This window comes from Amblyomma maculatum, chromosome 5 (genome assembly GCF_055883805.1).
Source record: "Amblyomma maculatum isolate TAMU_Amacu chromosome 5, ASM5588380v1, whole genome shotgun sequence".
NCBI lineage: Eukaryota > Metazoa > Arthropoda > Arachnida > Ixodida > Ixodidae > Amblyomma > Amblyomma maculatum.
In genome coordinates this window covers 107560103-107701875 of record NC_139348.1, presented here as the reverse complement: position 1 = coordinate 107701875, position 141773 = coordinate 107560103, and the positions used below count along the sequence as shown (strand labels likewise).

The window sequence follows — 141773 nt, the reverse complement described above, 5'->3', positions numbered from 1 at the left end:
ACTCGCCTCAACCGAGATGCCACGGCGACCCGGTTCGTCAGCCTCCTGTTGTGTAATAGAGGGTGGAAGGGCGGGGGGGGGGATGAGTTTTTCATGGTATGTTCACAGACTCACGCGTCTCTGCCCTGGCTAGGCGGTACCTGCCCAGCACTATTCTACTACTTGGAAAATAAGCCCACCCCACTAAGGCGAACTAATTTCAGCATAGCTTCTTTGTATTTCCCTCTTGTCGAGCGCAATTCACCTGGAGGCCGCAAGAGGGGTGCGCTACTGCAGAACAGTTCATTCATGCGTTTGTGCACACGACGGAGTGCAAACTCTCTTTGGGTGCCACATGACCGGTGCACAGACGCCGTTTTTGGAATACTTCAGCTTAATAACTCTAACCAACCTTTCCTGCAGCGCTGTCGCAAATAAACATTCTTTGCAAGCGGTACACAAAAGTAATCTCGCTTGGAGGCATCACCTTTATATTTCAAATACTATAGGTAGTGACTAATGATACCACGCATCTAATTCGCCTATGTTAGAGGGATGACGAGCAAGACCTCCTCAAGCTGTCTTCGTGGCAATCAGCTTTGCGCAGAGGCAGTGTCGCATCCCATGAAGTCTCGACTGAGGAGCGACTATTGCTAGTTGAAAACTTATACCAATACCCGCCTGGACGACGTGAAATGCCGTCGGCTGAGGCAATTTTTGGTTGGCCCTACGGTGGCGTCGTGACCCAATACAAAGAAAGACGAAAAATTACTGCTTCTTCTGCCTCAACAGTTGTGATGTTTGTGGTCACGTCGAAGTGGTCGCCGGCGATTCTGCGGCCTTGTCATCTTCGTGAGTAGCCGCATAATCATGGCGTTATATAAGCAGAGGCGGGCAGCCTTCACCAATTGGACATCCAACAGTCGACCGTCGGCTATCCGGTTTGTCGCCCGACGCGCCCCTCGGACGTAGACGGACCATCCGATGCTGCCGATACTGGACCGCAGAACATGCACAGTTCTTCCGGCGGACGATCGAGCACCAATATAATGTTAACTCTCGCCCCTTTCATAGCAGCATGCATACCTACCCGATCCACGTTGTTTATGCAAGCATCTGTTTATAAAGCAGTGGCCGGCCACTGCTTGTATTAAAAATAACCGGCCGCAGTTGAAATGGACAGATTTATTTAACGAGATGTACGTAAAAAGGTGTGGCGTGCGTGTCCGACATGCTGGCTTATTGTGCTTCCCCCTCCAAGTCGATGACCTTTCGTCGCCACCCGGAAGCAATGCTGCAAAGAGCCGGACGACGCCACGCCAATACCCCACTGCTTAGTTCTGAGAATTTAGACAACGCGAGCGGCCAAGATCGGAAGTTCCGAAGAAACGTCTCGTTTCCCAGGATCACCGACGACGTGTAGGTGCCAAAAGGCACAATCGAAGACGGGCCAACAGCAAAGTTGGGAAAGGCGGGTCGGTTGTACGCTATTGGGCAAGTGACCTTAAGGCTGGAGCTCCCGACGTGAATGACAGGTCTGACCTAATGGTCCAGCTGGGCGAGGACGTTGGCGGTGAAGGGATTGACCGCAGTATCGCACAGCATCGGACGTCTGAAGAAAAACTGTGGAGCATAAGACAGAGTCGGGCTGGCTGAACGAGAAAGTTCAAGTCCCGAATTAGCGGAAGGATGGCGAAGTAGCTCTTTCGAGCCGTTTAGGGCGTTTTTCCGACCACCGACGGCACCCTGCCTGCTGCGAGATAGGAGCCTTGGACATGCTTCGGGCTTATTTCGCTTCCATGATGAAGACGACGTCGCCCCTCCGGCCTACAGCCTCCCCGACTCCTAGGACCTGAGACATCTGCGCCCTGGATCACAAGACGGCGCCGACACTGCCAGAATGATGAGGGAACCGTCTACCTCCTCTAGGCAGCCACCTTTGAAAAATAAATGCTTTTAATTTAACGGCCTTTCGTGGATGTTGACTTCTTCCTCACTTCAGCACTAACCAGGTTTCGGCAACCTAATCGGTTGACAATTATGACGGCACTCAAGGACGCGTTGACTGAAAAACAAATAAAACGCAAGAAAGAAAATATAATGACAATGAAGTAAAAGTAAAAATAAAGATTAAAAATGAAAGAAAAGTAATAAAAGACAAAGAAAAAATAGTTTCGGCCACCTGGCGACTTTAACATGCACTTACATCGCACAACACTCGGACGTTTTTACCATTTCACCTCCACCGAAACGCAGCCGCCGCGGCCGAATACTCCGTTTCAGTAGCCGAGGAGGGGGAGGAGGAAAAAACCCATGTTTTTTTTTTTTGAAGAATTCGAAGCACGCAGGCATCCTGGGTCTCCGCACGACCCCACTCGCGATCTAAACGTTCATGTCATGTTGATCGATGACGTATGCGGCCCGGCTGACGACGATCTTCTGCCTGGCCGGGTTTGCCAACGTTACTAGAACAAGTTTAAAAACTCCGGAGCGCCGCGCTACCTTGCGTCAACGTTACTCATGGCCTCCGAGATCACCCCCGCGCTCTACTTCTAGTAACTTCCTTGCTCGGCGAGTGGCGCTACAGTTGAACCGGGCTTCACCGCGCCGGCGCGTTTGCCGGTCGCTGCAGGCGTTTCCGCGGCACGCGCACGAGTTTAATTCAGTATTCCTATTTCATTGATTTTTTTATAGTTCGCTGAGTTAACAGATTCCATTCATGTGGGCGGCCTAGTGCGCAAAGTTGCCACTGCACCTAATAACGGTGGCGGGAAGGATAGGAAACGAACCACGTTATTATCTCTGCCTACGAGCTATTTTGAAAGCATGCGGGTGTCCGTTTGTAAGAGGAGTCCTTTTCGTGCTTGAAGGTCCCTCCTTCTCCATGTTACTATGCATATTCGGTCAATGGACGACTAAATCGCGCTGAAGAACCCTTTCCTCGCGGACCGGGCCCGTTCCTTTCCGAAAATTCTGAAAAAAGGCAGTGCGCGGTGTGAAGAAGTTGAAGAGAAAAAACAAGACGTACACAGCGCTCGTCCATATTTGACCACGCTTCCATCCCTCTGCAATATTCCGTGCTTTTTGTTTACAGCGCAATGCAACGTCAACTTGCCTGGCAGCATGTGTAGTGCAATTAGTGTAGTGAAAATTATTGCAGGGCAATCGTATACTCGCTACAAGTTGTCCGAACATATATATATGACGATGTTGTAGAATAGTTCGCATTTAACTAATTACGACAATCAATAGAGAGGTGCAATTATATTCCTCATAAACTATCCAATGACATAGGATTTCATGCTAGCATGAATTGAAATTTTTAATCGCGGATAACTAATCAATGACAAGTAAATAAGTCCTGCAGTTAGTCTAGCGCAAGTATACTTTACATAAGCAATCGAACAATATGACTAATGACTAAGCGTAATGTATAATCACAATAAAAAATAAATATAATAAACTTAGAACACAATCAACGAAAAATATAATCACAATAATACTAATTAACAGGTTACAACTAGGAACTATACAATTATTCCCGCGCAATCATATCGGCATAAGCTCTACATAGCCACTGCGGAAAAAAGTGTGTACACATATTCCGTACAAGGCGGGTAAGAAACAAGTAATGCTAATGAAAGTAATAAAATTTCCCATTGACGATATGCATGCACGCTCATTTTATTTCACATTACTTAACCAATAACTGGAAATAGTTCCTATTGATTCTGCCAAATTGCACGACCGGCAGTTTTTCGTGCCGCTATTTTCATACTTCACTATTGTAATTGCCAAGTGTCGCGGGGAAAACGCGGTTGAATTGTAAAGCCTGGTGTAGAATCTTTTGAACATATAAACAATTAGTCTGAACTAAAATGTGCAGAAACATCCAGTTGCTCCAAAGCAGGCCTTTTGGCGATTGATTGTTACCACAAATCGCGCGAAATTTACCAGAAAAGTATCGCCTTCCCGGTTGGCGAAAATAAGCCAAACCACGGCGGCCATCTTGGTATTAGTTCAAATTCTGCCACCAGGCTACGCCACTGATTCACGACTGAGCACGGCCGGTCTCGAGGGAGAGCGCGTTTCTCTCTTCTCTTACGGCCTCTCCAATGGGGTCTGTTTCCACCGCCCGCCGCGCCTCGGTGGGGTCGCCACCGCCCCACTGCTGCTCCTCCGCTACAGCCGTTGATGCGCAAGGGGAACGCGCGCTCGCTCTTCGCTCCGCCCGCATCGGTTTCAACCGGCAGGTCCTGATATTTCACCCCTTATGGCTTATAGGAAGAAGCCGTAATCAGCGTCTGATTTATAGTGTATGAGCAATAAAATAGTCAATAATGCGCGCGCGCGTCTTCGTCAGTGCTGTCGCGCACGGTCGAATAAAGTTTCGGGTGCACTTACATCAACACTTTTTGCCCCTAAATTTTTCACAAAACTATATGTAACATTTTATGCAGTGTGCCTTTGAAAGCTGTAAGCAGGTATAACGCGACCTGACGCTAGTGCATGGCAAACTGTTCGGTGGATATTCCAAGTATTCTGTCAAGCGCTGCCATTTTCGTTTAGAGCAAAAGAGGCACTGACTAAAATTCATAGCACGTCTCAGATTCAGAGTAAGGAACAAAAATTTACGCATACAGTTAAAATTTCAGTTGTCTAGTGAAGTGGGCTGTTTTAGCTTCGTTTAAACAAATCAGTAGGTTGAAAGACAGCTGATGTATACGTATAGTCTCGCGACTGACGCACACGTAGACAGTCGTAGTCAGTTTAATACCAGTGATAAAAAAAAAACATTTAATCAAGGAAATGGGCATAAACAGATATGCATAATTGAAAAGAGTAGGTTGAAAGACAGCAGATGTATACCTAGTCTCGCGACTGACGCACACGTAGACAGTTGTAGTAAGTTTATTACCAGTGTTAAAAAAAAAACATTTAATCAAGGAAATTGGCATAAACAGATATGCATAATTAAAAAGAGCAGCAAGCAATAAAAAAAATGTCCTTCAAAGTAAACACATTGCACTCATTTATCAAAACGGTACATGCGGCTAGAAAATTAGTCTCAAAATCTTTCTGGACGGTTTGTGCACATAAGGAGCTGGCCTTTCGTTCCTGTCTGTCACCTTCTTAGCATAATTAACAAGAAGGAGTCTGAGAAATTTCTCACATATTAAAGAAGCGGACCTTGGCTATTTTCAATGCCTTCCGGGCTACTCAGCAAAGGTGAGTTCTCAAGTGCTGGCTGGATTAAGATTTGAAGGACTTCAAGGACATTTGTGTGTGGTAGGTGCACGACAGCTTTTTCAAAAAAAGACACAACCTTGTCCAATAGAGCTACAAACTCTGGTTTTGGATAATGCAGTCCGCTAGAATCTTGTCCTCGCAGAATAGTGTACATGGGGCTGCTCCTTTCGCTGGTTTCAAGAATAGCACAAACGTCACACCCGAAGTCACTGATTAACTTCACAATGTATCCAGTGACGTAAGCTAAACCAGAATACGTGACAGTGGGTAATGGGATGACAGGAGATACCATCACTTCTTTCAGTTCCTCGGTTACTGACTGCGGCAGAGCTAAAATGATTTCGTCAGTGTCGACACTAAGTGCCTAGGCGCGCAATACAGTGCGACATACAACTCCTATAGTCACCTCTGAATAAATAGCACAGAGAAAAGCTTTTATATCCATTATTGAGGAGTGTCCCTTGAGTAACAGTGGCGAATGTGTAATAAGCAAAGCATTCTACCAAAATAATGGGGCAGCGATTGCTCTCTAAGGCAGGCATTACTGCACAGATAGTTACAAGGAACTATTAGTTCAAAAACATACTAGAAAAAGAAAGAAAATATTGCTAATTAGGGCTTGAAATAGATTTCCTGTTTTTTCATGAAATAATCATGATATCATGTAAACATTTCATTAAACCAACGTTTATTTGCAAAATTAAAATAATGTTTATAATATAACATAAAACGTTTGCTGGTTTATAAATGATAGCAAAATTGAAAACAAAACTTAAAAGCGTTTACTCTGACGTTATACTAATACTTTATGTCATGTAAGCATTGTGAAACTTACATTACATTTTTATAAAATTATTTTCATCTTCGGTGTTACCTCGATGGTTTCTCATCTAGCGCTGAAAGACGGTTTTGCCATTGTTGCTGTTATGTTTGCCTTGAAGAAGCTTCGATGTGATCACTGCTCATTCACTTTTTTTATTCATCTTCTTGTACAGGCTTGGGCAAAAATTCAGATTAAAATGAACAAAAGTAGATACCATGCCGCAATACATGTCATATGCTTGTCGAGCGTTTGCTGAGCGACAGTGTTTTTTAATATAAAGACTTCATTCGCGTGTGTAGCACGCTGACAGGATGCCGCTGCAGCATCTACCTTCTGTAATCTTTCATTTAGGGGCTGCACTCACCACGAAACCCGCGGGCGACAGCGCGAAACCAGGCAAAAGCCACCCGCCGCCACTGAAGCAGATGCGGAGCGAACAGTGAGCAGGTCGCGCCCCTTGCGGCGGCGGCGTGACTCAAGGAGAAAAGTTCCCATTGTTCATGCGGCGATTGAGAAGGCCGTAAGCACGGCCGCTCAATGGAGGCGCACTTGGGTGCGGCCCGTCGCGTCGCCCAGAAGAGCCGTATTGCGCCTAGTTCTCATCGCCACCGCTGCGGCGCCACCGCTCCGGGACCAGTCCGGGCGGAGAGCTGCGCGCAGCGGCCGTGGCTGTGCTTTCGTTTCGGCGTCCGCGTGGTCGGCGCTTGCTCAATTTAGGATTATGAGCGGCGTTTCACACATTATGTGATGCTATGTGCATGCTTGCTATTGATAAGGGGATAGCGGCAAGTCATCATCACTAGGCTTTTCCAAGCCATTCGTGGTCTTCCGTTTACAACGAGAACGAGGCAGTCGTGTGCTTCGCTGAGTGCGCACCCATTTAGTTGCGTTTCAACCACTGTAATAGCGTATTAGATATTGCAATCTTGAAATCGAGACATAGTTTGGGGCCATTTATTCAGCGTGCACTTTTCTGGAAACGTACAATTCAGGACGTAGCGTTCAACATTATTGTTCAGCCTGTTCCTCCGTTCTCACTGGAAATAATATTCAAGTGGGTACCACCACCCAAGCATACTAGCTAACACAAACTGTTGCAAAAGAAACAACACAAGAACGCCAGTTCCACGACACGCCCGCAGGCTCAGGGAATTTTTTTCTCGTTTGATTATGAAGCCGCGTGATGCACAGAAGACACGCAAGCTTGTTTTACAAGCGAAGAACTTTTCTCGAAAAAGGTTTATGTGCAAGCGTAATTTTTTCCACTGTCTGATGTTGCCTGTCCAGTTGGTCAGCAGTGGTCGCATTAGTTTGGTTAGGTCCTCAGTGTGACTGCGGTCTTCTCTCTCGCAAATCAACTCCGGAAATTGCACAAAGTAGGTAAGAAGGGATGAAACTAACCTGTTGCATAGCTTGCTGCTTCTTATGGCTTGCGGGCACTTCATCACCTTGCTAACAAAGGTGCATGGTGATTTTCAGATACCTTAGGCGTCCATCATCAAGAATTTTGATAAGTCCAGGGTTTTGCAGGAATCACAAAGCACAAAGTTAATAAATGGATGGGGACTAATAAAATAAAATATTTGACACTCTAAAGTAAGCACTAGAAGTTATTTAAACTTTGGTAATATATAAATAATGAAAACACGGGCAGGAGCTGAAAACAGATTAAATAAAATGTTTCATGAGATTCTGTAAAATATTCATACTTTCTCTTCAAATGGACGTGCAAGGTAACCAGCCAAGAATGCATTCGGTGCTAACTATATGTCAGCTGCTGGTTCACACCACACATGAATGAATCCAAGCTGACTCGAAAACTCTCTCGCACCAGACGTGATATGGCAGTTGGCAAGGTACGACTTTCATAATCACGAATGCCAAGTTTTATAGCTGCCTATTGTTGATAGGTGCATTTGCAGACCGATGCTTGCAAGATGCCAACCTGCACAAAGCATGGCAAATGTGTATAACATCAGTCGATATATTTTTTTTTCGCTAGTGGTACCTTCAGTATTTTCTCCGAGGTTAAAACTGCAGCCCTTGCGTCAACTTCGTCGTTCCCGCCTTTGAATTGCCTTAGGCTGCTAAAAAGCGATACTATAGACCCGCTTTTGGAGCCTGCTTTAGGGCGTATCGGAAGCTGAAAATAAACTAACTCTATGTTAGTTTATAGAGTTAGCTGAAAGTCCAACTCAAACCAAGAGAGTCGCTCGTCATCTGACAAATAGAGCGGCTCCTCTTGGTGTCTTCATTTCTTCACTTATGCGATGTTGGGCAAGGCATACCATTTTGATATCATCGTCATAAAAGTGATCGTGGCGCAGCTATCTTGAAACACACATGCTTCAGGATGACACGGGGGGTTGTCCAGGAGGGAATGAAGTGTAGCTATAACAAGTGGGGAAAATAAAGCTATTGACCTGCGCACTATAATTTTTTCAAGGTTGTTTGGCTCAACATGAGGCCGCGTGAGTAACTTAACTTGTAATGTGGGCAGTTCAGGAACACGGAGGGGACAGATGAAGGAAGCAGGATCTTCAGTTTCATGTTCTTCCTGTAATCGTCATCTGTGAAGTGCAGTGAGTATACCAGTGACTTGTCACTCGGCTCCCACCGGCTTCCTTTTCCGTTCTAGCCCTCCCGAGATATGTTTTTCAGCCATGCTGCTCGACGTTGTGAATCGCACGGGAACTCATGGTAGCCGATCTTTTCTTGCTTTCGTGGTGCACAGAAGCACACAGAAGTTGCCTGGCATGGTGCTGCACACGCTTAGGACGCTGTTGACACAGGAACTGATGACACGCATGCAGAACTATCAGAACCACGCGGTTATGCTGAGTAGTCAAAACGATAACACGCGCCAACCCAGCCAGCGCGCTCCTTCCGCGTCGTCTGCTCGTCCGTGCCGGCGGCGCCTTGTCCTGGAGTGGTGGCGCCCCCGCGGAGAATGACGGCGGAAACTGTAACTTCTCCCAATACGCGCTTCCCCAGCCATTGAGGCGCGACGCGACGGGCCGCACCAAGTGCGCCTCCATTGAGCGGCCGTGCCGTAAGAAAGAGCGCGCGCTCTCTCCCTCGAGACCAGCCGTGGACTGAGAAAGTCCCCACTGGCACGGCCGAGTGCGCTTCCATCGAGCGGCCGTGCCACTGGTCTTGCCCCCAGTGGTCCCGAGCGACCCAACCATGGCTTTCTAGAGAAGGTTTTTTTTTTGTTGTTGTTGTTGTTGGAGGGTGGGTTTTCAAAGCCCCATTCTTCTCCCCCGTCCTGCGCAGGAGGAAGCTTTCACTTGCTCCTAGCTCAACTACAGTAGGTAGCTTGACTGCGCAGTGCTAGATTGCCTTACCACCGCCGAACTCGAGCGACGCGCACCGCCGCAGTTCGATCCGGACATAGCCGAATGTGCGCAACATAAATGAAAAGGACGTCCATCGTCACCTTTTTTGTTGTTGTGATAGAGTGGAAGCTTGAGCGAGCTGGTGATACATCGTTGACATACTTTCAGGATAGCTCAAGTGAATACCAAAAAAGAAGGTAAAGTGCTTTATTGTGAAAAATATTTCTGTGACTCGTACTCACAAGATGTTTGCACCACTGCGAAAGGCAGGAGCGCCCTGACCCATTCAAATGCCCACTGTAATAGGCAATAGTGCTCCGATGGGCCCCTATCCCCTCGATTTGGCAGGGCGGCAGTGGGAGCACAATTGCCTATATTATAGTAGGCTTGGTCAATGGGGACCCGACCTTTCGGAGTACTGCAAACATTTTGTGAGGACAAGTATACATCTCTGAAGGTTTCGTAATGAACTTTGGCTGAAATCGACACCTGTATTGCGTCTTTCCTTTCATACCCAGCTTTTGCGCTGTTATCTCTCTTCAAGATACAGCAATTCTAGTAGGAATCGCAACATTCTTGGGAGATCTCTGGCGCAGAACTCCTTGTATCAAACGTTATTACATATATATATATATAATCCAATTGTAATAAATTAACTCCGTTTCAATGAACAGCCATCATTGTGTTTTCTTTTTAGCCCGGGCTTTTTCAACTGGCCGCCCTATTCGATCAAGGATGTGTTAGAAACCCACGAAACAACTCGTTCTTTGCACATGGAGGCGTACCCACTCAAAATAGAAACAAACAAACAAAAGAAAAAGCTCCCCAAGTGAAGCGATGGCGGGATGAAAAGGTTCCTACAGCAAAGCCAAAGTAAAATCTGGAAGACCACAAAGGCCCGACCACATGGCAGTGTTTCTTCAGCGCCGCGTCAGCTCCTCGTCTATGAGCGTCGTGAGCGGAAACGGTGACCAAACACATGACGGGGTATGAGCTGGCCTCTGCAGGCCAAGGCATGGGAGAATCCTGGAAGTTCAAACAATTGTCCCCCATCCATAGCTAAAATCGTTCTATTCAGGGACCCCTGGAACTTACTGGGGAGGATCGGGGGAGGCTAGGGAAACAAAGGCGCAGGAATGCGCGTGGACAAGAGAGGAGCTCTTGCTTGCGCGAAAACGAGTTTCGCCTATGTTGTCTCGTTGTCTCCTCTTTCCCCTGATCCTTTCACAAATATTGCGCTCCGCCATGCTCCCATCTAATAGTAGTGTGAGCTCCTCTTAGGGCAGGTGTGGTAACTCTAAAACGCACGAGCTATTTCTTTTGTAAGTTTGTTATTGCGCTTCCGGGATGTGAGCACGAGGAAGAGCATTTGCGCATTTCTGAAACAAGTGGAAAGCTATCCCAATGCTACTTGACGTAGAGCCAAGGCCTGGATCCCCATGAAGCTATTATAGGTCTAGCTAGCAAACGGAAAGCTGCAGACTGCTGAACACCCACAAAATAGTGCAACCTTCAATGTACTGCCTCAAATATCGCTAAATGGATGACAATGAATAATGATTACCGAACTTCGCCTGGTAGGTACAGGTTACCATACAGGAGCAGCAGCATCGGAATATATTTAGCAGACAATAACATGATCTCATCGCCAGAAGCCGACAGTGACAAAATGCAGTTTCAGAAGTTAGTACACAATTACTGCACAAAGAGTGTTTTGGTTAGCCAAGGAATTTGAATGGCAGTCACGACGTCGATTTTGACCTGTGACAAAAAAAAAAAAGAAAAAAAGTCAAAGGCATAACCCTGGCAGGGGACATCTGTTAGCTGACATGGCCGAGAACTGATTCTTCGATATATCAAAACATTGTGAGGAGGCTCAGTGCACACTTTCGAAGAAGCCATAACTGTTCAAACATAAGACATTGTCAAACATACGGCAAAATAGCAAAAATCTAACGTTCGCTACAGACAACGTTCAAACGCAATCTAACGTTCGGAAATGGACAATTTGGAGTCACATTCGGTAACTACAACCGGTGAAAGAGTCGCATACCGTAGCAATCTAACTGCAGGGCCTGATCTAACTACAAGGCCTGAAACGCACCGCACAATGTCAAGAACCAAAGCAAAAGTTTCGTTTTTCGTCCTGAGAATTTTCGTTTATTAGCTTTAGATCGAGCGATTTTGCCTTTGAAATAAAAAAAAAACGCTCCTTACGGCTTTTATGCAACTGCAAATTATGTTCGTTTGGGCTACAGTTCGCGCACGCACGCACGCACGCACGCACGCACGCACGCACGCACGCACACACACACACACACACACACACACACACACACGCACGCACGCACGCACGCACACACACACACACACACACACACACACACACACACACACACACACACACACACACACACACACACACACACACACACACACACACACACACACACACACACACACCTCACATAGTCAGCAACATACCTCAATAAATTTTCAGGGTTTTGTGCTAACTGGCAAAACTCGCGAGTAAAAGCTACTAAATGATGGTCACACAGCGGAAATCAAAATTGAGCGAACGTGTTCTGTGGGTTTCTTTTCGGGACAGAGCTGAGCTCTATAAAAAAAAAAAGAAAAAAGGGCTCTGCACCTAAGTATTGGAAGGAAAGCGAAGGTTACTGGCCTCGGTCCCTGTCTATAGTGGAGATTGGGCTACCTCAGTCATCATGGTGTACATCTCTTCTCTTCGTCTTTGTCCTTTTTTGACCGGTTCTCCTCATTCAACTCCACCGCCACCCCACCCCACCCCTACTCCGAACAATACATCCCATGGCAATGTGGCAAAGGCGTCTCCCTTCGCCTCTGCAGCTGAAGGTAGGTACCTTCAGCTGTAGAGGCACGAAAACCTGCTAGCCAGTATTTCGAGTGCACACAGGCACGTGAGACATCTGCGCACCCTCCTTGGCACATCTTCGCACTGTATGTTATTCTGGGACAAAATGAATATGGAAGGAAGAGTTCGCTGCACGTGCTTTTCCGCGAAACGACGTCTCTTGCTTCGTTGACGCCATGAAGGGCTGCAAAATAATTGCGTGCAGTGCTAGCATCTCCTAGGCCCTTGGAAAGGCACGCATTATATTGTCCCCACCTCTTCTACACTCTCACCAGATGTTTGTAGCACTGCGAAATACACGGGAACTCTAGCCGATTCAGGCTATAACAGGTAAATGTGCTTCTTGCTCATGCACACTATAATTGATAATTGCGCTTCTACTGTGCACGATCTGTAGTATGCATGATCCTGACTGGACCAAGTCCCACTGTTGCAAAACGGCTTCTGAGAAGTATAGCGTAAAAACAGGACCAGGCAAAGGGGGGGGGGGGGGGGAGCTGTCAATTGTGTCCGCAGATTACTCACTACTTACGCGTGTTTGGACAGGCTAGGCGAGACCAGCCCTGCACTCAACTACTGCTTGAAATGCAAGGGAGCCTTCCGACAAGTTCCGTCAATCGTACTTTGCCTGGCGGCCGCATGAGGGGTGCGCTAATAAAATAAGTGAATTGCAAAACAATATACACCGGAATGGGTTGTCACATACGCCCTGTATTTATCTGTAAGAGGATGTTTCTTCCCCTTGCGCCAACTGTTACGGCTGTTTGCCAACATGCCTTGCTTTCTGCTGCGGGTGCTTTTAGCCACTGCCGGAGTCACCGTTATGTACGGCGCTAGGTTTTGATAAATGAGGTGCATCGAAAACGGTGCAAATATCATGCACTATTTTGGACGATGCGGGATAGCGTCGCAAACCCTCCTCCCTCTACTTAGGTTCTTCGTCACTGCCCTGCTGATGCGAAGCTGTCTTTCTGTAAACGTAGCTATGATAAGTTGGAGGGTTTACTACCCACAATGTGATTCCAAAAACAGCCCCATTTTCAAATACTCATGCTACACTGCTCTATGTTGCTGCACAGAGATCGCCTGTGATTTTGGTACCTGTGGTTTACTTACCACTCTGGAAAGCTGTAGGCTCTTCACATAAATTTGACCCAATGGATGCTGGTATTGTTTTAGTATTCTCGCAAATAAAAATGTACAGCCATGCTCTTATTTAAGCATTGTTTTCTTCCTGTGTTATGAATGCATAATTCGGGGTTCGATCGTGCTTCGTATTCACTGCAAGTGAGACTTTGCTCGTGACGTGAAATTTGCCATATTTAGCGGCAAACGTTTTTTTCTTTTTAACCTCTGGCAACGTTTGCTGTCAAAACCAAACCACATTGCACGTAAACTGGGTAGTCATTTATTGTAAGATCTCGTGAATTTATGAAAATTACCAGCACCGGTGTCTTGCAGAGTTGCTGCCCATTTTATGATGGTCACCTGCATGGAACACAATACTACAACAAAAATTGGAAGCCTACGGTTTCAGAGGGAAAATTTGTGATCTAATTAGTTATTTTTCAGGACGGAAACAATATGTTGTCGTAAACAATTTAACCTCACTACAGCAAAGCATTAATCTAGGTGTGCCGCAGGCTTCCGTGCTTGGGCCGCTATTCTTTTCCCTGTATATTAATGACCTTCCATCAACGTTGAAATATTCAAAAACTGTAATATATGCCGATGACACCGCATTACTTTTTACAGGTGAAAATTTAGAGGTATTTAAATGCATCATTAATGAAGAGCTTAATCGAGTTTCACAGTGGTTTAAAAGTAATTGGCTAACGCTTAATACTGAGAAAATAAAGTACACCGTATTTCACTCGCGCAGAAAGAACTACGAATACATATCTCTAACTATTGACAACACGAATCTGCTGAGGATACCCCAATACAAGTATCTTGGTGTCCTGTTCGCTTCTGATATGCACTGGAAAGAACAAATTAATAACATTTGCTCCAAATTAGCTTATGGTTGTCATGTTTTACTAAGGGCCAGGGTCTGCTTTGGTTTTCCAATTTACGCATCCTGCATTTCGCCTTTGTGCACAGTCAGTTGTCCTATTGTCTGGAAACATGGGGTGGTACATATAAAACATACCTAGATCCTGTTTCTCGCCTTCAAAAACGAGCTATTCGCATGATAACTTATTCAAATAGTGCATGCCTCAGTAGGCCACTTTTTCAGCAGCTTCGCATCTTACCGCTATAAATGATATATAAACTGAATATAGCTGAAATAGTAAACACTGTAATAAAATCTAACAACCCCTTGCCCCTTAGTTTATTTAGATTACCAATGAAACAAACAAGAGCTCCAACTAACAACCTATTTAATTTACCGCCTTGTTATAATATGCACGGCCGGAGACACCTGGAATATAGTGGAGCCCATGTGTGGAATGAAGTCCCAAATGAAGTTAAGAAAAAAAAAAAAAACCTTTCGGCATCTTTAAAACACTAATTTTCACGGCACTGTCGGAATGAATAGATTGTGTGTGTTAATTTTGAAGTTTTTCTGTACAGGTTCTGCAGTAACATTGTACTTGTTTTTCATTTGCACCAATTACTAGCAGTAAAGACTATGGGTCCAACCAACCAACTGTTCATGTACTGATTTTAGCACAAATAAAGAAAATAAAGGCGAAAATAAAAGTAAATGCAGATGACGCATGAGAGAGTTTTGCATTATAAAATGATGAAACATTTGCATGCAAAAATACAGTTATCTTGTTAGTACTGCCCAATCATTCACATTGCGTTCTGTTGGGTAAGTGTTATGACAACATAGAAACTGAATTAAACATGTAAGCTTCCTTGCCATCATGCTGAAATGTGTGATGGCAGTAACGTAGTTCAGTTCAGTCGTTCAGTCGTGTCCGACTCTTCGTGACCCTATGAACCATATCACGTCACGCTTTCCGGTCTCTCACTATCTTCCTAACATCACATAACTTCATCTGCAGCGCCTCGAGGATGCCATCTTACCATCGCGTTCGCTGCCTACCCCTTCTCCGGTGACCCTCAACCTTTCCCAACATCAAATCTTTCTCCAGCGACTCCTCTCTTCTCATCAGATGACCAAAGTAGCTGAGCTTTAACTTTAGAATTTGACCCTCCAATGAGCAGTCAGGGTTTATGGTCGACAATATCGACTGATTTGATCTTCTGGCCGTCCAATGAACTCTCAAGAGTCTCCGCCAACACCACAATCCAAACGCGTCAATTCTTCGCCGGTCAGGCTTTTTCACAGTCCAACTCTCGCATCCATACATCACAACTGGAAAGACCATAGCACGAGTTATACGGATCTTGGTTGGCAGTGTAATATCTCTGCTCTTTACTAGGCGGTCAAGGCTAGCCATGGCTCTTTCCCAAAAGCAGGCGTCTCCTAATTTCATGGCTGCAGTCTCCTTCTTGGGTATTCTTGGAGCCCAAAAAGAGAAAATTTGTCACAGCTTCCACTTCTTGTCCCTTGATGCTCCAGGACTTGATAGGGCAAGACGTCATGATCTTTGTCTTTTTAATGTTCAGTTTAAGCCCAAACTTCTCGCTCTCTTCTTGTACGGGCCTCAGAAGTAACGTAACATGTGCGCAAAATGCAACTCAAGATCCATCTGTACACTTTGTCACATCTACCATATTGTAATACTAATGTCGTAGATCAGTAGTGTGTGATGCCACATTATAAGCAAGCAAAGGATGCCAAGATGCAAAAAAAAAAAACAACAACAACCTGTAAATAGTGTTATTTCAGCATTTCCAAGGCGGATGCAACATACTGGCTACAACCAAGGATAATGTTCACAGTGAATGGTGGTGCACAAAAATAAGGGTAGAAAACAAAAATAGGCAGTAAAATAAAGGCCTCATGTCCAACTGCCAAATGCTGAAGTTTTGCTCTCTAGTCCCTCTAGAAGTGGGGCTTCTTTGATATTTTATAAATTGTATTTCATCACTAATTCTTTTTACACATGACATATTGTATATGCACAGGCAGTAAAATTATTCGTGCAATTTATTCTTGCAGCAAATAGGAGAATAAATTTACTTGACATGGATACGGAACAGGAGTATATGCATTGATTAGCGCATCTCTCTTGCCACATGTTATGCAGTGCATGTGAAAAGTTCTTTTTCAACACCAGAAACGATGTTCCTGAGAAAATTATATTTCGTATAAAGCACCGGCCTCCAAGCAAGAAACAATCGAAAATCAGCACCATTGGCGCGTACTAAGTGCATGAACAAACAAAAAGAAATGAAACAAGCTTAGCAAAAATATGAGCTGCAGCTCTTCGCCGGTATTAGTGGCATGTGCAGCAGCAGTGGTTCTCAGTACGATTGTACGATTTTTCATCATGTTTTGCCCCTCCCTCATGATAATCTACACATTACAAAGCTGTCAAGTGCCGCTTGTGCTGAAGGTGTCTATCGCCCATGACGCAAACTGCCGCTGCAGCGTACCCCGAGCGTATACCATATGCAGCTGCAGTGGTGAGGGGGTTTGCAATTCTCTTATTATAAAGCAGGACTCAGGAGAAATACAACACGCAAAATATTTGCTAAACACAGAAGTAGCCGGCGATTTTATCGCCCTAGATTATTGCAGTACATGCAGTCACTGTACTGTTGTTTCGATATACCTACAGTTGCTAACCTACTTCAGAGCGGAGAAAAAAAAATAACCATAAGACACGTGGGATCCAACCCGCCAAATGCGCATGCTCATGTCGACAGTTATCAAATACGCGAAATATCCCCTCGATTGCCTTCCGTGCTAAAGCTGTTGATTTATTTCTAAGCACAAGCCCCTCAACTCTCCAATTCAAGTCCCCAGCTACGGAACAAATATTTATATGCACCAAATGTCCGTTCTTGCATCGCGAAATGTTCACAATGCCGTGACACTCGTAATCTTTCAGACTCATGCGTGACAAAACCGCACTCGATAACCCGCACGAGATAGGTCACGCGAGCGACATAGGAGCAGTTTCTCTTCATTTATTACACATACGAAAAATAAAATTTCGGTCCACATGGCTTACCTGTGTTTGGCGTTGACTTCATTCACGTTCGCACGAAGTTTTATCCTCGCCGACGATTCCTACACGAAATTTCTTACACGAAAAAAATGGCAATATAAAATGATGAAAAACGGCGCTGCACACGAAAAACTCGTTCCTACAACAGTATGCGCCGATTCGTAAACAAGAAGTTCTTCTGAACAAAAAAACTTAAAGAGCACAGCAGAATCTGCATTGGAGTACTAATGCAAAAGCACGGATGCTGCTGTTGGTTGCTTCTAGTTGCTCCCAGTTGCCTAATTCACTTGCTTTTTACTCATTTTAGTGTTTGGTACTTTCAAATGCCTTTTTCGGCTCTGCTTCCGGTTGCGTGACGTCACATCCTCTACGTCACATAAGTCAATTGTTTATTCATTTCAGTCTTTGGTACTTTCAAATTGCGCGCTAATCCCTTCCTATGCCCTTTTTCGGCTCTACTTACGGTTGCGTGACGTCACCCTAATTGACTGCCTAAATAACTACTTTAGTCTTTGATACTTTGAAATTGCGCGCCAATCCCTTTCTAGACCCTCTTTTGACTCGACTTCAGGTCGCGTGACGTCACATCCTTGACGTCACCTTAATTGACTGATTTAGTTAACTATTTTAGTATTTGACACATTCAAATGTGGCGCCAAGCCATTGGCTAATGAGACCGTTTTTGCCTTTACTGTTTAGTTTTTTTTTGCCTCTATATACCTAATTAACCTATTGGCCTAATTATTTTTTCGCACATATTACGTCACCCTCTATCGATTGACACCACTCATTAACATCTACGACTTCTCAATTACTCACAACTTCTGCGGACACGATTTCGCGTGTTTGCCTCTAATTAATTACTAGTTTCCTTATTGGCCTAATTATTATTTCCGACACAACGTTACGTCACCCTCTATCGATTGACACCACTTCTCAGTTACTCAAAACTGCTACAGACAACTTTTACAGTTCTTGCCTGTAATTAATTACCTAATTATCCTTTTGGCCTAATTATATTTTCGGCAGCAACATTACGTCAGCCTCTATCGATTGATACCACTCATTAACTCAATTACTCGCAACTGATGTTGTTCCTAGGCGGACTCTGAATGTGCGATTTGTCAGGAAGTCGCTCAAGCAGTTCAGCATCCGCGCTGACAACAGCGGTGAGCCGCCCAAAAGAACGACCGAAAGGATGGAGTCGATCGTCCGTGCCGAACGCAGAAATGACGCACACGTTTTAGTAAACAACAATATTCATTGGGGTACACCCGTAAATCTTTCTTGGATGGATGGATAGATGGAGGACGAGAGTGGTGCTGTCAAAATGTTTGACAGCGCCATTCCCGTCAACAGGCTGAACTCCATTGTTAAAGGGCCACTGTCCAGGGAAGGGCCTTTTAAGCAAAGGAGCCCAGTGTTTCGACCTGGTATACATAGATAGTCTGTGCTACAGTGACAGGCGCGCCGCAAAGCAACGAAGATACAAATCAAAGCTCTCTCATGCTCTCCTTCGGGAAGTCAGCTTCCCCGTTTCCTGCGCTGGCCCGTCGAGCCACAGTTATGACGTACTTCCCGAGAACGACGTCCATTGGTCCGTCTCGATGACCTACGGGAGAGGGATGGGTGTCTACCACTCGCTGCGTGCTTTTCCCTCGCCACGGGCAGACTGAATCCAACGGTGCGCGCTCCCTCGACCGTTGTTTTTTTTCTTTTTTTTTTGTTTCGCGCTCGCGGAGTGCCACGCCCCACCTCCCGCCAAACGCGGAGGAGAAATGGGAATTTGTCTTGCGGATGCTAGACGACCTCGGGCAGGAGAGTGAAAAGCCTTTGCGAGGGAACGGAAGGAGAGAAGCATGACAGAATCGGGCGATTGGGGTGGCTGTAACTGCGTTATTAGTTACTCTTCAAAAACATTTTGCGGCCTTGCGTTCTAGGGGCGAAGTCTCACAGTCACCGGGGAAGAAAATATTTTCGACCGGAGGGTGGACAGTGGGCATGTCATAACGCCCGCGAGATTCAAACATAAAAACCCTGCGGACCAATAAAAGAGCGATTATTGAGTTAATACGCACCGTTTCTCGTTCGTACCTTGACATTACTGATAGTATTAAGACAAGTGATTTCAGTTTTTGAGAAAGCAGCCTGAAATATAGCAGTGGTCTTTCGTGTTAGGTGTATTTTGCTGAGATTCAGGTACACAACAAACGGTCCAACTGAATTGCGCCGTATTATTGTTCTGTTTGTTATAGTGAAATTTCGACATTGTTAGGGCCAAAATCATTTCCTAAATAGTTCGTGTGCATAAATTGTTGACTATACGGCGTTTCCCTGCTTCAAGACGTCAGTCAAAAGAAAGCACTGTTTCTAGGCTCCGACCAAGTTTGAACATTGAAAAGTACAAAAACGCGGTGTAGCACAGTAAAACTTTCAATATTTAACAAAATGGTTACAATCTACAAGCTAGCTAAATTTGTTTCAGTTCTGTGAATTTTATTACCAGCTATTAACGCGCCATTTTGCCATTTTCGCACTTATCGGCACCAGTTCTAATTAAATACTCATTTCAACTGAAACAAATAGTTGTCAGGGCCAAGATTGATGCTTCGACTAAACGCTGTAGAAGTGGTTTTCTTTTAGAAGCAGTAGTTTTTGTAAAAACCTGGGCAAAAGCAAGCAAGTCGAACAAAAAATATCGTTTTAGCTCTTCATTATTTTGCTCACTGCCGTTACAAAAACGTGAATAGTGTTTATCAACGCATATCCACAGAAAGAAGATAAAATTGTCTTTACAGTCAACTAAACATCATTCTTCTAGCTTAAGCGTAACAGCCACGGCGCTCGCACAAACATACTGAAAAACCGCTGCTGACCGCCGCTAGCGTGGACCGGTGCACAAACGCCGTTTGGGTAATAGTTCGGCTTAATAACTAAAACTAACCTCGCCTGCTGCGCTGCCGCAAATAAACATTCTTTGCAAGCGGTACGCAAAAGTCGTCTCGCTTGAAGGCATCATCTCTATTGTTCAAATAATATGAGTTGCGACTACTGATACAACCAATGTGATTCGCCTGTGTCAGAGGGATGCAGAGCAGGACCTCCTTAAACTGTCTGCTTGAGAATTAGCTTTGCGCAGAGGCAGTGTCGCATCCCATGAAGTCTCGACTGAGGAGCGACTATTGCTAGTTGAAAACTTATACCAATACCCCGTCTGGACGACGTGAAATACCGTCGGCCAAGGCAATTTTTGATTGGCCCTACGGGGGCCTCGTAACCCAATATAAAGAAAGACGCACGATTACTGCCTGTTATATAATCGAGTCTATGTATTGCAATGGGTGGTACCGGTCTTGAACTATGTCTAGCGGATCAGCACACCACGAGCTGCCAACAAGGTAGTTCCAAGTTTTTCTGGTTACGTCGAAGCGGTCGCCTGCGATTGTGTGGCCTCATCTTCGTGAGTAGCCGCATACTCATGACGTTATTGGCAAAGGCGAGCAGCTCGTTCTGGGCCATTTGACATCCGGCGGTCGAACATCGGCCATCCACTTTTTCTCCCGAAGTCGCCCCTTGGATGTCGACGGACCATCCGATACAGGCCTGCGGAACATGCACAGTTCTTCCGGCGGACGTCTGAGCAAGGACGTAACGGTTAATTCTCGCACATTTCACAGTAGCATGCATACCTATAGCCGATCCATGTGGTTTTTACAAGCATCTGCTTACAAAGCAGTGGCAGGTCACTGTTTCTATTAAAAGAAACAACCCGTAAGTGAAATTAAAGATTTATTTCGCGAGAGGAACGTGTTTCATCCGATGTGTTGTTGCGGTTCTGAGCGATCGTTCCGGCAATTGCCTCACCCACGACATCGCAGCCCTTTGAGTCGGAGACTTGACTCTTCACTGCGGCTAGAAACAAATCGAAAAGAGCACACATAATATTTATTTTGTTGCGCAAAACAACACTTGCACAGCCAATCACAAGACAGAATCATGGAATAAAATGAATGTTAATGTCTACAAAGGCAACAATTGCAGTACAGCTGGATGCAGTGTGAAAGCATGCGATTTTAACCAGAGATCTGTACTGAACGTTGCAACGCTAAACGCAATCCGTAGAATGTTTCTATATGGGTTAAACCAATCGCTTATTCGTGATGACATTTGGCACACAGGTAGCATACAACTGTCTATCGTTTTTAATATCAGTTTTGATGATTTTCTGGTTCTACCAGGATTCGAATTCCGTGCCGTCCGCAGTATCGGCGGACGGCGGCCCAGATAACGAGGCTCTATGAGTCACCGATGATGCTGATGGGTGGCCGGCAAGGCCCGAAGACGCTCAGACTGACCCGGAGTTTCAAACGGGCTGTGGCGGCCGTGTTTTGGTGGAGGCAAAACGGAGAGGCCTCCATGTGTTGTGCGATGTCCCCGACACTGCAGGACCGGGAAACTTAAGGGTCTTCACCTTTGCGGCGGAGGATCCTTTGCCACCTGTGTTTTAATATCAGTTGTGCATGCCTTCATTGTTCTCGCCGCCACTTTCCTTCCTTCCTTCCTTCCTTCCTTCCTTCCTTCCTTCCTTCCTTCCTTCCTTCCTTCCTTCCTTCCTTCCTTCCTTCCTTCCTTCCTTCCTTCCTTCCTTCCTTCCTTCCTTCCTTCCTTCCTTCCTTCCTTCCTTCCTTCCTTCCTTCCTTCCTTCCTTCCTTCCTTCCTTCCTTCCTTCCTTCCTTCCTTCCTTCCTTCCTTCCTTCCTTCCTTCCTTCCTTCCTTCCTTCCTTCCTTCCTTCCTTCCTTCCTTCCTTCCTTCCTTCCTTCCTTCCTTCCTTCCTTCCTTCCTTCCTTCCTTCCTTCCTTCCTTCCTTCCTTCCTTCCTTCCTTCCTTCCTTCCTTCCTTCCTTCCTTCCTTCCTTCCTTCCTTCCTTCCTTCCTTCCTTCCTTCCTTCCTTCCTTCCTTCCTTCCTTCCTTCCTTCCTTCCTTCCTTCCTTCCTTCCTTCCTTCCTTCCTTCCTTCCTTTCGTGCTTTCTTTTGATTCTCCTCTGTCCGCACGAAGCAGAGCTGGTGGTTCAGCTATGGACCCTTTGCAAAACTCTAGAAGTCAGCTTCTCTGCACAGCAAAAGCCCCTTCACCATGGCGGCCAAATCTGTTTAGAGGGCCGAAGTTGGGTGCAGTGCATGAGTTGTCCATGTGACAATAATGGCCACGCCCATTTTCTGCATCCCTCTGCCTGTTGTCGCTGCCGCAATTATAATATTAAGGGGCCATCGACGAAGCCAGCTCCTCGCAAGTGCCATTCATATCGCCGGTTTTAAAAAGCGAATGAATTCTGCTCCTCAGGTTCGTTTATCGTTTATGACATTAGGCTTGACACAGAAGTATTCTACGCTGCGCTCAACTTCTGCCCCATGTTTGGCCGCTATGATGAAGGGGTCTTTGCTGTCCAGAGAAGCTGACTTCGAGTTTTGCATTCCTTCCTAGAATCGCGACAACATATCAGTGCACGTTAGAGATCCCCAGGGGTCGAAATTAATCCGTAACACTTCTTCACTAAGGCACCTCTCTTCTTCCCCTCCCACCTTGCTCCCTTCCCATAAGGCTTGGGTAAGGTGTACACAAAAAGTGCGATGCTAGGGCCTTTTCTTTCCTGTAAGCCAATTTACATTGACGCTATTTTAAATGATGTGAGCTGTCTTTTTTTTTCTTTTCGCCCCACAGAATGGAGATCCTTGCGACTCATTTGCCTTCGTACACGACGCACTTCCGCTGCAGCATCTTAGACAAGATGCACTACAGTTTTCGCTACTCCGAGTGCCTCTTCTGGAATCGGTGAAGTCGACGTGTTCCATCTGTGGGGGCTGCCTTCGACTATGCGGCTATTTCTTCTGCGGCGACTCCTTTATTATGTATAGCTCTTACCATTATCGCTTACGTAAGTCGAGCGATAAGCCTATGAGAACTATCGCCACGCATTATTAGCTGTGCTGGGACCTCTACCTTCATGACATTCCTTTTGGTGTGCATTAATTAGGTTGTGCACTTTTGGATAAATTAGGTTCACTATTTTATTATCCTGCACTGTTTCTTAAATTATCTAAGCAGACAAAAAGAAAAAAAAAACGCTGCACCACTGATTTCAAGTAAATTCGACTGACGCTTTTGTCAGCCCTGTCCACATGTTCTCCTTACGTGTCATGTTCGGGTTTAATTTCGTATAACGTCCTTGTCATTCACGCGAACGAAACGCTTTTAGCAAAAATATTGACTGCTGCGCGCACGTTTGGTTATATATGCCACGTGGGCACGTGTAAACTTAAACTCTTACGCACTGTAAAAGACAAGAGTGGCACGCACTAAATAAGGAAGCTGCATATTACGCAACTAATTGACGGAGATGAAAATTCATCAAACGCGCTTACACCTAAATTCTATAAAAAGCATTCATTACTCAGGCCTCCGGCAGGAACACGTGGCAATATAAAAATTCGAAGTTGATCAGTTTAAAGCATTAAGCAAACATTAATATTTCCGCCGCGATGACTCAGTGCTGAGAGCTCCTAAACTGCTGATCCCGAGAACACGGTTTACATCCAGGCCGCGGCGGCTTTCTTTTGATGGAGGTGAAAAGCGAAGCGTCCAAGCGATGTTAGTGCATGTCAACGTTACTTACGTTACTGTACACGTTTAAAGAACCCACGATGGTCGAAATTACTTGCGCTTTTCATTACAGTGGCTCTTATATCCTACGTTGCTCTGAAATATGTTACACTAGCTGTTGCAGAAGTGTTTCGTGTATCCGACATACATCCGCGCACGCCACATCCCTTCGTAATTACGTCCATTAAAACGATGCAAAGGTTTACTTGAAGGCAGTTATTAGAACAAGAAACGAAATGCGCGCAGATAACCTCAGTGCAGATAGCAGTGTTTAGAACATATATCGTGTCGCCGAACGTGGATGTGGTCGGGGATTGTCTGCACCATCGTTTGCTACAATGACCAGTTGTGTTTCGCTTCTTAGCGGTGCCATTTGTGGACTTATCTTCTTACCGTTTGAAAGGCTGCTTCAGTACGCCAATGTAGAGCATGCATCAGCATCTCGAACTACACGAGGAGCTTGCGCGATTTGGGGAAACACCCGGCGGCCTACCTGGGTGTAATTTGCGTGGCTTTACGAGATACATAAAAAATTACAAGGGTTCAACGCTGCTGAACGACTCCGCGGTGGTGCAGTGGTTACGACGCCCGACTACTGTTCCCAAGGACGCGGGATCGAATCCCGGTCTCGGCGGCCGCTTTTCGATGGAGGCGAAAAGCAAGGCGCGTGTGCTGTGCGATGTCAGTGGACTAAAAGAATTCCAGGTGGTCGAAATTTCCGGAGTCCTCCACTACGGTGTCTCTCATAGCCTAAGTTGCTTTGGGACATTAAACCTCACAAATCAAATCAATCAAATCAAATATTGAGCGAAAGCATAAGCTGTGGGTGACCGAGCGTTCTTCTTACTCAGCCCACATATAAATCCCCGCCTTAACCAAGCCGTATGATTAGTGGCCTATAGGGGTAACGTGAAACGAGAGACGCAAGTTAGCAGCTCCTGCCGACCGCTTGAGTTGGTAGTACCCTAGTGTCACGTGGGGTGTGACGTCATAGCGTCACGTGGGTAAGACGTGGCTACCGGCCGCGCTACGCTGAAGGCTCGAAACCTAGAGTAGTATTGCTTTCGCAATAAAACAGACTGCCTTTGAAACGACGTAGCGTACTTGTCACTCTTTATCAAAGCACTATAGCCAACTTTTCGCGACCGGCTGAGTGAAAGTAATTACGCTTTTCTGCATGTACCCCCAAACGTTTCGAGGTTTTTCCAAAATACTTCGCGTTTCAAATGAAGTTTCATACTTTACAGATCTGTTGTACGATGCTACTGCGCATGCGCGAACTTTCATCGGCCGCCATATTTGCCGGGATGCCAGGCGAAAATGGGAGAGATCGTTGCGCGGGCCTTTCCACCAAGCTCTCTTTATCCACGCGACGAACTGCTGCAGAATAGTTACGTGCATTGCTAGCATTTTCTACACCCTCAGAAATGCACGCATTGTATTGTCCCCGCCTCCCCTTGCTCGACCATAGGCTCCTTCGTAAAGGAGGCTATGCCCAAGCGAAATTGACAGGTCCAGTTTTGCCAGCGTTGTCATGTGTTAATCCGTGGGGAGGAGGCTGGCCACTGTGTGCGACAGATGACTCGCGCGTCTCTGCACAGGATAGGCGAGACCAGCCCTACACTCAACTACTGCTTGGAAAATAAGCCCCTAGCACTACTTTGAGCAGTAACTAGCCCTGTCCATGTCTATATGCGGGGTGACAAAACTCACTCCCTTTTTACACTGCTTACAGAATGGCTAGAGATAGGATCGGATATTCAATGAGAAAACAAAAAAGGATGTGAGGGTTGTAAAGTTCATCTGCCGGTTTCAGTGATGTGGTATAGTTAAAATATAAATATGATTTATCACATAACGACACTCGCACCAATGCAGAAAGCCAGAACTAACAGGATGAGAGCTCGGCTCTAGAGAAAATCTGCCGATACGCATGAGAGCATGTATAATTCTCCAGAGGCTCAACTTTCACAGACCAAACTTTCAGAGTGATTGGTGACAATCCGGAAGGAAATTATACTTAAATTTATTCTAGACAAAGCTCAGGGCTGTGGCTGCATGAGGGTCCGCATCTGCAGCTGGGGCGACCTGGTCCAATCAGGATCATGCGCACTACAATAGGGAATAGGCCAGTCATCCATCCTTGACTTTTGATTCTCTTTTTGGTCAGTGATGCTGCGAAGATTATTCTTGAAAAGATAGGTGAAGTGGAAGAAAGTATGTTTCATCTCCCATTAATGGACTATGCAGTCGTTCATAAAAAGCAGGATAAGCAAGTGGTAACGTCCATCTTGTAAGCCTTATAGGGACCGGACAGCTGAACGGGTGGCGCCGCCTCTCGGCGCAGCGCTCAATCGCCGGAATGCGCCGGCCGCCGGCGCATTGCCAGCGCATTGGAGCATACTGTTTTGTTTGTCATTGGTTTGTGTGGAAATTGGAAATCCTAAGGTTTAGATGACGTTGTGCGTGAATATATCCTCAAGAGAACAGAAAGTTGGGCTAGTTGTGTGAATATGTCCAGTGAAATGAAGTCTGGCCAAACAAGGCTGGCGAAACGTGGTGCGTTGTTGGCTCCACTGGCAGCTACGCAAACTCGTCGGACGTTTTCAAGTCGATTCATTTCTACGGGTTTCCACAGAAGCATGAGTGGCGGGTGGCCTAAGCATGGTTCTTTGAAAGGCAAAGGCACGAATCTACATATTTGGTTACTGTGTGGTCATGGAAAGTGACGAATTTTTAAAATTCCACTTGCTACCGGATGCTCTGTGCCTTCTGTTCCCCAGGAGGGACGGCACGAGAGTCTCGGAGTCGAAGCCGCACTCCTTCATCTGTAGTCACTTTATTGACAATTGGAAATTGAAGTAACCCAACAGCGTAAGTTACAACGCTAGCATTTCCCCGCCTGTGTTCAAGAAAACCCCAGCACGGAAAAGGAAAAGGCAGCTCCACCATCGTCGTTCGGGCTGCGTTACGATCTTCAGTGATGGGCAGAGACAATGTTTGTGCAGATACTTTCACTGACATAGTCCAAGATAATTTACTTTTTTCTCTTAACAGAAAGAGCAGATAGGAGGCAGATAGGAGACATGGAATTCCTATTACCATGATCTTGTCATTTTTCCTCTTTTCGTTTGTCAACCAATGAAAATGCGCTGAGAGCTCTGCGTTGATACTCTTAGAATTTGTTAACATTTGTTTGTGGCATGTCCGTTTCGCCTAATAAACTCACTCATTTCACAGCTCAATCAATACCACATGGTCACAAAATCTGCTATCGGCTTCATATAAAAGTCGAACAAGAAAAAAAAATACAATTTAATTTATGAAAACGAGCATAAACATAGCATTTTTTTTTAATTTCGAAGGCCGTGTAGCAGTTTTTTATTTTCGCATTCACGTTGCACCTGACACGGCTTTACGCGCTTTCTCAGCAGCGCTCAGTTCCTGGCCCGCCTAAATACATGTGTTTTTTATTGACGTTTTAGTGAACGTGAGATTTCCCGATTGTGGCGTAGCAAGACAAAACCGTTTTACCTCTCTCAGAAATTGCTTCTATGGCCGATGGAAACAGATTTAGCGGCAGTCCGGCAAGCTGCAGTGACAAGGTTGTAAAAGGAATGACTTTCAGTTATCCGGATTCCTTTACGTGCAAATAGAAAACTACATACATGGTCGTGTCCACTCACACTCATCAGGTATCGAGGTCAGCTAGGTATTGGCCCCGCAAGTTCGTGGTACGCTGAGAAAGTAGACCACCTTAGCGAACGAGCCATCAGAGGGGATTCATTTAACAATAGAACGCTCTCTTAGTTGTCGGTGGCTTATCTTACAACACATCATACTGTGTTTTTTTTTTCGATTGTATTTAACAGTTTGACAGTATTGGACTATTGCCTTCAGATGTTCAAGGCGGGTGCGGTCGACGCATTGAACTTCCTGCGCTGAGAGAACGCTAGCAGTAATTTTTTTTTCTTTTCGCAACCTCCGCAGCATGTCGGGAGAAAGGCATGTATAGTATAATATTTTCTAAGTCAATTATATGTACCAGCTCCGACGGGTTCAACAAGAGTATTGTCGTATATGTAAAAATGATGCTGAGGTGGCATTATTCATTTGGCTTATACTATGATTAGGTTTGATAGTATCAGGGCCGGGTTCAGTGAGCTATTGTAGCGTAATTGTGCAGGAAGTCGTGGAAGTATGTGTGTTTGTTATTCCAACCATAAATAGGATCCTACCTTTGTCTTGCTTGTTTATTTTTCTCCTTTTACAGCTCTCGTTGCAAGGTTGAAACTGGAATGTCATTTGCTATTATTCTACTCTGAATCGTTTGAGCCTAGCTATTACCAAAAAAGACAGGTGCAGCATCTTTTTCATTTTACATGAACGCTGACCATTACAACTACCACTACTACGGCGCCACGGCTCGGCGGTATTTGATCTTCAGGCAGGTTTCGACTAGACCTAATATAAGATGGACGCGCAGTGCAGGCGCAATTCCCGTCTTCGAAGTTGCCTTAACAAGTGCCTAACGAAGGTGTTCCTAGCGCATGGTGAAATCACGCGCGCGGCATTTTCGAGTATATAACAGCAAATACCATGCGCCGGGCAATTTCAAAAAAAAAAAAAAAAAGCACGCCCTGCCGAGAACGGCCTTTTTCTTTTTCAAGATTTCCCGGTTAAAAAATACTCCTTGCGATTACTCAAAGCAGCTCAAACCTCTCAAAGCCACACCGCAAAACGACGGGTTCGACATGCTCAAAAACGCCTCGCAGAACGGAAACGACTGCGCCGCTCAGCTGGTGACGCGAGCTGGCCGCGAGCGCCGCTCCTACATTTCATGCCTCTCGTAGGTGGCGCTGCTCTCAGCACTACGATGCGTGCTCGGCTCGCGCTGGGGCACGGCCGGTCTCGAGAGAGAGCGCGCGCTCCCCCTCGAGACGGGCCGTGGCTGGGGTAAACTTTGGTGCGATTGCAGCGCAGTCATACCAACAAAATGTTAAAATTATTGTTACCACTTGAAATATTTTAACCAGGTAAGCAAAATAGGCAAGTCAGGAGTGACGTCGACTGCTAATATGCTCTTTGGCACCGTGAAAGCGGGCGATGCGGCTGTGCCGGTTGTTTTGCTTGTCGCGCTACTAAATGCTGCTTAAATGAAGAAGTTTTGGTCTGAAGATGCATTACATCATTTCCCGATGGGCACAGTGGTCGAAGTTATAAAGCTAAATATTTTGGTTTGGTGTCGTGAGTTTTAAAAAAGCCAAAGCGACTCGGGCTGAGGGGCGTTGCAGTCGAAGATTACAGAGAATGCAGATGACAAGCGATTATTTAACGTGCGGTTACGTCGCACAGTACGCAGGCATCAGGCTAATTTGTATTCTTTGTTGTCTGCGAATTTCCGGTGCGTCTAAAGTGGGAAAGTGCAATTTTTAGCCAGATGATAGCCAGAACGTGCAACATGCGATGTGAAACGGTATTATAAGTACAGAAGGAACAAATTGCAGTTTTATTCACAAAAACCTCTCATGGATAAGCAAAGTTTTGTTTATTGCACTTAAGGGCAAGAATGCTGGAAAGAAAAGTGAAATATCACAATGTTGAGGTTGCTGTTGATGGCCTCAAATATACATGTAATACAGGTAGAATAACCACAATTTCCAGACACAACTGCTCACAACCAAATAGCAAATTAAACAACCCACCTCAGTTTCAACAGTTTCATTCTCCCTTGCCTTTCTTTTGAAAATGAATTCTGCGTCTTCAGGTGTAGTCTGCTAAGAACATAGAACTTGATCACTTTGTCACAAATTTAATATGTCCGTGACAACCAACCAGCTGCAGTTTGGTCATTTGGAGAATGGATACCAAGTCAATAAGGCTGTCTCTTCGGATTTCACGCGCACTAAAACAGCGAGTAAAGGTGTTTTCATGGGATGTCACAGGGGCGTTTAGATTGGTTGATGGAAACATAAGACCGCCTATGTCAACTGCACTGGTAATTAACTAGAATAGCAGCTTGGGCATATGTTGGTTATGCATCTTGAGGTAACAGCGCGGAACGTGGACGGGAGCACAAGATTAGAAGACGGCACAACGAGCGCTGACTTTTAACTGGTAATTAAGACACGCTCAGTTCCGTTCTTGAGACTGAGGAGTTGTCTGCATCAGTCTTCACATTTGGTGCCAGCGATGCATTTCTTCGCCACATATCCAGCGATATAAAATATCAGCCTTGAATAACTGGCCTGAGTGATGACAGATGTGTGTTCATGCCACAGTCTTTGAGAACTTCAAATCTCACTCAGGTCTCCCACATAAGAAGCTGGTCATGGATGATGCTGTCACTAATCTTTTTTTTTAGCAATTGACTGGCCTTTTGCCTGACATTAATGCTTCATTATTTTTTTTAGTTATTGATTGGCATTTTGCGTGACAACCGTGCTTTCATTATTATGTTTTAGCAATTGACTGGCCTTTTGCCTGACAACAATGCTTTCATTAATTTTTTTAGCAATTGACTGGCCTTTGCCTGACAACGATGCTTTCATTAATTTTTTTTTAACAATTGACTGGCCTTTTGCCTGACAACAATGCTTTCATTAATTTTTTTTTTAGCAATTCACTGGCCTTTTGCCTGACAACGATGCTCTCATTATTTTTTTTAACAATTGACTGGCCTTTTGCCTGACAACAATGCTTTCATTAATTTTTTTTAGCAATTGACTGGCCTTTTGCCTGACAACAATGTTTTCATTATTTTTTTAGCAATTCACTGGCCTTTTGCCTGACAACGATGCTCTCATTATGTTTCTTAACAATTGACTGGCCTTTTGCCTGACAACAATGCTTTCATTAATTTTTTTAGCAATTGACTGGCCTTTGCCTGACAACGATGCTTTCATTAATTTTTTTTTAGCAATTGACGCCGTTTGCCTGACAACGATGCTCTCACTAATTTTTTTTAGCAATTGACTGGCCTTTAGCCTGACAACGATGTTTCATTAATTTTTTTTAGCAATTGACTGGCCTTTTGCCTGACAACGATGCTTTCATTAATTTTTTTGTTTAGCAATTGAAGGTAATTTTGCCTGACAACGATTCTTTCATTTTTTTTTTTTAGCGGGGGGTTTTTAAACGCAAGAGAAACAGAAAAGTATGCACATGTACTACATACTCCCACTAGCACCTCGGCAAGAAAAACTACATAGGCACCAAACAAAACAGGATAACCTGAGCTAGGGCAAAGCCGATTGAAAAATAGCACCACAGCTCAAGCAGCATCTACAGGCAAACAAGAACGAACGAACCGGCGTGCGCCGGAGAGAATGCATCGAAGAGCTGACAGCAGCGCCACAGCGGCGACCAGTGGCGGCGGCATGAACCGAAGGCGCGTTTTCTCCAAGCGGCGGAATGCGCGGTCGCGCCACCTCTCCCTTCTAGCCACCATAGCTCAGCTGCCTCGGCATTCCGCTGTTTCGGCACTCCGCCGCGGGCGGCGCTATTCACCGAGGTGACGGTGGCGCCATACAACGGGCGCCCGGTCCCTATAGAGAAAAGTGAAATTTATTGGTGTCAGAGGAACAAAATGACATCAGTCCAGAAATAACACAGGAATCCAGCTTTATAGCTGAAAAGCTAAACTCTCTAGAGTAATGTTCTGCCACATAAAGACACTATACATTCTTGCACATTTTGATTAAACAAGATTGCACAAGTACCCGATTATATAAAATGGAATGATAAAAAAACTTTAAAATGAATCCGGCTACTGGCTTCTGAACAAACTACAGCCCCCAGTATTGTTTGGCTACTTTGTAATTGCAACCCTGGCAGCACTAGTAGCAGACCAGAGACTGCACTAGAAATTAAGCCATTGCACATGTTAAGGACGTAAATGAAACAAACAACACATCAAAATGAGAGCTATTTTGCTCTCTTAGAAGCAAAAAACAATGCATTACCTGTCCAGACAATGTGACTACTTAAAATGTACTGTTTACAGAAAACAACACATCAAAAAATCAGGTCCACTGTGTGGTTTCAAAAGAAAACTTAACACTGCCCTAAAAAATGCAAAAATTTATAAAATAATCATTTACAGAACACACATGTCAACCATAACAAACTGAAAATTTATGCTTTCAGGAATCAATACCATACAAGGACTGCAAGTCAACTAGTAAAAACTGCACAAAAGAAGAAGCAAGATGCGAACAACGGAGTTCCTGAATGATGAAACAAGTTACATTATATTAATGACAAAACAAACTAATCAGTACGGATGCTACTATATTATGATAGTTCAGGTAAACATTCGAACAATGCAGGCAGTATTATGGCCGCAACTAAACGGAAATCAAAAGATAGGTAACCTTACACTATTGCACCTTAAGTGGCCTAAGCCACCTTAAACACCAAGTGACAAGTATAATAAAAATCTGGCAAAAGCATGGTTACTGAACCGTATGAAAAACACAAGAACGAGGAACAAAACGTAAATGTGCTGTGCCAAAATGTTCCATTTCTCCAGGTTACAAGTGGCACAGCAGCAATTTAGTTGTAAAATGATGAACACAAAAACCAACATGATGCTCTTTCAAAACAATTGAGAACCTGGTTCACTGAGCATACGTCACAGTTTCACAAGAAAAGCAAAAATCAACAATGATGCAAAGAATTCCAAACGAAGTGGTAGAGCCAAATCAAGGAACCCCTGGGAAATTATCCAAACAACACAGCTGAGAGATTCAGGTGCTGCACAATTGCACGCCAGCAGTCCCTATTTAGTTTGTCGAACTGTGTGCCGTTTCCAGGATAACATTTCACAGAATTCTGAATTACCTCTGTGATAATGAGATAGTTGTCCTGCAGGTAATGGTTGGCTGAAGTCAGGGCTGCCAACGCTTCTGTTTCTGTTTTCCCGGTAACATTAACCAAATGAGAAAGGAGACATGGCTTGCCGAAGAAAAGCTCAAAAGCCTCAGCATACAGCCTACCTATCCGGGGTAGGATAACAAACTCAACTGCACGGTTCAAAATTTCTCAGTTCCTTCTCAATGCTTCAAAGACAGTGAAGCTGTTGTCGTCACAATGCAAGCTGCCAATGAGATCGAAATCTACAATCTGATCGTTCTCCCACAGACCTTCAGCAAACACCTTCACATATCCATGAGGCAAACTTGTCACGGAGGATAAAAAAAACTTAGTGACCGTCTTGTTATGAGCCAGCAAGAAAGAGAGACTTTCTACAGTTCTGTAATTACTGATGAAGTCAATGGTAAGCCTCAGCTCAATTATGCTCTTGTTGAATGCAAGAGCAAGCAGGAGATCGGAGACAAAACTTCCAGTGTCCTTATCAAGTACTATATCCAAGCATTTAATTGACCGGTTGACAGTCAACATTTTGCACAGGGATTTGCCTTTGACACCGCAGTTCCCTATAAAATGCCCCCTAAGAGTATGAATGCACTTGCTGTGGGCAATAGCCTCAAAAAGCAGTTTGATGCCCTTCTCTGGCATATGCTGAACCATAGGCAGGCACAGTTCTCCAAGGCACATTGAAGGAGGGGTCAGTGCAGCCAGCAAGCCAGGCATGTCATCAGCAATCCAAGGTAGCTGCACACGGTTGTAGCATTCTGTCTCGAACATCTGCTTTGCCAAGGCTCTCCTAAAGAAAGAAAAGCAGCGAAAGTTTTTATATCAAATATGTAGGGGTTGGACTTCTCTGTTTAAACCGAAAAACATCGATAAAGGTACGCCGAAAGCATTTGAAAAGATTCGGTTTAAACCGAAAAAAGTCCGTACATTTTCATGCACACCGCGAACTCTAGATGACGGCAGAAAATTACAAATGCTCAATCAAGGGACATAATGTGAGACAGTGGGATCGTTGGATTACGTACAGTGGTTTATTGTTTTGAGGCATTGTTCATGGCCTCATGAATGGGAAAAGAATGGCAGCCACTTCGAGGGGTGAAGGACAGACCAGAGCATTTGCATCGCAACTGCTTCCAGGAGATAGCGAAGACCAAAGCCCGCCAGTTTCTCGCCACTTCTCAGACACAAGCAGAGAGAAGCGCATTTGTTTTTTAAGGGATTTGATTTATGCAAAAATTTGATCGTGATAAATAATATTTCAGTTTGTCTAAAGCGTGAATTTGTTTTACATATGCATTTTGTCATAACGTTTATTTTCCTCATGGCAATAGCATTTTAATCCAGGAGCCTAGCCGTATATATTACCAACTGTACATGAAATAAAAGAGCATAAAACAACATGCAAGAAAAAAAAGCCAAAATGAATACTACGTAACTTTTAACTGTACACGCATGCCTCCTATCTCGCCGAAAAAAGCCCATATTTATTCAGAGGAAAAGAATATTAACCGAAAAAAAAAAAAAAGGAAGTTGTGTTTGAAAATAAACACCGAAAAAAGTCAGCTGAATTCTCAGAAAAAAAAAAAAAAAACGAAAACTACAACCCCTACTGATATGCTTACAGAGCAGAGCAAGAACCGCAGAATTAAGGTGTCTTTTCATCCCTGTCCAAACCCTTTCAGACACCCTACATATTATCCTCCATATTCCAGTGTTTCCGAACGCCATGTTAAATGGAAATTAAGGGTGTATAAACACGCTTACATCAGAGGAGCGAGCAGATCTCTTATACCCATCAGAAAGGCACTTCTAATCATGATTAAGCTAACTAGACCACATTGGAACGTCACTAAGAGCCATTTCTATTTCTCATTCAGACCAGCTAAGCTCAAAACAAAGCCAGCTCTCAAATTGAGTGTTGTGATGTGTCTTATGGTGCATAAGTGACCAAGGCTATCATGCGCCAAACATGAGGTGTATTGTTATTTTGTGAATAAGGAATAAAATATACTTTCAGACATTAAAGCTTGTTTATAAGCATTGCATTCCTTAAGAAACTAAACATGCAAGAGATATTAATAAGTGCACCCTCTCCTAGAAGCAAGGTGGGATGGAAATATTTGTTTGCTGTAGAAATGCGTAAAGCATTGTTTTCTTAGTTTCTTGAATTTTTTACATGAAAACGAAATGTGGTTTATCTTTCACTCTCATCTTTCACTATCACTTTCATTCTCTTCACATATCGGTTTATCTTCTTCCTTAAGAAAGAAGCTATGTGCCAGATAAGTGTGTACAACATGAAGGCCACATAAGATTACTTTTAAGAAGCATTTCTGATGGCTTCCTAGATAAGTTGCTGTCTTGGAACCATATCTACAATGTTCTGCAACTTTATCAAACCCCCGTTTGAAAAATTCTCCTGCCTCAACCAGAGGCTCATTTGTGCTGAAACTGCGCACGAAGCTTGCACGTTGTTGTCCCTTTCTTTATGAGGTAAGTTTGACCATGGTGCTTACTTGGTTTGGCCACGCATGATGAGAAACCAGAAATGTCTGCGACGAGACTGAGGAACTAAAAACGCCAGCGCAGAGTTTCTAGCAAAAGGCAGCTTTGGCGTCATCTGGTGTCGCTGGAGAAAAGCGCTGCGGTTCAAAAGCGTCGAGGCAAGCACAGCTTGTTCCTGTAATGGTGTTAGATGGCGCCACCGCAGCCCTTCGGCGGAAAATTTACGTTTGCATCTTTTGCTCCTCAGTCTCGTCACAGACGGTTCTGGTTTTTCATCATGCGCGGCCAAACAAAATAAGCACCATGGTCAAACTTACCTCGTAAAGAAAGGAACAACAACACGCAAGCTTTCTGCAGTTTCAGCTCAAATGAGGCTCCGCTTGAGGGGGGAGAAGTTTTCAAACGGGGGTTCGATAAAGTTGCAGAACACTGAATAGAACGCTCTGTAATTTTCATATTTTTTGTTTAAAGGCAATAACTCTTGTGATGTGTTTTCGTGAAAGCTTTTCATGAAAACGTGTTAGTGTGTCAGTTCAAAGTGACATGTAGTGAAGAAACTGTACCAGGGTGATGACAAGCCTTGCCTCGGGGCAACGTTAGCAGTGCTATACAATATTCCTAGTTCTTGGCATTGTTCCTCACAGCAGAAAAATAAAGGTCTGATTGACTGTCGCTTATTTTGAAGCAAAATTCTGGAGGGGCACTTTGTAACTATGAGATCACATGAATGATTTGGTAGGGACCATATTCTCAGGACATATGATCATGTAAGCATGGTTCTGCTGTATTCGAGGGAAGGCTCATTTTTTTCAACGCAGAGACTGTTTACGGGAGAAGTTATGCAAGCCCCAATTGAGGGACATAAGCCCAGATTATGCATTGGGTCTAGTCATTACAAATAAGAGGGTCTTCCAGACATGTATATTATGCAACTATAGCTTAAGCAAGATTGTACAACAGTGCCACTGGTAAATGCACAAAAGGCATGTCTTGGACCCTGGGTGTTTCACAAAGGCACATTGAGTATATTCAAGGATTCTGAGGCTTTCTTTTTTAAGAATATCTATATATAGGCAAGAATGTGAGTTTTCTGTCAAATGCTATTCCTAGAAATTTGTGTTAATCCATCAATAGTAATTCAGTCTCATTTATGAGTAAAGTGGGGTTGAGCTGTGTGCCTCCCTTGAGTGAGAACATAACTACCACTGTTTTCTGTAGGAAAAATTGATGTCTAGTTATGTCTGCCCATGTCACTAATTTGTTGTCAGTTGTACTCGTCTTTCACAGGTTGATTCATTTGAGGACATGCAGGCTGTCCGGAGATCGTCAACATAAACTGAATACATAACATATTTTGGAATTACATTGCTAATAGAATTCATTTCTACAATAAAATATGTTGCGCTTAAAATACACTATTGAGGAACACCATTTACCCGAGTAAATGCTTTTTTTAGCAGGGTTGAAGCAATATGAACTTAAAATGCATAGTTGTACAGCAAACCTCTCAAAACTTTCAGTATTTCACCACATATGCCTAAACCTATGCCAGGTTGTGAAGAATACCAAACCTCCAAGTTGGGTCATACGTCTTCTCTAGGGAAAAGAAAACAGTAAGGCAGTATTGTATGTGTATGAACATGCTTGGGATTGTGTTTGAAAGATGAACTAGGTGGTCTGTAGTTAAGCACAAGTTTTTAAACCACATTAATGAATACCAACAAGTTGACGAGATTCTAGGACAATAGTTAGTCTGATTTAAAACATTTTCAAAAGATTTTGACTTATACTGGTTAGGCTTCGGGGGTACAATTGGAGCTTATTTCCAGGCTCCCAGAATTTTCCCAAGTACCTATATTTTGCTAAAAAAGTTCAAAAGCGCTTGTGCTGAGGGTTTGGAAAGATGTGTGAGCACTTTATAATATATTTCATCCTTGCAGGGCACTATCTATAAGCAGACACTGTCTATAAGCAATTTTTGGATTGTAATTAACCGTCATCTGACCATCAAGATTTTCTCAAGATATAACACAACTGATTTTACAATAAACTGTCCATTGCATATCTGAGCCCCACCCCTTATGTAATACACCTGAATAGGGGCATTTAAGGAAAATAAACGAACCTAAATAAACTAGTATACTCTTCATCTGAGCTGCCACTTGTTGGAAGCCTTTGTTTCTCAGAAAGATTCTGGGTGGATTGAAGAACTTGAAACTCTGAAGAAATGTTCACCTAGCATATCTGCCTCTTCTTCTATACTTACTTTTACTCCTGGGGCTGTTAAAAGAGGAACTGTATAGGGAGAATTGGTACCATCTAGTTTAAGTACCAGCTCCTAAATTTTTTTTTTCGGAAGTGGCTGAGCTATTTATAGACGATGCCCAATTTTACCAATGATGCTGCTTTTTCAGCAATACGAGCGATATACGTATTTGTCCTTGCCTCTCACATTTTAAAAACTCATAGATTTTCATGCGTCGGTTATCTACAAAAGATACCCCTTTGCATTGTGCGTCCACCATACTTTGTGGATTTGACGTACCAATCCTGTGGACTGTAGAATAGCTATATGTGTGGCATTAATTAGTCAAATAATGAACAGTTCGTACAGTTTGTCAATGTTACGAGTTTCTGAAAAGATTTTGTCTAAATTGGCTTCTTTCATAAAAAGTTCCATATGGAGCTTCCAACATTGTGGTTTTATGGGGATGACTGTTGGTGCGAAAAAGAAAGTGCAGGTAAGTGGTCAATCCCATACGGGTTCTCAGACATCCCGTTTCAAATCGCAAAGAACAGAGGGAGCTAAAAGATGAATCTATGCAGCTCATTTTTCCCGAGCTTGGGGAGCAGTAAGTAGGTTTACCAGTGTTTAGCAAGCAAGCAAGCATTGTTACGCAGAACGAAATCCTCTAAAATCTGGCACCTCGTGTCAGTCTTTCAGTCCACCAAAAAGAAGGCTGGACGTTAAAATCTCCAACTACCAGACGGGACTCTAGCAGTTGGTTTAAAAGGTCTTCTGATTCATTAAGAGTTACTCTGACTGTTTTGTATGTTACGAGCGTGACAGCTGCTTCTTCAAACCTACAGTTGCTAGCTTGTGTTCACGGGCTGCAATACTGTTTTCTACTATGATGGCAACGGCACCAAAGAGCCTGCTTTCCTGCTCTCATTTCTAGTGGAAGACTATATTTCTTTAAATGTATTAATGTGCTGGGGACCCAGGCTCACGTCCCATCACAACAAAGCAACACATGTGCAGCTAATATGTCTTTTATATCTCCCAAGTTATTTACCAGTCCCGTGCAACTGCAATTCAATTTACTATGAATGCCATCCTACACTACGTGCGCGAGAAAGAAAGCTAGGCTATGCTGCTTTCGGCCACATGATTCAGGGCTTGTTTTTAAAGTGAAAGCATTTCTTGTCTCACGAGTGGTGTCACTAGACTGTGTTGCTAGCGCCTGTCATCAGAGCATGCCCTCACAAACTGACACTTAGGAAAAGGGAAAAAAAAAGATGGAGACATCGCCAGGAATTGAACCACCCTTCTTCCGTTCCCCAGCCGAGTGTGCTAACCACTACGATTTCAAAACAAGAACTCCATAATTCTTCTTGTCTAACGTAAGGATGCCAAAGGGTAAACAGTAACAGATTAAAAGAAAAGGTAAAAATGAAATCAAAACTTCAGAAAGCTGCCTGTGACAATAGGTTATGGAAGCCAACAAAAGCGTTTCAAAATGTATGCATGCAAAATTTCAAAATAAAACAAAGATAATAAATCTCCCACCAAAGGAACATGTGATGCCATCTAGAGAGGTTGACACAAAACGCAGCAAAGCAGTCTCGTGGGGCTCTCGCCAAGGAGAAGCAATGAGACTTGCGCCAAAAGTCACTTTACTCGAGCCTCGAATTATGTTAGAATTATAGCTCAAAATGCGTGTTAGAAATGGCAGAGGTATAAAGAAATTACCATGCAGCAACACAATTGACAGCAGTGAAAAAAATTGCTTCTGCATTACTGCATGCAAGCAGAATTAGGTGCACCCCTAGAAATGTTTTTTAAGTTGCTCAAAGGAGTACCGCTGCCTCTTTCTGTCGATGGCATAGGACGGTCTTTGATTACTGTGTCTATCGCACTCTCAGATGTGCTGGACGTCCTTGGAACGTGCACAAGCACATTTGAGTTTGACTTCCTCATGTGAGGACAGGCCTTGGGATTGGTTGATCTGGGGGCCCATGCAATCTACTTTTTGGGTGGTCTTGCCCTATCAAGTCCTGGAGCATCAAGGGACAAGAAGTGGACGCTGTGACAGATTTTATCTTCTTGGGCTCCAAGATTACCCCGGAAGGAGACTGCAGCCATGAAATTAGGAGATGCCTGCTTCTGGGAAAGAGAGCCATGGCTAGCCTTGACCGCCTAGTAAAGAGCACACATTACACTGCCAACTAAGATCCGTATAACTCGTGCTATGGTCTTTTCAGTTGTGATGTATGGATGCGAGAGTTGGACTGTGAAGAAGATTACAAGATTACAAGATTACGATAGTCGGGTCTATTATCGCTCTGGTTGCAAGCACTCCGACACAGATGCCCTCTCCCGCTCCCTCGTGCCCTCTAATCATGAACCACACTCTGTCGCCGGCCTCACTCCCTTTTCCGTTGAAACCATGGACATGACGCAAGAGCAGCACAAGGATCTCTGGATTGTTTCCATAATGGACATTGTGGCCAATCAGTCACTGTGCCCCCCCCCCCCCCCCCCCGCCCCTTTCTCGAGCACTCCGACATCAAACACATCACTTTGCTGTGTGTGATAACCTCCTTTACCGCCGAAACTATTTTCCCTACAGCTGCAAATGGCTACTTGTAATCCCTTGTCATCTCCGCTCTGTCATTTACGCCAGCTATCACGATGAGCCACAGTGTGCCTATGCTGGATTGCTGAAAACTTTTACTCGCCTGCGTCATCGCTACTACTGGTGAGGCATGTATCGTTTTGTTCGCCAGTATGTACGCTCTTGCATCGACTGTCAGCACCGCAAGAATCCACCACCACAACCTCCAGCTCCTCTGAAGCCTCTACAGTGCCCAGATCGACCTTTCGGACGTGTTGGAATTGACATCTTCAGGCCTCTTCCCTGCTCTTCTGCAGGAAATTGGTGAATCATTGTTTTCATCGACCACCTTACCGGATATGCAGAAACTGCTGCTTTACCAGCTGCCACCACTCGTGATGTTGCTGGTTTTATACTTCAGAATGTCATATTGTGTCACGGTGCGCCTCAGGAATTGCTCAGTGACCGTGGTCGCATGTTTTTATCAGACGCCGTTCAAGCCCTTCACGCGTGCCATGTGGTCCACCGTACAATGGCTTCCTACCATCCTCAAACAAACAAAATGGTTGAGCGCTTCAACTGGACCCTTGGCGACATGATGGCCATGTATGTATCTTTTACCAACTCAAGTCATGTATGTATTATCTACCCACTCCAACTGGGAACATGTACTGCTATTTATCATCTATGCTTATAGTTCTGCCACGCAAACGACTACCGGATCCTCCCCTTATTTCCATCTATATGGCCAAGAACCTTCTTTTACGATGGACACTATCCTCCCCTATCGCCCTGATGTGTATTTGCCAAACCGTATCCCGCAGGAGCACTCGAGCAGACGACGCTCTCAAAGAGTTAAACGGCGATTGCTGCTGAAAGGTGTCTCTGAACGCAATCTAAAGGTAACATACACTCACTGTGAATGCAACCTAAAGGTACCACGCACTCACTGAAGGCAGGTAATGATTATGGTGAAAGTAATTGCATAGTGTTAACCGTTGTCATACCGTCACCTCGTGGCTCTGTTCACGGCTGGCTTTTAGGCTATTAAGAGCAAAAAAAAAATCACATAATGCAGCCTAAACGGGAACACACCCCAGGAAAGTTGTTAGTAATTTATTGCAATGTTGTGGATTGTAAAAAAAAATTCAGAAAAAGATTACACTCATAGGATTCGAACGAATATTTTGAGTACATAAATAGGTAGTATTAGGTATTTATACAATGCGCACAGAAGTGACACGAACGGCTGGCTTTAAACGCGTTCTTATTCCTTTTGACAATACTTCCGCTACTTGTACGCCACCTGGCGACAAATTACGCGCCAGAGCGCTGTCTGCTCGAGTGCTCCTGCGGGATATGGTTTGTCAATACGCCGCCGTGACGCCTCTGAAATGACCTCCATTTCTCAAGCTGCTGCCTATGCCAAAGAGTGCTGCCAGGTCACCCGTCATCTCGCGGCTCACCACCAGAAAAGCAACGGCCCCACTTCTACATGTCTGCCACCTGCTTATCGTCAAGACTCTTTGGTGCGGCTATGGGTGCCCTCTTTAAGCTCAGGCCAGTCGACCAAGCTTCTTAGTAGATATCAAGGCCCTTATTGTGTACTTCAACAAACTTCCCCATTAATTATTTTGTCGAGCCCCTCACGCCCCCCACGAATCTCCGTCGCAGAGGACGAGAAATTGTCCACATCGATCGCCTCAAACCCTACTACGACCCCGCGATTGTGTTTTCCCCTTAAACCGCCAGGATGGTGTCTTTTCACACAGGGGTATTGTAGGACGCATAGTTGGAATTTCGAGAAGAGGAAAATGCAAAGATGACTAAGATGACAAAGTAGCGAAGACGAAGCTCGCGCTCGCTCTGAGGAACATCGGCTTTGGCAGCAGCAGCGTGTCAGTAAAGCTTCTGTAGTGCGAATTGCTTAATCCACCTCAATACACACAGTATAAAAAATTGTGAGTAGGCTGTACGGTCGCCCTCATAGTTTACATGCAGGTGTGGTTCAGTTTGACAGTTCTCAACGGGATGCTCATGTGAAGCCCATTCTGCACAAGTTAGCTGGCTCTGCCAGCTCTGAAAGAAGTGGCTGTACATCTGGTATTTGTAGCAACAAAGTGGGTTTTGAATGTACTAACACTGAGCTTCACATATCCTACCTCCACAGCATTATGCGTCACGCAATTGTGAGTACAAGGTATTTTGTTAGTATTGTTGTCTCATCTTGTTTTAACACTGTAAACATTTATTATTTTTTGATGGGAAACGTATCAACAACCTTAGATATGCAGATGATACCACTTTAATGGCAGAAAGTGAAGTGGAACTCAAGTGACTTCTGATGCGCGTACAAGAAAGAGGAGAGTGAGAAGTTTGGGCTTAAACTGAACATTAAAAAGACAAAGATCATGGCGTCTTGCCCTATCAAGTCCTGGAGCATCAAGGGACAAGAAGTGGAAGCTGTGACATATTTTCTCTTTTTGGGCTCCAAGAATACCCAAGAAGGAGACCGCAGCCATGAAATTAGGAGACTCCTGCTTCTGGGAAAGAGAGCCATGGCTAGCCTTGACCGCCTAGTAAAGAGCAGAGACATTACACTGCCAACCAAGATCTGTATAACTCGTGCTATGGTCTATCCAGTTGTGATGTATGGATGCGAGAGTTGGACTGTGAAGAAGGCTGACCGCCGAAGAATTGACGCATTTGAATTGTGGTGCTGGCGGAGACTCTTGAGAGTTCCTTGGACGGCCAGAAGATCAAATCAGTCGATATTGTCGACCATAAACCCTGACTGCTCACTGGAGCGTCAAATTCTAAAGTTAAAGCTCAGCTACTTTGGTCATCTGATGAGAAGAGAGGAGTCGGAGAAAGATTTGATGTTGGGAAAGGTTGAGGGTCACCGGAGAAGGGGTAGGCAGCGAACGCGATGGTTAGATGGCATCCTCGAGGAGCTGCAGATGAAGTTATGTGATGTTAGGAAGATAGTGAGAGACCGGAAAGCGTAGCATGATATGGTCCATAGGGTCACGAAGAGTCGGACACGACTGAACGACTGAACTGAACTGACATTGTAGTTCAAGTAATTCTTCCTCTGTTAAGTGTATCGGGTCACTGTCTGAGATCGCTCCATGAATGGTATTCGCAAAGCAGTGTGACCTGATGGTTAGGGAAATTTCCCCAAAAGAAGTTATTCGAGACAGTTTTCCAAATTGGTGCTTGCATGGATTTTCAGCAGCATATCACCGTTTGACAACTTTCTGACTGTATATAGATTCTATAACAGCTGCCAGGGTTATAGAAATTATAAACGATGATGTCATCCGATCAGTATTTTTTTTTGTGTGTGTGTTCCCTGTGGACAATAAGATAGCGCGGAAAGTTGATTTTGTTAGTCCCAATGAGCTGAGAAGACATTTTGGTGCACCCTTATTTGGAGGCCAATCTGTAAAAGATTTGTTTTTGTAACGAAAGATACACTAGGCCAATAGAAGCGTTTTACTGTGCCTGTCCGAGGCCACAACTGTGCAAGCGCCATTCCACATGTGTTCACCCGCTGTGCCGACAGCTCCACAGCTGTCACGAGCCGGCACAGCTGTCTCCACAGCTGTGCCAACTCGTGACGTCCTGCGTCTCGTTATGCAGCCTCAATGCGCATGCGCAAACTGTGCGTTACCCGGTACTCGTCAGGTATGTGGTACTCGCCACAGAGAGGAGGAGGAGGGTAGCAGCAGCCCAGCAGATGCACGTGTAGCCGCAGACAGGAGGAGAAGGGTAGTTTTTGCACTATGCATTCGTGCATTGCTGCGGAGAGCTCACTCAATGGAGCAGGAAAGCGTCTTCGGCCATCGCATGCACAGGGCATGAAAGTGAGTTCTACATAGAATGCCAGCGAACTTTGATGTGTTCAACGGAATACTGGTTATGTTCGATGAAACACTCGGTATCCCGCAGCCAAAGCTTTCGCTCCACATTCAGTTCAGCAGGGTTGATACACAAATAATATACGCAAGTCTTGTATATTATTTGTGACAGCAAAGCACAAAACGTGAAGAATTACTTTTCAAAAAGTTTCATATCCAGCACTGTCATCCTTCTTTTAACAATTAAGCCATGTATACCTCCCATCAAAATTTTAGAGGGCACGTGAATTGCAATAAAGGTGAATTTTGTGCCAGCCATAGCATGTGAACCAAAATGAACAGATGCAGCCAGCAGATTACAGTGCGAACGCAGCAGACCACTTGTAATTACATGGCTGGGCATTAAACACATCGAAATAGTTTTTTACAGCAAACTGGATGCCCCATAATCGTTTGATGCTTGGTATATACATGCTTATACTGGGTGTCTCAGTAAATGTAACCAAGGTTTTACAAGATACGGTGAGCACTAGCCAAGTAAAAACAACTAAAAGCTGCTCAGAGTTGCTTATCCTAATCAGCACTGGTTTTTCTTGTCACCAAGTTAATCAGTAAAAGTTAATTAGCTATTTTTTATTGATATCTTGATCAAAAAAGTGTCAATGTAAAAGTTCTAGATTGCCTTGAAAAACGGCTAGCTACGTTGTTGCCATCACACTATAATTAATGTAGCTCTATTTATTGGCCTTCAAAGAAAGCTTTCACGTCACCTGCTGCTATTTTAAATCATTCATCAAGTGTGTACAAAACACTTCATTGGAAAGAGCACTACAGAGAAAAGAGGATTTTGTAATCTTGGACACTTCTCGGGAAGCTTTTTTCATTGCGCCAAGTATCGGTTTTGGCTAGTAAAGAAAGCCCTTTGTGTAAGCGCTAGCTTGATGGAAACAACTAGTTAGCCATTTTTTGAGACTGTCTACAAGTTTTACATGGACAGTGCTTCTAAAGTACCTTAGTTTCAAATGTAGTTGCTGAATGAGCCTATCAACATATGCACTCTCAACAGTATTTTCCCCAAGATGGGAGCAGGATGACACGTGGCATATATGCACATGCGAATTGGTTGGCACAATCGTCTTTTCGTATGCATAATGCACTTCACCAAGAAAAAAATATTGATTTACAACCAAAGTAGAAATCTCAGGACATTAAAAACATGAAAGATAAATATATACAGTGAGCAAAATGCAATCAGTATGCTGAATTTGTTCACAGGTTCCTGTTTCCACTAAAGTGCTATAAACTATAAGGTGCATTTCGAATGTGCTGTACTGCTGTTTTACTGCTGCTTTACAAATCAGATATGTCTTTTTTACAGTGGAAACTGCCATCTAAGGTCATATATCAATCAGAAAATGAAAACAGGGCTGTAAAAATTGTGTTACCTTTCTTGCCTTGAAGCCTTAAAGCCAGCGAATGTCAGCATCTTCAAGTTCTTGTTCTTGGACAGAGCCATGCATAGGGCTGAAATTCCACTCATGGGCAACGTTTTGCCTGAGATGTAAACATTCTGCAAAGTGTTATTTTCCAGCAGAGCTTCTGCTAACTGGCTCATGCTGGTAGAATAAATGTCAATATCAGCCAGATGCAGATCACGAAGGCTGCAGTTTTTGCCAAGTGCCAATGTCAATGCTTGTCCACAGCTTGAACTGATACTGCAGCCCGAGACATGCAGTTCCTTCAAAGACGAGTTGACCTCCATGGCAGCAAACACAGGCTCAGGTGTACACCCCTTTCGCGCAATGAACATCTTCAGCACTGTCAATGATGTGTTGGCCTTGATGGCTTCAGCTATTACAGAGACTTGTCTCTCATCTCCAATGGGAAAGACGGTGAGCTCTTTGAGCGCAGTAGACGATCGCAAAAGTTGCGCCACTGAGACCATGCTAGGGAAGCGCGTCTTCGTGAATGACTGACGCAGAGTAAGCTCCAGTGACTCGCATCTGGTGAGACATTGCAAGGCGTAGCTGACGTTTCTAGGCAGCGTCGTTTGGCTAATCTTGACTGCCTTGAGGGTACTCGAATTCCGCCGCAACAGCGTTTCTAATTCAGCTGCGAACTTGAACTCGATTTTCGGGGTGCTGATCTTGAGTTTCTCAAGGCCTCGGACTGCATCGAGCCCTTCTACTGTGTAGCAGTGTAGGTAATGTTCGCCACCGGAATTAAACCTGAAATCGGACAACGATATTTCCAGGCAGCGGAAATGGCGAATGGGCTCACTCTTTAGCTGATCATGCAAACGGATCGGAAATGACTCGAACCAAACGTGCGAGTACAGACTAAGCCCGTCGATGCACTTGTGGTGCTCAAGCAGCCACGATAGCAAAAATGAGGCTTCCCGGGAAGCAGCGTGAAGAGCGCCGAAAGTATTCCGCATTGACCGTAGATGGAGCCTTCCTGGTTCCGACTCGACGATTTCGAATTCCATCCCATGCATCACTTTGTTCCATGCACATAGCTGTGTGTTCAGCCAACACCACTGTCCTGGTTCCAATGCACAGCAGCCTCGTTCGAAGTCCAACTGACCCTTCCAAGTGTCTGTTGTGATCACTTCGTTGTCAAAAGCTTTTCTGCACAACGATGAAGAGTATTCTGACAGCAGCAGCAGCCTCTTCGAGCCAGGCATTTCCAATACTTATGTGGGCTTTCACGTTGTCAGTACATCGCCACACCACACCAGACCACGTGCGTTTCATGCATGAAGAAGTCGAATCACACTGAAGCAGATGGGATAGATACCATGACGTGTGCGCGTGTCATGGAGGAAGGATGACGCGTGTGAACCAGCGCGTAGAACCTGTACTGTACCACTTGTACTTCAACGTTTCCGCAATTTCAACTACTCTATGCTACTCATGATGCTACTACTACTACTACTTCCTACTACGACATTATTTCTCTTTCCCGCCACTGCTACGCGAAGTGCAATGAAATTAGGGCGCTGGCCTCACATCAGGCACACTGAATTTCGGTTTCGATTTCATGTTTGTTTGCTAGGCCGTTGATTATGCTGTCGATCCTCAGCTTTCATGACATAAAAAGGAATCTTTCGATTGTAAAACTACCAACAGCTGATGGCACCACGGTTGTACATCTGCGCGGTCAAAAGTACATATATGTTGTTGTAGGAAGTATTTATGTTGTTGTAGGCAAAGCTTTTGTATAATTCTAGTTGGGAAAGCCTGCTTAAAAAAAATATCTGGCTTTAGTACGCTTTTTTTTTTTGAGTCATGAATTTTTGCGCCATCAAGAAGCGGTGCGGTAAATATAAGCTTTCTGCTGTTTCCGCCATTGCCTTCGGGAAATCATTCTTTTTCTCTCTTATTTTTTTTCCGGCTGTTCTAAGAATTTTTGCTACGGCAACTCTTGAACATATTTTATTTTCTTGGTGATCGGGCACATTGACCTTGATCGGGCATTTAACAACAATCTGCGGGCGCCGCCATCATTCGTAGACGTCTATATCAAGAAGGTTCTACAACCTCTTTGGTCTGTATTCGTGTCTGTATTAGCTCTATGCAAGGAAAATATATAAAACTTTTTATACACTCTCCTTACCGTGATCCTCCTCGCCATGGCACTTATGATGGATATGTGCGCATTTAGGCCCTGAAGCAGAATTCGGACTATCTCGCATACACGAAGGGTGGTGCATCGCGCCTCTACAGGCAAAATCAAAAATCATTCAGGCAATGCATTTCAACCCGCGCATGCGCAGTGCATAGTCCTTTTGGCTTCCCTCATGGCCACGGTGGTGTAAGATGGTCGAGAAAGGAGACATGGCTCTCAGCGAAACGGAGTCGGCGAGAGACTTGGAAAAGACTACCGTGCTAAATGGAGACGACGATGACGACGAGCTGCCAAGCTTTAGTGATCCCGAAGACTTTGTTGACGATATCACGGACGAAGGTGCGCCTCACTTTGTTCCGGGCGCACGTGCTGCGCCTCCCTTCCAACCTTGGGCTCGGATTTGGATACTTATCTTACGACACGAAATCGGCTTCTTTGGTGGTGGTGGTGATGTATCGTTTACCCGGCATCGGTCGCGCACTTGACGCGTCCCGAGGCCGCCTAACCGCGCGCCCGCGGTGCCGGTGCGACGCACCTATCGCGCCGTTCCTTGATCAAGTGCTTGTCCACGCCGGCATCTGGCAAGCGAAGCGGTGTCCTTAAGTGATTACTAGTATTGCGTTAGTTCGTTCGGCTTCCTCGCGTTAGCTAAGCTAATATCGCAAGGTAGTTGTGCATGCCTTCTCGTACTCTGTAATAGGCGATGCCAATTAAGCGGTGCCGGTGAAAATCGCTAGAACACATTCCACGAGACAAGGGGGGCGAGCCTTTGACATATTTCCGGCTTTTCTTGTTTTTGTAGCGCCGCAGGCTTAACTTTTCACCGGCCGCTTAGGCCGCAGTTTTTTCCGCAGTGTGCCACATGTTCGAGCCTAATTGAACGATTGCTTAACCTGTGCAGCTTTGTTTGGTGTATTCTTCTGTCAAAAACAGTTCTTGCAGCCGAATTCGGCGTTGGTTGCTGGACCATATTGGAAGCCGCGTTCTGTCGAGCCGTTTTTATTACATGCGATTTCAAAATTTGCATTATAGATTTGAGGTAATCATCTTAGCTTCGTGTCCGCTGTTTGCTTTGTTTACAAGTGAATCAGACCGTTGACACATTTTGATACGTCATGCATCTTGAGACGCAGTTCTCCTATCAGGTTGCGCTGTTCCCTACGTTCGATTCCCGCGAAGCGCAGTTTTCGGTTAGCGAAATCTCGTGCTTTTAGCGGAGGCTTAGGCCTGTTCAGATTTAGTACGTTAATGATACGTACAACGAGACAGGAAGGGACAGTATTAAAGGCGTACTACTTGCTCATTGACATGATTTGGCTCAAACGGTGTGGACAGATTCGCGATCTGGGGCACATGCACGTTAATGATTGTGGCGGCAGCCAACAATAAAAATGAATACTGAATAGTAGCCATTACGAAGTAGTTATTGCGTTAAAAGGGCATGGTGCTTCATTATTATTTTAGTCCTCTGCGCATGGTTGATCAGGATTTCTCAAAATAATAAATTACAATGGCAAGTCAGTTACCTAACCATACTTATTTTCAAAATTTCTCGAACCGACTTCGCAGCTACTTTAAAATGTTCGTTTGCTGATAGAGCGTTTACAAAACCTTCTCTTGACTGCAAGCAAGGATGTTGCATATGTTTGCGGGCATCGGGGACCTTCTATAATGGTTTTATGGATCCGCACAGACTGCTTAGCTGTCTGGCCTTTGTGAGGCTGTTAACATAGTGTGCTTTTTGTTGAACAAACTAGTGTCAAAGCTCATAATGGCGGCAAGAGCTTGTCAAGGAAACTATGATACCACTGCCGACAGAGTGTTTATTTAGCCCTCGTGCTTCATTGTTTTAGCTGTTTTGCATGGAATCAAGAATGGTGTAAATATACATAATCAGAGGGCTATCGTCCACACTAAGTGCTTTGTTAGAATGGGCTCATGCCTTTCAGTGTGCGTGTAACAATTTTTTCTTAATTACTGTGAGAATTCTGTTTCATAGATTCACAGTTTTGCCGTTTATAGAGAGAAGCTGTTGAGGAGAGGTACAGTACAGTACATGCATTACCAGCCACGCAATCTAGTTCTGAAGTAACCCCCCTGGGCTTAACAATTCTGAAATGGTACAGGGCTTCAAATAATTTTGTATGGCTACAATTATGTGCTGTAAAAGCATATAGTAGATATCTTTAACGTAGACACTTCAGCTTCTTCTTCTTTTTTTTTTTTTTTGAGGTTTGTGTTGGCTTCAGACTACACATTCTTCCTGTTTTTGTGTGTGTGTGCAGGGTCATCCACTTTTAGCTATAACATGGTCACTGCTTTCAAAGCAACTTTGTGTCCGACGCAGGCACATATCGATGCAAAGCGATGCAAGTACAGAGGGAGCCGGATGTGCTGCTTCACATGGCCTGCCACTTAGCCTTATTTCGCGGCTGGGGGGGGTTTGCAATGACGCTTTGAAAGCTGCGACCTTGTTATTGCTAGAGGTGGATGAGGCTGTACCTTCAGCCAACTCGAATTAGCTACTGTAGTTAAGACTACCTTGTTAGAGCAACTGCTGTGACAATGCTAGTGGCACTGTGATCTGCAGTGCTGTGTTCACGTGTAGTTGCTAGATGTTGGACTCTTGTATAGTTTAACACAGCTCATAATGCAGCAGTGTATGCGTGCCAGAAAAGGGCCTTCGGCCAGTGGTGTTGAACAGTTCACATGACATGGTGGTTAACTGCTTAGCCTGAAATCGCAGCTGAATAGAAGGCGCACCCGTTAAGATGGGTTTAACTGCGACACGACAGCCATTTGCTGCTTCATTTTTCAGGTTAACCGACTATAAGCACTGATTTGTTCTTATTTGGACTTATGTGGGGTCAGTTGCGATCGGGTTCATATGGATTTCGGCGCGACTTTGGAGTTAGGTTTCGGTCACTTATTTTGCAAACTCGTTAACAGTTTCAATTTATGTCAGTCTGAGTGGAGCTTCTTGTAGCGTGTTATTTATGGCTGTATGATGCTGTCACCCATTGGCTAAAGGGACTCAGAGGACAACTTTAAATTTCAATTATTTCATTTCTCAGCTAAAATTAGCTTTGCACCTCTTCTTGGACCTAAAGTTCTTTCCACTGGTCGATTCAAACTTGCCGTGCAGGAATGCACCTATGCAGACTAATATTTGACCTCAGCAGTCCTTTAACCACAAGGCATTGATATCTAAGGTGCTAGAGCTAACCTAAAGCATAAGAGCGACATGATGGGCTAGTTGGTATTGCATTATCTGTATACGAGCAGCGCAGTTAACTGGACACACAAGGAAAGAGACACATACACGGGCGCATGCAGCGCCAGTGTATGTCTCTTTACTCATGTGTCCTGTTAACTATGCTGCTCGTTTACATTAAAGCATGTTGGTAGACATGGTCTTCACCTAATTCTAGGGTATTTTCCAAGCTGGTCACATATTGTCGGCAGAGATTACAGAAACCATGTCAGAAGTTTTTGGGTTGCTTCATTGATGTTACTACATAATCTTCCTTTATTGACCACATTTCTTCCTTAGTTAATTCCCTTGTTGAAGGTTTTTGGAGATTTTCTTTTCTGTCACTACATCAACAGATAAAAAATATGAGCACTTGCTAGCCTTTACTGCATTATGTGATGTAATTTGATACATAACGAGCTGCCTAATGTTGCATTAGGCATAGTTGTTGTTAGAACGAAAGTACAAGCAATAATTCTGCTCCTAAACTACAAAAATGTTTTTCTGCTGTGCAGTGAGTGAAGGAACTATAGTCTGAATTGATTCTGAAGCCTTCTCTACTGGGTTCTTTATAGACCTTGTGTTGCTTTGAGACATTAAACCTTGCAATTTTGCTTCAGCATCCAGAACACACCAAGACATGTGAAATTATGCATCGCGGATAAAATGAAATTTTTTTTCCTTTTACAAGTATTTAGTATGTGAACCATGGGAGTTAATGAACTGCTTAGTGGTTTATTAAGACAGTTGTAGTTTGTAAATGTGTCAGTGTACTTTTCATTTAATTAATGCTGTTCTCTAACCTGTTTCAGAGCTTTTGGGAGACATCTTGCAGCACAGGCCAGCAGAGGCTGATGGCGTGGAGAGCGTCATTGTTGTCGACAACATCCCTCAAGTTGGTAGCGACCGGATAGAAAAGTTAAAGAATGTCTTAATGAAGATCTACTCCCAGTTTGGAGAGATTAACACAGAGTACATCCCTGTTGATGAGACGGGCAAGACGAAAGGGTGAGATGCCTGTTGGTTCATTTCAGTTTTATCGTTTACAAGTCCCTGTTTGTAATGCTTGTGTGCGCCTGGTTATGTAAGGCTTTGGTTATCTTTAACGTTAGTTACCGTTGGTTTGGTTTGATGTAGTATGTAAAAGAAAATGATGGAAGCAGATTCCCAATGAACATTAATGACATATATGTTCAATGTTTGTCGTTGGTAAAATTTGATCACGTGCCTCTTTCTGCATACATTAAAGATTTTCTCACATTCAAACCGAAGTTGTGAAATCTACCTGAAAGAGCTCTGTGATCACTGTATTGAAGTGAATGACAATGCAGCTTATCCTCTGGGATACCTAGTAAGCTGTTGATGCATGCAGCCTACTTGGTGAAATTAGCCAATGATGACAACACTTGTCTTCGTTTTTCTTTTTTGACCTTTCTTAGATTGTGAAAGCTCCTTTTCAGTGCAAGCAGTGTCTTTGTCGTTAAACTGAAGTAATCTTTCGACACAGGCAGACCTCAGTCCATATGAGTGTACTTAGGTGTACCCATATGCCTTGGAGAAGGGCACTAATCAGTGCAAGTTAGTCTGCTTTTATAAAGATGGAATGTCCAGCTCTAATAGATGCGAGGTACTTCCAGTGGAATCGAACAAGCTAGGAGAGGCCAAGAAATGAAATACAGGTAGTCCTGCATTTAGTCGTTTTTATAGGCGAACTGTGGCAATGTCAAGGCAGTGAATTTTGTGCGCAGGTTCCAGGGGCTCGGCTACACCGTCATTTACTTCGATATGTGGGACGATCACCGAGCCATTTTTTTTTTTTTCACATCACAAGTCATAATTTGAGGTTGCGACATGAAATGCAATCTTTTTCTTTTTAAATGCAACTTTCTCCGCAACAGATCCATCATTTGCTAGCCTTGCTGTGGTAGCACAGTGGTTAGGGTGCTCTTCTACTGGGATGGGAGATTAGGTTTGATAGTGGCCAGCGTCGTTTACATGCAGGCGAAATGCAAGGTTTACTCATGGACTGTGCAGTATTGGTGCATGTTAAAAGAAATTACATGGTAGAAATTATATGAACCCCTACACTACGGTGTCCCTCGTAGCCCCAGTTGCTTTGAGACTTAAACCCCATAAACCAGCCAATTTCCAAGGGAAGGCAAGCGCAGCAGTGGATGGCAGACAGACTAGTTGGGAACTTAACAGAGTGTGGTTTCAGACTAGAAGGTGCTCAGTGGGCACATTCATAGGGGAGCAAACGTTCAAGGAGGAAGAAGAAAAGCTGGTTATTGGGGTTCGGAAAGGTCAGAGGAAGGGTGATGCTGATAATGATCTAGTTTTTTCTAGTGGATGTGAAGCGTTAGTGAAAATGGAGAGTTCCAACTTAGACCAAGTGCCTTGATATTTCCAAGCTTTTCTGCATGTACTACATTTAGGGTTCCCAGGGGCCTTCTCATGCTTGGTTGTGGGAGACTTGCGATTAGTGCTACCACCAGCCAAGCTGTATGGTTTTCACATCCATCTCGTTTGTGCGTGACCGAAATTCTTAGAGCTTCTGGATTCTCAAATGTGGCGCGTCTTGTAGAAGCAGCTATGCTTCTGCACTTGGTGTGTGCATTATAGTCTTGGTGGAAAAGTCGCTGGCTCCCACGATTAGTTTTGAGTCACGTTCTGGAGCAGCACACATGGTGCCATTGAAGGCCAAGAGCCTTGAAAGTCTTAGATCAAGGCCTCGCATAAATTTACCGCTGGACAGCCTGATGGCCGAAGAGCTTTGACAGGGAGTATGTCATCTTTTTTCGCTCCCTCACGTATGCTTCCTCTTGACAGTTGGAGTTATGAAAATAGAAAAAAACACTGGTGTCACTTAACTTTATTGACAACATGCATAAACGAGGACTTCTTTCAGGCTGTACAGGAAATATGGTGGCTGGTGTGTTGTGGGCGCCTTTGTTAGAACCATGGTTAGATTTCAGCTGTTCCACTATGGCCGTTGCTGCTGCTTAGGCTCGCCTTGCGAGCCTTTTTTTGTAGATAAATGCATCTGCCTTGAATGCAGGAGGTACTGGGTTCGATCCCCAATGCTACCAGTAATAATCTTTCATTCACTTGAATAATATTTCAGTTGCCCTTTTGCATAGCATGGGAAAAAAGAAATCATCCAGTGCTAACTTCTGGAAAAAAATTGGATGAGAAATTGAAAAAAGTAGTAAAAAAAATTTCAGAATACGCAAAATTTGGCACGTTTTTCCTTGCTTTCGAAAGTGTGGCTCACACTTTTGTAAATATCTTTTCTTTTGTGTGTGTGTGTGGAGGGAACGCTGCCCTGAGATGTTTTGGAAAAAGAGATCTAAATAAAATATATAGTATTTACACGATCCAGCTCTAACACACACTGCAATGTAACTATTTGACGATCTTTCAAGCACATGCAAAATGTTTTGTTTAAGTAAGAAAAATCTCTCGGCGAGCTTGCTGAACAAACAGCACAGAATGTCAAGAAATGGTCTGAATACCGAAATATAAGCGCGGCAAAAATAATTAAGAATATTCGAAATGCGCTAGTCGTGTCGCTTAGTTGTGAAAATTTGGTGTGCCCGCCTGCAAGCTATTTTGGTGTGGTTTGGAAGCAGCGGTCGCTATCCACTTTCCATGGCAGTTGTTGAAAGTCTGACGTGCCCATTCTCCTAACTACACTAGTAAAATGTGGTGAAGGCAAATTGCCAAGCAATTAATGTGTTATGCGATGAAGCCCATCTTGAGGGCGTGCTGTTGTCGTAAATCGCAAAATGTTTTAGAAATGTTTGTTTTCAGCTTGGTCTTCTGTTCTAGCGAAAAGTGGCGAAGTGTGATCTGATTTGCCATCAGAATTGGTAGCCTGCTCTGGGAAGCCTTCTCTGAAAGCTGGGTGAGCAGGTTGGACTCAGTGTAGCTTAGAGCGCTGCTTCGCACTTGGTGGAAGTTCTGAAGCCACCATGTGTACCGGAACTTTCTATGTTGTTGAAACCAGGGGCACAGGGAATTGCAAACTGGGTTCTGGAGAACGCAGGGATTCAACGGGTTGCTTTTTATGAGTTCCACGAGCACCCACGCTGGCATGTCCCCCTCTCTGCCCTCTTTCCTGTAGTTGTTTTTGTTTTATGCTTTTTTATATGCTAACATCTGGCAGAACGAGGGGGGTATTCGCAGGTGTTGAATTTTGCTTGTTTTATACCAAATTACAGTATTTCTCCAGCTTCTGAAAATGATATACAGTGGAGTTTCACCGAAAGGTTGAAGTATCGAATGGCCTCCAAACTGCTGAAAACCGTTGTTTAAGGGGGGCTAGAATATGACTATCTTTGTACATTTGAGATCAAAAGCAAGCTTTAACTCGTTATTCATTGTTTTGTCAAGCACTTCTTTGCTCACACTCTCCGGAATGCTAAAGAAGTGCTCCAGAATCATAATTGCCTCTGTGGCCCTTTTTCGCAGTGCAACGCATTAGTGATGCCTTTTCACAAATGGCCGTGTCGTATTTTGACACTGCTTCACCGCATGGACTTTGTACATGCGGACAGGTCAACTCGTTTGAAGATCAGAGGAAGCATCTGGATGAAGCAAGATCGATATGTCTAGGTGGAATGGCAGGGCAAATCTAAGAAATGAAACTAATGACCAGTGATACGCAAAGAAGTGTCCAAAACGACGCGGCTGGACTGTGGGCTACGTTTCTACACTGGGGGTACTAGCGATCATCATAGTGCCTGCCATAGCATGCACACGTGCGGCGCGCTACCACAACGGTTTTGTGCAATTCAGGTTTGGGAGGTCTGTTTGGATGATCGTTGGTTTCGCGGTTCATACGTATGTCGTCACAACCCCTCATCCGAATTAACCGGCATGAGTCAGCCCATGTCTGTATTAACGAGCATCCGATGCCATAGACTTGCATAGACATCAGCGGGAACCATGCTGCTAGTTCAAATTATCCGAATTTCTTAGTTAACGGGGGTCAAATAAATGAGACTTCACCTTAGCACTTCGGTATTAGCGACTGCAAAAATGGTTCTTTCTAAGGCCTTAACAGCATTTTTCTCGAAGCAGCATTTTGGAGGTTTATGTATGTACTTTTTCCTCGGAACCCATAAGGTGTAAGCAAGCAAAGCTTTCCACACGTTAATCTATGCCTTTTACAGGACTGGTACTAAAATAGTCATGGGTGGTCGTATTATTCCACACACCAAGATAAAGAAAAAAATCTTTCTTTGAGCATCAGTTTGTTACTAGTTGTTTCACATAATAGCTGTCATGCTTATAAAAAGTTCAACGCTCTTCATTCTGTAGAGTTGGATGAAAAAGTGCGTCTGTTGGTAAAAAGGAAAATATAAACATCTGCAGGGGCAGAGTACCACAGACATTGGCGTGTGCCAAGATTCTGTGCGCGATAATGAAATGTTAGGATTATATTTAGATGGAATCTAGGGCGGTGGCTCCCAGGGTAAACTTGGCAGTGTGCCAAGACACTGCTGCATAATGCTGCCGTTTAGAATGCAAGACTACACCTGAGTATGGGCACATCGTGCCCTTATGTCAAGCTAGCCATTCCATGCCAGGACTTTACTGGTGTCACAGACGGGGTGAACCTTTGCCACCGATGAGCCCATTTATGCTGAAAAGCAGTTATCAGCCAACTTAGCCGAAAAGCAAAAGAAAAACTTGCCCCCGCTGCCGCATGAGAGGCAGATAGATCCAATGAAAGCCGTGCAAGTGGTCGCATGATTCTGTGCGCAGCCTATATGATTGAGCACACAAATGCGGTTGTATGTCTGTCTTCTGTCTGTACTGTTCTGCTTTGTTGACTTACCAGTCTCTAGTTTGAGTTTGAGCTCACCTAGACTTTGGCTTTAGAATAAGCCTTGCAATGAAACTACAAATGTTTGGTAAAGTTAACGATGCAGTATAAGAGAAAGTACATACGACGATAAAGAAAGCGCATAGAGCCAATTTGCAACCAACACTGTCTGTGCTATTTATGAAGTGTGCTGGGGGTGTCCTTGGCCACATACTGAAGTCTCTTTATGCTACTTGAGGCAAAAAAGTTTGACAACCTCTGCCCATCAGGGATAGAATAGCAGGAACACACAGCGTGCATAACTGCTAACGAGCGACGGGAAATTAAGTGTACTTACCTTCGCCCACTACTTAAAGTTTCAGACTGAATTTTGCCGGATTCGTCGTCTGGACTGGAGTTGGAGCCTATGAATTTGTTTTTATGCTCTTAGCTACTGCTCTCGTAAAAAAAATCTGCAATTAGAAGCAGTGGAATCATGTAACTGGCTTGTAATTACCAGCCTGTTCTCACAAAAACTCAGCGTCGTTCTTGGCAACATTTGAGACCACCAAGCTCCAACTAATAAGGCCAGCTAAGTCTGCACCTGACGTAACAGAGCTAGGTAAACGAAAATCGACCCACTCTGCTCTCCTGTTTTTCTTAATGGTACGTGAAGTGCAGTTATCTGCTCATGGGGTCTTTCTTTCGTGTTTCTTTTTTTTCTAAATGAGATTACACACTTCCAAGACATGAAAGCTGCTTGTGCATGAGCGAGGAGGCTTTTGGCTGTGTGGATGGTGCATCAGCCCTGCAAATGGTGTTTTGTTTGTCGCAGGTACATGTTCTTGGAGTACAAGAACCCCCAGAGTGCACAGGATGCCGTCAAGGTGACAAACGGGCACAAGCTCGACAAGCAGCACTCGTTTGTCGTCAACCTCTTCACAGACTTCCAGAAGTGAGCGTTCACTGCGGCATGCTCTGCTGCCTTCCGCTATTGCTTGCTCCTTTATGCGTGCTAGTTGACGTAAAAGAAACTGATGTTTTCATGTTGCCTTTGTTAACTTTTTGAAGTGTGTAGCAGGTGTGTTATTAGAGCGTAACTTATATTGGTGATAAAGCGGTTTAACAAAAATTGGGACCATTTTGTACTACAGTAGAATCTCGATGATACGATTACGGCTGGTGCGAATTTCGGGATGATACGAATTTTAAGACTGCTTTGAACGGACTACATTGTATAGAATACGTTAAGATTTGGGGTGATATGAAGAGTTTCTGAACCCCGCCGCGGTTGATACGAACGTGCAAACCAGTCGCGCATGCGAGCAGGCCGGCGCGGCTGGCCTCAAGAGGGTAACTTAACCGACGCGGCCGCCGCTAACTCCCCCCCCCCCCCCTCCCCCTTGCCGCGAATGATACCAACGAACGTTGTACAAACACACAAAGCCACTGAGCAGCTCAGCGCAAGAGCTCACAGGGGGAAAGGGTACCCACCGCAGCCGCTGCCTCTCCTTTCCAACCCCCCTCACCCCACTAGCCACCCTACCCCCACCTCCCTTTCGTAGCAAACTGACGAGCATGTGCCCAGTCATGTACGTCACTCACTCGCTGGCAGCTCATTGGTAACGTTGACTTAGCAAAAGAGCTAGGGTTGGCACCGTTCGACGCTCTGCACCATTGTTGGGCAGCGAGATGTCATCTTGGAGAATGTGCAGCACTTCGGTGCGAACGTGAAGCAGGCTAAAACAGCGACCCATGTCAAGCTGAAAGAGGTTCTGCTGACTTGGTTCCGCGAAGTGACAGCGGCCGGTGTCAACGTGGATGGCAAGGTGCTACGTGAAAGAGCCGATTGGAATTGAAAATTTCCAAGCGTCTGGGGGATGGCTGCACCGGTTTAAGGAGCGGCACGGACTTGTCTACCGGGTCGTCTCAGGTGAAGGCAAGAAAGTGGACCAGTCAGCTGTAGATGAGTGGCTGAACACGCTGCCAGCGCTGATTTCGGAGTACGCGCCACGCAACATTTGTAATGCCGACTAGGCGCGCCTATTTTTCAACCTTCAACCGGAAGGAAGTTCATGCGTAAAATGCCAGGCATGCCAGGGCGGCCAGAAAAGCAAGGAAAGAGTAACAGTACTCTTTTGCTGCAACTCGGATGGATCCGAGAAACTCCAGCTTACAGTCATCGGTAAGTCGAAGGAACCGAGGTGTTTCCGATCGGCGGAGTGTTTGCCTGTCTTTTACAAAGGTAACCGAAAGGCGTGGATGACTGCAGATGTTTTCTGCGAGTTCTTGACAAGCCTTGATCGGAAAATGGCGCCAAGAAACCGGAAAATTTAGCTTTTCGTGGACCAGTGTTCTGCCCACCCAAAGGAAATGACATTCAATAATGTGAAAGTCAGGTTCCTGCCAGCGAACACTACCAGCCATCTTCAGCCACTGGACGCTGGGATAATTAGAAATGTGAAACATCATTTCAAAGGACTTCTAGTGAGGCGTCTGCTGGCGAAAATTGACCGTATAGAAGCAAACTTGCGGATCAGTCTCTTAGATGCTTCGCACTTTCTAGTCATGTCGTGGGATAGTGTAACTTCAGAAACAATCTTGAACTGTTTTAGAAAGAGCGGATTTGCCATCGGACTTGATGCGGCTTCGGCAGGAGATTGTCAAGAGCCAGATGGAGACCTGACGATTGATGGCTGGGACAATCTGGAAACTGAAACTTCGGCTTGGGACTTCGTTACAGTGGACGACAACGTCGCGACCTGTGGGCTGAGGTCTATTGAAGACTTGGTCAACGAAGCGAATGATCGCGAAAATGAGCCTGACAGCGATGGTGACGCTGACGACGAGTGTGATCAGCCGGCGTCAACGGCAGATACTCTTCACGCTTTGGACGTTCTGCGCCGCACCGTAAGTGCCGGCAGCATGAGCGACGAAACCGCGGCACGGTTTTATGCCTTTCAGGCGGTGCTTGTCCGCGACATCAACAGCAAAAAAGTGCAGACAAGCATTACGGACTTCTTCGGCCGCAAGTAGTTCGCCATAATAAAGTTTGGTTCATTTTCAATTCATTCCCATGTGGAAGTTGACTTGTTTTGGATCATACGAATTCGGGATGATACGAATATTTTGCGTGCTCCCTTGGAATTCGTATCATCAAGATTCTACTGTATTTGGGTTCATAATGGGTCAGTGAGCAAGAAATCTGGGTGGCCTGTCTCAAGATGGGATAGGTAGTTAGTGTAGCTGGCATGTTCTGGTATTGACTTCATGTCTCGCTAAACTATTGTGCAATTTTGTTGTTAGGTCTTGCACGTGCATCGGTATTTATTGCATATTCAACAAAGGGTGAAAATTTTGGCCGAGCTATAGACCTTTTCACGTCCCTGGGAGGAACCGGTTTGACTGGGCTGTAAAGCAGGCGTGGGGGGAGAATCCGCAGCTTTTTCCTGCGTTATGAGCACAGCCCAGTCTTTAATATGGCAGCGTCCTTTGGCCAATTTGGAAAGGTCTATAGAATTACAATATTCCTTTCTTCACTAAAATAAAAAAAGAAGGTATACCCACTAAAGTTTGCCCAGACCAAACCTAAAAATAAATAAGGTTTTCTCCCTGATTCAGCATATCGATGAGTGGCAAGAGTTTATCAAACGAGGCCAACTGAAATCTCAATTTCATGCAGCAGAGTCGCCCGCATATTTCTGTGGAGTCGCCCGCACGGTGGTGTGCCAAAAAACGGACAGTTCTACCTTTCAGAGTAGTCGGAGCACATAATTCTGGTTGCTTTCTTGAGTATCGTGCTATAGCCTGCCGCAGCGGTCTTTATCAGCCACACATTGACCAGCCAACTGAGTCCAACAGTGCGTTATGCGTTTCCTTCACTGCCATTCGCATATCTCTGTCACGATGAAACTGCATGTGCGTCACGTGCTGTTCACTGCATGTGCAGTGAAGCGTCACACGTGGCGGAGCCATTTGTGACGGGGCTGTACCACTAGCGTGTCGCAGCTTGAAAGACTCTGTGGGTGCCCTTACTACTCAGGAGCGGTTCAATATTTTTGCGCTGTTCTCATCTGGGGAGCGTGCGACTCCTGTCTGGCCCTTCACCAAAGTAACTTGCTATGATGCTGGAGGTTGTCAATTTTGAATTATGGGTCATTCGATCACTGAAGCTTTGCATAATTTGGACATCGTTTTTCTATCCCTTGAAATTTGAATTAACAGAGGTTTAACGGGCACTTTTCATTAGTCTGAAAGAATGGCACTTTGGATCTCGTTAGTCGTGCTATTCACTTCAAGCAAAAGGTGCCATTACTATTCTGGGCTTCAATTTTTTAGTTTTTTTGGGAACAAATGACTTGCTTCTTCCCAAACCGACTTGCACCAGTGCCTGCTTGGAATGCTTCTGTACCTTTGAGGCGTGCTTCAAAAGGCGAATGCTCCTTCCATCACCAGAGATGTCAAAAACTGAACATATTACATACTCCATATTCCTTATCAATAGGTTTTTGAATACTTGCAAAAAAGACAACTAATAGATGCAAGGAAATGCTCGCATATATCGTTCTTAAAATGTCAGGACACGCACTTTTTGATACCTTGCTTGGAGCACAAAGCAAAAAATTGCGTGTCCCGACATTTAAAAATGGTAATTTCAGCACAATCGCCGGCGGCTGCGTTTACAAGAAGGCGAAATGAAGAGGCATCCGTGTGCTTAGCGATGTCAGCTCACATTAAAGATTCTCAATCCCCAGGTGGTCAAAATTACTCCAATACAGCTCCTCTCTCTCTTTCCACTTTCAATACCAAAGCGGTTCAGGTGTCCACAGAGAAAAGTGTGACAGATACTGCGCCTTTTCCTTTCTGTGAACTAATTATTACTATTTATTGGAGCACACCTCCACACTGGTTGTTGCATGGCTTTTCATGTTATTTACTCTTCACTGGCCCCAACATGGTCTTGCTCCACACACTGAGTGTTAGCGGTAATGAAACAGAAAGATTGATTCCTTGGTTCATTTACTCTGCCTTCCCTCTTTAAATTTTTTGTTCGATTTACCCAACTATTCCTCATGCCTGGGTGGCAAGTGATAGTACTGGTAATTTTATCTGTGGAGGGACCTTTATTAAGCATTAGTTACGAATTAAAAAAAAAAAAAGCTGCTTTGTCCCAGAGTGAATATTTTAGCACTGTACACACATGGAGGTTGAAAAGAGAGAAAAAAAAAGCAATCAGTTGGTGTGAGTGTTAAGGCTGCTTTGTTAGGTTGATTACTGCACTATTAAAATATTGGCTACAATTAGTGTAGTTTTCTAGTTTTTCTTTTAAGGTATGACTTTTGAAATAGATTCATTTTGCAAATGGATTTGGAATCTGGTTATTTTATTGCGAGTTCGCTTACTGCAAGATACACACTGCAGGGCATTTTTACCGAGAAGGGTGGAGATGCAATTTTGCCGTTTTGCTGCTGTTTTGTGGCAATAGCATACAAACCACTCGTTGATCAGTGCAAGGTGCCCGTGTGCTGTGGGATGTCAATGCCCGTTAAAGAACCCTAGGAGGTCGAAATTTGCGGAGTCCTCCACTACGGCGTTTCTCATAGCCTGAGTCACTTGGGACGTTAAACCCCACAAACCAAACCAAACCAGAGTCATATAGCGGCTGTTCCGACATATTCCTGGTTTCGTTTTGGTGTAACAACAGGAAAATCACATTGGTATGTTAATAAAGTGCACAAAAGAAACGTGTTATGTGAGAAGGCGCGCAACTCGAACTTGCCAAGTTTTAGAAAATGAAACGATTGAATGCGGTCTTACCACATTTCGTAAAAATGTTGATTACCGTTTTTTTTTTTTTTTGGCACAACTTCTGAGTAGCTCCTCTTCTATTGCTCATAGAATTCGGCCCACATCTGTGTTGACCTAAGTTTGGAAGGAAATTTGCAACGAGCGTGTGTGAAAGGCCCATTTTACATCCTGCCTTGTTAAGCTCACTCGTGCGCTTGCACATGTGCAGTTGGTTGCTAGGCATACTATAGAACCAGAATTTGTCAAAATTTTAAATTTAGTACTGATGAAATTTGGTTACCCATTTGTATATTAACCGGGCAATGATTGTGCAATTATGGGACATTTTTGATGCTCACAGTTTGCATCAAAGAAACCAGAAGCATACCATTGAGGTATTATTCTGTATTTGGTTTTAAAGTTCACTTGTCTGTCATCACGTGCACTTGTATATGAAGTCAGATCCTACTCTGCATGTCGCAGAAAATTGGTACATGCATTGCAGCTACTTGGTCCGGCTGAGGGATGAAGAGAAGACTAGTGTCGACAGCGCGAAGATTCAGAAGTAGACTGGTTTATTTTCGAGAAGGAATTGTGCACAGGAGAGAATGAGAAGGAAGGTGAGGGAGAGTGGGGAAGAAAGAATCTCCCTATAATCTGCAAGGACACACAAGTCAAGAGATGCTTTACACAAAGCCAAGGCTTTCCTTTTCACTGCCTGGCAAGAAACACTGGGACTGCACGGGTGGTACCCTTGGTCGGGTATTACAGGGTGAGCAATTAAGCTTTGGTTTCGGTTTTGTGGGGTTTAACATCCCAAAGTGACTCAGGCTGTGAGGGACGCCATAGTGGAGGGCTCCGCAAATTTCGACCACCTGGGGCCCATTCTTTTAACGTGCACTGATATCACACAGCACACGGGCGCCTTGTTTCTCGCCTCCGTCGACAAACGAACACCGCGGCCGGGATTCGATCCCGCATCTTTGGCCACAGTATTTGAGTGCCCTAACCACTGCACCGCCACGGCGGGAGAAATATAAGCTCTAGACAGGAAAATGAAGCAAAAATTTATGACGAAATCGACAGAGGAGTGGCATAATGAAATGCAGAACAGCTACAGTTAATGAGAAAAGTGAGTGGAGTACTCGAGACAACAAAGTGAAACATGCATTACTTCTCTTGGGGAAATTCTTTAGCATTTCAGACGATAGAGGGATGATTAAGAGGTCTGATTATGCAGAGAATGACATAGAATGGCGTGGAACCCCAGGCACATTTCCATGGAGGCGAAACGCGAGACGCCTGTGTGCTATGTGATATCGGCGCACGTTAAGGAACACCAGATGGTCGAAATTTCTGGAGATCTCTATGGCGTCTCTCGTAGCCTGAGTCGCTTTGGGACGTTAAACCCCATAAATTAAACCAAACATTGCTGTGATTAAACTTTCAGTGCTGGAAAATACTTGGGGAACGATGTGGCCAGTTGAGTAGTCATGTTGGGGGGGGGGGGGGGGGGGCGGTCACGGCTACTGCTGTGCCATGCGCTGAACTTGTCTGGTGCTGCTGTTGTTTCTGAGACTTCTTTTGCCTCCTTTCCTTGGGTAGATACGAAAACATCCCGGAAGAGTGGAAGCCACCACAGCCCCAGCCATATGTTGATCACGTGAGTATGGATTTCATGTCAGGCATAGGCAATTATCTTTGCAATTGGCAGCAAAGGTTTGCCAAAGCCATCAAGGTTTGCCTGAACGTCACGGTTGCTGAGAAGGTTTGCCGTATGATTTTTTGCTCTTGGTGCTCTCACAAGACTCTTTCTTTCGTTGAGAAAATTGCTTTTGAAATGATACCCACCGCCAGATTCGAACTGGGAGTGTCAATAGACACCATTTTGGAGGAGGGTATGGATCTGCAGGTTGTAGTGAGAGCGCTACTAGTGCAGTTATTGGAATGCGGCAGTCTTTCAATAGGAAGCTCAAAAATCTCTGTGGAGCTCGAAAAGGACAGTTTGCGCTTGGCATCTTGCAAAAAAAAAAGTAAAGGAAATAATATATTTTTTCTCTGCTGAAGTGAGAAGTTTTTGCCAATAATAACATAGCTTTCATGCAACGCAGTTGGACTCTACAGTTTTTATTTCTTGAACATTTAGCTGACTTCTTTCGGTATAAAGCTGAGAATGTAATTTTTTCTGTTGAATATTCAACGAAGATGAATTACTTTTTTCTCCTGTTTAACCAGCTGTGTAATGTGGTCTTCCTAAGCAGCAAAAATTAATGTAGGTAAGCTTTGCCTCAATGTTTGAACGAGCAGTCACTTTTAAGTATATAATGTGCAGGTGAGCGTTTTTAGAACTGTGCTTGCGGGGTGAAATGTCATTGGCGTAAGGAAAAAAAAAAAGAGTAATAATGTGGGTATCAAGTTCGAAGCTGTATGACATAAACAAGAGTGGCAGTTCAGTTATACAAACTGGGTTATGCTTGGTTGTGAAGGCCTTGTGTTGATGAGGTGCATAGCAGCAATGGAGCTAAAGCGTGGAGGTTGCCAGAATCTGATACTTTTTCGGGACACTTGTGCGCAGTTTTTGCATTGGTATTTTTGCATGTGGTAGAAAAAAGGCTTCAGGAAGTAATGGCCACAAGTGGCTGACAGCAGCAACCAAACTGTGCTATAACTACAACAAACTACAGTCAGCTTGGGGGGGTGTCATTTGAAGAGACAAAGCAGCTGTGTTAAATCCACCATTATCACCCTCTCACTGTACCCCTGGCATCCCTTTTTTTTGTTCATTTGCTTTTAACTACAACAAACTACAGCCAGCTTGGGGGGGTGTCATTTGAAGAGACAAAGCAGCTGTGTTAAATCCACCATTATCACCCTCTCACTGTACCCCTGGCATCCCTTTTTTTTGTTCATTTGCTCTTGTCATTGAATTGAGTGTGACTGTTGGCAGTTCATTAGCTATGAAGGATGTAATGTTGACATTACATCCAAAGATATGATGTAGACATCTGAGGTTAAAACCGAATGTGGAAAACCAAGGTCTGCATAAATTTATCGTTCTTCTTATTATTCTTCGCGCCTAAATCGAAAATTTATTCTATGTGCAATTTGAATATGAATGAATGAATATGCAAAAAAGTTGGCTAAATTTTTCGGGGTCTAGTTAGTGATGGTATTCAATATATCCCGGGTTATGAAACCACTGCTGAGGAAGTTTCTCTCGACTGCATGTAATCTGAATGGCAAGTTTTGAGGTTGTTGAAGCCATAGAGGGTCTTGTGAGCTGCTTTGAGCAAAGCATTTGTTCATGCCTGCCTGGCTGGGATTGCTGCGTGCAACCAAATGTTTGATCTGCGCAACCGCAGGGCAACCTCAGGCAGTGGCTGCAGAACCCCGACTGCTACGATGAGTACAGCGTCATGTACTGCGGGGGAGAGAGGGTGGCCATCTACCTCAACAGCACGCCAGAGGCCACAGTACTCAAGGACCGAGAGGTACGTGGGACCCCCTCCTCTCGCCTGCCCCCTTCTGACTTTTGTTTGTTATTTGAGGGGGCAGTTCTTCACTTTTGCCACGGCACGTTGCCAAATGAAATTTAACCTTCATTTGATTTGCAAGGTCGCATAGAAGCAAAGGATTCAGTGTATTTGTGGATAAAACCAGGGGTGGAAGCACTGCTCCATTCTGCTCCAAACTGCTTTTCCTGCACCGAAACGGAATATTTCTCAAAAGCTGCTCCAAATGGCTGCTGCGATGATTTGTTATCAAACTTAACTGAACACGGGAAAATAGTGCACCAGTGCCGGAGGTCTAACACTTCTTGCACCGCTGGGCTTAATACGAATCAAATTTTTGAAACCTACAGGAGCACCGAGCTTAATAAATATTTGGTCGTAAGTGAACTTATTATGGGCCACAAGCAATCGAAGGAAATCTCGAAAAAATGACCAGTGCCTGTGACATAGCACCTCCTCCCAGTCACCAGTGGAGAGAGAAACAAAAGCAGCAAGTGAAGCAGATAGCGTAAACTACCGCATGTCTTTAGGGAATTTGTCTGCCTAAAACAATACACAAGTTATTCTAATGCTTTTACTGCGAAAACAAGCCAATACTTCAACATCGAGCCCCTTTGTCCATGACAAAACATGTCAGGCGCCTTCGTCAGACAAAAGCATGCATATACTTTAAGTGTTATGGAAGGGTGTGCCAAAGGTGCCAATCACTAGAAAAGTGAAGTAAAGAAGGATGAAAAGGCTACCATCGAAGGCACTACTAGCCAGTGCTTGAGAATTTATCAGCATAGGCGTAGGATCAAAATAGAGAGCAGAAATATGGTGCTGGTTGGTGCAAACGCCAATCTAGTGCCACTGCTTCAGTGCATAAAAGTGGTAGACTCCACGCTTTAATCCGTCAAGTCAAAATAGGCGAAACCTTTAGGCCAGACGTGATGTTCAATTATGAAGTGTACAGGCAAGCATTCCGTTTGCTGCTAGCTTATTCCTAATTGTTCCTTAGGTCAGCATTGATAGGTCAAAGTTCGATAGGAATTGAAGCCCTCTTTTTTTAAAATGAACATGCAATTTTAACTTCAAATGCGTTTTTCTCGAAATGCAATTTTGGGCAATTTTCTGAGTTTGCCCTGCTTGTTTTTGGTACTTCTGATGCTCATACCTGAATGAAATCTTGCACTTATTTTCTCTTAGGTGCACAGAGTGTGCCGTTATCTCTTTCAAGAATGAAATATTTACTAAAAAAAATTAGTTACCACATGGTGGTGTCTTGAAGATGTAGACTTGCCAGGTTCAAATTTTTCACGTCATTAGCATGCTTTAGTATGTATATTATTAGTTTTTGGCACTCTACAGTTTATATGGATCAAAATGAGCCATCAATGATGTGTGTTTATGGAAGTTTAATAGGACAAAAAGTGGGGGCCAAAGGGTGTATATTTTGCACATTGTCACTGAACAGAAAGACAACTATGCAACTTACAATAAAACTAATTGCAGATTTGAAATCAGCATGAAACATTGAATTAATAGCCAGGGTTTTATAGCTCTAAGTCAAATATTAAGAAAAAGTGTCTTTGGGTAGCATCTCCCCTAAACATTTTTATGTGTTTTGACCATTCATCTTGCTTGAAAGAAGGGATCAAATTTGCGTTTTTTTGTGTGTCGGAAATGGAAAACTGCAATTTAGATTTCTCTGAAACTCTCCTTTAATTGCTCCAAAGCTGCTCCGAAATGGTATTATTACTGCCTGAGCTGCTCCAAATGCTCCAGCCTGCTTCCACCTCTAGGATAAAACCCGTGATTAGGCTTTGACTAAAGGTCGTTCCACTTGTTTGCATAGAGGAGGTTAGTCTCCTGTATGCTTCGTGATCATGGGAACCTTGCTAAAAGCGACTGGGCACCTTTTGTTGGTTCCAGTTTAGCTGCCTACGTGTTCTGAAATGTCAACGTCGGACGGTTTGGAATGTTGAGAGTTTTCCTAACACAATGGGGGCAGCTCGCAGTGTGACCACTTATTGTGCGGGACTGGGTGTAACGCGGCCTTTGCTCAGTGCAAAGTCATACCACTTATTGTGCAGCCACGCGAAGTGAAATACTATAGTTACAGCGTGGTTTTGAAATCAGCTCTGTGACAGCGCGGAGCAGCAGGTGCATTTTCCTGCACTGCACGACCTGCGTGGTGGCATGGCACATCTCGCACCACGGGTTTAGGGCGTGGTGCAAGTGCACGCTCTGCGTGTGAGCGCTGCTCAATTCATCCTTCATGCGTTGCTACCGTCTTGCACAAGGTTGCGCAACAGCTGTGTTTTGCCCTTGGTCATCACTTTTCACTTTTCCATGCATCTGAGTCGGTCATACCACATTTTCTCACCATGAAGCCTCTAATGCTTTCCTTCGCTTGCACATTGCTCTTTTCGTAAAAGGGTATGGAGAAACACTCATTGTGGTTGGGTCTTCATTCAAGTTTGATCTCGTGACTGCAGTGCTGCCTTTCTCGCAGCATCAGGACGCTGCTGGAACAGGGTGCTTGGCTAGCTTCCTGTGCACGTGTGCTGAACCGTTTGTGCGAGTTGGTATTTTCGCGATGGCAGAAGCGGTCTCGCCGAAGCATAATGGGAGGTACCATGTGGACGTCCACAACAGTACACAAAAGACTAAATGAGGGGTCCTCTGTCAGCCTGTCCGCAATGCTTGTTTTCCAGGTTTCGTTCTGAGATGCTTTGCTTTCTTCGTGGGATTGAAATGAGCCAAGTGATGTTTTAGCGTACCACATGCAGTGTGAGTCCGGAGAATAGCGCTACCGACTTTGCAGAAGTGGTCATGCACTGATAACGAGTGGCAGTCATGGTTAATTTTTGCTATCACGCTGCGCGCAATATTATAAATCTCATCTATGCGTGCAGTGGACTTAGTAGGTCGCTTTTTGTTCACTGAATAATAAGGCATTTTAGAAAGGGAAGCTACCCATCTGGTATGTATTTTAGCCTGAAAAAAAAAAATAATGTTCTGGTTATAGCATGGTTTTTCGCAGCCCCTGCATAAGCGGTCTATACTGTATTTGCTTTGTGTTAGCAGTGTTTAACCAGTTAGTGTTCCAGACACTAATTGGACGCTAGTGACCTGTTTGACTGGATTGTGGTGTCGTTTCTGTCTCTCCCCGTGCAGCGCTGGTCCGACAGTGCGGTGATGTGGTCTCCCCTGGGTACCTACTTCGCCACCTTCCACCAGCAGGGCATTGCCCTTTGGGGTGGCCCCAGTTATGCCCAGATCATGCGCTTCAGCCACTTCGGGGTCAAGTACATCGACTTCTCCCCCTGCGAAAAGTGAGTGCCCTTTTCTTCCCCAATGCGTGAGCGCTCTCTTCGTTCCAGGTGCTGCTGTTCCGAAGAAACTCGCTTATTTAGCTTTTCAGCGTGAAGAACCGACTGTTAAGTTTTGGGAGGACTGCTCAGAATTTTGTGCAAAGTGTCGCAGCAGCTAGTTCCGTTCTTTTACACGCTTGTTTTGTTTGGGCTAGTTGGTTTGTGACTAACGAATTCTGCAGACTGTGCAAAAGAGAACTTGGTACAGTAAAATCTTGTTACAAGAGACATGGTTACAACAGACACTCGGTTATAAGAGACACTTGAAAATGGTTTGGTTGGTTTTCCTATGTTTGCCATGTTAACAACATTGGATACAAGACATGGTTACAAGAGACACTCTGTTACTAAAGACAACTTTTTCAGGTCCCTAAAGTGATTTCTACACTATTTATAAGAGACGCAATTAACCCAGGTACACTCATGCAACTCAGCTGACTGGTACCAACTCGCATGTGCGGCAGTTTAGATTCCCTTAATTAAATTCTGTTCCATATCAGTGTCTTGTTTTGTTGTAGTATGTCAGGAACCAAGAAGGAGTGCCTCCTTTTGACTGTCCCTGTTGTTTCAGTGACACGGGAATGTGATGACAGTGGCCGAAACAATTAGGACATTTTGACTTCCCAGTCAAAAGGAGGCACTCCTTCTTGGTTCCTGACATAGTGCAACAAAACAGGACACTGATACGGAACAGAATTTAGATAAGGGAATCTAAACTACCACACATACGAGTTCATAGGAATTTTTGGTTACATGAGACCTTGGTTACAAGAGACACCTTATTGGGGTCCCTTGAGTGTCTCTTGTAACGACGTTTTACTGTACTGGTCTCGTTGCTTCGTTTGTCTTCTTGTACTCTCTCTTACGCCATCTTAGAATCCAGTACTCTTAGGTTGGAAGAGTGGAGCTGTCCGGATTCCCTGAGTGTAGAAATATTGAGGGCTCTTGCTATAGCTGCGTTTGGTTGATATGAGCCATAATTTGCCCCTTCTGGGTGAGAATAATTTGGTTTGCATCTGCATTTAAGCAGCGTAACATGTCGCATTACAACTCGCCTTTCCCGAATATGCAGCTACCTAGTGACCCTGAGTCCGCCGACGCCCGAGGCGTACCAGGCTCAGCAGCGGGGTCTTCCACCGCCAGAGGACAGTGGCCAGGTGGTGATCATCTGGGACATCCGGACGGGCCTCAAGAAGCGCTCGTTCACGGCCGATGCCGAAATGACGAGCTGGCCCATGTTCAAGTGGAGCAGTGACGACCGGTTCTTCGCCCGCATGACGGTCGACATGCTGAGCATCTACGAGACGCCCTCCTTTGGCCTGCTCGACAAGAAGTCTCTCAAGATCGCCGGCATTCGGTGAGCGCTCCCCGGCAGTTCTGTCGGGCTGTCAGTTGCAGTTGTGTGCGGTTTGGGAGTGGGGCCGAATAATTGAATGGTGGTCATGACCGATTTGGTCCTGTGAGAGTGAAATGGTAAGTAATAGTTGTCCACAAGCTTAGAGAAGTGAATTTAGCAGTAGAAGGAAACTTAAAGGGACCGTGAAGTGGCTGCAAAGGCCACTGACAAACGTTTTCAGTGTTTAGAACGAATGCTTTTGAGCATTCGCATAAAGTATAACTCCTTGGAACAAAGTCAGCGACCTATTTTTCATTTTTAAAGAGAGTTCTTTGAAATCTGCAATTCGATTGCTCCACACGGGGGGGGGCGGGATTTAGATTTATACAATTGAGATCATATGTCACAACTTTAGAGAGTGACAGGCCGCTAGAGGCTGCCGTTCGCTGCAGCCAGGATGGCCCCGATGTCATAGACACACTTCCAGTAGCTTCGAAAGTCGTCCGCTGGTGTGCTGCGGGAACTCTTGAGCTTGGTGACTGCAGCTTGCATCATTAACCGAGAATGCGGTTAACATCTGTGCACTGAAGGTGTGCATCGGCATCTGAGTGCGAAAAGTGTGCGAACTGGCCCGGTTCAACATTGTGCACTTGTATTGTAGGTCACGTTTCTGGAGGAGCACATAGAAACATCCAGTTCAGTGCGCGGCCTTGTCACTTGCCAGCTAGCGTCTGCCAGAGCCATGCTCGGGACTTTTTTGCTCACAATGCGCTGCTGGATATTCGGCAGGGTCTGCCTTCAGCTTCCTCACAAAAGTAGAGTTTCGCAACGGTTTGCGCAGCATCGGATGCCGTGAGTGCTGCGGGCGATGGTGCTCTGACCGTGCATTGGTCCCTGGTCGTCGCTATACTCGGGGACACTTTTTCTTGGCAATGGGCGCAAAGGTAGGGAGGCGGGGTGCCTTTAAACGTGTGACTCCGCCATGTAGTTCGACTGTGCAGCTTGCGGTCTTCATAGACATTTTAGATCATTTCCTTCGGTTGCTTCGATAGACAGCGTTCTAACTTGACTCGAATTTTGTCTGGGGAAAACGCTTCCAATTCCAACCCTTGTTGAGTGGACGAACCAGAACGACCCAAACGGGCTGCTGTCGCCATCTTGTCTGGAAAGTCGGGGCGTCTCGAAAACCTGCGACAGACTTCAGACGAGAAAACCCGGTGGAACCAAGAAAAATGTTTTAGGCATAACAGCTTCATTTTGGAAACTAGGTTCAATGATAAAAAATATACCGCAAATAATTAGCGCTATGATTTCAATTTGTTTTTGCAGAAATTGCTCATGTAACTAGGGACTATATTCAGCTGAATAGGAAGATGATGCGTTTCGGCTCTGTAGCTCTGGCTTCATGCCAAGAAAAAAAAGTGTCCTCGAGTATAGGCCTTGTTTGTTTTGTGTCGAAGTCACAGTAGACGGCACTTTAATGTTTGCCAGTGATATAGCAGATGGTGTACTCATGGCACTGCCTTATTTTCAACATCAGCGTTGTAGTACGTCATAAAAATATATAGCTGATTGAGTTGAGCGCCACTGTAGCAGTTGGGCTGGCACTCAAGCTGACCGATTGTGACGAGTCGCACCGCCGACAGTAGCTACGCGACTGCATGGGTAGAAACTTGCTTGTGTCGCTGCTGTCATTTCTATCAGAAATTTCTACCCTACCAGAATTTCTACCCTGAAATACGAATGCCCGGCGGCGCCATTTTGTCTTTCTGCCGACCACGCTAGTGAAACGCGAGAACCATGCTAGGAGGCGTGAAGAAGTACCGCTCTGTGCACAACTTCGGGCGAAAGCAACCAAAGAAACGCGTTAATAATGCAACATTGTTGCATACTGTGCAACAAGCAAGTGCCAGTGCTACGGGATTGTGCGATGATCACGTGGGCGGCGACGCTTCTCCGATTCTGCTGGATAACTGCGTCGTTCTTTGTACCGACTGCAGTCGTGTATGAATTGACACCGCATCTGTCATTAACAGTGACATAACTCGAGTGAGTGCCCGTGAGCAGGCTACTCTTGATCGACTTGATTTGCACTTGGTGTGGCCATGGCCCTTAAGCCATTCCTCACTGAGTACCAAATGGATCAGCCCATGGTGTTCTTCCTTGCAAGCGACTTGGAAACGGTAGTCAGAAAGCTACTGACAATGTTTTTGAAGCGCTCGGTCTTGTCTTCAGCAAAAGGAGTCACTAGTCTGCTGACGGTGGACATTGAAAGCACCGAGAACTACACTCCGCTTGAAAAGGTGGATGTAGGCCATGCCGCAGAACAGACTGTCAGGAAAACTAAAGCAAGCCAGAAGGACGTGTTCCAGTTCCGCATGGAATGCAAACACTTCTTGATTAGTGTGACAAAGAAGGTGCTTGAGAGAAGCCCACTGAGATTCTCAATCGTTAGGAGTTTGTCTTCTCTGTACCCATGACAAATTTGTACTAAATCAGATGGCCTGGCCAGCTTAAGAAAAGTGTTGGATGCCCTCATTACAGCAGGCAGAATGTCTGTGCACCAAAGAGACACTGTAGTGACTCGTGAGGGAGTACACTGAGTTCCTGCAGGAAGAGATGCATAACCTGTGAATGTTTGAGAAGAATGTAAACAGGTTGGACGAGTTCTTGTCTGAGCTGACGAAGTTTAATTCATTATATGGGGAACTCTGGAAAGTTGTCAAACTTTGCTTGTGCTCAGCCAAGGACAGGCGACTGTGGAGCGAGGGTTTAGTGTGAACCGCCAGGTTTCCGTAGAAAACCTGAAGGACCTCTTGTATATTTTGCAACGTATTGCATGCAACGCTGTGGACAAGGCAAGGGGCCTTCTTAACGTCCCTATTACGAAAGACCTAAGGACTGCTGTATCAGCTGCCCGGCAGCAGTATGCTGCATGCCTGAAGGTAGTAAAAAAGAAGCAATGTGATGATGTCAGAGAATCAGAGTCACTGCATCGACGAAGAGATCTACGCGATGGAAAAAAAAAAAAGAAAAAGAAACTCGTGGCAGCTAATGATCTGAAGTACATTGTCAGATCCAATAGTCTGAGGAAGGCTGCACGAAGCAAGACTGAGGAACTGAGCTGCCCTGAAGTTGCCATTAGCAGTTTTGGAGACTGGATTGCTCTTCAACATTGGTGCAGTGCATTGCAGGGTGTTTTTCAAGACTGAACATTTTTTAAATTATGTTGGCTTAATGCAATACTGGCTTTATTATGCTAACTTAGTGCAATACAAGCTGTCCCTTGAAATGTTTCTTCTTCGATTTTGTTCAGTAAAATTGGTACCTGATATTGAAAACTGCTGCATGTAGCATTGTGTTGAGTCCTTGAAAATACTCCAACTGGGCCTTGAAATTCCTTGAATATCCTTGAATTAGCCCGTTTTGAATCTGTATGAACCCTGGATCACATCATCATAAAAGATTAAAAAAAAAATGAAATAAAAAAGACAAAACAAATAAAAATAATTAAATAAGAATGTTGCGATATTGTGCCAACTGATGGAGCGCTGGTGTTTCATGAGTTGATGCTCAGTATCCATGTTCGGCAGCATCGTACAGTCGAACCCGGATATATAGAATTTTGGTTATATCGAACTCACGGAATATCCCCTTGAAAATCCCATGTAAAAGTATAGGAAAGCCGCGTCATATATCGAACTCAATTTCACCGGTCATTCGATATATCGAACTCCGCGTGACGTTTTCCAGCCACGCGCGGAATGAATGAGAGGGGACAGTTCGGCTAGGGAAGCGCCGCGCCCATTCCCCAAAGGCGCGCGCATCTGCGGTTATCGTTTCCCGCGCGCCAGCACGTGACGTTTGCAAGCTATGTGAGTGGATGAACCGGAGAGAACCGGTGGGAACGAGAGGGGAAAGATAGAGCGAAGCGCAAGGGTGTGCCCATTCTTTTGCCGAGCTATCTCTCTCCTTCTTCTTTCCCGGCCTTCGTTCGCAGTAGCACGCGCTACGCATGCGCCAAGCCAGTTCAGCCCGTTTTCAGACAGAACGTTGGACGCTTTCTCCAGCGTGTGTTGCAGACCCTTAGTGCGTGGCAGATCTTTATTTATTTTTTTTTTTTTTTGCGAGAGTCGTTTGTTCTTATCATTGTGCTGTACGCGCGGCGTAGCGTGAGAGATGGCGTTAGGAAGCGGCTCTTTTTTTTTTTTTTTTTCTCTCTGGAGTCGTTTATACTTGCATGTATGAATCAACTAAAGCATGCGGTCAGCTGCGATCATGACACTGGCTTTTCGCATTTTTCGCTTCAAACAGCATTTGAAGCTACTTTATCACGCTTTCCAATGATTTTGTGGCAGTAGACTACGCCCGCCCCAAGCGCGGTGTGATAAATCGAACCAGGCTTGTGCAATCAAGCCATCACGGGCAGTCTGCCAAGTTCGCTCCCCGCCGCAGCAGGAGCTATCAAAAGATAAACACGCCGCGACGACGTTATCGCTGCTTAGCATCTTGGCACGCTGCCAAGAAATGAGCTGGGGATGAGACGACCCAGACGGAGTGCAACATGCAAGCGATAACGCTGGTGATTTCTGCCTCTGCCGCAGCGACACAGAAATCTTGTTTTGAGCTGCGGTGGTGGCTCGTACGGCAGAGGGACGCAGTTCCAACAAGTTGGAAATTTTTTGCTCTGTCGCTGCCGCTCGTCGCTGAGATCGCTTGTATGTGAGCGAGCTGGCCTTAACGCTTTTTTTTTTCCAAATTCTCGAGCGCAAAAGTGGAGGGTGGGTTCATTATGTGAGTGAGTTGATTACACGACAAATACAGTATCGTTTTTTCACATCGTAAGTGCCGTCCCAAGCCGATTTCTGTATATCGAATTATCTATATATCGAACTATTTCACGATCCCCTTCGAGTTCGATATATCCGGGTTCGACTGTACAGCTTGAAATGTTTTGTCATAAACCTCAGAGGCTGGTTTTACAGACATTCACTTGCAAACGTTTGTTATGGAGTCTTATTTTTCTTTTCCCCTTTGTTTTTTGTTCAGTCTTGGCGTCATAAGGTTGAAGCGGAGGCTTAAAGTCCAGTTAGTCAGAAATAAATGCACCTTGTGCTGCCAGACAAACATCAACGTGACCACAAATGGCCACGCGATCAATTCTTGCTACGAATGAAAGTTGTGTTGAGTTGGAGTTGCTCTTTCGGACTCTTCAGTGCCCGCGGTGTTGCCAACTCGCAGTGTACTGATTGTTTGCTGCGCGGTCATTTACATATGGAGCTGCGATGCCAGCTTTCTTGCCCGGACGTGGCAGTGACCAAGCTGGGCCCAATGCCGGCAGGCACCGGCTTTCTCTTTGCGAACGAAGGACATTTGTGTGTGTGTGTGATGCAGCAACTTCTCGTGGTCCCCGGTGTCCAACATCCTGGCCTACTGGGTGGCTGAGGACAAGAACGTGCCGGCGCGTGTCACCCTTATCGAGGTGCCCTCGCGCCAGGAGCTACGTGCCAAGAACCTCTTCAACGTGGCCGACTGCAAGATGCACTGGCAGAAGTCTGGCGACTACCTCTGCGTCAAGGTGGACCGCTACACCAAGGCCAAGCGGGAGAAGAACGAGTGGAAGTACAGTGTGAGTTATTCTTCTCCCTTTCTTCTTTGTGTGCATTTGTTCTTTGTCTGCGTAGTATGGGACATCATGACACCTCAGCACCCGTATGAGCAAAGCACAAATGTACATTCTGTTGCGCCGCCGTGGCATAGTGGTCGGGGCGCTCGACTGCTGTGCCCAAGGATGCTGCATCGAATCTCGGCTGTGGCGGCCGCTTTTCGGTAGACACGAAAAGCAAGGCATCTGTGTGCTGTGCGATTTCAGTGTATGTTAAAGAACCCCAGGTGGTCGAAATTTCCGGAGCCCTCCCCTGCGGCGCCTCTCGTAGCATGAGTCGCTTTGGGACGTTAAATCCCACAGAAACCAAACCAAACAAATGCATATTCTAAGGCTGGAGGTCTTGGATATGTTCTTTTCAATTGGGAAGCCTCAGCATGTTCCAAAAGGTGCTAAGGAACCGTGCCTGTCATGGCTTTCAATCCTCTATTTAACGGGTGTGCATGATGAACAAGAAAGATGGCTGAGTTAAAGTACAATGAAAAAGGAAAAAGTGACAGGAGGATGAAGTTGCTTGGTTTAAGACGCCCATTGGTTTGAGAATTCCGGGCCGTTCACATTTTCTCATGTTCTAATGTGCGTGAGCATTGAAATGCCCCGTTTTGCCGAGGTGTGTAGCATCTTTACGCGGAGTCTCCACTTTTAGAGTTGTCTAGCAGTAGAATCTGTGTGCAGGAGGTGTAGACGGCTGGCAGACTAATGATGAGGCATACATAGCTGCATTAGTCACATTGATTCTAACTTTTCCTCATTTGACCAGGTTGAACAGAGTTGCTCTGATTTATCGGGGAGTGACAACCTAGCCCCTCAGAAAGACCCAAAGTCTCAAGGTATCCTGAAAAATGTTAATGAGTGCTCGTGTACAAATTTTCAAAGGGTTTCTTTATTTAGGAACGTTTCATTTATCATATTTACACGATTGTAAGTTGACTCGAATGTATGTCGGACCCCCCCCCCCCCAAAAAGAAATCGCATTTCACACACACAAAAAAACATACCTGTGGATGCTTTCGACAACGAAAATTTATTGCCTGGATGTACTACTCGTCTCCATTTCAAATCCTGTATTTCGGTGATACATGCTGTAGGCTTGGCCTCCAGCTCTGGATAGCATACCAACTGTATCCCTTGGAGGCCTCTTCGCCTGGCACCACTGATGAAAATTTTGTCTCGTTGCCACATTAACTCGTTTAGAAGCTTCAAACTTGTTGCCCACAGCGCAGTTGTTCCTTCGACATAAGTGGCAGCTGCCTCCTTGAACGCTGTGCGGGGTAAGTGCGAAATGCTTTTTGGACTGGAGAGCTCATGACGAAACATGTGATTGAACACGTGAACTCAACGAATGATGGTGTTGGCTCTTCCATCAACCATTGACACTCCCTGGAAGTGCAGCCGTGTCACGTGATTCGATGCTACTCGCTTGCAAAAAGCGAGCGTTGCAAGCGACTTAACTATCGACACTCCTGTAGGTGCAGTTCATGCTGCACAGTACACATTAAAAAAGAAAAAGGAAGAATTCTTCCCAAGAAGCACACACAGTAACTGAATGTTGCTCTTAAAGCCGTTGAGGAAACAAATTCGCTGTAGGTTTCCTGATATGTTTTATTGCGAAAGCAATACTACTTTCACTTTCAAGCCTTTGCGGTGCGACGGCGGTGCACATGAAATGACCTTTCGCATGACCTTTGTGTGCCTCAAAGCTGGGTGACCAACTCGCGCCGTCTGTGAGAGACCGCGGTGCGCATGAACGGCGGCCTAACTCCCGCTCTCTCCGCCAGGAGCGCCGCAGGTGTTATGACGTCACGCCTCAAAGCTGGGCGACCAACTCGCGCCGTTCGTGAGAGACGGCGGTGCACATGAACGGCGGCCTAACTCCCGCTCTCTCCGCTAGTAGTGCCACAGGTGTTGTGATGTTATACAGCTGTATGACAGTAGCATTGGTAATGGTGGTGCATTTAGTTGATAATAATGATGAGAGCAAACGTAATGCACCGTATGCAGCACCAAAACTCCAGCTTTCGCATTTCTACAGTGTAGATTCCACAGTGCTCTCAACTTTTTTTATCTTGGTCTTGTTAACAGTGCCATGCTTTGGTTTTGATTGTAATTCGACCTCCCCCACTTCGGATTTTCGAATTTTAAAAAGAGCGGTCGACTTACAATCGTGTAAATACAGTAGATGGGTTCAATTTTCATGCTCTGTGAACATTTATTCGTTGCTAATTGATGCATTTAGTGATGCAGTGACGATAGATTATCCTCGCTGATGCATCTCATTGCTATTTGTCTTGGCTGTGCAGGGGATGTACTTCAACTTTGAGATCTTCCTAATGAAGGAAAAGCAGATCCCAGTGGACAGTCTTGAAATCAAAGGTGCGTCTTGTCTTTTTGCTTCTGGCATGCAATACTGCTTGATGAAGGGACTGTGTAGTGCGTATCAAGCCTGGTGTTTTATTGTTGTTTGTTTGCATAGCGTGCACCGTGAAAATGCCTTGGAGCTTGGTGATACTGATAAAGGTTAATAAAGAACACAGTTGAGTGCATCTAGTGCAGCAAAGCCTGCTGCTTGCCATCTAAACGGGCACCATTGGTGCTGGGTAGTTATATCAGTTTATATCAGTTTTTTGGCTAACTATGGTCTGTATATGAAGTAATATTTTCTTCTGTTTGTGAAAAGAAATCTATTTAAGGGTGAGTTGCTGCTTTGCATATTTTGATCGGGCATCATTGCAGCAACCGCATCTCAATTTTTGCCCTTGCCGCAGCAGTTGTTGAGCGATGCCACATTTAACTGATGGAGCTTTGTGCAAGTTCAAATTTTTAAGGGGGGAGGCTACCTTTAAATACCAACTTTGTTGTTTCTTGGGATAATTGAATGAAATTTTCAGGGTAGACTCATGGCACAGCCATTTGAATAACTGCAAAGTTTCATGGAGCTGCGCACATTGGTACTCAAGTTAGAGAAGTATATCAGAATGGTTCACATGGGTTCCTTGTTCCATGCCTGGTGAACTTGCAAAATGTGTTGGCACTATGAAATTCATTACGAAGGTTCCTGAATAGGTATCACAGGGCAAGACAGAGCCCTTTTTTTTAATTTCCCTGCCGAAAAATTTTAGCAGTGCATTGAGGTTAGTGCCACTAATTGGACTTGCATTAGCCTAATTTTGGTTGTTTATTATAAATTCCAGACTCAATAATTTGAAAAAATGAGCTTGTCTTGCCCTCGAAAATTTATTCAGGCACACAATAAAAAAACCGGGTGGGAATCCCGTTAGCGGTTCCAGAAATACTGCGGGAATAAGCAACCATACTATGAAAAAAATTCATTCTGAGAAAATGGCCCTTGAAGTTTAAAACAGCATTTTCAAATCTAAAGTTTGTTTTTCACTGCAGCACGTTGTGCCTCCACCTCCCCGATTCCCTCGGAAAGTGCATTTTCATGCGAACAGCGGACGACGCTGACGACGCTTTATCGCTTGCGATGACAGACGCGATACGGGAGGCCGAGATCGCCGAGGTTGATATGGTCGGTACAGCAGGCACGCTTCAAACGGCGGCTCCTTACGTTGACGCGAAAGATACGCAGTTGGAAGTGGCAGCGCAGTCGGTCTAGTGGTGATGTAGCAGAAGCAGCACTAATAGAAGCGTCTCTGCGCCCGTTGGCAACGCTTTTCGCTAACTTCGCGATTCAGACGGCATTCACAGAACGACGACGTATGCAGTGTTTTGAACTTCTTAGCGCGCATCGTGGCCGACCGTGCAATAATCCACAAAGTGCACATAACCATTCAAAACACGCCACCAGAATTCGTAACGAGCGATGATCACGGCAATCTCAAAATGGTGAAACGTGAAGCGATTCAGCGAGTGCACAAAGATCGCCAGCTCAGTAGGCAGCCGGAGCAGACGACGCGCCGGGGAGGGGCCACCGCGTCAGCGCGCGCAGCAGCCAATAGCAGTCGCGCGATCCCCCGCGTTCTGACGGAGCGCGCGCTTTGTCCAATCACAGCCCGAATTCGAGACGCGGGAAGCTCAACAATCCCTGTGAGGCCCCCAATCACAAGCGAGCCATGCTTCTGCTACGCCGCGGACGCCGCCGGTGAAGGCAATATGGAAAAGGGCAAGCATTCACAAACAAAACAAGACCAAGATGGCGGCGCTCGGTTCAGCGGCAGAGAAATGGCGCGCGCGCGAAGTTTGGGTACTTTTGTCGTTCGCTCGCGACTCTGGGGCTGCGGCGCCCAGTTGTATATTTAATTTAAAGCAGTTCCACAATGAATTAGGCGTTTATAATTATAGGAAAGGTAGTTTATAACATATACAGCCGAGATATGTACTTTTTGAAAAGCCGACTTTTTCGCGATTTTTCGACTTTCAAAGCCCGCGTTCCCCCTTAAAATCAAAATTCTACCCTGAAATTTCTTGGTTGTCATTCGTGCTTTCTCTCTGTTTTAGCGCGCTCCAAAAGAGCTTGTTTCCTGCTTTCGCTCGTTTGCACCAAGTGCAGTGTACTCAGAGTTGGGCCATCTTTTACCTTTTTCCCATCTTCTTCTCGTGCAGACTCGATAGTGGCGTTTGCCTGGGAGCCCGTGGGCAGCAAATTTGCCATCATTCACGGGGACAGCCCCCACATCTCGGTGTCCTTCTACGGGGTCAAGCCTGGCGCCTCGGCCGTGCTCCTCAAGAAGTTTGAGCGCAAACAGTGCAACCATCTCTTCTGGTCACCTAGTGGCCAGTTCATCGTGCTGGCTGGCCTGCGAACGTGAGTTTTCCTTGCCGCTTCCTTGACTGCACGGTCTTTCCAGGGCACGCGTCGTGCGAGTTTTCTCCCGTCCTGGTCCTTAAATATGCAGACCAAACATGCAAGCCACAGCTGTAGCCCAGCTGACATTCTTTGGTGGGAAATTTGAAGCCTTCCACGAAAATTATAGCAAACACTGGCTCTTCTGTCTGCAAAATTTTAACGCACGTAAATAAGTAAGTAAATAAGAAAGTTTCTCTTTTACTCGAAATGTGCTTGCTGTAGTTCAGTGTCGGTAGTGCGTGGTATTCCTTTTCACTTGAAGCGTAGTCCTGGGTTGACAGCAGACCGGATCATCTCTCTCCGGTGGTGCCTGCTGTTGGGGGTTATTTTTACCCGCCGGCTTGGTAAACCGTAAGCTGCTGGTTGGGCTATCAGAAGGTTTAGCAGCCTCCTGCCATGTTCACTTTTGTTTTGAGACATCCTCGTATTGTTACAACATGTTGATCGAGACTGAAAGGGATTTTTGCTACTAGCGAGGCTGCAGTCACTGAAAACGCAGGCAACTAAAAACAAACAAAAAAACGTTTACAAGGCGTCCCTGCCATCAACTGCTTCCACAACGAAACAGCAGGGATGTCCATTCCTGAGCCCGAGCCACACCGTCATTCGTAGCGTTTGAATGGTGTGGTGTGGAAAAGGGAAGGGTATACAGTCGAACCCGGATATATCGAACTCGAAGGGGATCGCGAAATAGTTCGATATATCGATAATTTGATATACAGAAATCGGCTTGTGACGGCACTTACGATGCGAAAAAACGATACCGTATTTGTCGCGTAATCAACCCAGTCGCATAATGAACCCACCCTCCACTTTTGCACCCGAGAATAAAAAAAAAAAAAGAAAAAAGAAAATGCGTTAAGGCCAGCTCGCTCACATGCAAACGATTGAGTGATCTCAGCGACGAGCGGCAGCGACAGAGCGAAAAATTTCAGACTTGTTGGAACTGCGTCCCTCTCGCCGCTCGAGCCACCGCGGCAGCTCAAAACAAGGTTTCTGTGTCGCCGCAGCAGAAATCGCAAGCGTTTTCGTTTGCATGTTATGGGGGTTCATCCTCGCAAGAATGCGCCACGAGGGGCTAGACGCTACGGTCGCCTTCTAGCCCTGACGTGCCAGCCCTAGCAGACAGAGCTGTGACCCCCAACCCGCGGTGCGAGAAATCGCCACTGCAGCGGGTTCGGGCCAGAGGGGACAAACACCGAGTTACATACTCGAACAGAGTTTATTGTGCTCGAGTATACGGCAAGGGAATATACAATCAAGAACAACCACTGTGTAGTGAGCGAACGCCGCGTACGGGAGTGAAATAAAAACCACCTAATAGGGGGAAGCGCTTCAAGGAGGTGAGAGGAAGAGTCTTCTCACCTGACACGGCTTCGCGCTCACATCCCGTTGCGGTAAGTGCCTACGGTCAATGGGCGATTCTCGGTGACGGTGGTGGTCTCCTCGGCAGAAATCATGAACCGCGCGCGTGCGCGATCAACCGCCGAAGAACCCCGAGTGAGTTGCTACCGTCGCGCTCCTAGACACGGAACGGGAGAGGAGGTCTCCCGGTTACGCCGGCAGGAAAGAGGGAAGCCCGCGGCAGCGTCACCGCAGGCCCGGGAGGCGGTGGGGGGTGGCCAGCATGCCCTCTCCTCCGCCAACCTCTCTAATGGAGGAAGGGGATTGTGAATCCCCACAATGTCGATGGCGCGCGTCACTCCGTTTCGGTCGTCTCATCCACAGCTCATTTCTTGGCGGCGTGCCAAGATGCTGCGCAGCGATAACGTTGGGGCGCGTTTATCTTTTGATAGCTCCTGCGGGGGCCAGGAGCGAACCTGGCAGAGTGCCCGTGTGGCTTGATTGCACAAGCCTGGTTTGATTTATCACGCCGCGCTTGGGACGGACGTCATGATCGCAGCAGCTGACAGCGTGCTTTCTTTGATTCATGCATGCAAGGATAAACGACTCCCGCCAAAAAAAAAAAAAAAAAAAGGAACCTGCCGCTTCTTAACGTCCGAACAGCACAACGATAAGAAAGGATGACTCACCAAAAAAAAAAGAGAGAGAGAAAAAGAGCTGCCGCTTCTTAACGTCCGCAGGCGCCATAGCCACGTCAGCCGCCGCGCGCAGAGGGTTCGCAACACGCGCTGGAGAAAGCGTCCGACCTCTGTCTGAAAACGGGCTGAGCTGGCCTGGCGCATGCGTAGCGCGTGCTGAAGGAGAGAGATAGCTCGGCAAAAGAATGGGCACACCCACTCACATGGCTTGCAAACGTCGTGTTGGCGCGCGGGAAACGATAACTGCGGATGCGCGCCTTTGGGGAATGGGCGCTGCCCAGACCAGCCGTTGCCGAACTGTCCCCTCTCATTCCTTCCGCGTGTGGTTTGAAAACGTCACGCGGCAAACGGCCAAGGGTGATGCGATATCATCTTTGGGGAAGGCACGCTTTCCAGTGCGTGGTGTGGAGTTCGATATATTGAACGACCGGTGAAATTAAGTTCGTTATATGACGCGGCTTTCCTATACTTTTACATGGGATTTTCAAGGGGATATTTCGTTAGGTCGATCCTTTCTTATCGTTGTGCTGTTGAGACGTTAGGCGGCGGCAGTTTTTTTTTTGTTTTTTGCGGGAGTCGTTTATCCTGCATGTATGAATCAACGAAAGCACGTGGTAAGCTGCTGCGATCATGACGCCCGCCCCAAACGCGGCGTGGCTTGTGCAATCAAGCCATCACGGGCACTCTGCCAAGTTCGCTCGCCGCCACGGCAGGAGCTATCAAAAGTTAAACGCGCCCGGACGTTATCGCTGCGCAGCATCTTGGCACGCTGCCAAGAAATGGGCTGTGGATGAGACAACCGAAACGGAGTGCGACATGCAAGCGATAACGCTGGCGATTTCTGCCGCGGCGACACAGAAACCTTGTTTTGAGCTGCCGCGGTGGCTTGTACGGCAGAGGGACGCAGTTTCAACAAGTTGGAAAGTTTTTGCTCTGTCGCTGCCGCTCGTCGCTGAGATTGCTCAATCGCTTGCATGTGAGCAAGGTGGCCTTTATGCATTTTTTTTTTTTTTTTTTTCAAATTCTCGGGTGAAAAAGTAGAGGGTGGGTTCATTATGCGAGTGGGTTGATTACACGACGAATACGCTATCGTTTTTTCGCATCGTAAATACCGTCACAAGCTGATTTCTGTATATCGAATTATCGATATATCGAACTATTTCGCGATCCCCTTCGAGTTCGATATATCCGGGTTCGACTGTATTCATACCTTGGTTCCGATTACAATGTGAGATGTGTTCCAAAACTGATGAACTAAGGAAGAAAAATTGCCGTTTATTCACGTAAATACGGCACTCTCGCCGCGATCTTGGTGATATTGTAGGTAGATGCTCAAATGGGGTGAATATATCACGCAGTCCACTTGGTGAACCTTGCTGATTGTTTTAGGCTTTTTTGTTTGCTTCTTGGAGGAAGTTGCTGTTCAACCTGGCTTTCCTTCGTTCGTGTTGCTCTCGTGTGCAGCATGAATGGGACCCTGGAGTTCATCGACACTGCCGACTTCACTATGATGAACCAGAATGACCATTTCATGGCCTCGGACGTCGAGTGGGATCCCACGGGGCGCTATGTGATGTCCGGCGTCAGCTGGTGGCTGCACAAGGTTCGCTGCCCGCTGTACTTTTTGTTTTGTTGTTAAAACCTACATTGCACTTTTCTTTCCTCTTTTTAGCCATGTGGCTGTAGACCCATCATGAGGTGCGTATCTGTGGAAGAGTAGGCTTTACCTTTCAAGCTGTGATGAATATAGGCAGGCAGTGTGCTGGTCATTTGAAGTCTCTTTGTCAACTGCTTCACCATTATTGAGGTCGGAAAATTTTGACAGAAACTGGCCCAAAGTTTAATGTGTTTGGCTTGTGCCTTCTAGAAAAATTGATGTGTTGGTTTTGCGGATATGCACCAGATGGCACAGTTCCTCCCAACACAGTAAAATCTCTATTTGAGCCCCGCTCATATTGAATTTTGGATATTTCGAACTAAGAGCGTGGTTGTTACAGTTACTGTTGTTATAAAGGATAGATGGTTGTATATTATCTGTGCGTCATCAAATTTGAGTGCGAATTTATTTATTTATTTTACAGTCTGCTCTTAGCGTTGCCACAGTCAAGTATTATATACTGCCGAGATGGGCAAATCTCCCGCAGAAGTGCTTCAAGCGAGGCAGGCAAAATTTGACACCTGTTCTTTGCTGCCATCCCCCTGTCAAAGGAGGTGACATACTCGAAGTAAAAGTTTGCAGTATACCTTGCCTTGGATTTAGGCCTAGATTTAAGGACAGGAGCAGTCCAGAAATTGCTCCAGGAACTCATTTTTAGCAGCCCTATCTTGTGTGCTAACGAATGCGAGTTGCGTGCGTGTTTTGCAGACGGACAACGCCTTCTGGATCTGGACATTCCAAGGGCGTATCCTGCGCAAGTGCAACCTGGAACGCTTCTGTCAGCTGCAGTGGCGGCCCCGGCCCCCCTCGCTGATCACCGAGGAAAAGCTCAAGGAGATTCGCAAGAACTTCAAGAAGTACTCGGAGCAGTTCGACCTCAAGGACAAGGCCTCGCTCAGCAAGGCCTCCAAGGCACGTCATTCTCCTTAAGTGTGGTCACAACACAAATTTTTTGTCTTAAAACAGGCATAGTGCACAGGTCTGACGGGTGTTCCTGGTTCCTTGCATTTAGATATAGTTCATGGCTTAGAAATGATGCACGGATTTACTTACCTGCCTAGCTTAAGGGGAGACACTGGTCTTAAAATGAAAATTTTTATTTTTAGAGATATAATAACGAAATTGGGTGTGTATATGTATTTCTTCCTCCTGTTTTCAAAAATGTAATTAGTTTTACTCTATCTCAATTAGTTCTAATGTTATTGGGAAATAACCAAAGCCTAATTTGGTAATTTCTTTTGGGTCGTTAGGACAGTTTCCCTCAATATTTTTTCGTTCCGATTAAAATGTAGTTGTAGCCAAAGACCTGCCATGTGGAGCTATGCTATTTATATTATCATTGATGTACATCACAGTATAAAAATATTCAATTATGTAGATGCCCCACAATTCGAAAATATAATTAGCTGACATTATTGTTCAATAAATTTGATATGTTCAACTTAGCAATATAAAAATAGCATAGCTCCACAGTTCGAACCTTTCTGAATTCAACGGTATAAGATTTATTAAAATTGCACCACAAAAACCCAATGAAAAGTTCCGTAAGGCTAGTCATGTCACCAAAAAACATGAAGCTGAGAAAAACTCATTTGAAGTTTTGACACTGAGTGCAGAAAATATTGGGAAGAATCTTCGACAACGGATGTTACTCAGATGTTCCCTATCAGTTTCCCTACAAAACAAAACAAAAAGTGTCTTATTCCATCCAAGGAAACATTTTTAAAAAAAATGTCGAATGTGTAAGTGCGATGAAATTATAGAGGTTACTTTCGAAAAGTTAGGGGTTGACTTTTTTTTGAGGTGAAAGTGAGGACCGGAGCCGAGACGAGAGCTCCACCAGGCAAACAGTTGGGGAAGAGAACTGCTTCGCTTATTCTTGGGGAAGAGAACTGCTTCTGTTCGAAATCGCAGTTTTCGCAGACAAGCAGAAGCTTTACAGCAAGGCCGTACTCCTTATCTGTTGCCTTGCTCAAACGCAGACTTCCTGCGCCGCAGGTTCCGCACTTCGCTTGCGCGAAAAAATTGTTCAAAACCTTCAAGTCCACAATCACGAACTGGGTACCGGCATCAGCTGTCTGGTAATCCGCACTGACGCCAAGAAGGTCAAACTTGCGCTGGGTTGCCGACTTTTCCGACAGAACGGACTTTGCTTGCGCCGATCGCTCAACACGCTGCGCCTGCTTGGTCGACGAATAGTACACAGCATCAACACGAAGTGTACCACGATCCGAGATACGATTCGTGCTGCAACTTGGTCCCGCGGTGTCGTCATCGGGCAGCGTGCTTGATGTACCCGGCGGATCCAACGAGTCCGGCACTGCAGGCCCCGGCGACGCACTGCTGCCTGCCGTTTTTTGTTCCACGGACGTTTCTTCCGGCTTCCAAAAGCTCGTTGCGTGCTTGGTTTCAATCGACTGTCTCCCGGCATCTCGATCGCAAAGAGAAACTCCCGGCACAAGGCGGAAACACGGCGTGTAGAGAAACACGAGCGCAAAAACAGACTCGCACGAAGCGACAGCCACAGCGGCGAACGCAAGAGAAAGAAAAAAAAAATGACGTAGACGGTCACACCAGCCAATGGGAGGCGCAGAACGGCGCGCGCGCGAAGCGCGCCGCGTGCCAGCCAATCAGCGACCCGAAAACGGCCTTCGGGAAACCGGCCCGAACCGCCGCTCGGCTTGAGCGACGCCATTTTGAGATAGCTCAAATTGCGCACAAAGAAACCAGCTTCAAAACAAGCCCAAGATGGCGGCGATCGGCCGGCTGCAACGCCGGCGGCGCGCGCGGGAAGTTCGAACAAAGTCTCTCTTTTCGGGGCCATTTCGTCGCTGCCGTGGTGTTTTGAAAGCCGATTTTATCGCATTTCCCGACCGAATTCAGCGTTAATAATTTTACTGTAGATGCTCGAAAGGATAAACCTTCCGAAAATGAGTTTTTCCCAAAATCGACTTTTTGACCATTTTCGACCGTTTTAAGACCCGCGTCTCCCCTTAATGACACTAAGTCTGTTTCTAGGCATTGCTAGATGTAGAAGAAAGTTGTTACTCGGATACAGTATATGTGGGATGCGTGGAGTGATTTGCAGAATATACTTTCCTGCCATGGCAGTTTAGGTTTGATGTGTCAGTGCACATTAAGAAAGAAAAAAAAAAGACCCATGTGATCAAAGTTACCTAGATCCCTTTACTATGGCGTCCTTTGTAATAGGTGCATCTTTGGGAGTCTCTTGTAAACCCGTCAGCTGATGGTGTGAACTTGGTGCACTGGTAACCTTTGCAGGAGGTCATGGAGAAGCGGAAACGTATGCTGGAGGATTTCCGGGCTCTACAAGAGCGCAAGACAGTGGAGTACCACTCCATGCGCGAGATCCGTATGCAGCTGCGCGACGGTAGGTCTTTAGTCTTCTTGTCTCTCACCGTAAACCAGTTTTCTTTTCTTTTCCTTTATCCTTGCTAAAGGGTTAAAAAGTTCCCCAAGCTTTTTTCTTTCTTTACGTTCACACTCTGTCAAAGGCTTACTTTCCTTGAGCTGTGTAACTTGAATTCCAGAGCCACTTTTCACAGACCTTGTTGGACGGGGTCCTTTGTAAGCACTGTGTTGGAGTGTTTTTGGTTAATAAGGCTAGCTCTGCTTCCTTACCGTTCACATAAAAAGTGAATTATTGAACTGTTCAGATGGGGCTTGCACGCAACTCTTCTGTTGTTGTGTACCGGTCATTATAGCCTAGCTTGTGTAGAAACTTCTGCTTTGTCAGTAGGTTTTGGTACCTCTGTACGTTCTGATGTATCGCAGGCACTCAGCATTTACGTTCACATTGCAGGCATAGACACGGATGAACTGGACAGCAACCTGGAAGACTTGGAAGAGGAAGTGGTGGAGTTCCTCATAAAGGAAGAAGAGATGCCCCTAGATTCTGGCGACGCAGACTGAACTCAAGTCGAAGAGGGCCATGTCTCCACCAGGCCAGCCTGGTAGCTGCTCAGAAAATAAATGCCTCCTTGTTTAACATGGTGCTGCCCAGTCTGAATGGGCCTATAGAGTCCTGTACGGGTGTGCCATTCAACCTTGCCAGGCCAAATTTAGGCCAGAGAATTGTGTGCACTGTGAAGTTGGGGACGAGCGAAGCTCTTGGCAAACTATAATTCAGTTAAATGTGGTGTATGTGTTTGGTGCTCTGATAATAGTAGAATTCTCATTTGCTTGCTAATATAAAAGATTTGTAACATCGAATTTTAATAAATGACTGAATGTTGTTCCGGACATCCAGAGGAATAGCATGAAATGGTGTCCCGTGGCTCAGTATGTTTAGCAGCAACATTGCCCCATTGTGTAATGGCAAATTAAGTCTTCTGTGGTCATCTAATACGCCATTTTCACGCAGCATTTCCAACATTGTTCAACGAATGTGCATGCCATCTTTCGGATGGCATTATAGTAAGATGCAACTTATATATAAACAGCTGTTGCTAACTATGGGCAGTGGTTTGTAGCGTGTATATTACTCCGCTGAACAGTAAACGGGATAAGTTTTTAATATTTGACTAAACAAGCCAGAGGCATTGAAATTCTTGAGCTTTTAATTTGGTCAGACGTTTAGCTATTATATAGGTAACCGGAAAAGCCTTAAAAGCGGACTACTTTCTGTTTCGGAAGAATTGTGTGGCAATTGCTACAGACTTAGGTTTTATCCGACCGTAGAGGTAGCAACAGAGTGTGAAAAAACAGGAATGACATAGCTAAAAAAACTAGGCAATTATTAGAATGCTATATTCAATTGAAATCTCTCAAAGAATGTTATTTGAGGTGCGGTACATAAGCAATGATGACAGGCCGAGAGAGAGTGGGCGATGATGCTGACTTAGTTTCTGCAGCATTAATTTGTTCCTGACATAACTACCACAGATCAGTTACAACCATCTTTGGTGTGTTCATAGAGTCAAACCCCGATATAACGATTATAAATATGAATTATTGGCTGTATAGGACTCTTCCTAAATATCCTTGACAAACACTGGAAACTTTCAGTTCATGTAATGAACGTGGTATGGCGTAAAACAGATCTAACTCTGCTGCTAGAGATGGCCACCAAGAAGCAGACGGCAGGTCTCTGTGTGCAACACAAATGACTGGTGTTGGTGTGGCAAGCATTCACGTTGAGGCTTGCGCTTCTATCGCACGCTCGTCAACAGTGTCACATAAGGTAGAGTTATGCGCAGGGTTGGAAGAAGCGACATAGCTATAGCTTTGTGGCAGAGATCCCATGCTCACGCTTGCTGTCGTAAAAGTGGTGAAAATGATAGCGTTCGCTCTTTCATGCAGTACACAGCTGCGATGTGGGTAAGCCATCCTATCTGCCACTTGACCCACAGCCATGGTGCACTGTTTGTGCTGTGTGGTGAGGCCAACCTAACTTGTGCTCTTTGTCGAGGTGAAAGCCTTACTCGACTCCTGAGCTGTGTGGACAAAGGGGCAACACAAACATAAAATTTCAAATTAAAATTGTGACATGTTTTCTGATCACTGCTGAGGGTGGCGTATGCCATTTCACTTCTCATCTAGCATCCATCTGCTAGTAAGAGGCTAGTTAGAGACTGATTCACACAGGCAATACAAGTACCCCCAAATGTGTGCCATTAATTGGAAGTGTAGGCAGCTGTTGTGAAATGAGACAGATACTGCTCCTTTCCTTTCCCCAGAAGCCAAACTAGCTAAGGAGTTTAACACTTTGCCAAACTTTGTGCAAGTCAATGTTAAAGGGATACTGAACAAAAATATTGCCGCCGAGATTTCTAGCACAGATGGTAGCTATCGCATTGAGAGTGACCAAAACAACACCTAATGTACAGAAATGAGTGGAAAGTATTTTAATAAATATTTTTCAAATCGCCGCACCTATCGGCTTCCTGTGAAAGCTGACATCGGATATCACGTCACTTTTACCTGCCTCCCTAGCCACTCCCATCGCGAGCGGTCGCACCCGTTCATTTTTCCCTTCCTCCATGGCACTCGCGAAGCACACGGATCGACGTGTTTTAAGCGCACAGGTTTAAACCACGCTGCATACAATTCATCCTTCCCTCCCAGCGTGCAAACTATTGTCGCAAGTACGCGCCCTCTGTATTCATCACTTACAGAACTATTGCGCAGCCACGCGGGTATTTTAAAATGACATCTGGACATATATAAAGATTCTGCTGGCTCCATGCACATTGTTGACAAATAACCTCACAGGTCAGGCAAGAATGCAGTGGCAGGGTCGCCACAGAGATAGTTTCATCAAGCTTACCTTGTGCATAGGCATGTATGTGCTTTGGAAGCGGAGGGGCCTGGCTGTTTTTCTTCCTCGTCTGCAGCATTGTGTACAGTGCGATGCGGGGAATCGACACTGCGTGTAGACGGTCACGGCCGGACTAGAGGGAGAGCGCACTCAAGAGTTGAGACCGGCCGTGAGCCGGTCAACCAAGTTCAGGTGCGGGGCAGTGGCGGCAGAGCTGGCAGTGCCGCGGTAAAGCGCCTCCACGGGGCCATGATGTTGCTGAGGGTAAATGTGACGTTACATCCGCTAGCTCACAGTCGGGTCTCGGGAGCGCACTGCCTGTGATCCGGCAGCTGCCCAGAAAACGTCAACAATACAGCCATCCGCTCAAAACTAACCCGAATTACGTGTCTGTACTAGTGTAATCGTGTCTTAAGAATGCAGTTATGGTGCTTTCTAAATATTTTGGATATTTGCTTAGTATACCTTTAAACGGGTAAAACTGCAAAGCAAAACAGTGCCAAAGTCGTAATTAATCTAAGCAGAGTTAAACACCGGGTAATTTGTTTCAAAACTGCTGCGAGCAGCTTCATAAATTAAGCTTTCATTTCTGCAAGCTCGAAATCTTGTGGCATATTTCCTTATTGATGTTCAGGGCATCTGTAGTATGCAGATCGTAACCGTGTGATCTGGCTGCATGGTTTGCTCGATCTGAGCAGTGGTGTTTTCAAGTTCATTACACCATGTATCCGCCGAGTTCAACCTGGCAGCTCACTCGACCAACGACCAGTGGTCACAGTGGTACCTCCAGTGGTGTACAACCACTGGACTGTCGCCTCTGACAGCAGGTACAGCACCAGATGTTCCCTTTTATACAGTGTTCTGCAACTTTATCAGAACCGTTTTTAAAAATTCTCCCACCTTAACCAGAGGTTAATTTGTGCTGAAACTGCATGCATTGTTTGTGCGTTGACCCTTTTGTTACACTGAGTTTGACCATGGTGATTACCTTGTTTGGCCGCGCATGAGTAAAAACCAAACCATCTGCGATGAGATTGAGGAACAAATCACGCCACCGCCGAGATTCCAGAAAACGACACTCGTGGCGCCGTCTGGCGTCGCTGGACGAAGGCACCGCTGTTCTATAGCGCTCAGACAACTGTGGTACCTTTCATAGTGATGCTAGAGGGCGCCACCGCTGCCCTTCGCCGAAAAATTGGCGTTCGCGTCTTTCGCTCCGTCATCCTTGTTACAGATGGTCTGGTTCCTCATTATGCGGGGCCAAACCAGTTAAGTACCACTGTAAGACTTACTACGCAACGAAAGGGTCGATAACGCGCAAGCTTTCTGCGCAGTTTCACCGCAAACGTGCCTCCGGTTGAGGCGGGAGAATTTTTGAAAACGGTTCCGATAAAGTTGCAGAACACTGTAGTTCACGGTGTCCTCGACTCCATAGTCTCGGCAATTGCTGTGAAACAATGTCTGAACCTAAGCCTAACCAAAGTAAAACCAAAGAAAATGCCTTCGCTGCGCTGAACTATGTCGGCTTTAAAAGACATTCTCTCCGAGATGAATCTCCTGTCCCACTCGGCACTGACTCTGGCAATTTGCAGTTTTGCTACTCTTCGTGTGGAATGTTGTATTTTAACACACTAGCCAAGATTTGTTTCGAGAAATTGCTTCTGGAGAAAATAACTAATTAGTCTTGAACTTTTGGAGACAAATGCTGCATTTCGAATTTCTATCTTGTTCTTTTCGGTGCTTAGCATGCAAGGCTGATCTTGAGGACCATGGAGGTTTATTGGCTGTTTCCAAACCTCGATCCATTGAGTAAGCCCCCTTCGAGTTGAGTGATCATTAAGTAGGTGTCTGCTTTGGAGCTTCCTTTTTTCCCTTCTAATTTCCGCGTGTCCTGCATTGTTCTTGCTCGACGTGACGCGGCTTTCCTGGCGAAGATATGACGCTAAAGTGAAGTTGCGGGGTGCTGAATACTCAATTTTTACTGTTGACAGTAATTGGGTGCTGTCCTTCATCTCCCTAGTTGGCTTAAGATGGCTTTTAAACTATGGAGGCACGCATGCTGTACAAGGCTCCAGCACTGAAAAGCCAGCTTAGAGGGGCATGAAGGACAACACCCAATTACAGTTAAGAGTAAAAATTAAGGCCATGAAAAGCTTTTTCTTAAAACTAGAAAATGCACACGAGTAATAGCTATCCCTTCAGCCTATTCCGCAACGCAAAAAATTACGAGCGACTTCAGCGATAAAGTAGTAAAAGGCAAGCCTGTGTGCTACATTCTGATAAGCAACTGGCACTAATGAGTAATTAAGTAATTAAATCGTTAAAGAACTAGTTAGTATTTAAGTAGATAATCTATTAAGCAATTAATCATTACTTAGTTAACTTTAGTCATCCATTGATAACTAATTAGTAATTGATCATTGATTGACATATGGCCCTATAAGGCACGCATTCGCGCATACTGTGGTGGTGCTCTGTGATTGGTCGATACCTCTATGACGTCACCCCGCCTCGGTCAATCAGAACGTTGCAAAAGCGGGACACATTTTGTCCACGACAGCATGAGCCATTAAAGGCTTTCGCCTTAAAATTTAACCTGGCATCATTAACACCGAAGATATCAGCGATCGAAAATTACGGTCCCGTTATCCCTGAACTCGATCAACGCACGCCCGCGTGCAAGAATCATGACCAAGTCGCGACGGCGCCCCACCACGCTTCGTTCTACCCGCGTTTATTGGAAGCGTTCAATGAGGGCGCATACAACATGCCCTTATGACGCCACATGGCAGGTTTGAGCGGGGAGAACGTATCACCCCAATTAGTTGCGAGCCCTCTCAAGGAGCACTTTTAAAAATTACTTGTGAATTATTGACTCTACGCAGTTATTTTTTTTAATTTGGCGCGAATATTCACAACGATCAAGTCTACCATTAGAATATTGGAGAGAGAGAGAAATAACATTTATTGCACCCGTCAAAAGGTTGGTGAGGATCCGAGGCGAAGCTCTGTCCCAACCATGTCCTCCCCCTCAGCCGTCGACCTGGATCCCTTGGATCTTAGCAGCGGCCAGGGCAAGACGGATGACTTCTCGTTGCCCTTTTTCGTCCTGCTTGAGAAGTAGTGCCTCCCAGGACTCATCTGTTCGGTCAGGTTCTCCAAATCTAGGACACGTCCATATCATATGGATCATGTCCGCTATGCCATCGCAACGTTTGCACCTGGGGCTAAAAATTTCCGGGTGCCACTTGCTGTAAAGCTGGGGGTGCGGGAATACTCCAGTCTGTAGCTTACGCCACATAACCTCCTCGCTTTTGGTGAGTTGCTTACACGCTTTTTGTAGTACTGATCTGCCTAATTTGTAATGATTTAGGATATCTTGGTAGGTGTTAAGGTCATCATCGAACTGCAGGGGCTCCTCATCGGGCAAGGGGTACGGGGTTGCGCATAAGTCGTCACTGGGATCCCGGAATGTAGCTAATCCTCGGGCCAGTACGTGCGCTTTCTCGTTCCCCCTCAACCCCTGGTGCGCCGGTGTCCAAATGAGCGCGACCTGCTCTGCCGGTGGTGAACTACTGGCCAACACTCTTGCTGCTATGGCCGAAATGCGGCCCGCGTCAAAGTTTCTAATCGCTGATTTCGAGTCTGTAACTATAATTTTGACCTGTTGTTGTGTTAGAGCTAGCGCGATGGCCACCTCTTCCGCCTCCGTTGTGGTCGAATTTCTGGTGCTGCAGCATACTACCGAGCCCCCGTCTTCTCTATAGTTGCTACTGAAACACGTCCCCTACCGTTCGCGCATTGTGCGGCATCTGTATATAAGACGTCCTGTCTTCCCTCAAAACGGGCTTGCAGCGCTGTTGCTCTATCACTCCTCCGGCTCTCATGGTAAACGGGGTGCATGTTTTTGGGGAGCGGAGGTATTTTTAATTTGTCTCTAACCTATCTAGGTACTTTTTCTGTACGTCTGGAGCATGCTTGCGGCTCATACCCCAGTTTTTCCAAAATGCTCCGACCAGTACGACTGCGCAGCAGTCTCTGGTATTGTGAAGTCCTTGCAGCTTCAATGAGCTCTTCGACGGTATTGGAGACCCCTAGTCTCATAATCTTGTTTGTCGATGTATTGGGTGGTAAACCTAGTGCGTTTTTATCCCTTTACGAATGAGAACGTCAAGTTTCTCCTTTTCTGCCTTGTGAAGCCGTAAATACGGCGCCACGTAGACTATCCTACTGATTATAAAAGACTGGACTAGCCTAAGGAGGTTAGCTTCTTTCATTCCCGCATGTTTGTTTGCGATCCGCTTCAGGAGTCTACAGGTTTGACTGGTGCTAGCGTCTAGCCTCTGTATCGTTTCCGAGTTCCTGCCGTTGGCCTGAATTCGTAATCCCAGAACTCTAATGGTTTCCACCGTTGGTATAACGTTACCGTTGACCCTGAGTGTTATTTTTGGGTTATCCTGCTTTATACGCCGACGATGGGGCGATCGCATTGACGTGAGAACGAGCGCTTCCGATTTCTCGGCCGAACATCTGAGCCCGATCGGTTCTAAGTATCTTTCTATAACTTCGATTGCCCGCATGGAGAGTCTGTTCAATTTCACCGTCACTGCCCCTGCACATCCACAGAGTCAGGTCATCTGCATATAATGTATGGTGTAGCCCTTGGATTTCGTCTAGTTTTGGGGGGAGACCAATCATGGCGATATTAAACAGCGTCGGGGACAACACCGATCCCTGTGGTGTGGCTTTGTTTCCCAGTCGAATACCTTCTACTGTGTGTCCCCCCATACTCATAGTTGCCGTTCTATCGCTGAGGAAGTCGCGTATGTAGTTGTACGTGCGAACTCCAACATCTAATGCACTGAGATTCTGCAGAATAGCCGAGTGCTTCACGTTGTCAAAAGCTTTTGACACGTCTAGACCAACGATCACCCTGGTGTCTACTGTTGAATTGTGTATGATCTGTTCTTTTAGCTGCAGCATGACATCGCATATGCGGCCAAATGCGGTCTAAATCCTATCATGGTGTTCGGATAGATATCGTTTTCCTCCAAAAACCGGTTCAGCCGGGCCTGAACAACATGCTCCATTAGTTTCCCCACGCATGACGTGAGCGAGATCGGACGCAAGTGTTCGAAACCCGGCCGCTTCCCCGGCTTCGGGAGGAATACGAGGTTTGCGGCCTTCCATGTCGCCGGCAGCCGACCTGCCTCCCAACGCTCCTGCATGAATGCTGCGAGGTGTCGGATCGACGCGTCGTCCAAGTTTCTTAGCATTCGATTGTTGACTCTGTCCGGACCTGCAGCAGTCTTTGTTCTCAGTCTATTAATTTCTGCCCGGACTTCAGCAACCGTTATCGGGCTATCTAGCTCCGGGTTTTCCTGGCCCTTGTAATCAGGCATTTGTTGGCCTATACCCTCTGCACAGTTCAAATACCGGTCTCGGACTTGGGCTATGAGAGTAGCCGCGGTCCCATCAAAGGTATGTATTAGCCTGTGAATTTGCTGCCTGGCCTCCAGTTTAGATTTGTCGGGATCTAGAAGATGCCGAAGTAAGTGCCACGTACTTGCGTTCCCGATATTCCTGTCCAGTTTTTCACAAATGCTGCCCCAGTTTTGCCTTGTTAAAACAAGCGCATATTCTTCAATTTCTTTGTTAAGCACTGCCAATTCTCTGCGCAAGTTCCTATTCCCTCTTTTCTGTGTGAGTCTCGTTTCTAGATCCTTCTTCTTACGCCAGAGCCTGACCATGTGACGGTCTACTCCTTCAATGCCCTCGTCAACCTCCACCTCCTCCATTGCTTCGTTGACCGACTGAATGACCTTTTTATTCCAATCGTCAATGTTACTTATGCCTTCCTCGTCACCTGTGCGGCCATTTCGGAAAGCCTCCCAGTTCACCAACGTTGCCTTTTTGGTGCGGACGACCGGTGGGCCGTTATCTACTACGATTTCTATAATTTTATGGTCGCTGCCTAAGTTTTCACCTGTGTTGCACCACGTGGCATAAATGCAGCCTCCGGTTAGAGTTAAGTTCGGAGATGTGTCTATCGAAACGCTGTTACCCTGGCGGGTTGGTTTCAGGGGATCCGTCAGAAGCAATAAGCCATTCTGCTGAATGCTGTTCCATAGTTCGCGTCCTTTTACCTGCGTGTATCTATACCCCCATGCCGTGTGATGCGCGTTAAAGTCCCCTACTATCAACAGGGGTCCTCCTTTCGCGATCACTCGCGCTTTGGCGAATAGCTCATTGAAGTTGCATTGACGTTTTTGTCGAGGCGGGCTATATACATTGAGGATGAATAGACTTTTGAATTTTCTTTTTTGTGGGATTATCTCGATTAGTATATGGTCAACATTTGTTGTCCCGGTATTATGCTGCAGCACCGTTATATTGCTTTTGACAAGGGTGACCACTCGCGTGTTGTCATCTCGTCCCGCGTATGATTTGTAACTCGCTAGCTTAGCGTGCTTACTGCACTCCTGCAATGCGATTACTTCGGGTTTGTCAATGTTCGTCAAAAAAGTTTCCAGTACCGCGCGTTTGCGACTGAAGCCCCTACAGTTCCATTGCCAAATGGTATTTCTACGGTGATGCAGAGCCATTTTTAATGTTATGAATCTCTTGGTAAACCAACTGAATTCTCTCGTCTCTCCTCTGCGGCGGTTTCTGCTGCTGCTGCTGCTGCTGCGGCTGTTGCTTTGGTCGAGAGCCCTCCATTATCGTCTTGGACGACGGCGGCTGCAGTCGCGGGAACGAAGAGGAACGGGTTCTTGTACGGCTCTGGGACCGGTTGTGGGACTCACTACGCCCATCGCGACGACTAAAGCGGACCTGTTGCAGCTTCTTGGCCTCCTCCTCGGCGGCTAGCTTCTGTTTGGCTGCCTCCTCGGCGGCTAATTTTGCTTCCCGCTTTCTCTTCTTGATAACGTAGGGTGTACGGAAGAGTTCTTTGCAGCGTCTGTCTCCCGTTAGGTTGCCCTTTCCACATAGGCGACATTGGGGAGTGCACTGGTGATCTTCGGGCGGCGATACCACCCCACAACCACGGCACTTAGGTTTTTCACTATCGCACACATCTGAGCGATGACCAAGTTCCCCACATCTGAAGCAAACTTCATATCTTTTTTTGAACAATCGACATGGCATAAGCATGCCTTCAATCCTGACAAATCTTGGGACTTCAGGTTCCAAAAAGGTGATAATAATAGTGGAAGTCTTCCCCATTCGCCGCACCCCAGCGACCGTTGGGTTCTGTGGATCCTTCCTCAATGCTCTGAACAACTGTTCTTCCGTGAATGTATCACAGATCCCATGGACTACTCCTCGGCCGCAATCCTCCGGTGCGATCAGATTGGCCACCACTTCATGCTCCTTGTCATCGAGTTTAAAGCAACGGATTGCGGCTACCTTCACGCCTCGACTAAAGTCCAAGGAATGAAAGAGCACCGTACCTTGCTTTCCGTTGACACACCATGAGTCCAGCTCCGACCAGCTGATTCCGGCAGCCATGGCGAGGGCCTGACTAAGCAGCGGGCCCGACGTGCGTTTAATGACGGCTAGACCTTCACGAGGCCTAATAATCACCTTGATACCTTCTTCCGGGAACCTCGGAAGATTCATAGCTATTGACCGTTCAGCCAATTTTCTTCTAGTTGCTTTAGCAGCGCCATGAGCGGCTTCCCCGTTTGGAACGCGGTGTTGCACCACCTTGTCCTCCTTGGAATCATTCAGAAGCGTCCGCTTGGTTTTCGATTCAACCTTTTTCCTGAGCGTTTGTACCCAGGTGCTGTCGTAGTCTTCTGGATCGAGGTCAGTACCTTCTACGGTCACGTGCATCGTCATTTTTGGTCCACAAACGCGGCGGTAGACCAGCGGTGAAGGGGCCTCCGGGCCGGTCTCCTCGGCCGAAGCCGCGCTAGGCCAAACGGGCGCTAGCGTTTCGCAGGTGGTCCGCACAAGACCGACAATAAAAACCAAACTGCTGCACTCACAGTCACAAATTCGGTGTCCACAAGATCACGACGCCTTCCGACGCACAATGGCACCACTGAAACCAAATTCCGGTGAAAATTAGAATATTGGAGAAAGTACCCTTTCAGGGGCTCTCCTGCAGCTGCGACGCTAGGTCGAAACTTTCGATGATATGACGTACAAGCCAGAGTGCGGCAAACGCTTCATTCAATCCAGTTGAGGCAAGATTATCTGATTCTACCTCTAATAATAACAATAAGTTTACAATAAAAAAAAAGGCGCTGTATCTGTCAAACTTTTTGTGACAGCTGACCGCGCCATAAGGGAGTGGAGGAATTGAGTGAAAGCGGAAAGAGAGAAAGGTGCCATAGTGGAGGGCTCCGGAGTAATTTCGACCATTTGGGAATCTAATGTGCACTGATATCGCACACACAGGTGATGCCACAAAAAATGGCCAACATAAACGCGATCAGTATCCCTTCTAATACGCAGACACATCTAGGTTCGTACGAAAGCGGATAGCGATGCGCTAAATCTATAACTTTTGGAGCGAAGCTCCATTTCTCGCATGCAGAGCTCAATGATGCTTGGAAGTGACCTCTGACAGCAGGTTCGCCGTCACCACAGCTGTAGGTTCAAAGGCTGTGGGCTTTACAGTCACGTCCGCCGCAGCGGCGACCGTGTCGCTATAGTCTTCCGAGTACACTTTAACTCGGTCAGCTCTCCGCTGGGGCTTGCGCAGTGCGGAAACTCACCGCGCCGGCGCGCCCTTCTGCTGGGGTGCCGCTACCCTCCTCCTCCTTGCGGGGAGCGCCACGTACAAATAGCCGGTGAAAAATCATCAAGTCAGCCAAGTGACAATTGCCAAGAGCGAGTGGTTGGAGCGACAAAGCGTCTGCTGGCGTCGCATGCACAGGGTGGTTCTGTATAGGACGTCAGTGTACTTTGATCCGTTAACTGAATATTGGTAGTGTTCGATGCAACGCTCGGTCGGCCACAGCTTGAAGTTTTCGCTCGACATACGTACGGTTTGGATGAGTTGAACCCCATAACTTTTTTCCCCAACACTTTGATTTCGTTTTCATAGTTGTTGGAAATTCAAATGACTGCGGGTAGTACGTGCGCCATATTCGTCATACGTAAGTCTTACCGGTAAAAAAGATTGGCGAGTTATACATTAGTACATTGGGAAATGCGGTATACATCTGCGCCAAACGTGACTTCGGCTAGACACATCACTGTGCCCTCCAAAGGAGGTCCTCCAGCCAATGGCGTCCTTTGTTTATATAATGACGTCGGGGTGAATAGACTACATTTGTAAACCTACAATTAAGCCAGCTTACATTTAAGGTTGAAATACATGCGCGAAATTTGGGTACAGTGTCAATCACACTTAGCGGGAATAATACAGCTCCGGGTGGCTGCACACGTGCTTAGTGCAATTGCGCCCAAAACGATAGCAACCTAATGCAGTGGCAAGCGATCACCAAGCAACAGATGTAGGTGCATCTCCCCTTTCTCCACTGTGCATTGAGTTGTGGCCAGGTTGGATGCATTTGCGTTCCGAAGGTACGTGGTCACGCGGATCCATGTTTCCGCTGTGTTTGCTTCTGTATATTCTATTTTCCGGTCCCGCCCTCCTTGTCGACAGGTTTCGGCTTTCGCGCTGACAGGAAGTAGCGTTATGGTCAAATACGACCTTGCTCCCTCGTTTGTTTAGACGCCAACCGTTAGTCCTCACGACGCGGTTCTTTCGCAGTGACCCCGCACGCACGTTCATCTTTTGGACCAAAGATAGATAACAAAGGCGCGAATCATTCGGTGCTTTTCGCGAAGGGAGCGGGATTTGCCTAAATGCGAAGCGTTTTACGTAACTCGATCTGGCAGGGTTTGCTTGCCGTTGCTGCTCACGAAGTTCTTCCAAGGGTCCAGCTCACCGCGCTCGAAAGCAGACGAAAGCGTTTTAACGAGCCTCAGCTGCTCCAGCACACAGCGGTTCGTTTGAGACGCTTTCAGAACGGCGCGCTGAAAGACTGGGAAACAGATGGACTTCTAGACAGCACTAACAAACAATCCATGCTCGGGGCTCTGGACACTTTCTTGTGCAGGGAGATTCAAAACAAGAAAGCAAAGAGGCAAAATATGAACATTCTAACGCTTCTTAGAGACCAGCTACGTAGCTTGTGCCATTACTTAACGCGCGATATCATCTACAGGAAAACAAAAATTGCTCAAAATGTACTCGGAGTCGAACTCCGTACGGCTTCCAGCTCAGGAGCTGTACTTTCGGGCGTACCATCTGGGCTGGCCGAGGAAAATCGAATACCGGACTCCTGTCAGCAAGTATTCCGGGACTGCCTGGGACTGAAAACCGAAAGTAACCACTGCTGAGCTTGACTCAGGAACAATATAGGGGCTACGCATGCATCTACTGTGCACGAAAGCTGACTTGCAGGTTTTTGTAACTGAAATCTCAGGTGGCGACGTCGTACGTGTATTGTATTTGACTACAATGCAACAAGTACATTTTCATATGCCACAAGCCCTACCGAACTTGTGTTTTACTTCGTACTGATGACAAATGCCATGCATTTCTGCTGATGTCCTGGAGCTCACGGAGTTTGGTGACGCGAGTCGTAGCTACCTTACGTGCAGTGCTGCAAAGACTAGGGCAATGCAGTGTGCAACGTAGGAGCGAGCCGCGGTGCTCCCACAGCCAGTTGCGTCGCCCGCACAGTAGGGAGTCCCTGGCCGAAGATCGTAAATGCTGATGGACCTATCGCTCGTCCCCGGAACGGTGCAACGTGGTTCTGGATCGAGATCATTTGATGTGCCCGATGACCGCGATAGGCGGCGCCTCTCTCGTTGTAGGCGTCGCCGGAACCACAGTAGGTGGCAGTCACAAGACCATGGAGCTCCTCTCAGAATAAAGGAACCTGGAAAATATGAAACAATGCAGTACCTGAGCTTATTGAATGTGTGAAATGTACAAGTAGAATGTCCATTTTGAATTGAGTTGCGGAACATAAAATCAGGCCTAGTTTTGAACTTTCCATTTGAAAAAATAATTGAAGGCTTGTTGAAATTAGGGCTGTCTCGCAGTAGAAATACCGCTGTGTGCTCTGCAGTGCGCAGAAAGAAGAAAACAGTGGTACTTTCAGCAGGTATTTTTATGACGTCACCCATGTAAGCAGCAATGCTTCACGGGGTTAATTTGACCCTGCTTTCATGTGAACGGATGTACAGGGTCGTCAATTTCTAGCTGAGACACTACCGCTGTCTTTAAAGCGCCATTGCGTCCAACCTGGCCACGCACTCAAGCTGAGTGGCAGCTGGTTACGCAAAGCACTACCGCCAGGTCGGTCTGTGTTTGCATCATTATGCTTTCATATGCAGCCGCGTTGGCAGCAGTGATGTTTCGAAGAGAGTGGCCGTGGGCTTCGGCTAGAAATGGACACCCTGTACATTATTGTGGGGTTGTAACAACGGGCAAGTGCGTTTCTCCCGCTTACTCGAGGCTGACTGTCCAAATCGCCGGCTCCAGCCTGTAATCGGTAGTGCACGCTGACCACACCGGACCGTGCCCTCGGCAATAAAAGAACAACACGTGAAGACAGCACACATGCATTTATTGCTGCAGCAGTAACGTCAGCTAACGACATAATACGCTAATTAGGGAAACAAGGTCGTCTGACTCAATAGATGGTCGCCCTCACTGCGCGATAGGGCGAGCTTCCTCGGAATTACTCCTCCGCGCGTCAAGTTATGAGTACCCTTATTCTCTGTTTCACGGGAAAATCTATACAAATAATTGATATCTATGTTGCTTCCACCTCCCTTATATCGTTCACTCTATTCTAATTGTATGGGGCATAATATGATAAAAAGGGTGCGCAAAATGCCGATTTCGCCTTCTACTAAAACATTTTTCTTTAAACTTGATGCCGAAGTTTTGCCTGTGTGGCTTCACAAAAAAAATATTTTCGTTTCTTCTATTAATTGTCGGCTAGTGGTACACATGAAACCATCGAACACTGTTTTATTGCCTGCAAAGATGCAATATTATTTTGGGACGTTCTGCAAAGAACATTGAAGAAATACTTTATCTTGAGCTCCGCACCCGGGATCCTGAAACACATGTCATAATTCTCCTTGTCTACAGTGAGGATGACAGTAGCGATGACAATGACGCTGCAATTAGGGATAATGGCAATGATGACATTAGCGATGATAATGACGGTGCATTTAGTTGATAATGAGAGCAAACATGATGCACCGTGTGCACCCAGCGACGCTCAGGCTTTCGCATTTATGCAGTGTAGGTTCCACAGTGCTCTCGGAATTTGGCTGATTCCACCTCGTTATTTACGCGCTTTAACCACATGATGATGATAACAGATTGTTTGAAAGCTTGCATGACAGGTGACTTAGCACCAGGAAATGCTCCCGTCAGTCGACTGATGCCCAAGAAACGCGAGGGAATAAACAAAAAAGTAAAGTGTCCATTCTGCTGTATGCCGTCTGGGTGCAATGTAGGTACATGAATAAATGAATAAAAACCGCACGGGCAGAATGAAGCAAGACAAGGCTAAGGAGGACCTCCAGCTACAAGCTTGGCTGAGTTTAACCGTCCTGGAGATTTCTATATGACGTGTAGCTATATGAAATCTTTTTTTTTTGTTATTTTTTCTTTCTTAAAACTCGCTCTTCTGCCATTTCGGCTGACGCGAACACTCGTAACTTTTTCCATGATTAGGTATATTAGTGAAATTTCGGGAACTTATACCCCCTGTATCACGTTGTGCAATTAGCCAAGAAAAATAAAATCATGCGATAAGTTATGTTATTGTCGGATTTGTTTTAAGAAACTGCTTGTCGAAACCATTGTTTTTGGTAATTACATAAATAAAATGATATTTGATGATATCTTAGTTAGGTTCATTACACAGCTCACGTCTCTTTGTATATAACTGCAAAAAGAGTGTTCGTTGTAAAGGTGTATATAAGAGTTATGAGTGCCGGCGTGGGATGCATGTTTATTAGATTTCTTGGCACTGAAGGTAAAATATTTTCCATTTATTTGAACACTATGGTTACAGCACGAAAAAGCAATTTTACTATAGACCACTAATTGCATCTTTGTTTTTGATATTAAAATTGATTTTGAAAAGTGGCCTCCTACATTAAAGTGATGTGTTCTGCACGGTTACAAAAACTAACGACTATAATAAATATGCGGCCGATTACTAGCTGGCGATTTCTGTGTACAGAACCAATTTAACAGAACAGCATGTATAAACTTGATATGGTTATGCGGTCATGACTCATCAACAAAGAAATAAACGAAAATGAAGGGCATGTGGACACCACCTTATTCTTGATCTTAAAATATTGTTGTTGCCTGATTAGTATATAGGCACTGCATTTGGTAAGCAGAGTAGTGGCGGGCTATCGAGAAGTGTTGCATAATTACTGGTCACCTCTAGAGATGGTTAGTGTCAGTAAGTAAGAATGTTGAAGCGTCACGCGAATGCTTCTAATAAGAAGGCCCAAGCTGTTCACTTACTGGTGACGTAGTGGGAGAGTCGGTTGTCCCGAGTGGCGTCGCCCTGTTCGGCTTCCTCTTCGTCTCCAGCTACGAACGACGTGAGCGCGGCGTTGTTCGACAGGTCCACGCTCAACCGTGGGAGCTCGGCCCACCGATGCAAGAGGCCCAGAGGCAGGGACTCGAGCAACGGGCAGCCCCGCACGCGTAGCGTAAAGGGACCATGTGGGTGGAGGCCTTCGAAGGCATCGGCCGCCACCCAGCGAAGCGCAGAGCCGGTCACACTCAGCTCGCGTATCTGCGTAGGGGAAACGATTACTCCATTTAGTTGTTTCAGAGTAATGAACAGGCGAGCGTTGAAGATTGAACTTTCTTAAGTCTTCTTTTCCAAAACAGGCGACGAGTAAATTCCACTGCTGCCGATGCTGAAGATGTTAGCAGACACATCAGAAAGCATTGCGGTCATGATGTAAAGTTTAAACAAAAGCAGACATGCTAGAATTAAGGACGTTATGGACGAGGTGTGGATCATGATGGACAGGCTGGAACCGATAGTTTTGATGACAAAAGCAAACTGAAATCACGTAATTTTTTTTTTTTTTGTCACTGCAGGGTCCGTATTCCGAGTTTGCGTGGTTATCGAAAGGGTCGCTATCTGCCCGACCTCGAGTCATCTGATTGGTGGACGTATGAGAGCCTGATGTAACTGCCACTTCCGGTTCCGGCGTTTCCACCAATCAGATGACCCGAGATCGGGGAGATAGCGACACTTTCGATAACGACGCAAACTCGGAATACAGATCCAGTTAGCTTGCATTTTCAGATTTGAACGTTAGAAGTGACTATTTTTGATGGCTTAATTTATGAAATTTTCTTAGAATGTTCGACACTGTTTCGTTATTGCCACTTCAAAATGTGAAACTAAACATTCATAACCGTGTATACCGGCGTGAAATTCTTTGGTGTGACTCAACTTTTACGAATGGAATTTCATCTGCCGGTGGCGTAGGGCGATATGCCAGACTAATAGCATTTCCCTTTTACTTTCGGTAAGTCTCTTCTAGACGGTTTGACCTAATTCGTGTGTTTGAGAGTTAGGTGGAAATCACAATCGGTCCAACTGGCTTAAGGAATGGTCATACGAGTTGGCTCATAACTGATTTCAGCTCGAAGTCAAATGGCATGAAATGGTAATTCTTTCTTAAACAAGTTAGCGCCAGTTATGATTTTCACTGAGCGAATTTAAGTCGCTCAGATCTTCACCAAAAAATATGTTTTAGTAAGGAATATGCAACAGAGTCCTAGCTGCTGAGTGTGTCAGCTGCGTTCTAGAATTTTATAAAGTAAAGGCTGACGTGGCCTTTAAACGAACAATGCAGTATCACTTTTGCAGAATACCACATTCAGTCGTGTCTGCTAATAGGAAAGAGAGTGGGCTGTCAATCATGCCATGCAAGAGCAGCTGTGGAACACGCTACCCACGTCCCTGTTGTCGGGAACCTGTTGCAGCGTCGCAGGCGGTGGTGATCGTTCAGGCGGAGTCTATACATGTACATACAGGCGCTCTAATTCTACGTGCAGCGTACTTGCAGTCATGATATTCGTTCTCGCGAGAAGACGACTACCGGCGCAGTGTCGCGTACTTTCCGGAGGTTTTTTGGTGACAACAGTGCAATCCTGGGGGTTAGCATACTGTGAAACTTTTAGCGTGTCTCCCCCCCCCCCCCCCCCCCTAAAATTTACGAATCTTATAGAATATCGAGATAAAGGGAACGCTAAAAAGACGCAACAGTTAAAGCTCTCATGCTGTTTCTTCCGTGCACACGATTAATGCGCCACCTTCTGTTAAGAAAGGGAAAACGGTTTAGCCCAACCTCACGCTCTGACTAACTTTGTCAGAGGACAGTGGGATCTTAATGAATGAGAAAGTCGTCGAAAAAACTCAGAATTCTGCAGGTTATATTTTTCAGAACTGCGTAGCACATCAGTCTGGCTTCTGGCTGAATGTTTATTTATTACAATTTGTTATTGGTCTAATGTGGTGGTTGGTCAGGAATTTGTGCGTCAGTTAATTACAAGCGTATTATTTTAGCAGCAGGTGAATTATGAGGAAAACGCGACGGGTCACGGAGAAATTAAACTAAATGTAATCGTTTTCTTGCATGCCTAACAATTCTACTCGCACTCTAGCGTTCGTAGTCTGAAACGCGCGAAAGAAAAATGGCAACAGAATGGGAATTATATACCTGGCATAATTAAGAAATGAACTCTGCAGAGACGCAATTAGTGCCGGCGCCGTCAAACATTTATGTTTTCTTGAAGGCACCCAGTAATGAACATCAAGTAAAATCAGAATGGAAAAGAAGGAACTCCATGAGAAGTGTTGCGAATTCGAGCGCCTGCCGTCTTGTCCAGCTGCTATGGACAGCTGTTGTACAACAAATTCCGACAATGAAACAAGCCCTGTTTGGTTTAGCCTTGCAGTCACATTATAAGAACCTCGTGTATACGTAATGAGAATCAAACCGAAAATGGCGTCCATTTAGCGAAGCTAAGCGAAAGAACATGAACTCTTGCTCTAAAACAGAAAAAAAAAAAAGGTTATATTGAAAGCAGGAAACCCAAAACGTCGCGTGGAGAGACTGCGCGCACAACCAGGGGGGTATAAATGCATTGACTGTAGGCCATGGAGTCAAACAGTGAAAGCAAAGGCCTGTATAGTGTGTCTGTGATTAGAATAGACTCCCAAAGATTGCCTACGTGTCCACAGCGCCAATTTCATGTTCATTCATTGAATGGATGAGTATTATGTTAATTTTGGAAAGGCGTCTCTTTTTGCCCCGTGCACTGTATCAACTTGCCCGACGGAGAAAATATAACGTTTTGAAGTTGAAATTTCATTACATTTTGCTGTGTTCTATTTCAGCTTGCCTTTTCATATCTCCTGAGCACGATTCCAAGGGGGGGGGGGGGGGGGGGGGATTAACGCGGAATAGTTGTTTTCTGATATCTATAAATAATAGTACTAAGAAATATACTTGTGATTGTCGCATGTTTCGCGTCATACCTGTTTCAACATAAGATCGCATCGCTCCACTGCGATGGTTAATTGGCTAGGGCGCTTGACGCTGAACCCAAGGAGGCGGAATTAAATACGGGCCGCAGCGGCCCCTTCTCCATGGAAGCGAACAGCAAGATGCTTTTGTTCTGTGTGATTCACTGCAATGTAAAGAACCCCAGGTGTTGGAATTTTCGGACTCCTCGATTACGGCGCAGCTCATAGCCTGAGTCGCTTTGGGACGTTGCCGCTGAGTGAGTGAGTGAGTGAGTGAGTGAGTGAGTGAGTGAGTGAGTGAGTGAGTGAGTGAGTGAGTGAGTGAGTAAGGCTGGAGTGTCCAATGAGAAGCGGGACAGTTACTGCGCTTTTCATTGTCTCGTGAAACATTTGCAATTCTGTTTTGCATCCAAGCTATTGCAAGTAAGTGGTTGCTTGTGGCGATGCCTTGGACAGTGAGTGAGTGAGTGTAAATGAAACCAAACAATATCCTGTCCTTAAGCCTGGAGATACCATTCATTGTTTGATGGTCGCAACTCACTCACTCACTCACTCACTCACTCACTCACTCACTCACTCACTCACTCACTCACTCACTCACTCACTCACTCACTCACTCACTCACTCACTCACTCACTCACTCACTCACTCACTCACTCACTCACTCACTCACTCGCTACGTTTCGATGGAGGCGAAACGGAGTGGCGTCCGTGGGCTGCACGATGTCAGTGCACGTTAAAGAACCCCAGGTGGTCGAAATTTCCGGAGTCTTCCACTACGGCGTCTCTCATAGCCTTAGTCGCTTTGGGACGTTAAACCCCACAAACCACAAACCATCACTCTCACTCACTCACTCACTCACTCACTCACTCACTCACTCACTCACTCACTCACTCACTCACTCACTCACTCACTCACTCACTCACTCACTCACTCACTCACTCACTCACTCACTCACTCACTCACTCACTCACTCACTCACTCACTCACTCACTCACTCACTCACTCACTCACTCACTCACTCACTCACTCACTCACTCACTCACTCACTCACTCACTCACTCACTGTCCAAGGCATTGTCACAAGCAGCCACTTACCTGCTATAGCTTGGTTGCAAAAAAGAATTGCAAATGTTTCACGAGGACAATGAAAAGCGCAGTAACTGTCTCACTTCTCATAGGACACTCCAGCCTTGCCATGATGGAAGAGAAGTTGGAGCGATAATGAGAGAGGTGCCATTGTGTTCCTAAAAACGTGGAACTGAAACGCCGTCAACGAAGAGGGGGAGGCCTTATTAAAGCAGTGGAGGAAATGTAATCGAAGTTGAGTCCAAGCTCCTTGCAGACGCTTGGAAAATACGGCGGCAACGTTGCCACAGTAGAATCGGTTGTGCGGAAAAAAAAAAGAACACACAAGCGCTACAATCCGGACGGGACAAATTCAAGACGCAGAACTTGCATTGACACTAGGATTCAAATAGGCAAACCGAACTGGTGTGTAGAAACAACAGTAATCTGCGACTTCGAATCTGTATGGACAGCTTTTTACGAGGAAATATTAGGAGCCTATCGTATTATGCGAATGAAGGGCAAAACATCCCTGGAACGCAACATTTTATGCATACAGACACACATGGGTTTGGAAGGAAATGGAACCATAGGCCGCGTCACTCAAGGTTACACGCGCCTAGAGGTTCTGGATAGGTCTGGGCAGGCATTAACAACAAACTCAACCAAGAAACGATATATGCTTTCAGCCCGAGATTAGAAGCGCCTACAGGCCGGCACCTACCCCATCTTAGTAAGATATGCTAAGAAAGTTTGCCAGCAAGACACGATAAATTATGCCCGTAACGTGGAGGGTCGTCCAGCCTCTGCCACCCGCTCTGAACATATAGCAAGAAAAACTCAGATACTGAGGAAAGCACGAGGAGCCTCGAGAAGTGGGAGGCGGTACGCGCAAGCTCAGATACCAAAGACTCAGCTTCAGCTGGTGAAGATGGCATGGCGGGCAACTACCGCACTTGGACTACAGGAGTTGGTACACCCATCCTCCCGATCTGAAGAGATGAATAGTCTTTTTATTTTTCTCCTACTTCGCCTCTATCAAAATGCAGCCGGGTAGCTGGGACTCAGTCTCTCTACCATTTGGTTATCCAGCTGAACACCATAATTACTTTTCTGAAACTCCGAGTCATGCAATGTCGGGCGGGCTCACCTTTTTGCTGAAGGCCCACTGGATTTGATAAGATAAAGTTTGAGTTGCTTCGTCTACGTGCACGTCCAGCGTGTGCAGCGCCTTGCCTTGAAACAGCATCTCTTGCAATCGAAACGCCCTCGCGCTGGAGTAAGTGTTGGTCCTTATGCTCCGCAAGAACCTGCAACATATATGACACTCTTGTTTACGAAGCAGAATCGCCCGGCGACATCCGCTGCAGTCAGGACTACAAATCCACAAATTCGATATGCTGATGAATATATACAAACCAAAATTGCGCCCGTGCGCTGTGCAATGTCAATGCATGTTTTAAAGAACCCCAGGTGGTCGAGAATTCTGAAGTCCTCCGCTACGGCGTCTCTCATAACCTCAGTCTCTTTGCGACGTTAAACCCCATAATCCAACCGAACCCAGCAAACCAAAATGAATTGGCAAGTTTGTTTGCTTTTTTCACCAGCTTATCGCGACCACCCTTCTGGGAAGGAATCGACATCAGCTATTGCGACCACCGTTCTGGGAAGGAATCTACGTGGCCGCCTCCACATGCAACATAGGCTAGAGGGCAGCCTCCTCTTAAACTTCAGGCTGACGATCCTACTGACGATCCTGTCGACAAGCTCAAAATATGAAAGCCACTTCAATACTCTAATTTGCAGCAATAACATTTCTAGATTTAAATTCAGAGATCCCTGCACAGAATGTGCTGCGATGACGCATAAACCAAGTATCGCTATTGTGATTTCAGCCTTTTTTTTTTTTACAAAAGCTCTCCCGAAGTTTCATCCGTGACAAACGGCTGGGTACAAAGTGCTGAGCTACTCAGATACTCAGACAGAACTGTATAATTGATCGTTAATGAGCATGGTGTCATGTTCGCGCTGTGCTTTCTTTGAGTCATTGATTACTATAACCTAACCACCCTGTCTGATCTGGCCTCTTCAAAGTTAAGAGACTTCACTTTCACAAAGTTTACGAACAGGCTTGATTGTACTGATGCAAAGAACACTAGATTGCACTAGAACACTAGAAAATTTTATATGCCACACCGATCGTGGCCGCTTTCTTTCCATTCGTGGTATCAACTAGGAGATGCACAGAAACATTGTTCGGCCGACCTTACTTGAGAGCGTCCAAGGTGCGGGCATCGAGGAAGTCCAGCTGGAGGTGCGCGATGTCCAAATGATGAATCCTGACCAGGAGTTTGAAGCTTCCGCTGTCCAGCTCTTTGATCAGGTTCTTGGAAAGGTTTAAGCTGCGTAGGTCTCCTACATGTTCCCAGAGGCCAGGGTCTATCTCACGGATGCGGTTCGACGAGAGGTCCAGGTTTCGGAGTTTGCCCAGACTGGTGAACGAAGTGGCAGAGAGCTTTTCGATGGAATTTTGACTGAGTGAAAGTTCACTGAGCTTAGGCGCGTTCACATCGGGCACATAGGTGAGGTTGCAGTCGTTTAGAGTGAGCACACTCAGTGGCAAATCAAAAGATCCGGGCTCCACTCTGAGAAGAGGGTTGCGAGACACATCCAAGGTTACCAGGCGTGTAAGGTTCTTGAATACCTGTGCCGGAAGCACTAGTATTTTGTTTGCGGACAGATCCAGGAATTCAAGGTTGAAGAGGTGATCAAACTCTGATGTGGCGATAAGTTTTATCTTGTTGTGAGACAAGTCGAGATGCACGAGAGTGTATTTCACAGGTGTAAATGATTTGGTGAAGGGTCTCGCTAATGCATTGTGGGACAGAGATAGATCCACCAGTGTGGTTTCTTCGAATGCATCGTCCGCAAGGGAAGTGATCTGATTGTTGTCTAGGCTTAGCACCTGTAGCCGGGTCATTCTTGCGAAGGCTTCTTCTGGCAAGGAGGAAAGCCTGTTGTGGCTCAGAAGGAGAACATGGATGTCGGACGATGCTTGAAAGCTTCTAGGGGAGAGGTGGACGATGCGGTTGTGGCTAAGGTCTAAAACTCTGACACGCGGTAGTTCTGACGTGACTTCGACGGATACGTTAACGAGCATGTTGTGGGACAGGTTGAGAAAGCTCAAGCTGTGACGTGTCGTCCAAAAGAAATGACGGGATATACTTTCGATGATGTTGTGACTAAGGTCGAGGGAAGAAACATTAAGAACAAAATCCTCGGCATTGTTGTTCAGCTTAAGGTGGCTTATTTGGTTGTATGAAAGATTAATATGAAGAGATGGATGCGTATTCTGGTTGACTATGAATTGTATGTTGAAATGCGACAGTTTGTTGAAACTAAGGTCAATATCCCTGAGTTGTGGAACGTCGTGTAAAGCTGCCCTGTTAAGTCCTGAAATCTTGTTATGTGACAGTCTTAGCTTCGTGAGGTTGTGCAGCTTGTTGAAAGCGTTGCTCTCAAGCTGAGATACTAAGTTCGCAGTGATATCAACAGTTTGCAGACGTGTGAGATTGTTAAAAGCACACGGTTGTATTTCTTCTATGCTGTTTCGCTTAACAATTAAGGTCGCCAATTTGCTCTGAATGGTACTGTTACGGCAGCTTTTTGGCACAGTACGCCAATCATTCTGCATCGCGTTCAGCACTATTAACTCGCTCATGTCGTTCAGAGTTGTCGGTTCTAAATCTGGAAGCATGTCATAGGCAATATCCAGACTACTGATCCTTTTGCATGCATTGAGAAAGCTGTTCACTGTGTCTGATTCAAATCGAATGCCAGAAACGTCGACCACTCTTAAACTGGGGCATCTTAATGGAAACCATTTAGCTTCAAGCGCCGCTAAGGGGTTGTACGCAATGCGCAGATCTGCCAGCTTTGATAGCTTTCCGAAGGCATCTTCCTCAATGTACGTTATCTTGTTTCCACTCAGGTCTAGCGAAAGAAGGTCATCAAGGCCATGCTTGAAGTCCTGGCTTTCTATAAATTTCAAATCGTTATCAGCCATAATCAGTGACTTCAGCCTGGACAAAAATTTTATTGCGATTTTCGGTACCGACTCGAAGCCGTTGTTTGAAAGGTCAAGAACACGTAGGCTCACCCGACAGGAAAACAAGTCGTATTCACTGAGCCGCGACAAGCGATTATCACGAAGATTCAGCGTATGAAGCCTGCGAAGCTTTGCTATAGCGCGAGGGAACTCGTCGAGTCTGTTGTGTGATAAGTCCAAATTAGTTACTACGTCGTCCAGGCCTTGGAAGAGCTCTTCTGGAAGCATTTCAATGTGATTAACCGAGAAGGATACATGCCTTGGAGCTAGGAACTTAAACAGGGTTGGGGGCACGTAGCGGTGGTAGTTGTCGGACAATATAAAATGGCGCACCGTGACTCTCTTCTGGTTCACGAATAATCTCGGCGGAAGCTGGGAAATAACGTTTCGGCCGAGATGCAATGTGTCCAGGTGACTGGTCGGAAGCGTCCAGTTTGGATCGAGACGCTGTATCATGTTGTCGGCCAAAAGGAGATAAGATAGATTCCTGAGCTGGGTCAGCGTTTGTGCTGGTACGTGCTCTAAGAGATTGCCCGTAAGGTTAAGCCTCACAAGGGAAGGTGGAAAAGGAAGTCCGTCGATTCGCAGAATGTGATTGTTATCCAGATCCAGGATAGTCAAGTTGCCGAAGCTAGAGAACGTTGCGTCCTTGACTGACGTCAGCATGTTGCTGGACAAATGAAGGCTTCTTAGAGCTGGAAGCATTCGTGCCACGGTTGTCATGTCGTGTACATCTAGGTCGCCGATGCTGTTGAACCTGAGATCTAGCCGCTGAAGTCGAGTGAGTGGAAGAACTGCTTTATCTGGGAAATCGGTCAAGTGATTTCTGCTCAAATCCAGGTTAGTCAGGTTAGGTGTGCTTGCGAACGCGTCATGGTCGATGTAGCGCAGCGGGTTGTCGTTTAGGCGAAGGGACGAGGTCTTGCTCGCACTAAGGTGTGCGGTGCTTTTAAGCGTTCTTAATGACCGGCATTGCTGGATGGTCACGTGAGAGTACCCTCTTGTTTCCGGAAGCGTGGTGAAAGGAACTGCACGGCAGAACGCTTTCAACCCGCTTCGATCGCACTGGCAAAGCGCGTGGAAGTCGCAGGGGCCATTCCAAATTTCCGAGCTCAAAGAAATGTCTTGCGATGCCGCGAAGATGAGGAGGCCGAGGGAGATTAGCAGGTGAAATGTGCTGAAATAGACACAAAGATGACATCAGTGCAGAAAAGAAAAGGTAGCCGGAGTTGGACTAAGCAACTCCCTGCTGAGAATAGGTAAACAGTACACAGTAATCGGTGTGTGCATGAAACTATAAACATTAATCCCTGTTTTATTATTCAGAGGAACATTTGGAGAGGTGCAAGTATGGGAGCAGCACAAAGATGTGAAACACTGCTGTCCTGGTCCTTAAGTCTGCAGCTGTATGGACTTCGCAAGGAGGGGCCGCGCTGTTAAGCGTACATTATACTTCCTGTGTTGTGCTGTCGCATTCTGAGGTTAAGCTGGTTTAGAGTGAAATGCTCCGATGCGTGGAGGAGTGGCTCTGGCACGCGTGATTTTCTTTCAGCTGCGCGTGCTTTGATAAAACTGACCTGATTAATAGATCAAATGCAATGTTTCAAAGCTACCATTTCGTAGTGCGCTGCTGTTGGACGCAGCATGCGCTGTTCCTTTGATTTTTGGTGCTCGCTTCTCTATACAGGGTGTGTCAGGGAAGACGAAGTAACTTTAAAAACTAGTGAATTCAAAATAGACAACAAAACTATTTATAGGAACAAACTTTCTGCCGCTGCATACAGAATACATGCGTAAAATTCCCCCATTTATCTCGATAATTAATTCAATATCACTTATTAACTTGTTAATTGTTTCAGTTTGGTGATTAGTCCAAACGAGGAAATCAAAGATGATAACAGGACGATGCCATATCAGTTTTTGGAGCGAAAAGTTTTTTCTAAAGTCGTGCAGTACGAGGAAATGCGACGCTTTTTTCTCTACGAAACCGAAACAGAGCTCAAAAGACGTGCACGAAGCCTTGTACAGAAGCGACGTCCAATAAAGACGCAATGCAGCGGCAATGGCGCCAAATTCGAATTACGTGCTGTACTTTGACGTGTCATGCGCATTATTTCAGTCCGTCACTCTTATGATAACACTGCAGAAGGAAATGACTGGTTTTTCCGTTGCGCAAAGAAAAGTTGCTTCGTTTCAAAAATCGATATGGCATCATCTTGTTCATGCATAGATTCGAACTTCCCAGAGGCCGCCGAACTGCGACAATTGAAAAGTTAATTTGATAACTTTCGTTATTTAGCTGGATGTTTAGATATGTTTTATGCATATTGCCTCAGAAACACCAGTCAGTTTATCATGCAAATATTCTTTTTTATTCGAACCTGCTATTTTTAAAATTACTGAATGTTTTTTTTTATTCCTTAGATACCTTGTATATAGTGTGCACAAACAAGCCAGATCGAAGATGTGCTAACATTCTTCATCATTAACACATTGGCTTCGGATGTTTTAAGGCAAATTTCTGCTCCCTTAAAATTTGCTTCATCAGGTCATATGCGTGCTTATGACTCTGCTTCCGCAGCCTTTATTGATCATCACGAATATATTTCGTTCTGTGGTCCATTTTAATCACATTCTTTCTATAATAGCATGATTAACACTGGAAATTAGATTCACAATAGCTAGATCAACGAATAAATTATAAAGCATCAAAAGCATGGCTGCCACAAGGAGCAAGCTGTGTCCGGTACGGTTTATACGATACTGCGCCTTGGGAAAGACTTGATAGGAAAACATCGCTTTACGAACGCGTTGCAAGTTCCGAGCCTTTAAAAGTCAACGGAATAGCTAAGCGGGCGAGTTGGTGATACATATTTATAAATATGTACAGCGCTTGTGGTGCGTTATTCTCTTCTTTCGTCTTCGAGTTTTGCGCTGTTATATTTATAAATTATACACTTTACTAGTCGCTCTTTCGCAGAACCTATTTACACTCTTTGCAGCACACCACGCAACTGAAGCTACTGTTGCTAGCGGTAGTGACGGAAACACGTAGGACTAGGAATAACTGTTGTAGGTTAACTGCTGGTAGGATTAATTGCTAGCGTAGAATGAGTGAACGGTCATTCACCTGCCAACTACACCTCCCAGAAAAAAAATTCGCCATTGTCTGCATTCTGAGCGAATTGTAACGGGCCCATGATTCTTCGCTCAGTACGCCGACAACGCCGATTAGGGATTTTCAGCAAAAAGGGGTCTTTAACGCTATCGCGTTAAATCTGCGACGCTAAACTATGCGTGTGACGTGTGCATGCTATATCTACGTACATGACTATTTCGATGTCGAATTGACGTTATGCCTCAATTACTACACATCAAAAGTTTGCTATTCCTCCCCCCCCCCCCCCCCCCCCCCCCCCTTTACTTCATACGACCATTCTTTTACTCATAAATCACGTCAGTTACTTCTTGCGCCGGCATTTGAGACCGTTTATTATCTTTTCGGCTACCTTCGACATACATAACCGAGAAAGTTTGAAGTTTATATTTTATACCGGATGCGTATAGTCACTATATGACTCCGACGGTAGCCTGCGTATAATTCGAACTTGCTCTGCATTGATGGTATGCTTTCATCACCTCGCCTCAACTCGCTCAAGTGATACCTTCGAGTTACTGAATCCTTATTAATAAAGCCTTTCTCACTTTTTCAGGCTACTTTGCTGCGTTTCGAAAGCGCTTTTAGGGGTACAGTCAGCTCTCCTACTACACTCACTTCATTCAAGCATCTCAATTGGTGTATGGGAGGAGCACTGTGTAAGACTAGGTGACAAACATGCAGTCCCTTTCGACGTGATAGGCCTGTGCTGGCGTTCCAGCTGAACACTCTGCTGGACTGGACGATGGCTCAGCTTGTGACGGCCTTACCAGGAGGGAAGCACCATACGTAGGAATGGCTGATTGAAAGACTAGCTGGCGTTGTATGTTTGCAGTTTGATTAAGGCAGTAATCACATATGAGCGCTGAAGTCTGCACTATTCCAATCCTGCACTATTCCAATCCTCTCTCAACGTTCTTTTTCCAATGTGTCACCTGCATGCCTGTGTTGGTCAGTGATGTTCCCCCCTAAATTTATTCTTTGCCTTCATTTTGGATCTCTCTGCTGCCATTTGGTTTAATTGGTGCTAAAGCTAAGATAATTGGCTATCTGGAGGGCATCTTTTCTTTCATTAAATTATTTCGCCTTTCCCTCTCTTCTGGATGACAGCAGTCTAGTTGATAAGCATTAAAACATTCTTTTAAGCTCTTTTGATATGTTTCTCTGGGCACTGAACTTCTTTTCCCCATCTTCCAGACAATGGAGTTCAAACTTTAAACCCCTTGCATAAATGCTACGTATGCAATCCTGTGTTGTTTTTTTTTTGTTTTTATACATACGCGACCTTTCTCGTACCGATTTGTGCCCCAAAACCTCTTCACTGTACGTGGTTGTGTGTCTGCTGGTGCAGCTATCTGCACTAAAAAGTGTGCGTACAGAAGAAACCGTTTGTAACGAAGATCCTGTATTACAAACAGCGCTCGTATTCTTACCCGTACAGTGAAGAGGTTTTGGGGGACAAATCGGTACGAGAGAGAGAGAGAGATTATTATGCTTATTAAAAGTTTTCTCTCTCTCTCTCGTACCGATTTGTCCCCCAAAACCTCTTCACTGTACGGGTAAGCATACGAGCGCTGTTTGTAATATAGGATCTTCGTTACAAACGGTTTCTTCTGTACGCACACTTTTTCGTGCAGATAGCTGCACCAGCAGACACACAACCACGTGCGGAATAGTGTGTTCTGCAGTGCAGCCTTCATTGCACCATTGGAGGCACTAAAGCCCAAAGTAAGCCTCGTCATGAATCAAAGCTGTCACAGCTCCGTAGTGCATACGGAGCTAAGTTATTTGCCGCACTCGGTTCCTTGATTGCACGAAGAGTTGCGTACTTACCCGTGGGGAAGGAATGGAGTGAAAGGCGTGGGAATGTGCATGTTCGGTAGTCGACGGTAAGTCCGGGAATATCCTACATCCGAAGCCCGGCTGGGTAGTCGCTGAAAGGAGCTCTGCTGTATCCGAATGAAACCACTGTCTCTACCCACGGATCACTGCGCTGCATCTCGCCAGGCGGGCCCTCCGTATATCGGAGCACTCGCTGGGACCGTTTCCGATGGCCACATCGCATATTGAAGCTGCGTCACACTGCCGCCTGGTTGGCAACGCAGAACTAAATCGTCGGGCCACCACGCCGGCTCTACACAGTGGTCCGTCCTCATACGCAGAAGGCTGTCTTAGAAAGAGTGGATAACATATTGCGTGTGTGGTGTGTGTGTCTGTCGCAGCGTCGCTCTGGCGACAGAGAGAGACACGCGACGAAGGAGAGAGGCGACCCGTATTATTTTTGGAAACGTTCGCTTTCACCGAGGGTTGCGCGCTTGCTTTGTGAGTAAACGAGACGAGGGAGAGAGCGAGGGTGGTGCCCAAGTGCTTCTGCAGGAGTCCGACGCCCCGAAGATGCATTCCGGCTATTTTTAAAGCTTCAGTCGGTTGGCATAATAAAAGGGGGACGAGAACTGCCGTCCCTCCGTCCCTCTTCATCTGAGACGCAGCGCGTTGATGACTCGCTGTTGATACTTCGTCTCGCGTGACGTGACCTCGGTCGTTTCAACACAGCAACCTCCGCGCCACAGTCAGCATATTTCAGAATAGGCATATTGGTATGTAGGAATAAGCAGCTAGCAAACATTCGAATAATGATGGCAGTTTTAAGCCACTGAAACGGTTTCCTTAGCTTCATGGAATTGTCCTCACAAGAAAAATGCTGCCGATGGGATCCGAACCCATGACCTTGGAAAACTATAAAGAGTCCATTATATGACAATTCCTTCCCAATTTATTCTCAGTTGATACCAATTCTTCGGACCTTTCTGTAACCCCGATTTTGTTCTGCCTCGATAGATATCTTCGTTGCTAGAAGTCGACTGAAAAGTGGGAACTTTTTCTCTCTGCCATTCGATTCAACTCCGTGACATCAAGACTGAAATTGACTGCGTGATCACTGTCTGGAACTTAACAGGGCTGCAGCCTATTTAGCGATGGGTGCGCAGATGTCTTGACGTTCAAGTAGTCTAAGCTGTTTTTCATGAATTAGATGCTGGTTTGGTTTGGTTTGTGGGGTTTAACGTCCCAAAGCGACTCCGGCTATGAGAGACGCCGTAGCGGAGAGCTCCGGAAATTTCGACCCCCTGGGGTTCTTTAACGTGCACTGACATCGCACAAAACACGGCATTTCGTGTTATATATTTATATTTTTATATGTTATATGTTATATTTTATATTTTATATGTTATATTGTTACGTGCTTTGTACGCACGGAGGGTTTATTTACAGGGATCGGTACAAACAGGACTGAGGCGAAGCATACAAACGTTCCTCTGCCCTTGCTCTTCGTTTTTCTTCACCGATCTACCCGACCGTTCTTCTTCATCTTCCGTCGACGTTCTACGAAGGCGCGTGACAATATTTATATTTTTATATGTTATATATTTTATATTTTATATGCTATTTATTTATATTTTTTCATCATCGTGTTGCGGTTGTAGTCTGTATTATTGCTGTCTCTACTTAAGGCGCAACAAGTCTGGTTGAACTCGCTTCGTTTGCGATGCAAAATGGGCCGAGTGCCGTCAAGACACTTTTCGGCAAATACAAAGTGTCGGGTTGTTCTTTACTATAAGGAAATGTAAATTAACTTGGATTTTAAGAAATGCCAGGGACGCTAATGCCGGTATTGCATTTATCAATGAAAGGTTGTACTAGTCTCACTTCTTGCGTTATAACTTAGGGCTACTCGGGCAGCGAAGTAACGCCCGCGTGTTATCTCGCCATGCGCATGCGCCGAAACGCTCTCGGCCGCACGAAACATGAGTGAAACACCGTGCAGTCATGTGTTTGTCATGATGTCATACAATCGATGAAGTGATTTGTAGGTGGCGTGATGGAGTGGCCGAGGTTACTTGTGGCCTATTCGTTTCCCGTGCTACAGTGGTCGATCTGCCATTGCTTGGCAATCAATTTACGATGAATTCTGCACAGGATAATGAAAGTGCGGAGTTGCAGTGACGACGGCGTTTAAGCATGGAGCCCGTGAAGTGTGCTGTGAACACGATCGAATCGAATGCAGGAAAAGAGGGCTGATTATGCAAGTGAGCCGGAGTAATTTCGACCCAGGTGGTCGAAATTACTCCGTAGCCCTCCACTACGGCTCCTCTTTCTTTCTTTCAACTTTATTTCCCACCTTTCTCCCTTCCCTTACGGCGCGGATCAGGTGTCCACAGACACAAGTGTGACAGATACTGCGCATTTCCCTTCCTGTGAACCAACCAACCAACCAAAGAGGCTAAAGCCGTCCTGCGAGACGCCCAAAAAGGCAGACGCCTGTAAAACTCAAACTCATGCAGGACTGCCATTCCAGACCTCTCGGCAGCTAATTCCAATCAGTTTTGATTGATTAAGCACCAAAATCAGTAGACTTAGCCCTACATGTTATTTTCTGTCCCATTATATACCTTATGCGTGCTCCGTTTTCAGCAAAAGCGGATGCCATTAGAAGGCGATAATTTGTCCATAATAGAGAACAATTTTCTCAGCATTCATGTGAGCAGGTACAAGGCGCCGATATTCAGCTTCGAGGCCAGTCAGCCAGTCAGTCTCTTCAACGCTTTATAATCGTAATTTATTAAAGGCTTTCTATCCACACAGCCCCATTTCTTTTGGCTTGTGATTATAAGCTGCACAAAGGTCACATACCGTATTGCACTAGGGTGACCTTACTCCAAGCTTTGAATGAATGTAACAAATTGTCTATATCATAGGCGAACGTTCAATAGCATTTCCGCTTTCAAAACGCTTTAACAGGTTGGTATGCTTTCACTGACATTTCATTTTCATGTTTTTTTGCGTTGGAGTTGTCGACCGCTGTATATAACGTGTCTTCCTGTACTTGTGATTTTGACTCATTTGCCAAATGAGGAGGTGGTGAAGGGTGGCAGTTCCTGGCCCTACGGGGCTGGGACGGTAGGTCAACGCCGCTTGCAGCGGGGGCTAGCCAGCCACCTAATTTTATCTGTTGTAGGCCGTCATTGCACCCGCCGTTGCTTCGGTGGTGGACGACGGCTGTTGTTGCGTCGCGTGTCTTCCTCCCTCTTCTTTTTCCTTTCTTCTCCATTTTCTCTTCTGTCCGCACGAGGCAGCAGAGGTGGCTCAGATACAGAGCCAGTAGCAGGCCCGTGCATTTTCTTTTCCTTCTTCCGACAGCAACAAGAACAACAACATTTGCCAAATGACTTACGACGTTGTATTTCTTGTGTTGTTTAGTGAGTTTATGGCTTGTCTATTCTTCTCTTAATGTCTTTTGCTTATTCTTCCCTCTCTAACGTATCGTAAAGCGAAATCTTTGGCAGGGTTGGTTTAGATTGTGGACTCTTGCTTATCTTGTGATGAAACGTGAACGCTGGCGAACACACTCTTCAAGCGCGCGTTAAACACATCGTGATACGCAAAACGAGAACTGCAACGGTATTCGTCTCGGGACATATGGAGGTCTGGTCAACCGCAGGATGTCACGTACGCAGTGGGCACTTTAGAGGTCCCGTGGTCTGTACATTTGGTGAGCAGTGAACGTTAATTACGTCGAAATCGATGTGCACTCGTCAAAGAGCCAAACAATTTATCATTTGAATAATTTGTTACTTTAATGGACACTGACTTTGCCAACTGAAGAAAAATGTGTGAATCGAATGGACATTCACCATAGTGATTCGTGTGCCAAGGTTCATGTTTGGACTGGCAAGACAAATCACACCGTGAATCAAGGAACGCTATGGTTAAATGCATTTTCATCCTTTTATTGCTTGAGCCTTTACCTAGATCCTTGTGATATCAAACCTTTGCTGAAATTACACCTTAGCGCCAAACTAGCGTCTTCCAGAGGCGCTAGTTTTAGTAATAGACATTCACTTGTTTAAAAATGCTCTAAAATCTTATTTTGATATCCAAAATCAGTATTTCTTGCACTAATATTTTTTATTGAATTCATGTGTGTGTGCCTACCCTTTTGTTGCAAAGTATTAAGTATGTGATCTACCCACTCCCCACTGTAACGCCCGACCCGGGCCCTGAGGGTACCACAATATATATTTAAATAATAACGCAGCGAGAATGGAAAAAATGGTGCACGACATCGATAAAGTTTGTGTTAATACACATGTGGTGAATAAAGAAAACAATGTAAACCCCTACTATTGTGCATAATCACTGAATATATTTCCGAAAATAAATACTAGCTCAGTGGAGCAATGACAGAGTATCACAGGGACACTTACAATCTAACATAAGTAAAGAAAGCGCTGTAGATATTTACATAATAGCGAAACACTGACCATAAATGTACGACTATAAATGTCTGGTAATCAGTTCGTAAAGAAATGTACAAAGTCATAGAGGGCGCAATAGAGGAAGGGTGACGTCACACAACTTCCTCTTCCTCTTCGGTGCCTTCGAACATTCTCACGATGGCCATCTGCTCGTTCTCGGCGCGCTGGGCCAGGAGGTAAAGACAGCAGCCGAAAGACGCGAAGGTCACGATCAGAGCCAGCATCACCGCCGAAAGCCAAAAGATGATCATGAGCAGGTTGGACTGCGGTTCGCGGACCTTGATTTCTGCGCGATATCGAAGACACAAGATACATCAAAGACAGCCCGATTCAATTTCGGTTTCTAATAGCACCTGCATCATGTGATTCCCCTTGTATTTGTGATTTGTACTCGTGTTGGCAAGAAAGAATATATGTCCGTTGCATATGATTCGAAGAGAATGCCGGATAATTTTATTCACGGGATGACAGCAAAAATAAGAGCTTGAGGGGCGAGTTGGTGCTGTCTAGTACCCAGAAATGTGGCGCTACAAACACAATCATATGAGAAGAAACACAACACAGGAGCACACTACCAACTGTAATATGGATCTGAACAGACACTGCCTCTTCACCACACATCCTCTTCTACACCCAAGCACATGTTCTTCACACACCTCTTCTTTGCCAAGGATATAGTAGCACTTTCTTCCCCGCAGAACATAAACATCGTCCAAGCATGACAGTCGCCAATTCTACACTCAAATACATCTCCACACACCTCTCAGATCCATATTACAGCTGGTAGTGTGCGCCTGTGTTGTGTTTCTTCTCATGTGATTGTGTTTGTTGCGCCACATTTCTGGGTACTAGACAGCAAAAAGTTTCGAGGACACAAGTTCGACCTTTCATTACTCATTTAATTAATCAATAATTCCTTAATGGATGTCCTTATTATCTCACATACCCATTATTACATTATTTGAAAGACCACGCTACATAGACATAAAGCCCGGCTCTAAAAAACTACGACCTTTTCTGTGTGACCCAGGGACATTATGTGCGGGCGTCTGAGTCGAGCTTCAAAAATCACTGGTTTGATTCCGATCTCACTGCCTCTAACATTTATTTTCCGCTCTATTCATCAACTCTGTGCCTTTACCTATATATTCTAAGGACACTCGAGCCGTGGTATACGACCTAGTAATTAAATTTTACGTAATGTTTCAATATTATTTCATTTCTGCTGGTCCACGTCTGTCGTGAAACATTTTCAATCATTCCGGATTTTTACTACAAGCCTCCAGTCCTCGAGACACCCAGCTTAACTGGAACGTAGATCAACTGCGTTACTAATCTGCATTGACGCTTTACAGTACGTTTCTGAAGATGGGCGGATGTTGGGACCCCTCTACTCTACTGTTTTGGTATCTCTAGATTCAATTACTCGGCTTTTCTAAAAAGCACACTGTTTTTCATAAGAGTGCAGGATTAATCAATCGATGCAGAGAAAGTTTAGCTTGAACGTAGGGTCATTTTGGTAAGGCTACGTTGCCGCGTAGTGCGGCATATCATTGTCGGAGTCGCAACGTGAAATGCGAAAAGAAAAAGTGTGGGCAAGAGATAACTTCTACGGCGGGCACTTTCCCCACTGGTGACGTCTCAGAAAGAGAAACAAGTGTTGCACGCTAGTATGCTTCCTTTTTGCCATCCCCAGCTTGCCAGTTAAACCTCGGTATAACGAATTTCAAGTGAAGGAACGCGTTTCTCCTTCGACCTCCACTAAGGCCTAATAACTTACTATTTATGCTAAGGCCTTACACAGAATCACTAAACACTGAGGACATCAGCATTTCTCGTCAATCAAGGTTTCGTTCAATTCGAACTAGAGCGAAGTAAGCATCCAGTAACGTTTTCTGGACGCAGATAACCATTTTACACATTATTCAGGTCGTATACATGCCTTTCAGCTGCGGGGTTTTGCATTTCTTATTCTATCATGTATTAACGCGATAGCGTTAAGGAACTCGTGTCGCAGAAAAGCCGGTGTCGTCGGCGTCGGCGGCGTTGGCCGTGAGCGATAAATCCCGGTATGCACTTCATAAATAAAAAGCGACTTCCAAGATTGGCTGGGTGGGAATCGAACCAGGGTCTCCGGAGTGTGAGACGGAGACGCTACCACTCAGCCACGAGTTCGATGCTTGAAAGCGGTACAAAAGCGCTTCTAGTGAATGCAGTGTTGCCTTAGAAACGTGCCGTAGAACGTTATACTGCGGTGTATATCGGTAATTATGAGCATGTTACTTACAGAAGTCGCAGTTACACGAGTAGCGAAGTACGTTTCCGCTACATTTCTTCTGCGCTCTGCGCACATGCAGAGCCATCTTGCGGCAAACACAGAAGAACCCCTCCTCGCAATGTGCGGCGGTGCCCCGACACGTGGCGCGCCACTCGCCTCTGACGTTTCGCCGTGCACCCTCACGGATTGTAGAATCAAGCGTCTTTCCTTCCTTTAGATCACTATCTTCGCTCACCCGCTTCTCCCCTTCGGGCCGCGCGGGTACCGTTGCGAGGATGCCCCAACACCCTTGCGTTTAATAGGTTTTCTCGCTCTCTCCCCTTCCAACATCCAGCGTGCGTCACTCGAACAGTGGTGTTTAGGCGATGCGGCTCCTCTTTCCGCTCACAGCGCGATTGCTAGGTGCAGCGTCTGATGCCGGACGCCTCTGACGTGATCGCTGCGCCGTAGCACTTCTGCTGGGAAAGCGTCCCCTGCGATGTGTGCCGAGCTGCTTCCGAGGAATCATGCTTCTGCGTGGTGCTCCCAAGCGAGATAGAGGACGATCCCATCAAGACGTCAGCCCCATGATCGCGTCCGCCTTCATGGCGCGTCGCTGCCCGGCTTTCTCCCTCCGAGACACCGAGTGCACTTAGAAGTGTTGAGTATGAAAACTATGTCTTTGTGTGACTCAAGAGCATACCGAGCGAATGAGTGGGCGGTGCGAACGAGGTGCAATAACGCTATCGCGTTCAACTCTTGAAGGCGAAGCTTAAGCGTCCTCCAAATTTTTTTCTAGCACGGCGGCTACGTGATTGGCTGTGTCCATAGCGCACCCCTGGGCCCTCTCGTCGCAAGTGCCCACAAAAGTTCAAGCCACTACATTAGATCTTCGTCGTTACCACGACAGGATGCCCACTTGCTGCCGTCACACTCAGGCACCAGGACGCTGTTATGTTGTGATGCATTGCGGGAGGTAGCTGCCTTAACTGCTCTCAGGATTTCGAGGAGATGCTACGAGTGCCGTTCAATGTCCCGGGCTTCACTTTCATGGCGGGGACAGTGTCCGGGAGATGTGAGCCCTATGACCTGCCCGTTGCCGTTGCAGCAAGATTCACGACTTACGGCTAGAACCCGCGGGGACATCGCTGACGACTGGGACAGCCTAGCTCTTCTGAGGTGGTCTGCAGTCTTCTCCGGTCAAGTGCGAGGATGTGTGTGCGCGCGGGCGTTTGTGTGTAATGTGCTGATGGGACAATTGGGCGAAGCCAAATAGAAGTGGCTCAGTGCCCATTGAACAATTGATAACTGTGGATTCCCTTGCTATAGGTATCTTTACCTGAAAAAAGCGATTTAAGCAGCCTACGATTGCTGCTTTGGTATGACTCGCCTGTGCTCGCAGTTAAGGGCTAACTAGATTCCTTTAACGTGCTTGCAAGTTTGCACATGTGTTGTAAATATGTAAAATAAATCTTCAGTTTGTACTCTTCTTCTGAGCAACTCCTGCCTTGCAAGAAAAAAGGCACGATGTTGAACGGCTCAAAAGATATCGCGGCTTCTCTGCAGTGCACGGATGCTTTGGATCGAGGTCTATGTGTTAGACCAATAAATGCGCTGTTGGCGCTAGAATAATAAATGCGAATCTCTGGCACTCGCAGTAAGCCTGCTGAAGGAACGGCTGGGACTAGCACGCACTCACCGACGCATCTGGTGCCTTCGAGCTCCTGCTTCTTGGGGCATTTGCAGATCTCGTCCACGCATTCTTCTCCTACGAAGCACTGCTCGGCATCTTTACAGCTGCGTTCTTCACTTGCAATATCTGAGAATGACACAAAATCAACACGAGCTGCACGGAACTGTGGCCTATTGACGTGCGTAATTGAGTACAAAAAATTAATAATAACTTAAATGAGTGAAAGCAGATAGTTTTACGGACATCCCAAGGGCCGCTGAGCCTCCATGCTGGCATAGTTCGGAAGGAAAAAATAGGCGCGCACAAACGCGAATAAAACACCGCAATATACACAATTCTCGAAGGTTACAACATTACGCTATAGGATATCGGTATCGTAACTTTTCACAATTCATAGAAGTCCATGAAAACAATATGTAGCCAGGTCGGGCAGTTCTTTTTGTACAAATAAAAATGCCAGAGCAGCGGTAGCACCAATAACAAAAATATAATTTTCTCCCTCTGGGAATTGTGGAGGTGCTGTTAGCAAAGGTTACCAAACAGCTTCTCAAGTGTTGATAGATCTATTCTCCAAAATGTTACAGGTATTGACGGGAACGTAGACCTTTGGTTTTCAAAACAGAAGCTCAATGGAGTTATGAAAGAACACATACAACGCTGCGAATTTCGAGAATACTAAAATGGAGAAATAAATTGTAGTGACGAGAGGGCTGAATGTAAGCCTCCTAAACCATTTGCTATCATCAAGGTTTTACTGGCGATTTGGAAGCTATAAGACAGGCGTGCACAAGTAGCGATGGGTGGTCGAACCAGGCTCAACAATCTCATATGTATTTAATATGTTTACCTGGCGCTTCTGGACAAGCTCTCTTATCTTCTCCGCCTGGAAGCTAGCATACGGGGAAATGTGATGGTCACAGTTGGAATTTGAGTGAGAAAGAGTAGCCCGGATAAAGCGCGCCATGGTGAGCGCGTTCGGTATCTCAGAGGTAAGGTTACAGACCCCTTTTTCAAGCTTTTCAAACTTAAAACTCGAACGGCAAGAGAGCGGAAACCTTAGGCAATTAGAATTCTGGCGAGTACCTGGAAGCACAGGGGGCTCGACACCTCACGCTTCCCGCATACGAGGTGGACACCGCAACCTCTAAGCCATCGCTGTTGTTGAATGCGTTCACAGTGACACAATGCGAGGACTATTGAGATCCAGGAAGTTTACTAGTGGTTATGAAAGCTATGCGTTCGGAGTTGCATGCGGAATACTGTTGGGCCATGGAATGTGTTCGTTAAATGTGCAGAGGATTGTCCCCGTAGGTCACGATACTCATTTGAATCAAAACGCTGTAAGGATTCGCGCAACAAGGCAGTTTCTCAGACAGGCCCACACGGCAAGCCGGGATACAGGTGGGTAGTGAGCATTTCGATGATGGTGGTCGCAGCGGCGGTATTGGTCTGATACACACTGGGCTGGTCCCGAGCAATTTGATTGGTGACTTCGGGATGGGCGATGGCCTCATAAACATTGCTGGTAGTTTCTTCGCAAAGCAGCATAGTGCGGAAGGGCAACAAAGGGCCACGATCAAAAAGTAGATAAAAGGTGGTGTCATGTCATGGTAATCGGAAAGGTGCGATGTAGTGAACACAATATGGTAAGGCCCGATTTAGTCCCGACTGGAGAGGGAACGAAACAGATTAGTAAGGGAGAAGTCCATCAAAGAATTTGCGGTGAGAGGGAAGGTAAAATAATTCAGGATCTCACTTTAGAACAGATATTCAGCTTTAACCATGGAAGACGCCTTAGCGTAGAAGCAATGAACAATATATTCAGAAATGTCACCACTCAGTGCGCGGCAGAAGTAGGGTCGCTCCTTTCACATGGGAGGGTGTTATCAGAATCAGCCTGACAGAACCGTTTGCATACTCGATACCCCTACGACACGCATGCACGCCTATATGGCTTGGTTGAAGCGTGACTTTATATGTGGGCTGGTAGCTTACGCTCTCGCGTCATACCCTTATTAAAGGCGGAATTTAAGTGTCCCCAATAATGTAGCACCTTACACTGATAGGGCGTGACAGGGAATAATGTAGCAGGCAAAAGTAGCTTCCGCCGTTGCTTTCGCAATTCAAGTAGGGTTAAGCAGAGCTAAACCAAGAGGAACTAGAGGGCATGAAATGGGATGTCATAGGGCTTAGTGAGGTTAGGAGGCCGAATGAGGCATATACTGTACTGAAGGATGGGCATGTAATGTGTTATCGAGGTTTACCAGAGAGGCGACAACTAGGAGTAGGTTTCCTTGTCAATAAGTATATAGCGGGTAATATAGATGAATTCTATAGTATTAATGAGAGGGTTGCAGGCATCGTAATTAGGCTTAATAAGCGGTATAAACTGAAGGTTGTACAGGCCTATGCACCTACAAGTAGCTATGATGACCAGGCAGTTGAAAGCTTCTATGAAGATGTAGAATCGGCAATGCGAAAAGTAAAGACGCAGTATACTGTACTAATGGGCGACTTCAATGCCAAGGTAGGGAAAAAACAGGCAGGAGACAAGGCAGTAGGTGACTATGGCGTTGGTTCTAGAAATAGCAGGGGGGAGTTACTAGTTGAGTTTGCAGAGCGCAGTAACTTACGAATCATGAATACCTTCTTCAGCAAACGGAAGAACCGGAAATGGACATGGAAAAGTCCTAACGGAGAGACTAAAAATGAAATCGACTTCATAATGTGTTCAACCCCCGCCATTGTGCAGGATGTAGAGGTAATCGGGAAAGTGCGATGCAGTGACCCCAGGATGGTGAGGTCCCGAATTAGCCTAAATCTGAAGAAGGAACGCAACAGATTAGTAAGAAAGAAACCCATCAACGAATTAGCGGTGAGGGGGAGGGCAGAAGAGTTCAGGATCTCGCTACAGAATAGGTATTCAGCTCTAACTGAGGATGGCGACATTACCCTAGAGGCAAGGAACAATAATTTCAGAGATATCATTACTGAGTGCGCGGTAGAAGTAGGCGGTAGGATAGTTAGAGAGGACACCGGTAAGCTGTCTAAGGAGACGAAAGATTTGATTAAGAAACGCCAGAGTATGAAAGCTTCCAATCCAACAGACCAGATCGAATTGGCCGAGATATCAAAGCTAATCAATAAGCGCAAGGTGGCCGATATAAGGAAGTATAACATGGAGAAAATTGAGCATGCTGTAAAGAACGGGGGAAGCCTTAAAGCGGTAAAGAAGAAATTGGGCATAGGCAAAAACCAGATGTATGCGATAAGGGACAAGGCGGGCAACGTCATCACTAATATGGACAAGATAGTCAAAGTAGCCGAGGAGTTCTATACAGATCTCTACAGCAGCCAAAGTAGTCAGGACCGTAATGAGATTGGCGGTAGGGAAAAACAGTCAGACGTTCCACCAGTGACGAAAGACGAGGTCAAGAAAGCATTAGAAACTATGAAAAGGGGGAAATCAGCTGGAGAGGATCAGATAACTACAGATTTGCTGAAGGACGGGGGGGATATCGTGCTAGAAAAACTGGCCACCCTGTATACGCAGTGCCTGGTGTCATCGACGGTACCGGAACCATGGAAGAATGCAAACATTATCCTCATTCACAAGAAAGGGGACTCTAAGGACCTTAAAAATTACAGACCAATCAGCTTACTGTCTGTTACGTATAAGGTATTTACTAAGGTAATCGCTAATAGAATCAGAACAACCTTAGACTGCAATCAATCAAAGGATCAAGCAGGGTTTCGGAAACGGTACTCTACTATCGATCATATCCATACCATCAACCAGGTGATAGAAAAATGCTCGGAATATAACCAGCCCTTATACATAGCATTCATTGATTACGAAAAAGCATTTGACTCAGTTGAAACCTCGGCGGTGATGCAGGCATTGCGAAATCAGGGGGTAGACGAGCCGTACGTGAAAGTGCTGGAAGATATATATAGTGGCTGCACAGCAACCATAGTTCTGCATAAAGAAAGTAACAAAATTCCCATAAAGAAAGGTGTTAGGCAAGGAGACACAATCTCCCCAGTACTATTCACAGCTTGTTTAGAGGAAGTATTCAGAGACTTGGAATGGGAGCAGTTAGGGATAAGGGTAGATGGAGAATACCTCAGTAATCTGCGATTTGCTGATGACATTGCCTTGCTAAGCAACTCGGGGGATGAACTGCAAATAATGATTGATGACCTAGACAGAAAAAGTAGAAAGGTAGGCTTGAAAATCAATATGCAGAAGACTAAGGTAATGTTCAACAGCCTCGGGAAGGAACAGCAGTTTACATTAGGTAGCGAAATACTGGAAGTAGTAGGCGAATATGTCTACCTAGGACAGGTAGTAACCGCAGATCCGGACCATGAAAAGGAAATAACAAGAAGAATAAGATTGGGATGGTGCGCATTTGGCAAGCACTCGCAGATTATGACTAGCAGCTTACCGGTATCGCTCAAGAGGAAAGTATACAACAGTTGCATCTTGCCTGTACTCACCTATGGGGCTGAAACGTGGAGGCTAACCAAGAGAGTTCTACTTAAGTTGAGGACAACCCAGAGGGCTATGGAACGAAAAATGGTAGGGGTAACATTAAGAAATAGAAAGCGTGCAGAGTGGGTCAGAGAAATAACTCAAGTTACCGACATTCTAGTGGAAATTAAGAAGAAGAAATGGACATGGGCAGGACATGTAGGGCGAAGAGAGGATAACCGATGGTCGCTGAGGGTAACAAACTGGATTCCAAGAGAAGGAAAGCGTAGCAGGGGGCGGCAGAAAGTTAGGTGGGCGGATGAGATTAAGAAGTTCGCAGGGGTCAAGTGGATGCAGCTAGCACAGAACCGGGTTAGATGGAGAAATATGGGAGAGGCCTTCGCCCTGCAGTGGGTATAATCAGGCTGATGATGATGATGATGAAACCACAACGAATGTTTTTTTGCCTTGCTTGGCCTATGGTTTGAGAGGCAGCTCTGCAATTATGCAGAACTTTCTCGGTGATATTGGAGCGTTAGAAGTGGAACTCTTCAATCTTTAAAGAGAAGAAGGACTGAACACGCTCATGTGAACTGCGGACACTGCAAAATACCAGCCGTAGGCTCCAGATGCTAGGTATCCTCATGTCAAGTACGCAGGCCAAAAACATCTGGCCGCGTTTGGAAACACCCACTTCCGCTTCTCAATAACAAATACGGTGAAGTAAAGAAAAAGCGTCCTACCCAATACGTATAATAAACATCTAACTCAGCTGCACCTCCTGACCGCAACCACGTCTTTCGAACCAATATTCGACGTGCTTGCTTCACGGATGGGGCAGCACAATGCCCATGCACAATGAGCAATCGTTCATGACATTCGCTATGACCACCGTTTTTTAGTGGGCGAAAAAAAACTTGGGGTATGGTAAGCTCTAGTATGAGGGTAATCTCTAACTTTCAGGGCATGACAAGACAGCGTTAACGGCTCCGGTCTGCGACTTCCTTTCCGGGCTATTTTGAATACATGCACTTTGCAACTCGGTCAATCACTAATCCCTTAATTTCCGCCTCTAATACCTCAAGCATGCTGTTTACCACACAGTGGTAAGCTACCACACTCTGCGAGATAGCACCTGAATTCGACCTAAATCTCCGCTTAACCAAGCCATGCGTGGCCTAGGGTAGCATGTCTGATAGAGGATACCCTCTGATCGGAGAGGAAAAGCTCGGATTGGCAGTTCCTGCTAATTCGGTCATGTCATATGTGATGTCATGGCGTCGCACAACCCAAAGACGAAGCAGAGCCTGAACATGCCGGCTGCTGGCTACCCTCTGACAGAGCCATGCCCGACCACAACACCGAAGCTGACAACGCCGATATTTCGTTTCTACTAGATTAGTTAAGTTGTCATATTGCCGCGAACTATTCAAATTTTTATTTGTTCTTTTTTGACAGCTGCCGGCATGCGTCTTATCATTGTGAATCTAGCGCTCGAATCACTTCTGTATTCTTTGTTTGGTCATGCTCGTTGTCGCGAGACGCGGCTTTATTATTTCCTTTGTTGTGACAGATGATTCGAGATGTATCTAGAAGGACTCCAGCCACGCGCTTGTATTTCTACAATATTGCCGGTTATGCTAGTCACTGTTAGCGATTTTATCTAGACGGTTATACGCTGCTTTTAAATCAAGCGCTGACGAGTGAAACGGGCATTCCTAGTTTGACGAACGACGAGCACGGTGGTTGTTATCGCCGTCGCCGATTCTCTTAGTTATTTTGCGGGCGCAAGTCAGCCCAATAGTTTTATTCAAGTGCAACGGCCACTACGTGACAGTATGATAGGATGCATACCGCCCAAGTTAGTAGGAGAGACATAGATAGAAAGACTCGCTTTAAGGAAGCTGTACGAACGTGCCTGCATGGTCTGGGCGTAGAGACTCTGAGTCACGGTTCCGAGGGTCCAGGTGGGTTCGATTCCCATCTCACAAGAGCTATCCATATTGGCAGCTCCGCTCCTATAAAATTGGTCCTGACATATGGCCTCATATCGCAAAGCCCACCGATCAATCAGTACCACGCATGCCACCTGCTAACTACCGCAAGGCAAAATCATGTTCGGGAGGATGACGAGACAAAGACAACTAATTTTCACTGATGTGGAAGTCTCAGATAGCGGACTTAAGATTCGTAGGTGATCAAAGGCATTCGTGCGGTATATATGGATGACATAGTTTTTTTACAGTGTGATACGCGGTTATATATGTTGTCGCATATGTAAGGAATGTGGTAGACTCATGCTTCTTTACGAAGCATTTAATGCGCTTTTGCAAATGTGTTTTCAGAGGACAACCTGCATTCGGGACCGTCTATACTAGTGGAAGCAAAACGGTTCCTTGGAGGAGAAAAACAAGAGACATCTGAAAAAAAGGCATCGTGCTGAGAGGACTGACCTTGTTTTTCGCAAACCCAGCTTGCGCCATAGATTCGCAGCTGGTAGCCAGGATTGCATTGGCAGGTCCTGGTGGTGGAGTCGCAGTGCGAGTACTCGATGATGCACCTGCCGTACGGACATGGACCAAGGTGGTCTGCGTACAGAGGCCAAGACGTAGATTTAAAGGGCGAAGGCGCTGCTGAAAGTTGCAAGTCACCTGCAGGCAAATCTGTGGAGGGAGCAGGACCTATTTCCCCAGATGCGGTACATACAATAACAGTAGGTTTTTGGCGAGATGGTGGACATATTGACTGAAAAAGCGCTATAAACGACAAATGCAAAATATTCCGTGAACCGCGTGCTTTCTTTTATGATCCTTGTCTTTTACAGCGCTTTCATGATCAGCCTGGTACATATGTGCCTTTGGGAAAGCGGGAGAGTAAGGTCGGAAATGTTTTTATCTCCTTTTTCCTGCAATAAACAATGGTGATGTCATGCAGAACAAGAAGAGCCGGGTACCTATGTACGTTTAAGCACAGGACCAGGGGAATGATTCACTATCTCCTTGACTGAGTCGATATTGTGCGATTAAACACCAGATACCGCTCAGAAAGAGGCGGCCTTTTTCTGAGGGACCGTGGGTTTTCGAAGAATACCAGGATAAATATTTTTTTCATGCACGTGTCACAGGTGAAGAAGGAACTGGCTCGAAACATCGCGCTTATCTAAAATAAAAGATGGTTGGAGATTTTAAAAGTTTCACTTAAAATCAGCAGCGTGCCTTTCTTTCCTTTTGTTTCGCAATTGCGTACTGTAGACCAATGAAGAAGCAATGAAGATGACGGCGTCCAGTAGCGGGCACGCTCAGTGAATGGTTCTGCACTGCACATGTTATAATTTTGAGGCTGGTTTATGGCTCCATCCACCTCAGTTTAAAACCTCGTTTCGCTAAGTCTGGCTAAACTGTTTGGCGATTGTGCGGAGGAGGCTACCGCTCACCGGTGGGATTACAGGAGCCCATCAGCAGTGCGGTCCCTTCGGCGCAGCGGCACCCCGTCGTCCTGGAGCCAGGCGAAATACGGCCGCATTCTGTGTGCATCCAGAAGCTGCAGTTCGAGTTGTGCACGCAGGCTGCACCAACCCCAGACAAGGAATCAAGCCGTGGTTGAGCGCATCTTCAATAATTCCCAAGTTAACCGAACACAGCGCGCTGCATATTCGCATTCCGTTCGCGAGTTCATTTTTCTTAGCTATTTCGCATACTGGAAAGGATGATTTGGTCTGGTTATGGGGTTTAATGTCCCGAAGCGCCTCCGGCTATCAGAAATGCCGTAGTGGAGGGCTTCGGAAATTTCAGCCAACCGGTGTTCTTTAACGTGCACTGACATGGCACAGCACAACCTTGCTTTTCGCCTCAATTGAAAAGCGGCCACCGTGGCCGGGATTCGATCCCGCACCCTTGCGCACAGTAGTCGAGTGCCCTAACCAATGGACCTCCACGGCGGGCATGCTGGAAAGGAGGCCAGTGCATACAGTCATTGTTTGCGGGCCAGAGAAGTATCTTCACCGACAACGACGCCGCTTGGCGTTCTCGTGCGCTGTAGTACATTGTTTATTCGATTTATTTTTATGAAGCTGCCTTAAACAGCATACACTCTTGAAGCGCTGAATAACTTAAGCAGTTACCTAAAGTACTGAGCGCCAAGTGAGTCCGCCCGGTCGGGTGATGCTGGGCTGAGAGGTGCCTAAATTGCATACTCATTGAATGAGGAGCTTATGCCTTGACGTACCATGTTCATCCAGATGTCCACGCTCCAGTGTCAAATGACACTAATATTTTGCTATGAGAAGAAATATCATTTTTTTAATCAATGTTCCTCAACTGAAACAATTGCCACCTTGAGGAACGAGGTAGGTTACATGTGACGTTAAAACCCTTGGCTAACTTTACTTAGAAGAATTGAGAGCCTTCAGGAATTACACTGAGGGACGAGTTTGAACCGCACAGTGTACTTGCAGCTCTGTTTGTGCTCCTCGACCAGCTGCACCTTATCAAGGCTGCAGGCTGCTATTCCCATGAGCACGACCGAATCAAGCTCAGTAGGCAAAGCTCTGCAGAATGCTTTTAGAGCAGTTAATTAATGAAGCCCACGAAAATACGGATAGAAAACAAAGCGAGCATAAATAAAGATTTTTCTGTCATAAAGCAAAAAAAAAAAGTAGGAAAAGCGGAGGGAGAAGCGTCTTTTACACCAACTTGTAGAAGTCATTGCTATTGGGCAAAATAAAATACATATTTCTAATAATCGGATTCACTGACTGGGCTACATGCCAAACTCTTTGAGTGCGTCCTCTACAATTATGCATTGTGCGTTTGAGAAGAAAATGGATAGGAAGTTTTAGGACAAATACGTACTCGCGGCTAGTCTATATGCGCCAAGAATGCGGAGTTTCTAGCGTAAAACCGAGGTTATGTTTTTCTTTTAGGAGCGCATTTCAAAGGTGGTTTTTAATGACGAGTACAAAGTCTTGGCTTATTCGAAGACTAGATGGTTTGCATAGCACGCGACAGTTCAGAATGATTTGTCAGAGATGTACTTGCGTACATGGATTCTTGTACACCTCTCTACAGAGAGTGGATTGACACAAGACATTGTATTTTATGGGGCACATGTTCGCGAGCTTATACTTAGGGCCTTGCAAGCCATTAAACATTTTACAGTCATGTCGTTGAGTTCACTGAGGTGAATACTAAGACCTAGCTATATATGAATCTGTGACCGTGTACAGAGACATGGTACTTAAGACGAATGATTAGTGGAGGCTTTTGGAAAGTAGGTGTTATGATCAGGCTTCTATCCGCGTGCTACGCGTCTCCTGCAGGGGTCGACGACTGAAGCCGAGCGGGTCCCGGTGGCGTATTTGGGTTTGCTCGGTACGGTGGCTCCGCAAGGGACAAAACGACAGAAGAGACGAAGAAAGCGGGCTGTTCCGAATAGCATCTACCGCCCCCAGGAGCCGAGCAGCCTAGCGATTAGCGGCGCATGCTTTTTCAATGGGCGTCATGTTGGACGCGGCACTAGCTTGGGAAAGCCTATACTACTACTACTACTACTGTTACTAATACTACTACTACTACTACTACTATTACTACTATTATTATTATTATTATTATTAGTAGTAGTAGTAGTATAGAGGAAGACTCGTTTTCACTAAGCTGGCACTGAATTGTCTGTAGGTAACGGCCAAATTAACTGACTAAATATTATCATCCCAGGTTTAATTATTAATGATAATAAAATTAATTGGTTCACAGGAAGGGAAAGGCGCAGTATCTGTCACACTTGTGTCTGTGGACACCTTCATCCCTTGGTGTCCACAGACACGTGTGTGACAGATACTGCGCCTTTCCCTTCCTGTGAACCAATCATTATTATTATTATTAATTAAAACTGTGAAGATAATATTTAGCAAGTTGATTCGGCCGTTAACTAGACAATTCAGCGCCAACTTCGTGAAGAGTCTTCCTGTATACTACTACTACTACTAATGATAATAATAATAATAATATTAATAATATAATTAGCAGAAACATATTATTGTATTATTATTATTATTATTAGTTAGTAGTAGTAGTAGTAGTTGTTGTAGTAGTAGTAGCAGCAGAAGTAGTAGTAATAGTATTATAGGCTCTCTCAAGCTAGTGCCGCGTCCAACGTGACGCCCACTGAAAAAGCATGCGCCGCTAATCGCTAGGCTGCTCGGCTCCTGGGGGCGGTAGATGCTAGTCGGAACAGCCCGTTTTCTTCGTCTCTTCTGTTGCTTTGTCCCTTGCGGAGCCACCGTACCGAGCAAACCCAAATACGCGTCCCGGTGAGCTCCTGGACGCCCCTTCACAAGCCTCGGTGCTGCGCCACAAGGCAGTGGAGCACTGAGGGGAAGCCTCGGTGTCATTTCCCTCTTACTCCGTGGTCGAACCGAAGCGGGAGACGAGCGCGCTCACTATTGGAGCTCTTCGGCTTCCGCCATTTAACTGCTGCCTCCGGATTGGACAGTTCAAGTGCCAACGGTATCATGGCCTATAAAAGAAGGCTTGCTGCCACTTGGAGAACCGTCGAGTCCGTCCGTGGAGTGCTGTGCTACTTGCTTGGAGATGGCGCGTAGGCATCTCCGTGGCCATCGCGGCCAGCGAACACTCACAACCGAGGCGTAACATCGACCAATATACGGGTGCCTTTATTTCGTCTCAATAAGAAGTGCTATTGATCAGCTTTGTGGGACTTATACACAGATTGTGACTATTCTAAGTTGTGACTATTCTAAGTAGACTCTACACAATGCCAACTTGCTAGATATATTAGTACAGCTTTAGCTGCCACAGTTCTATTCATTCTACATGTCTGTATGAATGTGATCGTTCATAAAAACCATATACACCATACTGAGCTCAAACCCCGTCTTCACTAGTCTTTGCAGTACTGCTGTTATGAAGGAAGCGATAATTATGACGCATAGAAGAATGACAGGCAGCAAGCGCCAACGCAACCTTTGAGTAAGCAGTTTCCCGTCTGTTTTATGACAAAGTTCTCGGAATAGCTATAAATTGTTTTCGGAATAAGCACGGAATAAAACTGACGCAAGACCAAAGAGTGCAGCTTCACTTTTCATAAACAAAATTGCTCACTGAAGCACAGAGAATGTAATAAAGCTTTCGCAAGGCCAAATAGTGGAGCTTCGCTATTCTTAATTAAGAAAGGGGCTCACTGAAGTACAGAGCATAAAAAAATCTCGCAAGGCCTAACAGTTTAGCTCAGCTTTTCATAAACAAAAATGCAAACTGAAATGCAGAACATGGATGAAAACTTTCGCAATGGAAAACAGTGCAGCTTCACTCCGGCACACCCACACAAAAAGAGCCCACTTACGTAGGCGCATGCAGCCACCCTGTGTGCTCACGGTGCCTGTCGGGCAGACGCATTTTGTGCTTTCGCAGAAGGCTCCACGCGGGCAGCTAGAGTCATCTGTGCAACCTGCGAGTGGCAAAGTGCATATTCGTGAATTATACGCTACGGTTAATATTAAGGCGAAAGCCTTTAATGGCTCATGCTGTCGTGGACAAAATGTGTCCCGCTTTGGAGGCGTGTGATTAGCCGAGGCGGGATGCGTCCCTGCCATCTACATTGCCACACTTGAACGCGCGCCAAGGAACGCCACGCGACAGGAGCGATGGAGCACCGTCCTAACACATTGGCCGGGAAAAGTGTGATAGATACTGCGCCTTTCCTTTCCTGTAAACCAATTATAATTAAGGCGAAGGCCTTTAATACCTCATACTGTCGTGGACAAAGTGTGTCTCGCTTTGGAGGCGTTCTGATTAGCCGAGGCGGGATGCGTCCCTGCCATCTGCAATGCCACACTTGAACGCGCGGCAAGGAACGCCACGCGACAGGAGCGATGGAGCACCGTCCAAACACATTGGCCGGAAAATGTGTGATAGATACTGCGCCTTTCCTTTCCTGTAAACCAATTATAATTAAGGCGAAGGCCTTTCATGGCTCATGCTGTCGTGGACAAAATGTGTCCCGCTTTGGAGGCGTTCTGGGCGGGATGCGTCCCTGCCATCTGCAATGCCACACTTGAACGCGCGCCAAGGAACGCCACGCGACAGGAGCGATGGAGCACCGTCCTAACACATTGGCCGGAAAAAGTGTGATAGATACTGCGCCTTTCCTTTCCTGTAAACCAATTATATTTAAGGCGAAGGCCTTTAATGCCTCATACTGTCGTGGACAAAGTGTGTCTCGCTTTTGAGGCGTTCTGATTAGCCGAGGCGGGATGCGTCCCTGCCATCTGCAATGCCACACTTGAACGCGCGCCAAGGAACGCCACGCGACAGGAGCGATGGAGCACCGTCCAAACACATTGGCCGGAAAATGTGTGATAGATACTGCGCCTTTCCTTTCCTGTAAACCAATTATAATTAAGGCGAAAGGCTTTAATGGCTCATGCTGTCGTGGACAAAATGTGTCCCGCTCTGGAGGCGTTCTGATTAGCCGAGGCGGGATGCGTCCCTGCCATCTGCAATGCCACACTTGAACGCGCGCCAAGGAACGCCACGCGACAGGAGCGATGGAGCACCGTCCTAACACATTGGCCGGAAAAAGTGTGATAGATATTGCGCCTTTCCTTTCCTGTAAACCAATTATAATTAAGGCGAAGGCCTTTAATGCCTCATACTGTCGTGGACAAAGTGTGTCTCGCTTTGGAGGCGTTCTGATTAGCCGAGGCGGGATGCGTCCCTGCCATCTGCAATGCCACACTTGAACGCGCGGCAAGGAACGCCACGCGACAGGAGCGATGGAGCACCGTCCTAACACATTGGCCGGAAAATGTGTGATAGATACTGCGCCTTTCCTTTCCTGTAAACCAATTATAATTAAGGCGAAGGCCTTTAATGGCTAATGCTGTCGTGGACAAAATGTGTCCCGCTTTGGAGGCGTTCTGATTAGCCGAGGCGGGATGCGTCCCTGCCATCCGCAATGCCACACTTGAACGCGCGGCAAGGAACGCCACGCGACAGGAGCGATGGAGCACCGTCCAAACACATTGGCCGGAAAATGTGCGATAGATACTGCGCCTTTCCTGTAAACCAATTATAATTAAGGCGAAGGCCTTTAATGCCTCATACTGTCGTGGACAAAGTGTGTCCCGCTTTGGAGGCGTTCTGATTAGCCGAGGCGGGATGCGTCCCTGCCATCTGCAATGCCACACTTGAACGCGCGCCAAGGAACGCCACGCGACAGGAGCGATGGAGCACCGTCCAAACACATTGGCCGGAAAATGTGTGATAGATACTGCGCCTTTCCTTTCCTGTAAACCAATTATAATTAAGGCGAAGGCCTTTAATGCCTCATACTGTCGCGGACAAAGTGTGTCTCGCTTTTGAGGCGTTCTGATTAGCCGAGGCGGGATGCGTCCCTGCCATCTGCAATGCCACACTTGAACGCGCTGCAAGGAACGCCACGCGACAGGAGCGATGGAGCACCGTCCTAACACATTGGCCGGAAAATGTGTGATAGATACTGCGCCTTTCCTTTCCTGTAAACCAATTATAATTAAGGCGAAGGCCTTTAATGCCTCATACTGTCGTGGACAAAGTGTGTCTCGCTTTTGAGGCGTTCTGATTAGCCGAGGTGGGATGCGTCCCTGCCATCTGCAATGCCACACTTGAACGCGCGGCAAGGAACGCCACGCCACAGGAGCGATGGAGCACCGTCCTAACACATTGGCCGGAAAAAGTGTGATAGATACTGCGCCTTTCCTTTCCTGTAAACCAATTATAATTAAGACGAAGGCCTTTATTGCCTCATACTGTCGTTGACAAAGTGTGTCTCGCTTTTGCGGCGGCTGTCGCGTGGCGTTCCATGGCGCGCGTTAAAGTGTGGAATTGCAGTTGGCAGGAACGCTGCACAAGATGAGACTTCTCAGGCTTTCGCCTTTCACTACTTTAGTCGCTAAAGTCCCTCGTAATTTTTTTGGATTCACCGACCGAAGGACGCGGTGGTGCTTGGATAAATGTAGACAATGGATGGATGGATGGATGGATGGATGGAATATAGGTTCGTCCCCTTGAAACGGGGTGGTAGCAGTTGCTATCATGCTCGTTTTTCCCTATATTTTGATTATTGTGTTAGATCGATTAACTATACTATCATTTCATTTATTGGAATGATGGTATAGTTGCTACTATGCCACTTTTTTGCTTTTAAGCCACCAATCTTCCAATCGCTATTGGCTAGCTTCCACTGCAGATTAATTCACCCAACCACTTGTATTTTTAAACCCCAGGGACTCAGGAAGAGTGACTGCGCCTGCATCGACTTCCGGATGGATACCATTACATTCGAGTATAAGATGGTTAATTGTTTCTGTGGATTTACCACATACTGCACATGTGTCATCTTCATTTTTAAATTTTTTTTGTAGCTGCGTTTTCTAAGGCACCCTGATCTAGCTTCAAAAAGTAGGGCGCTGCCTCGAGCTATCAAAGTGCTTCCTTCCTGATCTGCCTTTTCCACTTTCGGTATAGTTCTACTCTTTGTTGTTAAACTAGTATGCATGCCGCAACCGTGATGAAATACCTAAAGCTAAGCTAGTATGCATGTCGCAATCGTAAGCAATGTTGGCAGAAAATGCTTGCTCGCTGTTAGATGAGAATCGTCCATCTGTATTGAAGTCACCCCCTTATACTTCTCCAGAATAAATGTACATTCAGATATAAGTACCGTAACCCATATCACATTTTATGGGCTAGTTAAAAGCAGATCTATCAGCACTATAATAAACTAATATTTGAATTAGAAGAGGTGAACCTGCTTGTCAGCTCTGACTCAGACCGCCTCAAGACGCTGGTCCGAAGGTCAAGA

General features: G+C 45.7%; 3 protein-coding genes and 2 non-coding genes across 5 annotated transcripts; 3 read left to right on the top strand and 2 right to left on the bottom strand.

Annotated features, from left to right (window-relative positions):
* The first annotated feature begins 574 nt into the window (after positions 1-574).
* On the top strand, positions 575-716 carry LOC146189163 (U4 spliceosomal RNA). Its single transcript, XR_014707761.1, has one exon. It is a non-coding gene; the product is annotated as a U4 spliceosomal RNA (small nuclear RNA).
* Positions 717-20506: 19790 nt separating this feature from the next.
* On the top strand, positions 20507-20648 carry LOC146189162 (U4 spliceosomal RNA). Its single transcript, XR_014707758.1, has one exon. It is a non-coding gene; the product is annotated as a U4 spliceosomal RNA (small nuclear RNA).
* Positions 20649-31588: 10940 nt separating this feature from the next.
* LOC146189161 (uncharacterized) lies at positions 31589-47233 on the bottom strand. The gene is made up of 2 exons (XM_084604067.1): positions 45570-47233; positions 31589-33708 (listed from the first exon to the last, which is right to left on the bottom strand). The coding sequence occupies exons 1-2, from the start codon at positions 46808-46810 to the stop codon at positions 33084-33086; spliced, it is 1866 nt and encodes a 621-aa protein (XP_084460193.1). The 5' UTR covers positions 46811-47233; the 3' UTR covers positions 31589-33083.
* A 661-nt stretch (positions 47234-47894) lies between these two features.
* Positions 47895-88993, top strand: eIF3b (eukaryotic translation initiation factor 3 subunit b). The gene is made up of 14 exons (XM_084604066.1): positions 47895-48093; positions 51820-52015; positions 57655-57774; positions 64212-64269; positions 65969-66097; positions 69281-69438; positions 70550-70834; positions 76208-76442; positions 78779-78851; positions 81042-81243; positions 84792-84930; positions 85693-85896; positions 88267-88375; positions 88808-88993. The coding sequence occupies exons 1-14, from the start codon at positions 47946-47948 to the stop codon at positions 88915-88917; spliced, it is 2166 nt and encodes a 721-aa protein (XP_084460192.1). The 5' UTR covers positions 47895-47945; the 3' UTR covers positions 88918-88993.
* Positions 88994-91414: 2421 nt separating this feature from the next.
* Positions 91415-118046, bottom strand: LOC146189159 (uncharacterized). The gene is made up of 6 exons (XM_084605195.1): positions 118006-118046; positions 111178-114192; positions 110058-110217; positions 104805-105081; positions 101888-102174; positions 91415-91522 (listed from the first exon to the last, which is right to left on the bottom strand). The coding sequence occupies exons 1-6, from the start codon at positions 118044-118046 to the stop codon at positions 91415-91417; spliced, it is 3888 nt and encodes a 1295-aa protein (XP_084461321.1).
* Between the last annotated feature and the right edge of the window lie 23727 nt (positions 118047-141773).

Bases quoted from the DNA above. Each gene is read 5' to 3' on its own strand.
- LOC146189161 (XM_084604067.1), bottom strand. From the start codon at position 46,810: ATGCCTGGCTCGAAGAGGCTGCTGCTGCTGTCAGAATACTCTTCATCG. The intron at 33,709-45,569 runs GTAACACAATTT...TTCTTTCTTTAG, and splicing joins AAGGCTTCAAGGCAAGAAAG to GAGAGCCTTGGCAAAGCAGA.
- eIF3b (XM_084604066.1), top strand. From the start codon at position 47,946: ATGGTCGAGAAAGGAGACATGGCTCTCAGCGAAACGGAGTCGGCGAGA. The intron at 76,443-78,778 runs GTGAGTTATTCT...TTGGCTGTGCAG, and splicing joins AGAACGAGTGGAAGTACAGT to GGGATGTACTTCAACTTTGA. The intron at 78,852-81,041 runs GTGCGTCTTGTC...CTTCTCGTGCAG, and splicing joins GGACAGTCTTGAAATCAAAG to ACTCGATAGTGGCGTTTGCC.
- LOC146189159 (XM_084605195.1), bottom strand. From the start codon at position 118,046: ATGCACATTCCCACGCCTTTCACTCCATTCCTTCCCCACGG. The intron at 105,082-110,057 runs GTGAGCCCGCCC...TCCCCTACGCAG, and splicing joins AGTGGGCCTTCAGCAAAAAG to ATACGCGAGCTGAGTGTGAC. The intron at 91,523-101,887 runs GTAAGGTAGCTA...ATTTACCCTCAG, and splicing joins TAGTCTTTGCAGCACTGCAC to CAACATCATGGCCCCGTGGA.